This window comes from Canis lupus, chromosome 2, assembly GCF_011100685.1.
Source record: "Canis lupus familiaris isolate Mischka breed German Shepherd chromosome 2, alternate assembly UU_Cfam_GSD_1.0, whole genome shotgun sequence".
Lineage (NCBI taxonomy): Eukaryota > Metazoa > Chordata > Mammalia > Carnivora > Canidae > Canis > Canis lupus.
The window spans coordinates 41,597,715-41,738,651 of NC_049223.1; the positions used below are offsets into that span (position 1 = coordinate 41,597,715).

At 39.6% G+C, this 140,937-nt stretch overlaps 5 protein-coding genes, 2 non-coding genes and 2 pseudogenes across 20 annotated transcripts; 5 read left to right on the forward strand and 4 right to left on the reverse strand.

Annotated features, from left to right (window-relative positions):
• The first annotated feature begins 16,639 nt into the window (after positions 1 to 16,639).
• Positions 16,640 to 25,047, forward strand: MARCOL (MARCO like). Its single transcript, XM_038530579.1, has 4 exons — positions 16,640 to 17,121; positions 20,932 to 21,653; positions 23,761 to 23,882; positions 24,840 to 25,047. The coding sequence occupies exons 1-4, from the start codon at positions 17,073 to 17,075 to the stop codon at positions 24,883 to 24,885; spliced, it is 939 nt and encodes a 312-aa protein (XP_038386507.1). The 5' UTR covers positions 16,640 to 17,072; the 3' UTR covers positions 24,886 to 25,047.
• Positions 25,048 to 30,001: 4,954 nt separating this feature from the next.
• Positions 30,002 to 34,813, forward strand: LOC102152891 (ovomucoid-like). The gene is made up of 5 exons (XM_038530582.1): positions 30,002 to 30,051; positions 30,455 to 30,531; positions 32,010 to 32,047; positions 32,954 to 33,072; positions 34,462 to 34,813. Exons 2-5 carry the CDS (start codon positions 30,465 to 30,467, stop codon positions 34,505 to 34,507), a joined length of 270 nt encoding a protein of 89 aa, XP_038386510.1. The 5' UTR covers positions 30,002 to 30,051; positions 30,455 to 30,464; the 3' UTR covers positions 34,508 to 34,813.
• Positions 34,814 to 45,448: 10,635 nt separating this feature from the next.
• On the reverse strand, positions 45,449 to 45,890 carry LOC100686038 (annotated as a pseudogene).
• A 9,861-nt stretch (positions 45,891 to 55,751) lies between these two features.
• On the forward strand, positions 55,752 to 62,921 carry GZMA (granzyme A). Its single transcript, XM_038530583.1, has 5 exons — positions 55,752 to 55,907; positions 58,667 to 58,805; positions 59,922 to 60,063; positions 60,264 to 60,533; positions 62,564 to 62,921. The coding sequence occupies exons 1-5, from the start codon at positions 55,808 to 55,810 to the stop codon at positions 62,723 to 62,725; spliced, it is 813 nt and encodes a 270-aa protein (XP_038386511.1). The 5' UTR covers positions 55,752 to 55,807; the 3' UTR covers positions 62,726 to 62,921.
• A 2,740-nt stretch (positions 62,922 to 65,661) lies between these two features.
• On the reverse strand, positions 65,662 to 114,984 carry CDC20B (cell division cycle 20B). 14 transcript variants are annotated; one of them, XM_038530589.1, is made up of 13 exons: positions 114,878 to 114,984; positions 112,094 to 112,492; positions 111,210 to 111,272; positions 90,397 to 90,625; positions 89,298 to 89,428; positions 84,365 to 84,458; positions 82,278 to 82,394; positions 77,845 to 78,044; positions 76,360 to 76,454; positions 74,067 to 74,292; positions 71,852 to 71,977; positions 71,052 to 71,169; positions 70,101 to 70,255 (listed from the first exon to the last, which is right to left on the reverse strand). In XM_038530589.1, the coding sequence occupies exons 3-13, from the start codon at positions 111,261 to 111,263 to the stop codon at positions 70,125 to 70,127; spliced, it is 1,521 nt and encodes a 506-aa protein (XP_038386517.1). In that variant the 5' UTR covers positions 111,264 to 111,272; positions 112,094 to 112,492; positions 114,878 to 114,984; the 3' UTR covers positions 70,101 to 70,124. The 14 variants fall into 14 exon arrangements, with proteins under 14 accessions (XP_038386515.1, XP_038386514.1, XP_038386523.1 ...); XM_038530591.1 differs by having other exon boundaries at positions 112,094 to 112,759; positions 114,878 to 114,973; XM_038530592.1 differs by lacking the exon at positions 114,878 to 114,984 and adding an exon at positions 112,831 to 114,871.
• On the forward strand, positions 96,697 to 97,136 carry LOC119876095 (annotated as a pseudogene).
• On the forward strand, positions 99,940 to 105,156 carry GPX8 (glutathione peroxidase 8 (putative)). Its single transcript, NM_001252323.1, is given in 4 exon segments — positions 99,940 to 100,149; positions 100,699 to 100,852; positions 100,855 to 100,959; positions 104,539 to 105,156. Coding segments are annotated over 4 exon segments (627 nt in total). The 5' UTR covers positions 99,940 to 99,945; the 3' UTR covers positions 104,703 to 105,156.
• Positions 109,793 to 109,883, reverse strand: MIR449A (microRNA mir-449a). The gene has a single exon (NR_049215.1). It is a non-coding gene; the product is annotated as a microRNA mir-449a (primary transcript).
• MIR449B (microRNA mir-449b) lies at positions 109,893 to 110,021 on the reverse strand. Its single transcript, NR_128867.1, has one exon. It is a non-coding gene; the product is annotated as a microRNA mir-449b (primary transcript).
• Positions 114,985 to 140,937: the final 25,953 nt, after the last annotated feature.

Here is a 140,937-nt window from a genome sequence, read left to right on the forward strand (position 1 = left end):
CTTTGGCCCAGGGCGCATCCTGGAGACCCGGGATTGAATCCCACATCAGGCTCCCGGTGCATGGAGCCTGCTTCTCCCTCTGCCTGTATCTTTGCCTCTCTCTCTCTCTCTGTATGACTATCATAAATAAATAAAAATTTTTAAAAAAATTTAAAAGTAATATTAAAATTTCAAGTCTTTAAAAACGATATTTATTTATTTATTTATTTATTTATTTATTTATTTATTTAAGAGCACAAACACACAAGCTGGCAGAGCAGCAGCAGAGGGAGAGGGAGAATTAGGCTCCCTGCTCAGCTGTCGGGGCTTGATCCCAGGACTCTGGGATCGTGACCTCAGCCAAAGGCAGATGCCCAATCAACTGAGTCATCCAGTCACCCCAAATTTCTAAATTTGATGACAACTAGAAACCCATGGATCCAGGGATTTTAGTAAACCCCAAGCATAAGACTCATGACAAAGCTCAGCATTTCATTTCAACTTAAGGCCTGTCTGTAACCATTTCTCAGAATATACCTTAGTTCTTATTTGTTTTCTTTTTTCCACATTAATCTTTATTCTTGGAATGCTGGTTATCTCTTTATGTGCCTCCAACTTTCTTAAGTTGGAGATTCAGATCCCTGTGATGTCTGGTCCTGACCACCCTTATCAGCCTTTCCTCCCTGACCCCCGCACACCCCTCAAATGTGCTGTCCTCTGGGCTTCCCTACTTATTTGTGTATAACATTAATTAAATGACTTTCTTCTCCTCCTACCTGTGAGCTTTCTTTACTCATTTTTAAATTTCTAGAATCTAATAAATTTCCAGGAATTAGTAGGTTCCACCCAGAAGTGTCAGAGAAAAGAGTGAAGATTTTAAGCTCTATGAATCTTTGTTTTCATTGCATTTTCAGCATCTGGTACTTGGAATAATTGGTGCTCAATTATTATTATTGACGGAAGGAATTTTTATTGGTTAGCATTTATAAAATCAAAATCATTCTGCATGCTTTTCTGTGTAAGACATTGTTCTATGCATAGAGATGTGGAGACAGTGGAGTAGTGGGAAAGATCCATGAGCTCATATCTTAACATGTATGTCCATGCATTTGTGTGTATGATTGTATGCATCTATGTATTTATCTGGTGAGAAAATGTACAAGTAATAATTAAATGAGAAAATTTTAGATATCGGAAAGAACTAAGAAGGCACAAACACAATCTGATTAGGGATGGGCGTACTTTGAATTGTCAGGGAAATCTTCATTTAGCAAATGATAGATGAATTGACATTTTTAGAGCAAAAGATTTCTCAGCCAAGGTTTTTCCAGGCAGAGGAAACAATGAGTACAAAAGCCCTAATATGAAGAGTACTTTGTGTATTTGAGAAAGAAGGTAAATGTAGATGGCATTTATGCACCATGACTAAGATCCACCTGTGAAAAACTTGCTAGAATAAAAATGTTGAATAGGAACCAACACACACATGGTGCCTAAAAGCAAGGATTTGTTTAAAGACATAGCCTCCAATTCACAATCACCTTGAATACCTAAATTTTTAATGTAATGACTATTAGGCTTATGTTCTTAGTCTGCCTAATGATCTCCTCTACCTCAAAATTCCTCACATCAGCATTTTCATGGTCCTAGTAGCTGTGACACCAAACATTATTAGTGTTGAACCCCTATTATGCAGATCATCTTACAGGGTATTGCCAAGACGCAAGCTTTCTGGCCCAAGGTTCGCTGGGGGCAGATCAAAATAAGCAAAGTAGAATAAAATGACTTGATTGCAATTACCACCATGTGCTGCTGATGGGAGCAAACTCTGTGTGTGTTACATGTAATCATTTCATTCTGTCTAAACATCATTTTGGGCCATTATCCCTGACTGTTTGGAAAAGGCATGAAATTAGCCTCTTGGGTTTCTGGCGTCTCTAATCTCTGGGGAAATAGATTACACAATTGAGTGGAGAACCTGGCTGGCTGACAAATGTATATACTGCGATGCATGCATATGAATCCACTTATAAATACAGCCTGTGGAACCTCCACAGCGGTAGACTCTACTAACTCATTCCCTACAGACCTTGCAAACCTCACTGACCATGAAGCCATCAAGCAGCCTTCTGCTTTTGGTCACTGTGGCCTATCTGTTCCTCTTCACAGATGAGTACTATATACATGAGAAATGACATTTTGGACCAGACTGGTTATGTCAGCAGTTAATGATGTTGTTAATGATGACAATAATTATAATGATAAGATGGTTAATGATGGTGACTGCCCATCACATTTTTAATTTAGAAGGAATTTTTATTTACAAATTAACTAATTATCAGTACAATGCTACACAAGAGATGGTTTTGTCCATAAAAACAGTGTTACAGGGGGGCCTGGGTGGTTCAGTCGGTTAAGCATCTGTTTTCAGCTCAGGTCATGATCTCAGGGTCCTGGGATTGAGCCTCACATGGGGCTTTCCGCTCAGCAGCGAGTCTGCTTCTCCCTCTCCCTCTCCTTCTGTGATCTCTCTCACTCTCACTCTCTCTCAAATAAATAAATAAAATCTTTAGGGAAAAAAAAGGTAAAAAAAAAAAAGTGTTACATCTCATAGGATGAGATGGCCTGCCCTAGATCACCTGGCCCCCAAGTGGCTAATCTAGGAGTTCCAAGCCAATTAATTGTGTTCCCCTCAGCAGACCACAATTAACAGCAGAAGCTTCATTCTTCAAGGAAACAATTTATAGTGAAATTAGAAATTCTTGTTTAAAGTCACCTTCAAGAAATTCTTATCTTAGGAATTCAACTGCCAGAATTTTCCTGAGAAGCTTTCATTTTACAGAAAGCTGAGTCATTCTTACTTGCCCCACAGGTGAGCAAAGTAAAAAGATAATTAGAAAGAGAGTCAGAGAGAGAGAAGTACAGGGTGCCCATGACTGGGATGCTAGCCCAGGTCTTCCAGACTTTCAAGCCAAGCTATTTAAGCATAATCTTTATTGAAAGAAGTCTTAGAGCAGGTAGAGTTCACAGTCTCTATTTTCATGTGGTGAAATAGAAGCCAGAGAAAAGAAGTGAGTTGCTCAATATGAAAGAAAAAGGTAGTAGCATAATGAGGATTAGAAGTCAAATCTTAGCATTCCAGTCATGGCCAACTTGTACTCTCTCTCTCTCTCTCTCTCTCTCAATGTGTATAAGATTTAACATAGTGCTTAAGACAAATCTTCCAAGCAGATGGTTGATAGTGTTAGTGGGAATGATGATGAATCATATGATTTTTTAAAGTGTTCTTGAAATTCTTGTATATTATATCATTATATTGACACTTGTTTGCCAGTTGTCTTTGATTATCCTTGGAATTTCCAACGTTTTTCTGGTTAAAGATATGCCTCTTTGATAAAGAATAGATTTAGACTCTGCCTTTGTTTCTTTAGGACTAGCTCAATTTTAACATAAATCTTTTTTTAAAAGATTTTATTTATTTATTCATGAGAGACACACACACACACACACAGAGAGAGAGAGAGAGAGAGAGAGAGAGGCAGAGACACAGGCAGAGGGAGAAAGAGGCTCCATGCAGGGAGCCCGACTCGGACTGATTCAGGGTCTCCAGGATCACACCCTGGGCTGCAGGCGGCGCTAAACCGCTGAGCCACCCGGGCTGCCCAATTTTAACATAAATCTTAAAGAAGTGAACCACACTTGGATTGAGTTGGATAAAAGCCACATAAATCACAGACACCAAATGTAGGGAGAAGAGCTTTGTACTGGGCATTTGTAATCTGGCCTCTAGGTCAGTTGTATGCCTAACAGACTGTGTGTCCTGAGCAATTGTCTTCCCTTCTCTGGGCCTCCGTTTTTATCCATAAAGTAAGACAGTTGTAATGGACAATCACTAAGGATAATTTTAGCTTTTGAATTCTGAGATTCTTCTGAGCTGTTGTGATTTATCAGTATGTGTTTTCTCATTGCAGAGGCTGTAAGCCAAGGAGATCCTCAGGTACGTGCTTCTCTCTCATGGGTCCTTTTCAATCATAAGAAGTTGTCTGAAAACAATAGCAGACCTTGAACTGAGGAGTATGGTGGCTGTTCTATTAAGATCTTCAGAGTTCATTTGGCTAGCCTGATGAGGAGATGAAATGGTGGCTTGACACAGGAATATAGATCAAGTGTCATCACTGGTGCAGATGCACAAAAGGACTTGAAAATTGCCTCCAATTTTCCTTAAATTAGTCAGATGTCACATTTCCAAATAAGGAATTTATAGGCAGTATTTATAAAGACTACAGGGTAAATATCACTTATTTTCCAAATCAGGATCATTTTGAAAGTGAAAGTAGTGTGTATAATAGTCATAAAAAGAAGATAATTTAAAAAACTGAGAGTATCCAGGCAGCTCAGAATATACAGTAACTCTGGATCTGTGTACCTTGTTCATAAAATCACTACGAATGCTTCAGAAAATGCACATTCCTCCTTCTTAAACATACATATTATAGTCTCCATTGAATCAGGACATCTAGAGATTTTTGAGGCTGAGGGATTTTCATTTTAAGAAGCTCCCTGACATTTTGGCACACATTTAAATTGGAGAATTATAGCTCTAAATTTTATTTTATTTTTTTTAAGATTTTATTTATTATTCATGAGGGGGGGAGGAGGGAGAGGCAGAGACACAGGCTCCATGCAGGGAGCCCGATGTGGGACTCGATTCCAGGACTCCAGGATCACACCCTGGGCCAAAGGCAGGCACTAAACCACTGAGCCACCCAGGGATCCCCAGCTCTAAATTTTAGTAAACATACTCGGGTATACCCAGTGAGTGTATGCCAGACTCATAAATATCAAATCTTCTTGGTAGTGTGTATTGGTGTTTAGTAATTACAGGCTCTACATTCTTCAGGACTACAACAAAAACAATAGTAACAATAAAAATATAGATATATACCTTCAAATACTAAATTGGTTTAGCTTATTTTTTGAAATATGACCTTTGAGAAAGAGAGTATTTAAGTCCATATCCCAGCCCTATTACTCACTAAACGTTTGATTTTAGGTACTTCAGTGTTCTGTGTTCAGTTTCTTTATCAATAAAACTCAGCTAGTAATAGCACTTAATTCAGTATTATGTGAGTTGATTTGTATACAGCCCATAAGAGTGTTTAGCACATAAGTGCTAAATACTAAATTAGCTATTATTTGATTACAATTTTTATGATTACATTTTGATAACTAAGCTACATTTATAATTTTACTTTTCTAATTGAATATTAAATGTTTTTCACAAAATGTAAAGATAAGGAGAAACAACTTCAGTGCTTTTAAAACTTAACCTACTCAATAAAAATCCTGCACACTGATATCAAAGAATATTAATATTCTAACATTTAACTTTTGTCATATAATTCTCTACTTTAAAATCAGGCACTTTTCACCTGCTCAGAAGGTTATAGCTAAATTCTTTAGCTTTGTATTAGAGTCCATTTCCAATCTGTGGGCAGTGTCCCTGTTTAGCTTCATTCATTCTTTACCCCCCATGACCAGGGCACTGTCCACACTAGGTGGCCCACGGTGCCTAGCTGGCCAAGACCTCTCAGATGCTTTTGCAGATGCTGCTCTTTATCTGAAGGACAACCATCAGTCACTGTCTGCACCATCATGAAAGTGTGCCCATTCTTTCAGGCAGAGGGACTCTAACAACTCCTCTCATGTGCCCTACATATACAGAAATCTTCTACTAGCAGAATCGCTTCTATCCTTCCCACCAGGGATTCATTGCTTTGTCATCTGTGTTTCTGTTGGATTTTATTAATATACTTAATGTTTAACTTATTTTGTTACCCTTCACAGATAGTCTTCTGTATTAGTATGTAAGCTTTTTAATGCCAGGAAATAATGTTTTCTCTTCTTTGTGAATTCTAGTTTAAGAATGAATAAAAGAAAAAAAAAAGAAGTCACCAAATGATAGAGAATATATAAGAAGACCATCCAGTGTGAAATGTATATCATTTCTACTTTCCAAAAATTAGCCTACTACAAAGATTTTGAGATGTGCCTCTTATATCTATGTATCTTACCTAAAAGTTTAGTTTAAAATATTGATGGAGAGGTCTAAATAGACTTTTTTGTACTTTATTTTCTTTTAAAGATTTTATTTATTTATTCATGAGAGACATAGAGAGGCAGAGACACAGGCAGAGGGAGAAGCAGGATCCACACAGGAAGCCCAATGTGGGACTCGATCCTGAGACTCCAGGATCATACCCTGGGCCAAAGGCAGTCGCTCAACTACTGAGCCACCCAGGCGTCCCTGTACTTTATTTTTTAAAGGTTTTTTCTGACATTTTCATTTTGAAATAATTTGATTTTTTTAAAAACAGTAAAAATGCTTCAAAGAAATATCATCTTAACATTTTACATTACTTTGATACAGTCATCAAAATCAGGATCCTAATATTGATACGTAACTATTAACCAATCTATCATCTTATTCAAATTTCACCAATTGTCCCAGAAATACCACCTTTCTAGTATAGGATCTAGTCTAAAATCACATGTATTTGTTTTATCTTCTCAATCTCCTCAACTCTTTTTAAGCAACAGCTACTTTCTTGAGGAAAAATTTGTTTGTAAAATTTGGATTAGGAATTGATTAGACCACATTGGATATTAACTTACCGGCACCAAGTAGGCCCTCAATCAATGTTTATTTAGTCCACAGTAAAGAAATTAAATTAATTTCTTTATGGAATCATACAAAGGGGAATTTAAAAGGAAGTTAAATAGCAAAATAGAGAGAAAATAAATCTCTGAAAACAAAATCATGGTAAATAAGAAGGAAAATAAAAGGAGAATTTGATTTTTTTTTTTTAATTAACTTCTGGTAAAGTAAGAATTCTTTGTCCCATCAAATGTAAACTCTCTGTTATCAAACACTGTTCTTGCAACAGAAAATGTTTGGGAAAAATAGCCAAATTCAGTCATTGTTTAAACTACATCATAGCACATACTTAGATTCTTTAAAACTTTTTTGCAAATTGACAGGACTAAATATTTCATTTAAATATCCATTCTTTGTGTGTTTCGATACCACCTGGGTGTCTTTTATCACATATGGTGACTGCAGAAAGCATAAAGATAACAAGTCAGATTCTTGACCCAAAACAGTGAATTTATGCTATACACGTTGATGACAGTCTACCTAACTCTGATGTTTCTAGTCTTTAGGCTGATATTTCTAATATTCTGTTTCATTCCTCTCTTTGCCACATGGGGAAACCGACATTCTGGGTGGCAGGTAGAGGAATATATTTTCCTGTTGAACTTTTAAATCTAGAAATACATTTTGAAGATTATTGCAATGAAATCATAATCAACTTTACAAACTGCATTATTGCTATGATGCTTTTTAATACCAACTAATTTGCAAGCAGGTATGTAAGTATGAATAAGAACTTCTTGAGAGGAGTAACTTAATATTCAAAATTATATTCTTAGAAAAAGGGTTTCCAATCATTACCATGACTGGTAAATAAAGACAAAATCAACTCAGAAAAGTCATAGTGTAATGAGGTATCAAAGCATTAGTTCTGTTCTGTTACTGTGTCCTGGAAATGTTGGAAGCATTTCTTCCAAAAATAAGTGAGCACTCTGTCCCCACCTACAAAATTAGAACACTGGACTTATTACTTTTCAAAGACATATCCTTTGATTAAATAAATGCAAAAGCAAAAGCTCAGCAAGGGAAAGTCTGCAGATAAATGCAGACTTTTCTCTAGTAGAAAAAAGGATACGAAGGTGGGCTCTGAAAGTTTGTCCTCTATTCTTATGACGAAGATTTATAAACACACTTTGTCCCAGGCTCTCTATTAAATTCTATAATTATTTATCCTATCTTCCCTACTATTTAACAAAGCTTACTGAGCATCTATTATGTTCAAGACATACATGAAATGCACATATGAAAAAATGATTCCTGACTTTTTACTGGATGCTTGCATCAAGAGTCTTTAAAAAGGCAAATTCAAACACAGACTTTACTTCTAGAAATGCAGCTTAAGAAAAGGAGTTATTTGAAAAGGTTTTCATACAGATTTTTTTTTCAGGTTTTTTATAGTAGCAAAAAAACACAAAAACAAACTAAATGTTTCCAAATGAGGATTTGCATAATAATGTGTATAACATATGGCAATTATTCAAAATGGCTATATCACTACTTAAAATGGTAATATAAAATAGGTTACTTGACACAGATAGGTACTGTGTATACTTCACAGTTACTTGATACAGATAGGTACTGAAAGTATATTTCAAGTTTAAAAAGCATTTTGTAAAATGCTATCAATCTGTGACCATATTTTAAAAATATATAAACATAGAAAATGTCAAATTTGGGAGTAATGGATTCTGGGTTTTTAAGTTAATTCCTCTTGTACTGCTATGTATTTTTAAGAGTTCTATTATAAACATGCATTATTTGTAGGATTGGCAGATAGAGAGATAAGGAGCTAATGAAGAGATCAATGATAGAACATGATTATATAATGCACATATTCTTTTATCCCTTTCTTCAAGGAGTTTACATCCAGAAAAAAATTTTTTTGAAAAAAAAACACATTATTTGATATCAACCTTCAGTAACAAACTATCTTCTAAATTCTCTGCTCTTTTCCCATTCATTTAAGAAATATTTTTCAATATTTGACTTTTACCTTCTCCTTTCCTAGGAAATGCATAAGAAGATGAACATGATATGGCTTATTATCTCGAGGCACTTTTAGCTGTATTAAGGAATACCTTATAAAAGAGGAGTATAGACAAATTTCTCCAGAAATTCCAAGAAAGAGATAAAGAACTTACGTTTATCTCTTATGCATATTTGGATACACACTTATGATAAAGCAGTTTGACAATCAGTATTGAAAGCATTAAAAATTAGAACCTTAGAGATAGCAATTCTCACAAGAGCATACCCTAAGAAAGTAATCAGAATATGTACAAGTATTTTATACACAAAATGGTGATTTCAACTCAATGTCTGAAAGAAGAAATATACAATAATGAGGTATTAGTAAAACAAATCATTTAACATCTTTATGATGGAGTATTTCAACAAAAAATCCTTCTTTCGGGGATGTGCATAATGGTACAGAAAAGATAAATGACGAAGAATAAATAGACATATGCACAGTGTGATTCTATTTTTAATATAAAACTGGAAATAAAATACATAGAGAAGAAATAGAAAGAAAACCAAATGCTCACAAAGGACATCTCTGGGCTAAGACTACATGTAACTTTTATTACTTTTTATTTTAACATACATCTTCATTGTAACAATAAAATGTGTGCTTTTTAAAAGAATTTCTAGGGACGCCTGGCGGCTCAGAGGTTAAGTGTCTGCCTTCTGCCCAGGGCATGATCCTGGAGTCCTGGGATCGAGTCCCACGTCAGACTCCCTGCATGGGGCCTGCTTCTCTCTCTCTCTCTCTCTATCTCTCATGAATAAATAAATAAAATATTTTTTAAAAAAAAGAATTTCTAAGCATAAATTTAGCGTATCTTTTCATTCCTCAGGAGAACTAATGATGTCAATGCTATTGTCCATGAAGTAAATAAAAAAGAACCTCATTTAAATTACAGGCTTTTTGCAGGAACTATGAGAAATCAGCTACAGGTGGGAAACCCTGTCCCAAGATCCACAAACCGGTGTGTGGTTCTGATGGGCAAACTTACCGCAACGGCTGTGAATTCTGCAAAGCAGCTATGTAAGCACATGGAAACAGCTACTTGAGCAGCGCACTTAATTGGGGCCAGCAGAGTATGGGTCTAGGAACGTACTCACTATGTCTTTACTGTACTAGGTATTGTGCAGATAACTCTTATTTAGAATAAGACAGTGTAATTATCCCCAAACAGACCTAAAAAGAAGTACCCTTTCCCCGTTCATCCAGCTTAGGCTTAACCCATTTCCACTGTTTTCATTCTGAGCACCATCTCTTTTCTTTCAGGAAAAAAAAACGGAGAGCTTGGTTTCCAACACAATGGGAAATGTTGATTCCTGACACTGCAAGGCTAGAGGTGCACTCAGTTTGTCTTTTGGGCCAGATGATTTTGTCCCTGTCACTCAACACCCTTTGCGGGGTTATTTCCCACCTGTTATCATGCATAAAAGACAACAGTTTCAATGAAGTTATTTTGGCAGACTTTCGACATGGATGTTCTTTTTAGATAGCAGTGGGGCCACCTGTTTGATTTAGTTAGATCACCTGATTTACTTAGACCACCTGATTTACTTAGACCAGCTAGTTTGATTTAGTTAGTATGGAAAAATACCACCTGGAAACAAACTTGGGACATAGACTATTACTATGTTTCTCAAACCCAGAATTCTCGAATCAGTGCTTTGAATCTCAAGTCTTCAGATTTATCCAGATGAACTCGAGGGTAGCAAAGGTAAGTCCAAGAAAATATATATTATCTGTACCAGATTAGCATTCCTTAGTAAATAATATAGTGGAGGAAATATTTTGCCCTAACAGACACATAGAGTTTGTTTTAGAGCTTCTCAGCTTGTTGGCGGAGACAAGAAGAAGTACCAAATGAGACAGAAGGTTCGTTGCTTCAGTCTTTGGAACAGCTGAATAGGTTCTGGAACAGCTGAAGCCTGTAGGCTAGATGTCTCTGGTTTTATCAGATTTTTCAGTTTACTGCAGTACTACATGATGTACAGAAGATAGTATGAGCTTCTATGTGTGGTAAACGTGAAAACCCTTGAAAGCATAGGTTTATTGGCATGTTGTAGGTGCTTAGAAGTCTAAGGGAAGGAAAGAAGGAAGGAAGGGAGGAAAGAAGGAAGGAAGGAGGGAAGGAAAAAATGGAAAAGCAGAAGAAAAGAATCCAGAAACATTGTGAAAAAATGGTATCTTTGAGAAGGCTATTTCCAAAGTCTCAAATTGAGTATGTGGAAAAAATGAGGTCAGCACTCAGAGAACTGTAGGGTTACATACTTTTTAGCATACTGCTACTAACACAGAGATCTCCAACAAATGGCAACCAGCTGGATGTGGCTTAGGGATATTCTTAGCCCACACACAGTCACTTCTTTTCATAGATGCCAATATTTAAAAATTGAAAAGTTCACATAAAAAACTGGATTTCTAGAAACTCTGGACAAGTGAGAGGATCTGCTGACGTAGTACCCATGCTCCTTAGTAACAATGGCAAATTTCTGAGTCTTCGGGTGAGTGGTTCCCACAAGGGCCCCAGGACCAGCTTCACTCGTTCTCATTAGCCCTGGCTCCTGATGGCATTATGAGCGGTGTATCTCTCTTTAAAGCACAACAGTTTTGAGCACTTTATCAAGTACCCTTGGTTTTGAAAGATCCACAACCTAAAGAAGCAGGCCATTCCATCAACAAAGAATAATTTCTTTTTCTTTTTTTAGATTTTATTTATTTATTATTTGAGACAGAGACAGGGAGTGTGAGGAAGAGCAGAGGAAGACGGACAAGCCAATTCTGGGCTGAGGGCAGAGCCCAACATGGGGCTCGATCTCATGACCCTGAGATCATGACCTGAGCCAAAATCAAGAGTCCGACGCTTAACCAACTAAGCCAGCCAGGCCCTTCCAAGAACAACTTCTTTATAGCAAGTTAGTTTTTGCCTCTTTATTACTTCCACCAAGTGGTAATACTTCTGCTTTGAAACCACACGCAAAAAGTGGTTTCCCCTACGACCCAGCAATTGCACTGCTGGGATTTACCCCAAAGATACAGATACAGTGAAATCCCGGGACACCTACATCCCAATGTTTATAGCAGCAATGTCCACAATAGCCAAACTGTGGAAGGAGCCTCGGTGTCCATCGAAAGATGAATGGATAAAAAAGCTGTGGTCTATGTATACAATGGGATATTCCTCAACCATTAGAAACGACAAATACCCACCATTTGCTTTGATGTTGATGGAACTGGAGGGTATTATGCTGAGTGAAATAAGTCAATGGGAGAAGGACAATCATTATATGGTTTCATTCATTTGGGGAATATAAAAAAATAGTGAAAGGGAATAAAGGGGAAAGGAGAGAAAATGAGTGGGAAATATCAGAGAGGGAGACAGAACATGAGAGACTCCTAACTCTGGGAAACGAACAAGGGGTGGTGGAAAGGGAGGTGGGTGGGGGGTGGGGGGTAACTGGGTGATGGGCACTAAGGGAGGCACTTGATGGGATGAGCACTGGGTGATATATGTTGGCAAATCGAACTCCAATAAAAAAATAATTAATTTAAAAAATGGCTTCCCAACCACCTTTTTATAACACATGCACATGGGCGTACACGCACATGCACACACGCATCCAGGCACACACACAGGCACACACAACGCACACACACAACTTGTGCTTCCCTTCCCACATTCTCTTCTTTCAAATAACTCCCAGTCTTACCTTCTTTCAATAGAATATCATCAGCTACCTTAGCAGGCTTTATTTTAAATCCCTTCTTGCAAGAGTATCAACTTCCACTAGTGACCAAAGCACAAATCTAAATTTAAAAAAAAGATTATAGCTACCAGTGTTTGAGTGCTTTCCCTGTGTCAGACATTGTTCTAAGGGCTTTACATGTATTATTTTATTAAATATTCACAAGAACCCAATGAGATAGGCATTGTAATTACATTTATCTTACATAAGAGGGATCCGAAGCACGGAAACACGTGATCAGTCACCAAGTTAATAAGAGACAGAAACAGAAATCAAACTCAGGCAACCTGTCCCTTAATGTAGGAACTGTATAAATATTCTTTCCATGGACTTATTAACAAGTTAGTGTCTAAAGTATTCCAAGGTACCAATAAAAATCGAAGGAAATAAATAGACCTGCATATTTTAATTATGATTGCTAAAACTGCAATGCTAGTTATGAGATATTCAAGGACTCCCCAAGATACTCTGCAGTGTCACACAACACCATTGTGGAATTTGGGGAATTCCAAATTCCACCATTGTGGGTGGCATCAGATGCCACCCATCTGATGGAGATGAAGAGCTGATTGTATTGTTTGAGTTTATTACAGGCAGAAGATATTTTATAGAAATTAAGAGATAAAATGTAGAATATAGACTCTGTCACAATAAAATTCTGTGACAATCTCTATTTTTCATTGGAGAAATGAAGACAATATCTATAAAATAGGTTGTTTTAAGAATTGAATTATATACCACATGCTGGCAAATTGAATTTAAATAAGATTTCTAAAAAGAATTGAATGGGATAATTCATGTAAAGCACTTGACACAGCATATGGTCCTGGATGTTTAAGTAAATATTTATTATTTTTAATAGAGGGTATACAAGCTGGAAGTAAAATATTTGGACCAGCAAATCAGTATACTAATGTGACAGAGATGATCTTGAACAAGCAAACTTTATGTCCTTGGGCAATCTGTTTTCTCTCTTGTGGCAAACTATGAGGTCTCACAATTTCAAGATCTCTGAGTCTTTTAACAAAAGAGTCTAGAAAGCAGCCTCAAGTATGTGATGGCATCAAATGTCACAGGCTGTCTATATCTAATCTGCTACAGACTATAAGTGGCCACATAGACTCATAATACATACACACATAAATGTGACCAGTTACACTCTGTGGCTATTATATAATAAACAAAACATGGGAGAGTCATGTTTCTAATCTCAAATACGCCCATGGATATAATAACAAGAGCTGACATTAATGGAACATTTTAGTGTGTGTGTCAGATATATGCATCATCTCAAGAAATAATGATGAAATTAAATATATTTGAATTTCAGTTTGTAGCAAAACTTTGTGTGCTGAGGGAGGAAACTGACACCCAAAGCAGAGAGGTTATCCAAGATTCTATCTCAAGCATCTCCTACCCTACAGGACGCTGTGTTCTGAAACTAATGCCTCTATGTGGGTGAAGATTGGGTGAATTGATCAATTAATAAGTCAACTGAGAAATGGCAAAAGGACCTCCAGTTAAATAGTGATTATCTAGTGCTTGACCTTTGGCCTTTTTCTTAATATTGTGAAGTATTTAATGAGACTTGGTAACCAACTGGCAAGTCTCCCTCTGACAGTTTTAGCAACATGGCACTGAATTTAAGAGACATTATGTCTTTCAGGCAATATGAATTATATTTCAAAAACCAGACCAAATATTCAAATCATCTGCTGGATTCAGTTCAACCTATTTGTGTCCATGTCTGAATATCTTAGCGAATGCTATGGAGCTGATGCCTTCCATCTTGTACATACATGGGGTGCAAAGAACAAAACCTGACATACTCTCTCTCAGAGAGCCTAATCTAAGACAGAATATTCCAAGACCCAAATGTGAAGATGACAATGGGAGACAATTGTCAAGGTGGGAGGATTCCCATCACTAAAGAAGAGGTTAAATGTTCCATTTAAGAAAATTAGAGGATTAGGGGCACCTCTGCCTTAGCTCTGGTTATGATCTCAGGGTCCTGGGATCCAGCCTCATGAAGGGCTCCCTGCTCAGCAGGGAGTCTGCTTCTCCATCTCCCACTGCTCCTCCATCCCCCAGGCTCACATGCGCTCTATCTCTCTCTCTTTCAAAAAATAAAATAACATAAAATAAAATCTTAAAAGAATAAAAAAGAAAATTAGAGGATTAAAAGTAATTACTGCAAACACCCTTTGGGAAGATGTGGTATATGTATACAATGGAATATTACTCAGCCATTAGAAACGACAAATACCCACTATTTGCTTCACGTGGAGGGACCTGGAGGGTATTGTACTGAGTGAAAAAAGCCAATCGGAAAAGGACAAACACTATATGGTCTCATCCATCTGGGGAATATAAAGATTAGTGAAAGGGAATAAAGGGAAAGGAGAGAAAATGAGTGAAAATATCAGTGAGGGTGACAAAACATGAGAGACACCTAACTCTGGGAAATGAACAAGGGGTAGTGGACGGGGAAGTGGGCGGGGGGGTTGGGGTGACTGGGTGATGGGCACTGAGGGGGGCACTTGGCGAGATGAGCACTGGGTGTTATGCTATACGTTGGCAAATTGAACTCCAATAAAAAATAAATAAAAATAAAAAATAAATAAAAGAAAGAAATTAAAAAAAAAAAAAGAAAACACGCTTTGGTATGGCTTGGAGAACAGTGATATAGAGAAAAGATAATAGAGAAAGCACTGCTTTACTCAGCAATACCTTCTACAAGTTCGGGAGACAGTCTCTGAGACCCCAGAGCAGAGGCTTCATGAGACTTCATCTTCTCAGTGTGAGGTCCTCACATGCAAAAGCATTTCATGATATTTGTTATTTACATATGCTATTTTGAAATGTGTTTAACCCTGAGCTAGGAGAAAAGCATAGGTGACCTAGCCCAGGGCACTGAGTATGTACAAAACAATTGTTTAGGCAAAATGCAAATGCAGCTATTATGGTCCATTTGTTGATATTTTGGAATTCACTGAATTGAGGCTTCTATGTGAGTATCTGGATATGAAAATAACTTGCATCAGATTTATTCATTTTGATCAATATATGGTAAAGCAAATGTAGCAAAATATTAATTGAAGATCCTGGTGGTGTGTTTATGGGTTTTCACTGCATAATTCTTTCAACTTGGTTGGATTTTGGAAATTTTCATAATGAAACTCTGGTTAAAATTATCTGGTCTTTAAGTATATTTAAATAGGTTAATAATATGGGGTTTATTATATGGGAGAAATATACACACACACATATGTATCTACATAATCAGGCCTTCTGGCTCACTGAGCCTGTTCTGATGTTCATATGAATCCCAGTCAGTACAGAGAATAACTGCGAAAGGACAAAACAAAGTTGCCTTTTTACTATAGAAAAATTTAAAACTTGTCCTTTTTGATGCCCTAAAATTGCTGACCTGGTTAAAAGAAATCACTCATTATTTTCAAAACTGCCCTTCTAAAGAAGCTGAAATGAAAATCAAGCACTATCCAGAACCACTAAATCTGAGGACTTTTTAAAATTAGAGGTAATTGTAAGAATCGCCTACTTCACTCCCTTCCCAGAGCTGAAATTGTCTTTAGACTTCAAGAATGTTTATCCTGCACTTCCTTATATTGGAACAAGTTCTGCTACCTGGAACTACACAGATCAAATAATACCTTTCTCCTCCGTGCCAATGCCTTTTACATGATGAATCCAATGGCAACATCACTCCTAAGTCTGTCTATACTCAAGCCTATATTTTCTACTACAATCAACCAACCTTCTGCTATATTTTCTAGACCTCACTTTATCCAGGTCATTTTCCTTTAGACAAGCCTCAATTAATTCAAATTTTCTTAAATAGGTCACCCACCTTTGAGCACAATATTCCACTGTTTTTATAATATTGAGTTTATGACCGTCTAGAAATCCCAAGGTGATTTTCACATAAGCTTCTGTGTGGCATAATAGCTTGAGGCAAGAAGGTCAATGGTGTAATGTTATTCTCAAACATAAGGTCTCTTGTGTTTTGTTCCCTCATAAAAAATACATTATACATCATTGTTCCCCGCTGGACGCACTCATCACTTATTAATGACCCATGCCTCATGCATTTTTTACTAGCTTTTAAAATATAATTTGAGGTAAATAATTGGCACATCATTTATTTGTAGGAAAATGTCATGGGAATCTCTGTTTGGATATACAAACTTGCAAGGTCAGTAAGAGTACTGACAAAAGATAAATCACCTCTTAACAATAAAAAAAAAACCTGAACACTGAATTTACCACTCTCCCTGATGGATTCCACGATTTTTTTTCTTTTCTGTAAGATATGTGTCTGATAGAAGCATATTAAATTTTGGATATTTATGGGAGTTGGGGTGTGAAACTAGTTTTAAAAATGGCAATCCACTCAGGAAGTAACACCTTCCAGTTTGTGAAAATTACTCTATAATTTTTTTAAACAAAGTGACAGTGTTTAGCAATTAGGGTGGAGGATTTTTCAAATATATAATATGGTGGTGATCAGGATGATTTCTTCAGAAAGCATCTACTGAAGAGTTACCCTTCACTCCACCCAACAAGCAAGTCTGAAACAACAGAGTCTGACATGAAGGCTTCCATTTTCCTTCCCTTTGTGTTCGCGGCCATGTTCTCAGGTAAGAAAAGTTACTTTTGATGACTTTCCTTCCATAGGAATGTTGAGTTATTAGTAATACTTTGTCAGAGAACGTTAAAATGACAAATCTCTAACAGACAGAGAAAAGAAGAGTGTCATTTCAAACAGCATAAATACCCGCCGAAGGCATAAAGGTAAGGACCAGGTGAAAGAACACAGCATTATCTGGTGCTGCTGCAGACGCAGGGGAAAGGGGAAAGCAACACGTTACACTGAGAAGAAAATGCAGTCTAAAAGGATTATGAGAGTTTGGGAATACTCTCAAGCCATGTTGATAAAAAGAAAATAGGGTTTTGTGTTGGATGATCTGGGGCTGTGTGGTAACAAAGAAATGGGTTCAAACTCTGGGTTTTTAGTTTCTTGTTTATGTTATTTTAGGCAACTCCATTTTTTTTTAATTTATTTTTTATTGGTGTTCAATTTACTAACATAAGCAACTCCATTTTTTATCTCGATTTTCTCTGTTATAAAATGCAAACAAATATGCATTCCTGCCGTCTGTCGAAAGAATCACATATACACTGCTTAGCCACCATTACCTGAGTTGTCTACAGCTGTCACCCGGCATACTTCTCTCCATTCCTTACCTGAATGCAATTGGGTGGTCTGTGTTCAAAGCTGAAATGTCCAGCCTGGGCTGTCAATTTCTCTAGGTGATAAATGACACAGATATTCTAGATTTTTATAATATATGTGTCAGAGAAAATGGATATATTACACATATATTTATTATTATGTATGCTTCAGAGAAAAATGCATATAGACAAAAACCCTTCCTAGAACATAAATGTTTTATAATGACAGGTACCATATACCTTTGTACACCACCTTGCTGGATGACAGTGAGTAGGTACTGAGCAGACATTTGTTGTTAAAGAAAGTATATTAAAGCCAGATGCAGTGGCTCTATGGATTTGAAGGGTGAAGGAAAAAGAGCAATCAGAGGGGTGCCTGGGAGGCTCAGTAGGTTAATCGCTTATCATCTGCCTTCAGCTCAGATCATGACCCAAGGTCTGCGATCCTAGCCTAAGGCTCCCTGTTTGGTAGGGACACTGCTTTTCCCTCTCCCTCAGCCTGATGCTCCCCCTGTTTGTGCTCTCTGCTCTCTCTCTTTCTCATCTCTGTCAAATAAAACTAAAATCTTTAAAAAAAAAAAAAAAAAGGGAGAGAGGGGAATCAGGAATTCCTACTGCAGCATAAATCAATGCCAAGAGTATATTTGGTGTGTAAAATCAGAAAAGCAAAATTAAAAAAAAAAAAGACTGAGGTTAATTATTTTACAAAAGTTTAACTTCAAAAAATGATTAAACCACATTCTAATATCTCTTTTTTACTTAAAAATTCCACCCCCAGTTTTTATTTTACAAATTTAACCATGTGAGCAATGCTATACTGCTCAGAATCCATTATACCATTGTTTGTACTACAAAGAGGAAACACAATAGCCTCTCATTGCTAGAAGGCCATCTAAATAAATTGTGCTAAATGTAATAAATGAAATAGTGTGTAGCTCTTGGGGAAAATCATACAGATGCTCTATAGTACTGATAAAGAAAAGACTCACTATACTGTGCAGAGAGAAACTAAGGAGTAGAGCAGTGTACAATGTGCTACTAATTATGTGGAAAATATATCCCAATGTATTCGTAAATACATAAGACATCTCTTGGCTAATACAGAAAAACTGGGTAAATGTAACTGTGTGCAAAGGGGTTTGAGAAGGGAGAGAAACAGAAAGTGACTTTAAACTATTCATCCTTTTGTATCTTTAAAATTTGAGGTATTTGCTTGTATGACCTATTAAGCAAACATAATTAACAAGAAAATAGATCATCCTTTTAAGATTTTTAAGATTTTATTTATGGGACGTCTGGATGGCTCAGCAGGTGAGCACCTGCCTTCAGCTAGGGCGTGATCCCGGGGTCCTAGGATCGAGTCCCACATTGGACTCCCTCCATGGAGCCTGCTTCTTCCTCTGCCTATGTCTCTATCTTTCCCTCTCTCTGTCTCTCATGAATAAATCAATAAAATCTTAAAAATATATATCTTCAAATATTACATAATTCTAAAACATTGGATTACACATATAAAAAGCAAATAAAGTAAAAATATTACATTAAAAAAAAGATTTTATTTATTTGAGGCAGAGAGTGAGTGAATGAGCAAGAGAAAGTGAGCATGAGCCAGGGGAGGGACAGAGAAGCAGACACCCCACTGAGTAGGGCCCCCAACACTGGACTCACCGAGGATCTCAGGATGATTACCTGAGCCTAAGGAAGTACATTAACCAACTGAGCCACCCAGACAGCCCAGCTGGTTGGATTTATTTCCATCCAACTCTTTATTCTAATGGATTTCTTCTCCAAGTTAGTGCCTGCTAAGGAACACTGTTTGGTTCTCATAACTCATGCATATACTCATCTCTCTGCTGAACATGATTAGTTTCTTACCCATTTTTTCTGGCTAGAGCCTTCTCTTCTTATGTGTCACTTCCTCCAACAAGGAGAGATGATGCACTACTGTCTGTTATCTTGAGTCTGGGTCTGTTGTCTAATTTACTTCTCACATTTTCACTTTGATCGTACTACTATAAATGCCTGTGTGCTTGTTTGCACCCACTTCTTGAAAGCAAGAAGCTTTCAAGCTTCTTGGGGCCAGAATAATAATGTCATATTGTGTGTCTAGATCTCACTGTAATAATGTTGTATGTCTAGATCTTACTGTAGTTCTGGCACAGTAATGGACTCTTCAAATAGGCTTCTTGGTAAATTGAAAGAATGGCTAGATCATACCCACAGACCCCACCCCACGCTATGCACAGTTAGTAAGCCAGGTTACTGAGTGCCAAGCTCCTGAGCCGGGCCTAAGACCTTGACCACCAGTAATAAAGTATACCATAGCAAGCATGCTCAATGGGTAACAATTAACGAGGCGTTTGACTTCTGTTAACTTTACTGGAAGGCACAAGTATGTGTACTTGCGGAAATATAAAGTGGGCCTATTGCTAATACAAGTGAATCTCAGGTATTGCCTGGAACCATCCATACCACAATGATTTCAGGTTGTAAAAATTGAAAAAAATTACCAAGGAAGCCTGTGAAGAAAAACAATGCGAGCCTGAAAACAACTTTGAGGAAGCCTCAAATTGAGAAAGTGAGGGTAAATGCATAATCATTAAACAGAAAAAGTGAGGAAGCCAAAAAGGAACCCTCGTACCAAACCAAGGACATGAAACGTAAGACCCACCAGAATTCCATAGCATCAACAGCTATAAAACCATTCCATTCACTTATGGATCGTTGGCTAAACCCTGCTTATTTTGGAATAGAATTTGAATAAATCATATATGTATAAATGTATGTGTATATATGTATATATATATATGAGATAACTATATATGTATATACTGATGGATAAACTTCCAGAACAAATTTGAGAAACAGAGTAGATAAGTTATGAAACATAGGAATTAAGAAATAGTCACAAAAAATAAAAATTTGGAGTAGTATAAGGGAAAATAATTCAGCTCAAGTAAATCAAACTTTGATTTAGAAATGGGGCAGGCTGGTTTGACCCCATGATTCTTAGGAACCAGGTGATACAGTTAGGTAAAAAATGCAAGAACCAAACATTAAGGTTATGAGAAGTTATGCAAAGCTTCTGTCTTGAGGTTTTGTTAAAAACAAATCAAAGAGGCATGAAATACATACTATTTCTGGGGATGAATGCTGTTAACTTTAAATTCTTAAATATAGATAACTTTATTTTTGTGCTTATGGTATCATTCCAGTGACTTCAACCCAGACTTGGAAATCCAGTGTTTTTAAACCACAAGAAGGTCCAGAGCCTGCATTTATTCTAGAGAGAAAAAATGAAGCTAACCATCAAAGAGAACAGCAGGCATCTAATCAGCAAGGAGGTGGCAACACAGAAGGAAAACAAGTGACATTTAGCCTGCAAGGACGACCAGAGTATTCTAATCAGCCAGGAAAACAAGGAAATTTTAATCAGCAAGAAAGGCCAGGAGTTCTCAATCAGCCTGGGAGTCTGCAAGAGAATTCAAGGGACTGTAATCAAAAAGGGAATGCCGAAGCTTCTAATAAACAAGGAAGACCTGGATCATCTAGCCAGCAAAGGGATCCAGGGCCATCTAGTCAGAAAATGAAGCCAGGGTCATCTGGCCAGCCAGGTGGTTCAGGGTCATCTAGCCAGGGTTGGCATCCAGGGTCATCCAGCCAGCAAGGGAAGCCAGAATCATCTGGCCAGCAAGGGGGTTCAGGGTCGTCTAGCCAGCAAGGGAAGCCAGGATCATCTGGCCAGCAAGGGGGTTCAGGGTCATCTAGCCAGCAAGGGAAGCCAGTGTCATCAAGCCAGCAAGGGGGTTCAATGTCATCTAGACAGCAAGGAAGACCAGGATGGTATAGCCAACAAGGGAAATCAAGGTCTTTTTATAATCAAGAAGAAAGAAAAACTGTAGGCAACCCTTTGAGTGCCAGTATAACGGACATTCAGGTTAGTGTTCATCTCTTTTTCCCCCTCTGCCATTTTATGTTCCAAGACTTGAAATAGTTAACAGAACATACTGTAGTAATAACGACTGGTGGTGATGATGATCCAACAAATGAGGAGGAACCCGGAGATGGTCGTTTTCAGATACACCGACGGTCATTAATGAGTGTCGTGCTCTTCCATTCCACTTCCCATTCCCTTCTACCATCTTCCACTCCAGCCCTTCTCCCGATACTGGACTAGGTGAGACCTTCCTGAACAGAGTCCCCATCCCCGCCACATTTAACATTCATGCCCATCTCCATCCCATCCATAATCTACAAGCCCCTCAAGTGCTATTTCTAAATCACAAATCTGATCTGATCCATCACCGCCCCGCTGGAAATTCTTCAGTGGCACCATACCTAGAAGATAGGACCCAAACTCCTGAGCATGGCATTGAGGATTTCGTAATCATTGGATATGATCGGACATTTCACGTCACTCTGGTCACACATCATCCACTTTTACACGTTCCTTTATTTTCCACAAATGTATTCCTAATACTGGTGATACCCTCTCTCATAGAATGTTGCTCTGTACTTGATTGTATGTTCAGTTGGATCATGAACTCCTCTAAAGAAAGTGCCAGTTCTTTGGAAATCTGGGTCCCCAGATTCTAGAACAACTAATAGGTTCTCTCGAACCTCTTGTCAGATGAGTGAAAAGGTGATGTGTGGGAGACATTGTTGCAAACAGCTGCACATCCAGGACTCCCGTGTTCCCTTTGAGTCCTGCTGCGCTTTGCCTTCACTCGCCAGTCTCTCTGTCTCCCAACTGCCATGTAACAGTGATCCTGGGCACTGCACCTGCTAATCCGGAACAGATTTGTAGGACACTCCCTCCACCTCATTATCTTCACGGGAACTTCATTTTTTTACCTCAGATTTGTCACCCCTCACTTGGCTCCCTTTCAAATGAAAATTGCGTGTCCCTCTCCATCCTTATGTCTAGGTGGACATGAAGTAGTGGTCTCCCAGGGACGGGGTTCTGCCGTCCACAGCTTACTGCCTCCTCCAGCATGTTTCCAAGTGTTTAGGGGCCTACTTCAAAGCTTTCTCAGGAAGCTCTTCAGAAACATGTGAGACAACCCTGTCCATTTCACAGACTATGTGGAAGGAAAGTAAGGCAGTGCTATGAAACGGTGGTAGTGTCGACCAACAGGAAAGACTGAGCTTTTTTTTGTCCAGCTTCCTTGGTCCTAAGAAAACTAAGCCTCCTGTCGAAGATCCTCACAACTTCAGTCAGTGTCTCTGTTCTCATCTGCTGTCAGAGCTCCTTTGTGCTCACAGATGTGTGTCATTCTCTAAGTCGACTCTAAGCAACTGCCTCAGGTAGTACTTAAGTCTGCACAATCCTACTACCTGCTGCCTCATTTCCTTTTGTGAGACAAGAAAAAAGAAAGGTTTGGTAAATCATGGCCTCTTTGGGGGCAGCTGTGTGTCAGTCCATCCAGTGACTCTTGATTTTGGCTCAGGTTGTGGTCTCAGGGTCTGTGACCCCCTCATGGTGAATCAGCTAAAGAGTCTCTCCCTCTGCCCCTCCCACCAGCCCTCTCTCACCCACACTCTCTCTCTTCTTATATATATATATACAATAAATCTATAAAAATATATAATTGGGAAGCCTGGGTGGCTCAGCAGTTGAGCATCTGCCTTCTGCTCAGGGCATGATCCCGGAGTCATAATGTCTTTTCCATAATTATTGTTTTCTCAATGAGGGGAAGATTTGTCTACAAAGAATTAATGTGGAGGCAGTCTCACATGTAATGAGGGCAGGGGTTCTAGAGTCCCATAATTCAGGGTTTGAAACCCAGCTTGGGTATTTATCCATATCTGGTCTTGGGCTTTTCACATAAATATACTATATGCCTGCAATGATACAATAGAGCTAACCCTACACATTTTTTTTCAGGATTGTTGTGTAGTTTAAAATAAACGGATTCACAAAATGATTGGCTTAATGCAATGCTTAATCAATAATTTTGAGCAATAACTCTTAGTTTTATTATAATTCTGAGAATTAAACTGAATTCCCTTTATGTGCCTAATGGTCTTTCACATTACTGCAGACTGACAAAACCAGCAGCAAGAACCCAACTGGACATACAAAATGTCAGTCTATCTACAAGCCAGTCTGTGGTTCTGATGGAAAAACCTATGGGAATCGTTGTGTATTCAATGAAGCCAAAAGGTAAGCTGACGCTGTGTCTTTGTATCAGGAAGTATGATTCTGATCCAAAAGGAGTTGAAGAACATTTTTCTCTGTTTCTCTGTAGTTTTCTCAATAGCACCTTGGGTGTTTGTCAAAGGACACATGACCAGTATTAACCCTGAACAGTAAATTCAGGCATTTTCTGAGAGAATGTGATACATTCAGCTTTTTAAGTAGGAATAAATTTATTATTGAGTCATTGAGTCACATATTCATTAAACTTCCACTATAAACCAGGCATTGCATGTGTGGAGGTGAGGAGGTGAGCAAAACACACAGAATTGCTTCCTGCTTCCACAAAGCTTTCCTTTTTGCAGTTGAAGACAGCAAACAAAATGTATCAGAGGATAAACACAGCTACGAACCCCATAGATTAATTCAGCCTATTAAAATGTATCTTAAATTTAAATAACAATATTGAAGAATGGATTTGGTGAGCCAGGCAAACATTTCAAGGTTGCCTTCTTGTTCATCCACAAGAAATACAATGATCCTAAGGCAGTTTAAAATTAGAACATGGGACTCAGAAAGAGTTACATGTCTCAGCTTTCAAAATTAATGAAGGGCCGCAAAGATAGTAATGAGGTAAAAATTACACCTCTCTTGTTTTTGGTCGTTGAATTACTTATGAAGGCTGAATAAATTGTTCATGCAGAAATAAATAAATGTTAAAGGTCAGTGTGCCCTAGAGCAATAAAAATTGGAGCGGGAAGAAACATAAGATGCCCCTTCTCTCATTTTATACCTAAGACAGCTAGCCCAGGGACAAGGAACACCTGGCACACAGTCACAATTTCTCAAAGCAGTCAGTATGAAACAGGCCAGCCAAAGCCCCAACTTGCTCTTTCCCATGTGATTTTTAAATAATCTCATTTTCTCTCTGTGTTGGTGCCACAGTTTCTTGATCCTTAATTTCTTTCATTATCTCATTTTCAGGATGAGTAATGGAAAACTGAGTCTGAACTATGAAGGGAAATGCTAGCTTTGACAGCAACCGAATTGCCTGGAACCTCAAAATCTACTTTCACTTCTCCTTAAACAATGGGTTTCCTTGGGCGTTCTGCTGAGGTCAGCAAAAGTCTTGCCAATAGGATGGATCCTTCATTATTTTCAAGGTTGTTCCACTACAAATAAAGTCAGTTCCAGAGTTGCTTCTGATTTCTGGGATCATTTATTTTCTAGACTTTCCCAAATTCATGGATATAGAACACAGATTGATTTTTGCCTGACACAGAGCATTAGGGTGAGAAAAATAGGTGAAATTCTTAAAAAGTAGTACTGAGTTCTAGGTCAGTGTTTATGAACACTTCAAACAATTAATGGCATTGATTTTCAAGGGATAGAGATAGAAATTTTAGCCAGAGTCTCCTTAGATAAGAAATGGTCTAGGATTAGGTAAATACATTTAGCTGTCTAGATTATATCCCCCCTGACTTATTTATAAATGGTTCGGTCTTCCCTACTGACACCACTACTCCCTGATCAAGTCTCCTGAGAATAGCTCAAATTACAGATACACTAGAAAAATCCCAAAGATTGGCAGAGATTTCAATGTGATCCATTGATCTACATTATCCCTATACATTGTCCTGAAGAGTCCCAGTCCCCACTGCCACCGAAGATTACCTTGTACAGTATCAACTCTACCACTCCCAACTAGCTGAAGCTTTCTATTTCTCAGGGCTGCACAATCGGAGCTATCTGGGGGCGAATGACAGGGTAGGATAAAAGCCTATCAGACAAGGCCTGCAGTCTTGGCGCAGCTGATGAGAAGTGATTGAGCCAGCTGCATAAAAGTTAACAACCCATTAAGGGGTCATGGAAAGATAAGGTCAGAAAGACACAGGGGCTGGGAAGGGGTGAAAAAGTACTTCTTTACCATATTCAGAAAAAAGGAGACAAAAGTTTTAAGGCAAATAAGTAATATGAACAAAGGCCTTAACCCATAAGGTTATCTGATAAAGCAAATCTTTTCTGGGATCTGATAATGCATATAGAAGCACCAGAAAATTCAGGCCAGGGCCAGTTGTGTGCACAACTTTAATGATTTTCAAGAATTTTTATTTCCTTCTAAAAGACATGCAAAAAATTTGATCATTCTGAGCAGGAACGAAATGAGTAAATTTTCATTACTAAATATGCTTTAACATTTTTTTTAAAGATTTTATTTATTTATTCATGGAGACAGAGAGAGAGAGAGAGAGAGAGAGAGGCAGAGACACTGGTCGAGGGAGAAGCAGGCTCCATGCAGGGAGCCCGACGTGGGACTCGATTCCTGGTCTCCAGGATCGCGCCTCCGACTGCAGGCGGCACTAAACCGCTAAGCCACCCGGGCTGCCCCTAAAATTTTTTTTAATTTAAATTCAATTTGCCAACATATAGTATAACACCCAGTGCTCATCCTATCAGGTGCCCTCACTAAATATGCTTAAGTTACTTAATACTTACATAACAATCAGAAATATCATACAGTGTTTCAAAAGAATAAATTGATTTGAATAAAATCACATTAAAATAGGCTCGGCTGTTATTAAATAAATAAAAACAGTCACAGAGCAGTTTATACAATGTTCCTATTAAATTCAAAACAGCTAGTTTAGAACAGGGGGAAATGGTTGTAATGAAGTCCCAGATACCATTTTATGTCCATAGTTCTGTTACCCACAAATAGAGCTGCACATTTATCTTGATTACTCATAAAAATACCAATGCTCAGGGTCTAACCTAGAGCAATTGAATCACCGTCTCAGAGGAGGAACCTAGATATTATTATAAAGCTCCTCAGGTGATTCTCATATCTATAATTTTTTCAAAAACTAAGATACTGCCTGTATTTAGCTATTACAGATTCTAGAATTCTTGTTTTCTTGCCCTAGTTCGTGGAGCCTATACAACTCCCTTGCTTGGACAGATTGTACATAGCTTATCCATTGTAGGATCTTTAACTACAGGTTATTTTCTCCCTCCTCATTCATTTGTGCCTCTCAGATCAAATGGTCCCCTACTCCATGCCACATGACTGGCTTTGATGCCATCTGCAGAAGGCAAGTGCCCACAACCTGGACAGGATGAAAGGTACCGCAGTGCCTTATCTTCACATCTAATTTCTTACACAGAGAACTTTAGAGGAGATTTCCCAACACAGTGCAGCTAGCTGAGGTGGAAAAAGTGAACAAGATAGTCACAGTCATCCTTTGCCCTTTCTTCTTCCTGAAGGGGCAATCTGTGGTACATTTTTGGAGGTTTTCGTGTATAAGATGGCTTTCCTTATCGACAATAGCCAGATCATGTAAAGAGCCCAGATGTCCATCAACAGATGAATGGAGAAAAAAGTCATAATGTATGTATACAATAGAATACAACTCAGCCATCAAAATGATGAAATCTTGCCCTCGGCAACAATGTGAATGTATCCACAGTGTATTGTATTATGCCAATTGAACCAGTCAGAAAAAGACAATACCATATGATTTCACTCATATGTGGAATTTAAGAAACAAATACATGAACATGGGGGGAAAAGAAAGACAAAGGCAAATCATAAAAGAGATTCTTAACTAGAGTGAACAGACTAAGGGTTGCTGGAGGGAAGGTGCGAGAGGATGAGCTAAATGGGTGATGGGGTGAAGGAGGGCACTTGTAGTGAGTGCTAGGTGTTATATGTGAGTATTGAATCAGCAAATTCTCCTTGATCATTGCCTGAGGCTTTTTTTTTAAGAGAGAGAGAGAGCAAGTGTGTGCAGAGAGGGGCAGAGAGAGGAGAGATGGAATCTTAGACAGGCTCCAAGCTCAGGACAGAGCCTGATGTCGGGCTCCATCTCACAACCCTGAGATTATGACCTGAGCCAAATCAAGAGCTGACGATACTTAACCCACAGGGTCTCCAACCTGCCCCCTGAGACATCTTTTAAAGCCTGGTATATGACAGCAAATCCCTTTGCTTCCTTCTGAAACAGATGGTGCACTGAAGGAATTCAGTCTTCTTTGAAATACTGGTAAATGTGAATTTTTCTTATTCTCTTTTCAACTATATGAGGTTTAAAACAAGCAGACACAATATTCAGTGACTGGGGAGAGCTTCATGCATGAAACCATCTTAGTTGGTTTCCTATGAGTTTAGGTAAAATTGAAGTAAATTGCTATTTTTGTCCAAAGTGGGGAATTTCTTTGCCTAAAATTTATGGGGCAGTGGCACTGGGGAGGCTGCCAACTGCTCTTACTTCTCAATTTTTTCTTCCTTCTCCCTTAATATATCTATTATGCTAAAGGTACAGTCTTCTCCTTCTTATCTTCCCTCTGAGGCAAGTTGAATAATATATTCATTTTGTTCTTCATGAAACTTTCAACTCACACATGGGACATGTGTGTGAGTCCCCTTGTGCTGGACAAGTTCATACACTGAAAACAAAAGGCATGTGAACAGCTGGGATTCACAGGCCGCCTCTCCTGCTCTTAATCTCTGCTCAGGAGAATGTGCAAGACGAGAAATCTAGGGTGGGAGACCTGCAGGGCTGCACAGTAATTTCAACTGTATACTTCAGTTCCTTTTTCCTCAAATGTCCCATATCAGAAGAACTGATCTGCCACAGAAGCCTCAGATGGCATCTATGTCAGTAGTTCAGAGAGCTACTCTAAGAGCAATACTCACTTGACCAGAATAATGGAGCACTTTGTGCACTCGCCACATTGTGTCTTATTGGCATTGAACGGTGCTACCCTCAGAGTTTCTGTCTGAGTGTGAGCTTTTATCACTACTGATAAAAGGAAGATTAGATTAGGGTGGGAAAGGTAAGCCCAAAAGCCAACTGTGAATGCAAACGGCCTTCATATTTGACCCTAAGATCTAAGACTCAGGGATTGTTACTCTCACATTTCCAATATATGTGTGTATATATATATATATATATATATATATATATATATATATCATATAATATACAGAAATTGTATATTAGAATATGAAAAATTACGTCAAGATCACTCAGCAGTAATGGGAATTGAATTCAAGTCTTTTAGTTGCCAAAACTCCAGAAACCAGATTGTGAAGGAGGTTAGTTCATCAGGGAAACAATGGCTGATTAAATCTTAGCCTTCCTCAAAACCTCCAGTTGTCACCCATTTCTATTATTTAACTTAAAACTTAAGGCATTGCCCCGGTGGGGTCTCAGTCACGCTTCTGTTAGTCTTCTTCACTTTGTTACAGTTTTATTAACATGGAAATGACATATTACACCCTGTAAATGAAAGGTGCACAACAAGATGACTGGACACACAGAGATATTGAGAAACCATTACACAGTGACCTGGTGTCTCCCCTGCCTACTACACACGTCCCATCCTTCAGCCGGGGACCCAAGGCAGGCTACGCTCATACCCACCTGACAGTTCCTCAAGCAGACCATTGCCCAGGCTTGTGTACAAACAATGGACTCACCATCTTGGTGGTGAGAACAGACAGTGACAGAAGGTCTCCAGCTGGTATCAATTCCTGCTGGGAATTTACACTACAGTTTCATATCATTGCGAGGAATGGAGAGAGGAGGCAAGACAACTGTAGGTGTCATTTCTTACGACTGTCTCAAATCTACAATTATCTCAAGATAAAAAATGGCAATTTAGGCTTTAAGGAGAGTTTTGATCTAACCAGTGTCCGATGAGCCTACGTGCTCCAGTGCTGCACGATATCCAGGTTGTCAGCCGCTACCTGATTGCACTTCCCAAAACTGTTCTCTGCTGGCTCTGATTCTCTTGTCCTTTCCAACTCAATCGCTTGGAAAGCTTACATGTATTTTCTCTATCTTAGGATCTATAATTACTCTTATTACCCTTTCCCATCCTCATTCTTCTCTGCACAGGAGATCAAATTGCCCCAAGCCTCTCACTGTTAGGACACAGAACACACATGACAGCTCAGCATCTTATGTGCCGCGGACCATCTGTTTTGCACCACCAGGCTCCTCACCAAGAGGCCAGTGAAGGAGAAGCCTCTGGCAGGTGGGAGTGGCTGAGAAAGACAGATGAGCAACCTAGACACAGTGCCTAGAGCTGAACACCTCCCTGTGTCCACTGCCTTCTCCGTCTCAGGTGGGTGAGGGGACACTGGCAAAGGCAGGCCTGGAGCAGGGCACTGCTGTGAGGGCCGCTCCAGGTCACTCCTCCCTGCAGGAGCTGTTTCTATGTTCTGGGGAAGACCTGGGACTCCCAAGGAAGGGCCTATTTCCTTCCATGCAGCCTGGCTCCCTGTGGGCTGTGCCAAGCCTGGGGAAGGAGCAGCTCCTTCTTGAACATACTAAGAGGATTTATCCCAGGATTGCTCTCACATCCCTAGGAGGCCTTTGGTTCACATACATGTCCTATTGAACTCAGAGTCAGGGGAAGAAAGATGAGGAGACATGGTCTACCATAATTGGGAATATAGGAATTAATTAAGTAATTAATTATGACTCTAGGGGATTGGAGGGGTTCCTTTGCCAGTCAGAAACTCTCCTCTGGAAACAGGAAGTTTGTCCACCTGCCGTATGTCATAAACATGCTAAAATTTCTTTCCACAGACTTGATAAAATGTCTCTTTTCTCATCATGGATCGAAGCTATTTTCATCATCTCTTTGGTGTTTCCTCTTTATTCTGGTGAGTAAAGTTTCCAGTTTTGGGTGAAATATTTCACGGATCTTAGAACATGAAGGAATCCAGGAGGGAGGACCTACTTTCTAGTCTCAAAACCCATAAAGTGATGAGACATACAAATGTCTTTTCAGCTTTCTCTTTTAAGATTTATTTATTTTGAAAGAGAGAGAGAGCATGCCTGAGCTAGGGGTAGAGGCAGAGGGAGAGAATCCCAAGCAGACTCTGAGCTGAATGGGGAGCCTACATGAGGCTCAATCCCAGGACCCCATGATCATGACCTGAGCTGAAATCAAGAGTCACTTGCCTAATTGACTGATCCACCCAAGGAGCCCCACAAATGTCTTTTAAAATTACATCAGTGGGGGTACCAAGGTGGCTCAGAGGGTTGTCTCCCTTCTGCTTGGGTCCTGATCCCAAGGTTCTTTAATGGAGCCCCTATCACATAGACTTCCTGCTCTTGAGGGAGCCATCTTCTCCCTCTTCCTCTGCCGCTAGACCTGCTTGTGCTCTCTCCTGCTCCCTCCCATCTGTCCAGTAAATAAATAAAATCTTTTTTAAAATAGTAAATAAAATTGAAAAATTGCATCAGTGGATTGCTTTTTCTCATTTCCTACTTTGGACAAGTGGAGACAGGGTTGTGGGTTAAAATGGGCAGCTTATGTGGCTCTTTGTCCATCTGTGACTAAAGAACATGTCCTAAATTGTTTTCTCCCTCCCTTTTTGGATGTCAAATCCATTGTCAATAAATACAAACCTTGGGGAGGAAAGATCTCCTCTGGGTCTGCTGTTGGTTAATATTCTGGCTTCTTCATCACCCACTGAGGTCCAGAAGACAGGCCTTTACTTAAGGGGAGAAACATGTGGACTCCTCTGGTAAAGGTTATCTTGCTTGGAGCTCCAGGTGATCCTTGAATTCCAGAATAAGGCATCTGTATCCCATTGGATAGATGAGGGAACTGATGATTTAAGTACTAATTGATTTCTTCCTATGTAAGTGACATGTTCTAAAGCATGATCTTTTTGGTCTGCAGTGTCCCATCTACAAAAATAAGGAGAAAAACAATGCTATCTTCAAAGAAAGCTTAGGGATTATTAAAAATTGTACATCAAATTATTTTTCACAGAGTGAGAATAATTGGGAATTTCAAAATATTTCCAGATTTGAAGCGTTCTGTGAATTTTTAATTGTGCTAATGACATAAAGACTCGCCCCATTACTTGCAGGATATTGAGTAGCACTTCCCATAGGTTTCTGCTGTTAAGAGATGGATTCTGTTTCCCCAAAGACCACTCTCCTACTCCTCCCCTCTTTGCTCCTCTTTGACTTCCTGGTCCTTTTTTATCTCTTTTCTCCTCCCTCTACCTTCACTCCTCCTCCTACTTCTCCTCCTTCCTTTCCTTCTCTCCTTCTTCTTCTTCTCTTCCTCCTCTCCCTCTTCTTCTTCGTTTTTAATGTTGTCATCTGTATTTGTTGGTTGCAGAAACATCTTTACCACCTATTCATGAAATCCTAAATGTGGTAAGTCACTAATGATGGAAGGTGGAAAAAATAAAATACTTACTCTTTTATTGTAAATTGTAACAGCAAAATTTCAAACAAATGTAAAACAGAGAGATCTTTTAAAACAGTGTTATTATTACATGAAAGTCAGGAAATGTAAACTAAGCAGCAACATAAAACCATTTGTCATTATCTAGACAACTTAAAAACCCACATGTTCCATTACACAAAAATGCAGATAATGGGCACAACATGTCGACAATTATCTGAGAGACGTCAAATGGTGTTTACAGTAGAAGTGTTCATTTTAGCAAAACAAAAGGAACAAACGAACCAACCAAAATATACACTTTAATGGTGGACCAAATATGATAATTTCCATCTATGCACATAGAGGTGAAAATTGAAGGACAGATTGAAGTATCTGAATAAGCAGATCACAGAGAAATTTCAGAAACAGATGATCTCAGTATGCACACATATTGTTTATTTAGGTAAATTGCCAACACCATCAATACAAAACAAATTGTATTTATATCTATATGTTTATTCATAGACATACACACATACCTAGTGAAATTATCAAGAATGATAAGGGAATGATAACTACAAAACTTCTGCTTCATGACTTCTTCTAGAATTTGAAAGAGAAAGATGTGAAGGGAAGTGAGGATGGTGGTCACTAAATTAGGAAAACACAGTCAGGTAGTTTTATGACCTTTTGAAAAGTAATAGGTTTATAAAGACAATTTAATAACATCTTATTTTTTAAGGGGCTTGAGTGTTGATTTTACAGATGTTAGTGTTATAGATGTTACCTTTGAAAACTACATATTAGACAATATTTTACCAATTTTGACACATAGCCTTTCATGTGAAGATAGAGAAAATTTTAGAGTTTCATTTTGTTATACCTCTGTTTAGAAGCCAAACTGTGAAAAACATCCACCTGGGCAAAATGATTGCACCACAGATTTATATCCAGTCTGTGCAAGCAATGGAAACACTTATGGCAATCTATGTGCTTTCTGCACCGAAAAGAGGTGAGCACACAACAATACATTTTTGCTCTTCAAAAGTCGGAAGAAACCATCACAAAGTGATGGCAAAAGCCATGTGGCTGGTAACCTGGGCACAACAGCTATAGACAGTAACTATTAGATGTCTGTAAATATTTAGGAGTCACTCCTGAACCCTGCCCCTAAGTTCTTCTTTCTGAAAGTCATTTTGAATTTGAGCTCTTGCCAAAATTGTGCTTGTTACTGTGCAAAGGCAGAAATCAATTCATGAGACTTAATGGTGAATTCCTAAAGGCAGACCAGCAACCAGCATGATGGGATTCCTAAGCCCAGGTGCAGAATGACAGATCTCTGGTGGCCATCATCCCCCTTGCAGACCTCTCCTTGCAGGGGGCATCATCATGCAAGGCCCTGAACCGACCTTTGCCACTGGAAATCCATCCTAATGGGCCCACTTGGTCTAGAAAGGAACTCCTCTGTGGTCCATTTGTCTCATGAACTCCATGGTAGACTCCAAATATCTTCCTTGGCCAGCAGGGCATTCTCAAACACTCCCTTCAAATCTCCCTTCCCATCCCCTTCACTCTGAAGGAGCTTGGAGGCTAGTGCTCTGGCCAGGGCTTCCCACCTCCCTCCTCACTTTACTCACAGATGTTTCCTTACCCAAGTCTCTGCACATTTAATCCCCCACATTGGCCTTCATTTCCAGAGAACCATTAAGACAATATCCAATATCTCCTCTTTCAGATCGGGGTAGGTCCCCAGAGTGAATCAGAACAGAGCAGGTGGGAAGAGTCAAGTAGCCCCATAGGGAAGAGACAGGTGCCACAGCCTAGGAGCTAGTGGAGCCCAGCTGCTTCTGGAAGTGGAGCACAGCTTCCCCATGATGCTCCAAGTTCAAATCCTCCCTGTTGAGAAGTGCTTTGGTATCATCATGTTTCATACCCGGCCAATATTCTGCATGAATATTATGTACATTTCTGCACCAGAGAAATGGACCCAATTTGTGCAGCCAATGGTCAAATTTATATTAGTGAACTTGTTGTCTACAGTGAGATGACCCAGGGGGTGTCGCAGACTGCTTTTCTAAGGAAAATTTTTATTTTCAAGTAATTTTGGATTTTCAGAAAAATTTAAGAGATAGTACCAATTTTCCAGGTTTTTTATCCAGTTTCTGCTAGGGATAACACCTTATAGAACCCTGGCACAATTCTCAAACCTGAAAAATTAATGTTGGTATATCACTGTTAACTGTCATAAAGAATTTATTTGAATTTCACCAGTTTGCCATTAGCATCTTCCTTATGTTTTGTTAAATGTAACACACTTTATTTCTTCCCTACAACTCTTTAATTTCCTTTCTCTCTCCCTCCCTCCCTCCCTCCCTGTCTCCCTCTCTTGCTTTCTCTACAGGAAGAGTGGTGAGAAATTTACTTTCTTACATTTTGGTGCTTGTTGAATATTGACCACACTGCCCTTCGATGTGTCATCGCATTTTATGACACATTCCATGGACGATTAGGATATCATTCTCAATCAGAGCCTGAAATCATAAATGACCGGATGTGTCCTGTGAACAGAAGATAAAATAGAGAGCATTTACGTAGTCTTCCCAACTCTAAGTTCCTGTGATTCAGGGTTTTTAATTCTCTATGTTCAATTATTCAATGATAATTTGAAACACTAATGTCCTAATTGCATGTTTCATCACATGGAAAGTTGTATGACTTAAAATAATAAATATTTCATTCATTAAAATGTTTAATGATTGTCATCTTTATTATTAAAATAACCTTTCTGTAACTGGGTAGTGAGTTAAGATATGTGCAGACTTTGGCAAAGTAAAATCAATCTATTCAGAAGTAAACAAGTAATATGTTACCGGGGTGCTTAAGAAAAGTACAGATTGTTGAATCCATTCTGACCTAAACAATCAAATGTTCCGAGAAAGGGGATTGGGAAATGGAATTCTAGAAACACCCCAGGCTAGTGTGATGATCATGAAAGCTAGGTAGTACAAACTTCACAAAGGAGTTAATTAGTAAGAGCTTAAATCTTATAAGGGAATGAATTAAAGAATGTACTGAAAGATATTGTTAGGGTTCTAAGGTTTGGGAAATATTTATTGTATTATTTACTTTCCCACAAATAAGTCAAGAGGTAAGTGAGTGATCAAATGCCAGGTGGCACTAGGGTATTAATTTGTGGCGAAAGTCTGATGCTTTTCCACTTCTTTCCATCTCCCAACTAACAAGAGGTAGCTTTTAGCAGTGGCTCAATGCTCCTTTAAAGCTCGAGTCTAATGACAGTGGTGTCGCTTGGACTACTGGAAGATAAGTATCAATCTGCCATAGATCATATATCAACTATGCTCATTATTGATTAAAAACTCTTTTACCCATTTTTATTGAAGTGTGTGGTCTATGTAGGGGCTATTTCTTTGTGTAAAATCTCCAGGATTAATTCTTTTTTTTTTTTCTTACTTTATTTTCTTACACAGTAAAGTCCAGGATTAATTCTTAAAGAAAATATCAATTGGAGTGTTCGTTTCTTTGAGTCTTAATGTAAAAAGGCATTCAGCCAGTTTCCTGACCTTTTTCCTTATAGAAATTTTGTATAAAAATTGTTTTCAGAAAGCAGATAAAAATCAAAATGAGGTCACCTGACACCCATACAGATGGCTACTATCGAGGAAGCAGAAAGTCACAAGTATTGGCAAAGATGTGCGGAAATAGCAAGGCTTGTGCTCTGTTGGTGGAATATAAAAAGGTACAGCCATTGTAGAAAACACCCTGGTGATTCCTTAAAACATTATGAAGGGAATTATCCTATGATCTAGCAATTTCACTTCTGGGTAGGCACACAGAAGAATTGAAAGCAGGGACTCGAGCAGATACTTGCTTACCCCTGTTAAAGCAGCATTGTTCACAACAGCCAAAAGGGAGAAGCAACCCAAGGGACCATAGTGGGTGAGACAAGAAACAACATGATACAGACACATCCAGGGATATTAGTGAGGACGGGAATGCTGACACTGGCTACAAAATGGACAATCATGGAAAATAGTGGCGAAGTGGAATAAGCCAGTCATGAAAGAGCAAGTACAGTGTGATTCCACTTACGTGAGGTATCTAGTGAAGTCGGATTCATAAACTCTGAAAGTGGAAGGGTGGTTTCCAGAGGCTGCATGAAGGAGGAATGGGGACTTACTGTTTGATGAGTATGGAGTTTGAGTTTGGAAAGACAGAAAAAGTTCTAATGATGGATATTTGTGAAAGTTGCACAGCCCTGTGAAGGTACTTAATCACAACTGTATGGGACACTTAAAATGAGTTGTAATGGTAAAATTTATGTTATATACATTTTATTTGCCGGAATGAAAAATCCTGCAACATTTTTTAAATTTCTTAAAGGGAACAAACTATAGGGACTGGGGCAGTCAGGGCTGGGATCCAGACCTCCTGTAGTTCTTTACCCAGAAACTCAGCTAATGAGGGTTAACCAGCTCTCTCATTTCAGGGAGAGAGTTTCAGACCTCACTGCTGTACAGACAGGCACTCTTGCACAGACATCATCCTTGCACAGACTCCACTGTCACGAACACATCAGCTTTGCACACACCTCTCTTTGGCACAGACATCACTGTTGCACACTGAATAAGAGAATGGGCTCTGGTGGACATGTGGATTTGCACTCTGGGTGCACAATGAACCTGCAGTGTCAAGTTCTTTAACTTCCCGAATCATCAGTTTCCCCACGTGTAGAGCGGAGAGTTGAGAAAACTGCAAGACATCATCACAGGGGCAGGCTTCTACACGTAGAGTAGCTTTACTTTTTTAATGATCGACCAATTGATTGATTTGAGATAGAGCATGCAATCGCGGGAAGGGTAGGGAGAGGGAGAGAGGATCTAGGCAGACACTGTCCTGAGCCACAAACCCAAGAGCCTGGGATGATGACCCTGAGATCCCCAGCCTAAGACCCCAACCTGAGCAGAAACCAAGAGTCCAACCCTTACCAACTGTGCCACCCTTGTAGCCCCACAAGGTAGCTCTTATTAAAGAAGGTAAGTTCTTTCCGACAGCTCAGCTTTATGATGACTGCTGTTCCATCTTAACTGCTAACCAATAGTGCCACTCTGGAGATGTGCCTATTTCACATCTTAGTAAAATTAGCTTGTTCCTTATTTTCTCAGCTTAGCTGACATTTTTCATTTTAACTGAAGACAACTTCATCAAGCCTTTGCGTTCATACCTAGTCAGCTTCCTGCACACACTTATACATACCCACACTTTCCTCTTATCATGCACCTACGTCCCCACTGCCCAGGGCACCCTTTCCAGATGTCAACTAAGGAGAGAAAGAAGTCTCACCCTCCACTGACCCTCCAATACCTCTTGAGAGGAAATGAAATCCGACCTAATACAGTGGTCTGGTAGGCAAAGAAGAAACTGTGACCCGATTTGTTAGTGCTCACAGGAGGCCCCTCCCCAGTAATTAGCTCTGTTCTCCCACAACCTAAGATGTGTCTTCAGCCTCTGAACATCCACTCTAGCCAGCTGACGTGTGCCTAACTAAGAGGCTGGGGAGCCACCACTCTCAGCCCAGCAGCTGTGCTGTCAAGATTTCTGTCATGAACCATCACCTATAGTGTGTGTTTTCACATCAACAACAACAGCATCAACAACAATATAGGCACTTGGCAGGCAGGAGTCAGGAGAAGACTGGCCTGAGTCTCGGGACCAAGAGGACTGGCCTGGCCCAGTGGAACCACAGAACCTGTGGCCTTGAGCCCAAGTCGCTAGTGTCCAGGGCCTGAGAGGCGGGGGAGAAGGGACTCTCATGTTGTACTCCTGCTGCGCTCCTGGGAACCAAGCCTGGGGCAGCTGAGCCCATCCCAGCTGCCTGGGACTCACTCCCAGGGGATCTTTGTTCTCTCCCAGCCACCCCATCCCCATCCTCCTTCCCAGTCCTGATGAAGAGGAAATCAGCTTGCCCCTCAGGGTGCCATCTGGCAAGACAGTGATCTGGAGGAGATTCCAGGTAGGTAGGCAGGGGTGGCCAACATTTGCTGAGTTCCTGCCCCCTGGAGGGGGTCACACTTCACAGGAGCACATTCTCTTCTCACCAGAGCTTCTGTCACCTTGTCCCTCCTTTCTGATTGGGTTCCAACTACATGACCCTTAGTTCAGCACTGCTCCCACAGCTCTTAGATCATCTGCTCTGGCTTCCTTCTTTCCTTCCTTCCTTTCTTCCTTCATTGTCTTTGTGCTCCAGTTTGGATGATATCTACTGACCCTTCTCTAAGTTTCCTGTTGAGTAAAGTCTCCTACTGACCCAGTAAGTTAGTTGTCTTTCACCATGATTTTCGTCTCTAGCATTTCTATTTTGTCCCTTCTAGTAGTTTCTATCTCTATATTGATAGCCTTCGTATGGTCACGGCTTTTGTCCATCTTTTGTCCTAGAGAGTTAACGTAATTGTAACAAATATTTCAGTCCTTTTTGATGATTCTAACATTTGAGGCATATCTGAGCTCAAGTCTATTGAGTGCTTTGTCTCTTGACCGTGTGATATTTTTCTTTGCCACTTTGGGAGTGTCAGAATTTTCAGGACAGTAAACACTAAGGTAACTAGTTTCCTGTTTGATTGTGTGAATAACTCTTCCTTGTCTAGGCCTCTACTGGGAGGAATGGGGGCAATCTAGTCAGCAGTTACGTGGTTTGTATTGGTTGCAGCTACTTACCCGCAGTACACCTCAGCCTTCAAATTCCTCTGCCGTTACCTTGCAAGGAGACCCGGGCTTGGGCTAACAGGGAAGGATTCTCATTGTTCTGTTCCTTTTCAGCCTTTGGCTTTGCCTGTGAGCCCGAACCTCAGGGAGATGCACATGCCTCACTTTCGTCTCTTCCCCGCCACCAGTAGACTGCTGTCATTTATTACTCCGTTCTTGCCATCCTGGGGCCGGGAAGTGGGGAGACACATTCTGCTGTCCATATTCAGGCCCCATCTTAAGCAGGCATGATAGACCTTGCTCTCAGGTGGGGGGCTGTGGCAGTGCCCCCTTCCATCCCCTAAGGGCAGAAGACCTTTCCCTGTCTCTTCCCCAGAAATAGTGTTGGGTTTTTCCTCTTCCCTTTTTACAGTTACAACGGATCTTCACCTCTGCCAGGGTGAGTGTTTGCTGCCCTTTCCTCAGCAGCTAGGGCTTTGCTCTGTGAGGAAAAACAGGAGAAGAGTCAGCTTTTGCCCTTCCTGCAGTAGTGGCTGCCCAGGTCCCTGGTTCAAAAGAGGGGCTCTCCACAGTCTCCTGCCTTACCTCTTAGCTCTCTCACGGTGAGGCCCACGGAAAAAAAGAAAGACACCTGCTAGCTAGTGTGATCTCTCCTGTGTCTGTAGCTTCCAAGTGTCCTATAGTCACCTGCTCCTTCACACACAGCCCTTAGCAACTCATTTTAAAATTTACCCAAATTTTCAGATCATCTTTTATAAAGTCCATCATTTCATCCTATCCTTCTCTGCTCCAGGTAAACAAGACCCAACTCTCCTGGAAGAACCTATCTTCCCTTCGATTTCTGCCTACCTGGTTGACCTGCAGCCTCAAGTTTGAGAAATTCAAGAAAAATGATGGTTTTGTAGATTAGTCAGATTTTTTTTTGTTGCAAAGGTAAAATTGCCCCTCTTTCCCGCTTTCTACATCCTAAGCGGAAACCACTAGTCTACAGCCAGGGTGCTACAAGGATCAACCACCTTTATATTCAATTATCCAAGAATTAAGGCAGAAATAGGGGTAGAGAAAGTGACAAGCAGCTAGGATCTAAAATTGTCCAATGAGGACACCTGCGTGGCTCAGTTTGTTAAGCCTCTGCCTTCTGCTCAGGTCATGATTCCAGTGTCCTGGGATCAAGCCCCACATTAGGCCCCTGATCATGATCTTTCTCTCAAATAAATAAAATATTTTAAAAGAATAAAAAAGTATCCAATGAGAGAGTTTCTCAAAAAGCTGAAAACAGAATTACCATATGACCCAGCCATCTCACTCCTAGGTATATTCCCAAAAAGCAGGGACTCAGATACTTGTACACCAATGTTCACTGCAGCATTATTCATAATAGCCTAAAGGTGGAGACTGCTCAGAGGTCCACAGATGAGGGGATAAAAAACATGTGCTATATACACACAATGCAATACTGCTCATCCGTAAAGAGGAAGATGCTCTGATACATCCTACAACTGGATGAGCCTTGAAGATGTTATGCTAAGTGACATAAGCCAGACAAAATGCAAATATGGTAGGATTCCACTCTGGGAAATATCTAGCAGAGGCAAATTCATAGGGAGAGAACATGGATTAGAGGTTACCAACGGGCTGGAGGGAGGCGGGATTGTGGATATGTGGCTTAATGATTACAAAGGTTCTATTTCCAGCAACTAAGAAATTTTGGAAGTTGAAACTGGCACAGCTTTGTGAATGTGACTCAGGCCACTGAGCTGTGCATCCTAAATGGTTAAAAAGGCAAAATATGGTTATGTATTTTACCACAACTTTAAATATTAATAGTTCTATTTCAAAAAGTGTTGAATTATACATTGTTTTATGGAAATAGAGCTCACATGCAATGTTATATTAGTTTCAGGTGTCCAATGTAATGAACTCATAATCCTTTACACTAAGCTACACTCACGAGGTTCGGCTAAGTCACCATCTGTCACCAGACACATTATTACAACATTAGTGACTATATATTCTGTGCTGTACTTTTCATCGCCATGACTTACTTTTTCTGTAACTGGTTGTACCTCTTAATCCCTCCATCTATTTCACCTATCTTCTCAGTTCCCTCCCTTCTGGCAACCAACAGTTTGTCTTCTGCATTTATGATTCTTTTTGTTTTTTATTTGTTTGGGGGATAAAGATGGGATTTGGGGGTGATAAAAACACACACACACATACACACAGAGAGAATATTACTCAGCCATCAAAAAGAATGCCATCTTGCCTTTTGTGACATCATGAATTGTACATTTAATCAGGGAACTCCATGCTATGGAAATTGTATACCTCAATAACATGGTTGTAAAGAAGATAGAAAGCAAATGAGTGGGAGTGGGGAAAAATTAGAGAGGAAGACAAACCATGAGAGACTCCTAACTCTGGGAAACAAAGCGTTGTGGAAGGGGAGGTGGGGAGATGGGGTAACTGGGTGACAGGCACTAAGGAGGGCACCTGATGGGATGAGCACAGGAGTTATATGTTGGCAAATTGCATTTATTTTTTTCCTTTTTTTAATAATAAATTTATTTTTATTGGTGTTCAATTTGCCAACATACAGAATAACACCCAGTGCTCATCCCGTCAAGTGCCCTCCTCAGTGCCCGTCACCCATTCACCACCCCCCCCGCCCTCCTCCCCTTCCACCACACCTAGTTCTTTTCCCAGAGTTAGGAGTCTTCATGTTCTGTCTCCCTTTCTGATATTTCCTACCCATTTCTTCTCCCTTCCCTTCTATTCCCTTTCACTATTATTTGTATTCCCCAAATGAATGTGAAATGGTGCAGCCACTCTGCAAAATTGTGTGGAGTTTCCTCAAAGAGTTAAAAATAGACCTGCCCTACGACCCGGCAAATTGACTTTAAATAAAAAAATTAAAAAAAAAAAAGAAAGAAAATGAATGAGACTGTCCCAATGGTAACAATGGATATAATGGCAGTGAGGCAGTTATAGTAGAGCTGGGGGTTGGAGAAGTGAGGGAGGATATTGATTTGGTAGCTACATCACCTAGAAAACCCACCACATAGAAAGCTCTGGCCCTAGACTATATCTAACCAACTGAATGAGGACCAGAAAGATATTATTAAAAGAGATAAAAGTCTCTTCTCATGACAAAGTTCACTCTAAGTCCAAAATTCAGAAAATCAAAGAAGTTATAATTATCCAACTCTCCCACCTGCCCCACTTCAGGGAAATCCTATTCTCACATTTGTGAGGCAGGGGATAGAGGTACCCAAGTCCCACACCATGAGGCAGTGGAAATAAATATAAGAGCCTACTGCCATCTCCTCTATCCAGACCAGACCCCCCTTCCTGGGCCTCGTCTCTTTGTAGAGAACTCACTATCACTAAAAAAAAAAAAAAAAAAAAAAAAAAAACAAACAAACAAAAAAACCTCACTTTATTCCCACTTATCCTGTCCTTTCCATTCCATCTCCACAGTTTCAGTCAATTCCAACCTGGACAGCAATTTCCTAACTAGTGGCCTTGTGTGTCAACTCCCTCCCTCCCTCCTGCATCAGTGATAGCATTCACCCCAAACATGAATTTATGCCAATTTTTCCCAACAAGCACCCACCTGCTCAATAAGTGCTCATTCTAGGTAAAAATTGGGTCTTGCTGTATAAACATTACTCCAAGACAATTTCCAAATCTCCACCTTCCAACAAATTGCTGTTTCTTAATCCTCTCATATACAGACATTCTGGAGCTGTCACTACCCACATTGGTGCCAGAGTGGCCTCTCTTTAATAAGGATAGAATCCTGAGCCTCTCCTCATGAAAGGAGGAGCCTCCTCCTTCACTCACTTCCCATTGTCCCTGGCATAGCCCACATAATTTATTTATCATGGTGCTAAGATTTCTGCATAAAGTTCCTAATTATCCACCCTCACCTCCCACCACTTGACACTGAAACACTGAACTTCTCCTTATAGTTCCCTAAGAAATCAAAGTTGTGGAGGGAGAAGAGTGTTGAGGAGAAATAACAGTCCAAGGATGCATAGCTGGATGGGAAAACCTCCTGGCAACAAGAACTGATTGCTCAGGCAGTAGGCAGTCTTCCAAAAGCCCTGAGAACTCTTGCTTCAAAGAATACCCTATGGGAAGAAAGTGGAGGAGAAGAGAATTTACCCACTAGATGCCAACTCCTACTAATCAATAGATTTCCTAAAAAGGCTTGATCACCCTGCATTTCTGGATCATATACTTCCTGGGTCTCAGCAAGAGAGGAGGAAGCCAGGGATGGGAAACAAAAGCTGTATCATGATGCAGGCATGAGGCAAGGTGCTGTCAGCTGGTGCCGGTACTGGTGGTGGTGCCGGTACTGGTGGTGGTGCCAGGGCCCAGTGAAGACAGTCCCACACATACAGAATGGGTCTCCACAGAGGAGCTGAGGAAGAACAAGTGGTCAGTGTCTGTGGATGGACTTACCAGAGGCCAAGAAGATCTGTGGTGACACCAAAGACTTGTTTGACACAGCAACATTTTGTGATCACTTTCCATGTTATTTAATAGTTGCCTAGAATTGTTGTATAGATGAAGTATAACTTACAAATTATGGCATCCAGAATAATGCTCCCCACCCACCCAGAGATGCCACATCCCAATTCCTGGAGCCTGTAAATATGTTTACTACTCAAAGGGAAATTGAGGTTTCAGATGAAATCAAGGTTGCTAATCAGCTCCCCTAATATAGAGAGGTGATCTAGGTGGGCCCAGTGGAATCACAGGCATCTTTAAAAGTGGAAGAGTCGGTGTCAGAGCGATACACTGTGAGAAAAACCCCACTAGATATTGCTGGCTTTGAGGCTCCACGTGGGCTACAAGTCAAGAAACACAGGTGACCTCTGGAAGCTAGAAATGACAAGAAAATAGATTCTCCTCTAGAGCTTCCAGAAAGGAATGCAGTCTTGCTGTGCCTTGATTTGAGTCCAGTGAGATCTCCCATCAGACTTCTGACCTACAGAACTATAAAACAATATATCTGTGTTGTGTTAAACCACTGTGATATGTTATAGTAGCAAGGGGAAACTAATAGGCTTACTTAATTATTTGGGGGCATTTAGACCACTTTCAATTTTTTCTCATTACAGAATGATAAAGCAATGGAACTCCTTACAGATAAATTTTTCTACACCTCACAATCTTTTTAAATTTATGGAAATGGTTTTTTAGTTCAAAGATTGTGCATAATTTAATAACACTTATGTCGCCTTCCAGAAAGACAGTAACAATTTGAAATAACTGTCAACACATGAGAATTTCCAACAACAGAGTCCTTTTTGTGTTTTTTTATTTTCAGCTGAATAGTGCCTAAATGTTTTAAACTGCATTCATATTATCAATAATCTGTGTTGTGTGCTTATGTATTCCTCCATAGTCTAGGAATAGAGCATCCATCCTTATATCTTCTTGAGAAATTACTTGTTCAAATTCTCTAATCTTTTTTCTTCTCAGGTGTTCATCTTACTACATTATAAAAATATCCATCTATGTCACATTTATTGAAAATGTTTGCATTTTGGGGCACCTGCGTGGTTCAGTTGGTTGAATGTCCAACTCTTTGGTTTTGGTTCAGGTTATGATCTCTCAGTTTTGATCAAGCCCCACATCAGTCTCTGTGTTCAGCACAGAGTCTACTTCAGACTCCCTCTGCCCCTTCCCTCTTGCTCTCTCTCTCAAATTAATTAATTAAATACTTTTTTAAAAAGAGGAAAGTTTGCAATTTGATTTTGTGTTTTATGTTTTAAGGTACAGAAGCCTTAACTCTTTATAATTAAATCTGTCAGTATTTTATTTTTTGATATCTAAATTCTTTAATGTCATATTTCAAAGTCTCTCATTTCTACACAGATATAAACATTCATCTGTATCTTCATTTAGTGCCTTTATAGTTGAATGGTGTGAATTCAGAACCGCCCTTCAGTTTTTCCTTGATGATTGATTACCCGGCAGCCACAACAATGAGTGTATCACCTATATATCCTTTCTCCACCAGAAAGAGGAGGTTTAAAGATGATATTTCCAAATAATTTCTGATATATACTTAAATACTCAGCTTTTTAAAATGAACTCATATTTGAAAGTGAAAAAATTGTCAAAAGAAGAGTTTTCTGTCACACGCTCTTAATTTACCACAGTCTCCGCAGCCTCACATTTCCCTTTTAAGGTAGAAGAGGTCTAAGCCCAGAGGAAATGACCTTATCTGCAAGACAAGTAAGTAACCACCACACCATCGCTAAAATAAGGTTATGTTTCTCAGTAATAAGACACCAAGATCTTCAGCAGCATAGCAGAGAAAGAAAAAGACAGAAAAAAACCCACGCCCTTTGTGTCTTATTCTTCATCACTAATGTCAATACCTGAAAGGAATTGGTCTCCCTATGTAGGTAATAGCTCCATGAAAATCCATGTCCTTTCACTTCCCTACCTCCTTACATCTCTAATTCCTGGAAGTAAGACATTCTCTCATATGCTTTTTAGTTTCACTCACGAGAAAATAAAATTCCATATTGTTTCCATTTATGTTTAACATTGTGTAAAAATAAATAAGAAATAAGAATTTAATTTCCAATAGTTTGAGGGGTTTTTCAATTGGTAGCATTAAATGAACCTCCCTCTACATGGCTTCAAGCTACCAGGGGGCAGGCCCCCTCTGCACCCTTCATCTCTCCTCAGCTCTTCCACTGAAGAGTTTGGCCTGCATGATGACGAGCTGTTTGGGGAGCTCTCCTTTTCCCAGAGCTTTGTGGTAGCCCAATCGTACCACATCAATGATAGGAGTAGCTCCAGTCTTATTTTTGGCAGCTTGTCCTTGAATCTGCTCACTGATGAAGGTCCACAGTTTATCAAGGTTGACAGGCAGAAGCTCTGGCCCCTCTTTAGGTGTCAATGTCTCATACAAACTTTTTCAAAGTAACCTGGGTGATATTTGTCTAAGTTGATCCTGTGGTGATGCATGCCACCAACATTACCCTGGCCTCTTGGGTGCTTCCAATGCTTGCCAACATGGCCTTGGCCATGGCTCACGTGGTCTTGACATTTTCAAGTCTTCCTCAGTCTGGATAGCATGTTGGCAGTCCAGACAAAAGAGAGCTAATTTCCAGTAGTTTCTAATGTGACCATTTGTTTTTGCTATCAAAAAGGCATATTGACTTTTTAAGGCGAAAATGTGCCCTTCTTGTCTAAGGTAAAATATGAACACATTAACTATATCTTATGACTCTCCTAAATTCAGGTCAGATCTACAGAGCCAGGTCTATCAGTTAACAATCATCAAAGCCACTAAGTTGAGGATGGACAGATGACTTAGTAACTGGACCTCTCAGTCATATAAATACAACTGAATAGTCACAGCTCTCAGATAAATCTTCAAACTTTTGGTTTCAGAACGTGTTCATGTTTGCTTCCAGTGGTGGGGATGGTGAAGAAAGCAGTAGCATCCGTGTAAAATAATCCAGTCCAAATACACATTTATTTGCCAACATTTAATGAAACTTACAATTAGTATGGCAGTATTCTATGTGACTTATATACATTAATATTTCATCTTTTTAGGTATCATTGTTATCAGCTCCATTTTACATATGAGGAAACTAAGAAGCATAGAGAGGTTAATTAAATTTACTGACGTCATCTACTAGTAGGACTGGGATCCAAACCCAGAGTTCATGCTCATTACCACACACACACACTATGTTATCTAGAGCTCAAAGATATCTTCAGAGCTAGGATTCTTAACAGTGAGATCCATGAGCTCCTTCAAGGCCATGGACAGACATCAAGAAGTCTGTGAATTTCCCAAAAACAGTATGCAAGTATTTGGGTATATATGTGTGTGTGTGTGTGTGTGTGTGTGTGTGTGTGTGTGTGTGTGTGTCTAGACTTTACCAGATTCTCAAAGGGCTCTGTACTTTAAAAACAAATCAAAAAAATGGGGAAAAAATGTTAAAGAGCCACTACTTTAGGAAAACAGCACTTCACAATGAAAAGTTGATGTGGAGTTGGGTTAGAACACTGCATTGCCATTTATTAGTTGTATGAACTTGGGCATGTTAGCTGCCCTATCTAAATTTAATGGTCCTTACTTCTACAGGGGAATCACAACACCTACTTTGCATTATAGTTAACGTCAGTCTAGAGCTAACCAGTGCCTGGGAAAACATAGAGAGTGTTATTACTATTGTTACTGTAGTTGTTGATTGTTTTCCTTAATATAACTTACTAAACTATCAGTCCAAATTAGAATCTTTCCATGAAATATTGTGAGATTTTTAACATCAACAACGTTGTACTGAACATTGGGTACTGATACTGAGACAATACAGCTTATAGTAGGAAAAGAACAGACTAGCAATGGCAGAAAGAAGAGAATATGATTTCTCTCCAATCTGTGCTGTGTGATGTAATCTTTAATCTTTTTGTGTTTTGAGCTTTAAGAAAAGAGATTTTGTTGCCTGATGCTTCCTACCTCCCATGGGTAGGAAGGAGATGGATACTGTATTAACGGTGCTTTGAATTCTTGGCAAAGAGAAGCATTGTTTTAATTCAAGATTCTGTTATCCAGAGATATCGTGGAAAATTGTAGAAGCTACAAAAAAGTGAAACTGAACTATTACAAGAATAGCAAGTCAAGCTGGGGCTTTAAAAATACCACGTTGCTAACACTTTTCATTTTAAGGACTAGGTAAGTGTCAAGCCTGGATTCCAAAGGCATTGACACATGATAACTCATGCAGCTGTGTTCACCATTTCTCTATGAGCCACCTATGTCAGTCTCATAATCCCAGACTGTCTGCCTTTTACTTACATCTACCTGAACCTGAAGTCTCCTGCCCTGCCTGCTAACATCTCATATTTCTTTCAATCTCCTTCCAAAATAAATAAGTAAATAAATCAGCATTCTTCGTGAAGACTTTCCAGGCTCCCTACCAACTGGATTTGCTATGTCTCTGAATTCTTTCCATTCCTCATTTATACTCCCAAGGCACTCAGCACACTGTCCAATATTGTAGTCATTTGTGTATTTGTCCACAGTTTTGTCTTTTGTGTCTTCCTATTATGCAGCTCTTTAAAGGGAAGGACTATGTTTTCTTCATCTTTGCAGAAGTCATCCAAAAAAAGTTGTGGAATAATGGCACAGATAAAAAATGAATTTCTGTCTAAATTGCTCAGGAAAAAGGTCCTGCTGTGATTTCAGGCTTTCAGGCTCTAAGATTAGAAGTACAAGCAAAAGTATGCTTAATGGATTTGCTTTTTGCCCTTCCCTGCTGGGGACATTAATTAACGTGTGTTGTTGGGCTGCAACATATATTTTATAGCCACACTCCTATTTTAGCTCATCTGTCTTGCCTTGTTTTCTGTATATATAACAACAACTAAAGGGGAAAGAGAAAAATAAATAAAAGCCACTGAAAACTGATAGCTTTATGATGCTCAAGGTGTACCATTCATTGTCTTCAGGGCAGAACCAGATGATTCAGTGATCTGGGCTCACACAGGCTCAAGAGACCAAAGCAGTGGGGTTTATTTCTTTATAGATCACTCAGACTCTCCTGGGCAAAACTGTGAAATCTCCAGCCATGTTGACAATCATGCGCAGGAATTACCTGGAAGGAGGGAAGTAAAGGGAGGAAGAAGAAGGAGGGAAACTCATTGTCCCCATGAGCCCTCTATTCCCAGCCAGAACACCCAGGATGTAACCTAGAGCCCCAAAGGTCACTTTTTCTTTTTTCCTGGGGTTAAGATGCAAAAGTGCCTTGGGGCACCTGTGTGACTCAGTGGTTGAGCATCTGCCTTTGGCTCAGGTCGTCATCCTAGGATCCTGGGATGCAGTCCCACATCAGGCTCGCCACGAGGAGCCTGCTTCTCCCTCTGCCTATATCTCTGCCTCTCTCTGTGTGTCTCTCATGAATAAATAAATAAAATCTTAAAAAAAGAAATATAAATGTGCCTTAACTTAGTCAGGTACCTGTGTAACTCATAAGACATTTTTTCAACTATAATAATCTAAGCAGGCTCTCAATATCCTAGCTGCTGAATCAGACAGTGAGGGGAAGATGGGACTTCACTCTGGATGCCTTTCCATTTTTGCAGTATCTTGTGAGTGATTACACAAAGAAATGAAACCTCATCTCACACAAGATGCTACACAGCTCTAATCAAAGGGCTGGAAACCTGTGTAGCAGATTTGGTCTGAGACACTGACTGTTGGCCACTACCTGCTATCACCTATAAGTATTCTGAACTCTTGACATTCTCAGGGCACTTTGAGGAACTGCAGGGAGAGGGACTGTCAAAAGGACTCTGAAGTTTAAAGCCAAAAATGACTAATCTCCATGAGACAGGAAAAGGAAGAGGGTCATTTCACAAAACATAAACAGGCTGAAGGCATAAAGGTGAGACAACAGAGAATAGTCTGGTGGGGCTGCAGAGAGGCAGAGACAGGGGAAAGGGAAAGCAACACGTTAAACTGGAAAGAAAATGCAGTCTAAAAGGATTATAAGAGTTTGTGAATATTCTCAAGTTCATGTTCCCTAAAAATATGGTTTTGTGTGATGAATGAATGGCAATTACCTATTGGTGCTGTGGTTCACAGTCATTGAAGGGGATCTTCAACTCCTTCAAACTTCGCACTGTTTTCAAGAATTATTTTGACTTGCACCTGAAACTAGTTTTTCTGTCAAGGTCCTCACAGCCAAGGTTGGCCAGTGTGAAAGCACAGGTAGGAAGCACAGTTGTGACCCAGCACTATTGCTAGAGATGTTCTCAGTAGCTATTGGGAAAAGTCCTACTAGGATAGGACCTGTCAATCCAAATGGTGAACTCACCTGCAGTCAAGTCAAACTTGGCTTGTTGAAGCTTTCTCAGCAAGGGAAGCTCTATACTGAGGACCCACGGGGTGGCTCAGTAAGTGGGAGTTGGATGGGTCTTATCATGGGATTTAGGCGTGTGTCAGGCAGCTTGGGGGAGGGTTTGCCTTAAACTGAGTGTTGTCAAGAAGTGGGATAGTTCTGACTGGGCATCCTCATGAATCTTACTTACCTAAAAGTCAGAAAGAATAAAGAGAGACCATATTTAACTAGCAGTAGTGACTCATTTTAGTCAGTGGTCACTTCTGTGATGAACCCATTGAGCTTGTTTTTGCCTTTGCTCACACATGACTGCAGAGTTTTGCTCTTGGTTTTGCTCGCCTTGTCTGATATTGGTGATCTTTCAGAGGGTTTATGATCAGCAGGAAAAATCAAGATCCAGCTGTGAGTGCCATTCTGCTTTTCTCTTCCTCTAGAGATACATAGTACTTTGGTCGTGCCCTAAAAGCACTCTCACACTAGTGGGAGAGACAAATAAGTGGATAGCTCTGATTTTTTTCTCATCAGTGGCAGTGATAACCAAGAAGGTAGTCAGGGAAGTTTTTTTAGAGAATATCTTCTAGAGAAGATAAGCAAGAAAAAGGGAGGAAAAGAGCTTCCAGGCAGGAAGAGCAGAGTGGCTAAGAAGAGTCTTTCTGGAAAATTTATTCGGAAGAAGTAGGAGAGAAAAGAGAATTCTCATGAGATTTGAGAAATAGGGAACACAGAACAGAGGACCATGGAACCAAGCATTGGAGAAAGAGGGGACACAGAACAGAGGACCATGGGGCCAAGCATTGGAAACCGTGGTAAGATTTGAACTTTATGGGGAAAGAAACAGGAAAGTATTTTAAGTCGGACAGTGATTTGATCAGACTGGTTTTTAGACTTGATTGTCTGGCTGCCCTGCACAGAGAAGAATAGAGAAGGCAGGGTTGGAAGGCAGAGTGTGAATATAAGGTTCACATTCGTCCAAAGGGAATTGATACAGAACTTGTCCAGCAGGTGGTAAGAGAGAACTCAGGGGATCCACACAACTCCAGCATCAAGAGGAAATAGAAAGCCCCAGAGCTCTCCCCTCACATTTGCTGCCCCCTGACACTTACATCATGACTCCCCACACTATCTTCCAGGACATCAGGGGGGACCTTTCTGTCAGGGCAACCCCTCCTCCCCATGCTTTAATCCCTGTTGAGCATCCTGGGCAGTGAAAGGCAACTCCCCTCTCCCCACACTCCCTCCCACCCCCCCAACCCCCCTTCCTTCTCTGCTGCATTTTTCTCCCTATCAGTTACCTCTGATATACTTTTGATGGTGTTTGTTTGTCTGTCTCCCTCACTGCAATGTAAGCTCCACAGAATGAGTATTTTTGTCTTTTTAGGTCTATGTCCTCCACACTTAGAGTAATACGTGGTATATCTAGGCTCTCAATAAATATTTCCTGAATAATTTTTCATAAGGGTCAGAAATAATCCAGATAGTGGCAACGATAATCAAGAGGAGGCTAGAGATTTTGGACTCAGGTTTCATGCAAGTAGTAGAAGTGGTCAGGTCTCCTTCAGGACTTGTATTTCTTATCTTTTTAAGGAGGTAGAACAGAGTAGGGGAGGTGAAGGGTTTGTGTTCTTAGAAGAAAGTCTGGAAACTCCCTCTCACTTCCGCTACCCCTGTGGCCATTAGGGTGAAAGTGCTGGAGAAACCAGAAAGAGGTGTGAGGATTTCAACATGGTTATCCTTCCAGGGTTAAACATAATGGTATACTCAGTGCTCTTCTGTGTGCTTGTGAGAAGAATGTGCCTATGCATACAGGTTTCCTAGACTCCAGTTATAATCCATTCATTAAGATGAAAAGTCCCATGGTGCTTGGGCGGCTCAGTCAGTTAGGTATCTGCCTCCAGCTAAGGTCATGATCTTGGGGTCCTTGGATGGAGCCCCACCTCAGGCTCCCTGCTCAGCGGGGAGCCTGCTTCTCCCTCTCCCTCTGCCACTCCCACTGTTTGGGCCTCCCCCCCTCGCCCTACTCTCTGTCAAATAAATAAATAATCTTTAAAAATATATATTTTAAAATAAGATCAAAAGTCCCTTTAAGGGTTCTCCTTCTTCTTTGTCTATCCAACCAGAAAACAAGCATGAAGCCTGTAAGAAAGCATGAGTGGGAGAGAAGGAAGGAAGGTGCATGTGGGCATGTGACTCAATGTTCTATGGAAAGGCTTGCCCTTGTGGCTGTTTCAGCTTCTAAGTGTTAGCAAAGTGAGGGCTGGGAGCACCAGCTACTCAGAGAGGCCCCTGTGGAAGTGGGGACAGTCAAAGGTCAGGAAGTGAGGGCTGAAAACAGTGCAGTGCTAGGAATGTGACAGTGGTCACTACTGTTGCATTCTTTGTTTTTTGGAGGTCCATAATACCAAGACCCTCTACAATTTCAAACTGAGCTTGAGGCAAGAGAAAAAGAAAGAACAAGAATTGTCTCCTTCTACTGTGTATTCAACCCTGATCACACTGGCTACTCTCCTTGTCTTGACTTTTTGAAAAGAGTGGTAAGCCAAGCCTTTTTGAAAAGGTGGTAAGCCAAGAAGAGGCTTGGCAAATGGAAAAGCAGAGTGTAGGCAAGCCCTCAAAGGCCGATGAGACCCTCAGGGTGGTTTGTACATGTTCAGAAGTGGGGAAACCACATTTCCACTGATGTGGCAGATGAAGACTCTTGCCCCTTTTGCACCCTGCCCCCCTGCACCAGAAGCCCTGGTTTTCTTTCATTGGTCTCAGTACCCATCTATTCACAAACCTAAGACAATCTAAATAAAGATTGAGAAATAAATAAATAAATAAATAAATAAATAAATAAATAAATAAATAAATAAATAAATATTGAGTTCTCCACAGCAGCTTTTCAAACACAGAACTGTCATCGACCACCAATATAATTTTATCACTGACAGGCCAACAGAACTGATGGCCTAGACTAGCCTAGCGACACAGGCCTGCAAATGCATGGTTGACTTTTTAGAAATCAGTTGCTGAAAACAGATGAACATAGAGGGGAGGGGGAAAAATGAGAGGAAGGCAAACCATAAGAGACTCTTAACTATAGAGAACAAACTGAGGTTTGCTGGAGGGATGTGGGTGGGAGATGGGTTAAATGGGAGATGGGTGTTAAGGAGGGCACTTTTTATGATGAGCCCTGGGTGTTATATGTAAGTGATGAATCACTGAATTCTCATGAAGCTAGTATTACACTATATGTTAACTAACCAGAATTTAAGTAAAAACTTGAAACATTAAAAAAAATCAATTGCTGATTGTCAGTTATCAGAACATGTCTTCAGCCATGTCCTTGATTACAACATACTGAATAAGCACGGCATATATTTTAATCAGAGCTATTTTCTGGGTTGTGTTACTGCTGTCCTTGACTAAAACTGCATCTCCTGTTTTCTAGCTGGAAGGTAAAACTACTATAAAACTGTAGGAATACTTAAGCTACGAAAAATGGGAGGAAATGTCACACCTCACACCAGGTATGATGCAGCAGGATAAGAAAGCACCAAATGAGACTCGTGCACAATTTTGAATACCTTGAGAGAGGTCAGTGTCACTGATAGACCAAAAAAGACATATGTGACCCAGACCAGATTCAAAAAGGAGGAATAATGATGAATTGTTTGTGTTTATTATTTCAAGGTTTCTAATTCTGGAGACTAATTCAGTTCCTTTGATAGAGACACCAACAGATAAAAAAGGGAAAAATCTCACTGGAAGGAACTGTGACTTCACATTCAGGGTAAGAGTAAAGGGAGTTATATATTCTTGTCTCATTAGTAATCTACTTGTAAGTTGCTGTGCTTTGAGATGAAAGAGAATGTGATTTCTTAGAATGTGACAACAAAGACACAAGACAAAAGAGGTTGGTAAGTTGGACTTCACCAGAATTTAAAACTTCTGTGCTTTAAAAAACACTATCAAGAAAAAATAAAAGATTAACCCCTAGACTAGGAGAACATATTTGCAAATCATGTATCTTAAAAGTGAATCCTATCCAGGATGTGTAAAGACCACTTACAACTCAATAATAAAAAGATAAATAACCCCATTTTTTAGAAGGCAAAATATTTGGGGTTTTTTAAAACATTTTATTTATTTATTCATAGAGACAAAGAGACAGAGAGAGAGAGGCAGAGACACAGGCAGAGGGAGAAGCAGGCCCCATGCAGGGAGCCCAACATGGGACTTCATCCCAGGTCTCCAGGATCACGCCCTGGACTGAAGGCGGCACTAAACCCCTGAGCCACCCGGGCTGCCCTAGAAGGCAAAATATTTGAATAGACATTTCTCCAACAAAGAGAGATAAATGGCTAGTAGCACATGAAAAGAAGCTCATAATTAGTCCTTTAGGAAACGCCAATCAAAACCATCAAAGTAGTGGGATACTACTTCACACCCATTAGAATAGCAATTATCAAACAACAAGTATTAACAATAATGTACAAACCTTCTACAATGTTGAAGATTGGAACCTTCATACAATGTCAATGGGAATATAAAATGGTGTAGCCACTTTGGAAAACAGTTTAGAAGTTCCTCAGAATGAAACTTAGAGTTACCATATAACTCAGTCATCTGGATTATATGGTAACTCTGGTGGGTTATATAGTGACCACTAATGTATACAAAGCTTCTTTGCAGAATGATGAATATGTTCTAAAATGGTTGCACAACTCAGTAAATATACTAAAAATTGAATTATAAATTTTGAAATATAATTTTGTTGAATTATAAATTTTACATGGGTAAAATTAGTGGTATATAAAATATATTTCATAAGGGTCTTAAAACTCAACATGAATGAGGGAATGGCTACCATGTTCACATTAAAAAACAACAACAACAACAACAACAAAAAACAGGTTTGTCACTGTTTCCTTTGAGAAATGTTTGGTAGCTATAGTCAATCAAGTTTAACTTTAAGTCTTCACTAAAATTACTTACCAGAATCGGAGGCTGGATAGCCCATTGCTATTACCAGAAATGATTAACTTTTGATGCACTAGTAATCTCTGGAGAAAAGGAAACATAGGGGTCTCAGTAGGGATCCCTCAAATGATCATGTGATTTCTGAAAAACCACTAGTCTGAGTTATCAGCATGTTAACTCTGGAGATGGTTGGTGTAACACCAAACACCCTGAAAGAACATATAACCATATGTATTATAATAAAGACCACATCCTTAGCTCAGAAAAAAAAACATATTTGCAATAAAAAGCATATTGAATATTGTTCCTTAAAAAAAAAAATATATATATATATATATATATATTGTTCCTTGAGGGACTGAGGTTCATCTGTCTTAAAGAAAGACATTCCTCAGTGTTAGAACAAAATAGCCATGTCTGACTACCATTTTCCTTTATCTAAATCCAGAAAGAAGGAAGAAAGTGGGGCAGGGAGAGGGAGGGAAAGAGAAAGGGAAGGAGGATGGGAGGAAAGGGAAACTCAGTATCTTTCTTGTATCTCAAGATGTATAATCAAACAATCAAGGGAAACACAGAGGGCTGAAAAGACCAGACACTCCCTATCCCCACCTTCTCTGTCTCCACACCTGCCACAGACTTCAGAGAGGGGCACAATAAATTATCCTCCACAAAATGGGGAAGGAAAATCTAGCAGGAGCTTATTAATAAATAAGACTCTCTCCTGCATCTCCACTTGCCCTTGTCCTGTTAGTCCTTATATAACCCAAGGAGATAATTAGAAAAAACTGTGGTTGCTGACCAGTTTTTTTTTTTTTTTTCAAAGCTCTAATTTAAATCGCAACAGTTCCATTAGAGGATATGGAAGACGGTATTACTGCTGATGAAAGCTAGAATCCTCCAAATTCCTCCCGAGACATGTTAGAGTCTCTTTTTTGGACTGTGTTCTGAAGGCAAGAAGGTCCTCTCGCCCCCACCCACACTACAGAGTTGTCCTTTCCTCCCTCAGCTGTCCTAGCATAGGAAAGCATACCCACTGGTTATGAGCAATTATTCACTGTTCTCACTTGTGTTTCATTTCTGAAGGCTCAACTTTGAAATTGGAAAGAAAGAAAACCACATCCTTTGTACCCTCAATATATAGATACAGTCAGTCAAGAACTAACACAGATTTCCATGCCGATTGATGTGGGGACAGCAGCCACAATGAGGAACTCCTGCACGTTTCCGGCATCCTCTTTCTCCATTGCTATTTTTCTCCTGCTGGTTCCTGGAGGTAAGATTGATTGTCATCATTTCCATTATATCCATCAAGCAAAGTGGAGCAGACTTTCAGCAAACTTTTGGCAATAATAGGTAGATATAAGAGGAGATATTTGTTCCCCATGCTTTAATATTCTCCCTTGGGTTCTATATCTTTATTTTAGAAGGAAAAAAATCTTTCTTTCCTCTTTAAAATTTCTTCACAAAAAAATAATAGAACCACTGGTGCTTACTGCTGCCAATTTATGACTTGAAAGTTGCCAAAAAGACAATGTCAACGCAACCAAATAAACAAAAATGCATGAGTGAGGAAAATAGATAGTACCTCTCAGGAAAGGAATAGTTAGTGGCGTTCTTTCCTTTCTTGCTGCAGAAAATACCTAGATGGTTCTAAACAAAAGTTAAAAAAAAAAAAAAAAAAAAAAAACCTGACTTGACTTAGGTCACCCAAAACAAATCAGAAACGATCTGAATTTATATCATTTCTCTAGGCTAGTGTGCCATTGGGAATGTCACCACACTGACTCTTTGGAAGTGCTATGATATTTTGTATTACGTTAATTCTTTGGCATACTAAGTAGTAATCAACATGCCTGGTTTTAGATGAACTACATGGGCATCAATCTGAAATGCTGTGAAGCTCATGGCATTATCAGAAGATGGGTTATAGCCCCTGAGTGGCTTTAGATTTTCCTTGAAAACCTTCTGCTCTATGGCTGCCTAAAGTGCACTGACAAGAAGCAACCATGGCTTCATCCCAAGGTCTGTCAACTTTTGGAGGTGGGAATGGTGGTCAGGGGTTGGTGCAAAAACCTGTCTCACCAGGAATTCCCAAGAAAGTTCTATGGTTTATCTTGCACCTAAAAATGAGAAGAAATTTTTAAAATAACAAGATTGCAGCACATTTGGGACAAAAGGGCAGGCATAGCATAAGCATGGCATAGTATGACTGTGTTCAGGCATGTTAAATCCTCCACAACATTGAAAACAGAGTAGATTTAAAAAATCCAGTTACAGCTTTTCTTAAACGGAAACAACAAAGGCAGCTTGTTCTGCAATGCTTTGTTTCCTGTGGTCAAAGAGAGCAATGTGGGCCCATAAAAAGGATAGATAGAGCAAAGTAAGACTTGATGCTCTGGCCCAGCAGTCTCAACTCTGCCACACATTAGAATACTCTGGAGGTCTTTTTAAACAATACTTACATCCAGCCCCAGCTCCCGAGATTCTCATTTATTTTGATTCTGGGTGAGGAACAAGAATTGCTAGTTTCCAAAAGTTTCTCACCTGCTCTAACCTCTACCTTTACCCTTTTAGGGATGATTGGTTGCAGATGTTGACTTTTTTTTTTTTTCTGAGGCTGGTGGATGTGCTCACCAAGCAAGTGATTCTGTCAAATAAAGTTATTCTATTGAGTTTATGACTTCTGCAACCCACAAGGTCCAAAGATGCGCCTTTAAAAATCTTTCCATGCATGACTCACCCAAGGAAAAGCTGATATGGGAGGGAAGTTTTCTGGGCTTCTTGTCCTTTAACTGTTAAAGCCTCATCTTTCCCCTTCCCAACATGCTTCTGGAAATTGGAGCCCTCAGGACCACTCTTCCCCTTCCCTCGCCCTCATCTTTTGCATCTTACTGTGACTTTGGCAGGGAGTCGGCATTATTAAGGGAAGCAAAAGGCACTGTGCCCTATTTAAGAAACCATGAGTGTCAGCCAGTGGCCAAAAGAAATATTTTAGGAGAATCCAAGAACATCTGGCACAGGAGGTGAAGGACTAAATGTGTATCACAGAGGCACGGGATTGCTAAACCATCATGGGTGGTATGCCTGTGTGCAGGCCTATTGTCTCTAATAATGAACAGGAGCTGTACTCCTGCTCTGTCATCAAGGAAATTTGACTAAGGCACAGTTCTCTCCTTCCAGCATCTTCTCTCCTCCCGTCTCCTACCTCATTGGAAAAGCTGTTGGGTTAAACCGTGTATTTCAGTCTGCAGGTTGAAGGGGAGCCCAAGGTGGCATAGATGCATTTTTTAAGATTTTATTTATTTATTCATGAGACACACAGAGAGAGAGGCAGAGACATAGAGGGAGAGAAGCAGGCTCCACACAGGGAGCCTGATGTGGGACTCAATCCCAGGACCCCAGGATCTTGACCTGAGCCAAAGGCAGATGCTCAATCACTGAGCCACCCAGGCACCCCAGGGCAGTAGATATTATTCTTCAACTTATGAATGAGGAGAGTACAAATCTCAATGAAACAGAGTCTCACAAGGACCAAAGAACTTATAGGTAGGGGCACAACAAAAAGCTTATCAGTTTATAAGCTGTGTGTTTTTACAAAAACAAAAGGGCAGTTTTCCAGCCTCTAAAAACTATTCTGTTTCCACCAGATTAATACTCAGCCAGAAGGGAGGAAGGGGGAGTGCACTCAAGGTTGTCATCATCACTAGCATCTCCTTAGCAACTGTGCCAAACCATTGCACAGCTTTTTGCCCTTTGCAAGCCCTGAGGCTCGAGGTCAGAGTTTGTGGCATATTTCCAGCCTGATAATCCCTAGACTGCCAATGGCATAGCTTCCATGGATGAAAGAACAGACTCCTCTCAGGGAGTCCAACAGGAATGGGATTTACATCTGCATGAGGGGAGAGTGGGGGGAATGCTGTGTCACCTGTTTCCTCTCCAAGCAGGAAAAGTATTTCTGGTCTTAGGAACATAACTTTAAGTAGAGCTCTTTAAGGTGGGCACTGATAGGAGTTGTCTTTTTCTTTTTAACAGATTTCTGTGTAGAAATTATTGGAGGAAATCAAGTGAGTCCTCATTCAAGACCCTACATGGTGCTACTTAAAGGAAAAAAAATATGTGCTGGAGCCCTGATTGCAGAAGACTGGGTATTGACAGCAGCTCACTGTGTCCTGTAAGTGCTTGGGTTCTGAAAAATGTTTGTGGAGATATTCTCATTTAGGGGAATATTAATAAAGAGAATAAATCTCACTAAAACCACAGGAAGCTCACATATATCTTCACATCACTTAAATCTCTGGGAAACTGCTTTACCCCCACAGGGAGGTAAGCCCAGACTCGGCCCCAAAGTATCAGCCATTGAGGAATCCCCAGTAAGCACCCACATGCTTTGTGTCAGACTTCTATAGAGCTGCTGGGTCTGGATGCTGCAAGGCTTTGCTTCTGGTCTTGACTTCATAACTAGAGAGAATTAACCACAGTATGGGAGGGTAAAATTAAATGTCTCCTCGGGAACCTGAACACAACAGTCAAGTGAAGAAAGCTTGTTTCTAAAACCTTTATGAACTTCTCTCACACCTTAGCCATCTCTTAACCCTTGCTGACCACTACCTTCAAAGCTCTTCTAGTCCTAGCCTTTCCTCCATTCCCTAAATCAAGCCCCTCAACCTGGGCTGCCCAATACAGTGGCTACTGTCATATTGATTATTTGAATTACATATTGATTATTTGAATTTACATATTGATTATTTGAATTTATTTAAATTTACAAAATTGTGTATGAGCAATTATCTGTATTTTCATCAGATTCTAAAGATGTGTATGATTCAAGAAGTTAAAGCTATTTAGGGGATCCCTGGGTGGCGCAGCAGTTTAGCGCCTGCCTTTGGCCCAGGGCACGATCCTGGAGACCCGGGATCGAATCCCACGTCGGGCTCCCGGTGCATGGAGCCTGCTTCTCCCTCTGCCTGTCTCTGCCTCTTCTACAAAATTGTGTATGAGCAATTATCTGTATTTTCATCAGATTCTAAAGATGTGTATGATTCAAGAAGTTAAAGCTATTTAGGGGATCCCTGGGTGGCGCAGCAGTTTAGCGCCTGCCTTTGGCCCAGGGCACGATCCTGGAGACCCGGGATCGAATCCCACGTCGGGCTCCCGGTGCATGGAGCCTGCTTCTCCCTCTGCCTGTCTCTGCCTCTCTCTCTCTCTCTGTGACTATCATAAATAAGTAAAATTTAAAAAAAAAAAAAAAAAGAGTAAACCCAGTTAATAGTGTTGTGTCTGTTTTCAGGGACAAAAATTCCCAGGTCATTCTTGGAGCTCACTCAATCACCAAGAAGGAGTCGGAAAAACAGATAATGTTTGTTAAGAAAGAGTTTCCCTATCCGTGCTTTGACCCGGACACACATGAGGGGGATCTGAAACTTTTACAGGTATGTACCTTTAAATGACTTCAAAGTCACAGAACCTCCTCTGGCCTCCAAGATGGAAATTCTTTCTTTCCTCTGTGCCCTCTACCTAAAGACCATAGCTACATAATGGAGTCCGCCAAAGGTTGGGCTAGAATTTAAGTGGAAATATGAACATTTAAATGCTCTCATTTTGTTAAGTCTTCATGATTGTCTTCTAACAGCTGAAGAAAAAAGCAAAAGTTAATAAAAAAGTGAGTATCCTCCGGCTCCCCAAGAGGGAGGATGATGTGAAACCGGGAACCATGTGTCGAGTCGCAGGCTGGGGAAGAATTCACAATAACTCCCCTCAGTCTGACACTCTGAGAGAAGTCAATATCACCGTCATAAACAGAAGAATCTGCAATGATGAAAAGCACTATAATTATAATCCTGTGATTGGACTGAATATGATCTGTGCCGGCAGCCTCAATGGTGGAAAAGACTCGTGCAACGTAAGTGAAATAAGATCCCATGTTGTAGCTGTTGGAGTAAGTCAGGCAGATAAAGAACACGTCACATCATGCTTTGTCTTGTTACGGCGTTGGCTTCCACAAGGTCCTAGTGCTTTTTTTAATGGAAATTTTATAAAACGCCAAATAAATTAATGTTCTCAGCTCAAATAAGTTGCTCATCAGAAACGAGTTCATTACAGATGCATGGGTTGACCTACTACATCTTGATGTTACATAAACACACACACACAGACACTGAAAAGCAGTTGTTTTCTCGTTTTTCATACAAAAGTATACAGATCTCAGTTTGGAAATATGTACCATCCAGGAGAGCTGAAGTCAGGGTTCCTCTAGGGCGTTCAGTGCTGTTTCCCCCACCTCAACACTCCCCTCAAAATTCACCTGCCATGTAACCAAGCAAGTCTGAAATGCCTGTCCTTTCCAAGCCTGACTACGGATCTCTGGCCAGATTCTACAGCTCCCTAGAGCCAAGCTCAGTCCCCAGGAAACAACTTCCAAATGTGACCCATGCAGAGACTGTGCAAGCGTCCGTCCCAGAGTTCCCTGAGAAGCACCAGGCCAGGGCCCTGCTTAAAGATTGAAGTAGCAGAGACACCTTACAAAATTTTAAGCCAAGTTTATCATTTCTCACCTTTCCCAAAGACCCTGTAAGGGCCTCCTCTGAAGAGGAGTTGCAATGTAGGTTGTCTGGGAGTTTGAGTCAGAGACTGAGAGATCCAGGGAGCTCTGTTCTTCCCAGAAGCTTGTCCAAACACCTGCAGAATCTGAATGGCTTGATTTCAGGACCAAGGCTAGGCAAATCCCAGGAAGAGATAACATTCGTCCTCTATACCTTTCCACTTTCTCTCCTTTGCTCTCCCTCCTCCTTCCTCCCCTCTCCTCATCCATCACGCTGGCAATGCAGGAACCCAGAACTTCCATGCCCTTGGAACCACAGGAAACATCCTGAGGCCAAAGCAGCATCCCAGTATGCCTGTCCCTCTCCACAGCCACCCTCTAGGGTCAAAGCTTAGTGATCATTCTTCCATTCTCTTAGTGCCCAAGACCCCCTTAGAATTGGCCGTGGATGAAATAAACCTAAAGGACTCATTATGAAAATTTCATGCCCTGTGTGACGTATATCTGTCCGGGAGGGGTCCCAGGCTCTCACATATTTCCTTAGTTCATACACTCATCGGCCAATTTTTGCCTGAAAAGGAGGGATTGCTGATGCCTTCATATGACTGGGAAGGAGTTGGGCCCTCAGAACCTGGCATTCGCAGAGCTCTATGTATGTGCCTCAGTGGTCATCTGTCTAGCACCCATGATCTTCCCTAAAGCCAGAGCAGTGAAATGTCCACTTTGGACTCTAGATCTCAAATACATTTAAATATGCTGATTCTAGAGTTCCATGCAGGGTCACACAGTAGATGGCACAGTCAGGACATAAAGCAGTGACTCACAGCTAACTGAAGCCTCTCTGCTGGAGGAGCCCATTAGCTCTGAAGTATAATCACTGGTTTCCAGGAGCTCTCATCTAGTGTCAGATGCTCCAAAGGGATTTAGGGGAGCAATTTCTGTTTCTTTGACAGGATGAAGGGAAAAGTTGCTTTGGTTTTGTTCCTTTGGGAAAACAGTTAATGTGCTAGAGAAACTAGAAAACATGGTGCTTACTCTTTGCTTCAACATCCCATCTGCATTAGACCATTTACCCCTTGAGTTATTAAGCATTTTAAGAAAATAACAAATAGGAGGGCTTCCTTTCTAAAGCAGAATCAGTCTCAAAATTATCGGATAACATAAGCAACAATACAAGTTTTATTTTACATTCACTGGTTCATAAATTAAGTATGCCAATTTTAACATATTAAAATATTTCCAAATATTTTGGGCTCTTCAGCACTAATTTTCATTTAAGTCAAGGTTGATCTTAACTCCACATTGAATGTTGCACGTTAAATAGAATTTTTTCCGTTTACCAGTGATCATGTTCCGTGCTGATCCCCACTACCTCTCTTGTTTTCTTCCAGGGAGATTCTGGAAGCCCTTTGATATGTGAGGGTATTTTTAGAGGCGTTACTGCTTTTGGCCTTCCAGGGAAATGCGGAGACCCTCGAGGACCCGGCATCTATACTTTTCTGTCACAGAAGTATCTCAGCTGGATAAATAAGACTATGAAGGGGGTAGTTTAGATAATTGTATTTCATTTCATCTGCTGTCACTTCTTTTTTCACTGTTTGCTTCAAATTTTTATTTACATTCCAGTTAGTTAACATGTAGTATAGTATCGGTTTCGAGAGTAGAATTTTGTGATTCATCATTTACAGGATGGGCACCTGCTGTGATTTCTTACTCTTAGCATAAATAAAATCAATTTATGTAATTGGACCCATTTCTCCTTTAACTTTAGTGGGCAGAAGATCTGCACTGGCAAAGTGAAGCAGAGTGATATGACAACCTTATGGATATTGCAAGGGAGAGATGAGGGAACCAATGTCAACAGTGTCGTCCATGTGTCAATCGGCATACGTACTTTGCTTGAATAACTCATTGTCCCAATGAGCAGGAGTGACGATAAGGTCATATCTGTCTAGTAATAAATACAGTGATGGGCTCAGCAATTCTGCAGGAAACAGGAACAGCCATTCTGGAGCATTTGGGTTAAAAGGAAATGAGTTTGCACTTCTAAGGCCATTACACCACATCCACATGTGCTGTCTATATATCCATTTATCTGTAAGAACTTGAATCTAAGAAAGAACTAGGGGAGGAAATATCTTATAGTGTTTTCCAAAGGCAAGTGAGAAGTAGAAATTTTTTTTTTTTTTTTTTGAGAAGTAGAAATTAAAATTCTAGGGGCATCTGGGTGGCTCAGTGTTTGAGTATCTGCCTTCAGCTCAGGTCGTGATCCCAGGGTCCTGGGATCGAATCCTCCATCAGGCTCCCCATGGGAGAGCCTGCTTCTCCTTCTGCCTATGTCTCTGCCTTTCTCTCTGTGTCTCTCATGAATAAGTAAATAAATAATCTTTAAAAAAAGAAATTAAAATTCTAGGAGACAGAAATGATGCACTTGGCCCAGACAAGAAAAGTATACAGCAGAAAGTCAGTCTCCTATCTCATTAGTTTGCATATAAGCCTTTGATTATCTAGGTGATATCTTGGTTCTCCTCATCCCTGATCCTGGGTTGGGTCCAGCGAACACAATGTTTACAGTGGCTGGCATCACATACTAGGGAGTAAGTGCTCAAGGTTTCCTTGAAAAATCTGAAAACCCCCTATGTTGTTATTCAGCACATTGAACTCAGTGGGTAGTCATCAGTCCAGCAGCTACTTCAAAATGTGATTATGTGAATGGATTCCTTCCATTTCCATCAGTTCCAAGTATACACACACACACACACACACACACACACAGTACACTCAAACCAAGACACAAATCAGCTCCAAGAGACAGCCTCTTAAAGAAGGGAGCATAGTTCAATTACAAATGCTCAGGCCCCACTTCTAGAAATTTTTATTTAATTGTATTCAGTGAAACCCAGGACATCGTATTCTTTATATAATCTCCCCAATGATTCCAATACGCACCTGAGGATGGGAATCCCTACACTAAAAAGTGAGGTCTGGTGCTAATATCTAACACTAGAGGCTCTAAGAAGGTCATTAGGATGATACTACTGTGCATACCTGCTATAATCCCTATTTTGTATTGTGAAGTGCTATAATCCCTAATAGTACTTAGCAATAGGAGGATGGGATATCCCCTACTGGCAACATTACAGATTTTGAAGTCCACTTAAAAAGCAGGAGCATGGAAACTTCACTTGTTGCTGATGGAAGTGTAAACTGATACTTCTTAGGAAAGCTGGCAATGACTACTTAAAACTCAATGGACATATATTCATTCACCTAGCGATCCCATGCCTGGGTATATGCCCAACAGAAATGAGTGCTTTTGTCCACCAAAGATTGTTTAAGAATGTGCATTGCAACTTTATCTTTTTTTGAAAAATAGATTTATTTTTTTTAGAAAGAGCATGAGAGGAGGGTGAGGTATTAAGGGAGAGGGAGAGAGAGAATCCCAAGCAGACTCCCCACTAAGTGCAGAGCCTGACATGAGGCTTGATTTCATTCCCCTGAGATCATGACCTGAGCCAAAAATCAAGAGTTAGATCCTTAACCAACGGAGACACCCAGGCACTCCACAACTTTATTCTTAAAACTCAAACCTGAAAGTAGCTCAAATATTTACCCACAACAAAATGGATAAGCAGTTGTACATTTATACAATGGAATACTACACAGCAAAGAAAAAACCTACAGCTACATGTAACAACATGAATTAATATCACAAACTTAATAGTAGTGAAAGAAGTCAGACAAAAAGAATGTATAATGTATGGCTCCATTTATCTGCAGGTCAGCATAAGACAAAACTAATCTATAGTGATAGCGGTCACAATAATGGAGAGGTGCTGACTGAGGGTGGGTATATGGAAGTCCTTAGGGAACAAGAAATGTTCATATCTTGATATGAATAGTACATTAATATCAAATTGGTGGTATAGACTGATGCCAAGAGTTCAAACCCAAGTAACATCATCTCAAAACACTTTCTGGAGAAGTTAAGACTTAGATGAGCAAAGATAAGGAAGAGGATAGTAGAATTCCAGACCAGAAGAAAAGCTCCAACAAAGACACAAGGCAGGAAATCACAAGACTTATCCCAGGATCAACACAGGAGATGAGTGTGAGTGAAGATTAACATTTAAAAAATAGAACAGAGATGCCTGGGTGGCTCAGTCAGTTGAGAGCCTGACTCTTGATCTCAGCTCAGGTCTTGATCTCAGAGTTGTGAGTTCAAATCCCCATATTGGACTCCATGCTGGGTATGGAGCCTACTTAAAAAGAGAACACAGTGGCCTGACTGAGCCTTAAAAAAGCTTAGTAACATTATATGGTCTCATTCATTTGGGGAATATAGATAATAGTGAAAGGGAATAGAGGGAAAGGGAGAAGAAATGGGTAGGAAATATCAAAAAGGGAGACAGAACATGGAAGACTCCTAACTCTGGGAAACGAACTAGGGGTGGTGGAAGGGGTGGTGGAAGGGGAGGAGGGTGGGGGGTGGGGGTGACTGGGTGGCAGGCACTGAGGGGGGCACTTGACGGGATGAGCACTGGGTGTTATTCTGTATGTTGGCAAATTGAACACCAATAAAAAATAAATTTATTATTTAAAAAAAGCTTAGTAATTATCAAATCCAAATTCCTATTCTTGTAAATGTTAAGATATACCCGAGGTCACTTACTTTATGGCAGAGCCAAGATAAGCGCAGATTCCCTAACTTCGAATTCTGGGCTCAGAACCCTAAGGTTGAGGTAAAGGGTTTAGGTAATAGGGAGTCACTGAGAGTTTCTGAACAGGTAGCTGAGAAGATCACCATCATGCTTTTAGAAATGTAACCTAACAGTGGAATGGAGACCCATGAAGAATAAAGACAAGAAAACCAGTTAGAAGGAATTACAACTGAGTGGTCATTAGGTATTCAGGACATGACTAGGATGAAACAAAAGAGAACAAAGAATAACCAAAGTAAGCATGGAGCAAAATAATTAGGAAGCTCCCAGAATGATGGGATGACCAGGATAAGGATGAGACCATGAAGAGGGACAAAGGAATCCTACAGAGGATCTCATTTTGAGAGGAAATAATGTGCATGCTTAACATACTGTCTAGCTTATAGTAGGATTTTGGTCAATATTTTTCAAGTGAATAAGTTATGTTTTTAATATATTTTGTTTGAGCTAAAGACAGGAAATATCTTAGAAAGGAAATATCCAGAGGCATTTCTATGAGGCTGGAGCTTGGGAGAAAAGTCAAGTGGGAAAAAAATGTTTGGAAATCTCTGCTATAGATATTTTGACTATTGCAGTGGAAATGCATCCCTAATAAGGAAGAGATAGAGATTTAAAAAAATGAAAAAGGAGGAAGAAAAGATGAGAATGAGAGAGGGGAAAATAGAGAAGAGGCAAAGACAACATCTGGGAAATGCAACTGGAGGAACAGAGCAAATAAAGTAACCTGAGAGAGAAGGTCAGGAGAACAGACATTCACCTCAGGAAAAGCACTTCATCTTATTTGATCCTCACAACAACCTCATGGAGAAGACAAGGCCACTGTCGTTATTCTCACTTCGAAGTGAAGAAACCAGAGCTCATAGGAGGGCTGAGCGACAGCAGTTCCATACATAGGCTGTACCATCAGCTGCAGCAGAAAACACTCGGGTCTGATCTGGACTCAAAGCCAGGTGCAACACTCTGCCTCTGTGGCCTGTGGGAAGAAGATAAGACAGTTCATGTCCTATATTATAAGGTCTGTTGCTGAGGTGGCAGCCACATACGCCATCCCAGGATGAAGGCTTCTCTGAAACCTGCCATGTTTGGCAGCTGGCGCTCCCACTGTGCCTTTGCTGTGGCTGACTATGAGCAGCATCAGAATGTGGCTGAGATTTTGCTTCACTGGGTTTCCCTTTCAGAGCTCTTCCCCCTTATCTTAGTTTCCTAGGGTTCCCATAACAAATTCCCACAAACTGCTTGAGACAAGAGAAATTTATTTTCTCATAGTTCTGGTGACCAGAAGTTCAGAATCAAGGAGTCAGCAGAGCTGGCTCCCTCTGGAGGCTCTGGGAGACATTCCAATCTTTGCCTCCTACCTTTGATTTGTGGCCACATCACTCTGTTCTCTGCATCTGTGGTAATGTGGCCTCTCTGTGTGTCTATCTCTTCTAAGGACACTTGTCGTCAGATTTACGGCCCATCTGGATAATCCAGGATGATCTCATCTCACAAACCTTGGCTTGATTACATCAGCAAAGACCCCTTTGCCAAATAAGGTCACAATTGCAGCTTCCAGGGATTTGACAAGGATATTGTTGGGGGAGCATTTCTAGCCCACCACACAGCTCATGCCCCAGGCCCTTATCAGTTCTATCTTCTCTAGTCCACCAACAGTCAGGAATTGCTACTGGTGTGCTCCTGCCACCCATCCCATCCTTTTTCTTATCCTCTCCAAAAGTCATCCCCTTGGGACCCAGGTTTTAAGGAGCTAGTCAAATAAATTGAGGCAACCCAGTAGGAAAGGATCCAAAAAGCACTCCCCCAAAGTATACACAAGTCTTAATTATGTCATTCTGGAGACGATACCGCTTTTGTTATTATCTAACTGATCATCTCCCAAAGAGCACTCTATGGAACAGTAGTTCTATATAAGGTTAATAGGTATTAAAAATGAGAAAAGTTTTTAATGTTCACATTAGTTTGGGAGCTCCAGGTAAAAAAAAAAAAAACAGAATTCCTTATTTCAAGACTGCTTTATTGAGGAGAAGAGACTATAATAGACAGCATTTCTGCAACTTATTTGCCCAGAGTCCTTCTGATGTGAACATCTCAAGTGACTCATGTTCCTTGGAAAATGCTTGGCAAAATCTATCCTAACCCAACTCTGTTAATAAATTAAACGTTCAGCACAAAGCAGACATAACTGACTCCATGAAAGAAGGCTGGGGCCAGGAGGATAGGGAGAAGGAAAGAGATGGAATAAGTTTTTGATGGAAAAGGTATTTGGGGGCACAGATAAAATCTAGCTAGGTGGATGGTCATCTCATAGAACCAGTACAACTTACAACTCAAATGAGATCTAGAATTTCAGAAATAATCTTGTGCTCTGACACAGATTCTCAACAGAAAGGAGTGCACATGTGTATTCCACTCCTGAGGGAGACATATCTTAAACACTTGGGATTTTTTCCAACTGCACACATCACCCCTAATGCTCTCCTTCACACTCACGCATGTACACATGCACACGCACACATACACATCCCCCAAAGAGACATGGGATTGGCCATGGGTGTGTCAGTACATTAAAAAATGTAGATTCATAGATACAAAGTAGCTCCCTTATTTTATAGATAAAAAAAGAAAATTCAGGAATATCAATTGCCTTGTCCCAGGTCACAGAACTAATGGCAGAGCCAGAACTACAATCAAATACAGTGGTCTAACCATTTAGCCCATTCTCCAAACCCAGAGCAAAGAATCTCTATTCTATGGAAAACCACTGTCCCTTATTTATTTTACACATTTATAAATTAAGGCAATATAAATGAAAACCACTTGACTTAGGGTAAATATAGAATATTACATGAATGGTTTTAAAGTTAAACTTGAAAAGTCAATTCAATAAACAAAGTAGGTAAGAAACATACTTTCATTCTTTATTATGATGTGTTGAGATAAAGAGAAAGGGGGAAAAAGGTGGAAAAGGGAAAAAAAGGCAAAAAAATCCCAAATCCCAAAGCAGGCTTTGAAAAGTGTCTCGACTTTAAAAAATGGACAACTACTTACAAAATTTGTTAGGAAAATGGAGTTTGGATTAGAAGCAAAGGCATTCTTGAAATACTTCTCTCTTATTAGTGAAAATCTTAATTTACTAGACTAAGTGGGAAATGCCATCTTTACCTCAAACAAAGGTCATCCTTTAGGATTTACGTCCCTAAATTCCAAGAGTATTATCACTGAAAGGATTGAAAGTTTTGTTTTCTTTATGCAGCTATCATTATAAAGGAGACCACCAATCAATGGTTTCCATAGCATGTGCTATGGACTGGTGAAACCAAAGCAAAGGCCAGACCTACAGGCTAGAAAGTTACCTACTCCTGTTTCAAAGCTTGTCAATTACAACTTTTGGTCCTTGAGAGCAAGGATGATGGTAAGTTCTCTTTCTTCTGCAGTTAGGTGGGTGAGGCCTCTTCACCTGAATTTTCCCCCCAGAGAATCATGAACTGTGATTAACAGGGTGAGACTAAGGAAAGGCATGACCATTTTCCAAGCTTTATGACCACAACCCACAGTTCAAAACTACATTTTATGTAGGGGCTCCATATATAGACACGTGTATGAAGCTGCACGACTGTAACAAATGTTTCACAAAATAATACCATACTTTTACATTTTTTTCCATTTCCATTCTATTTCATTTTTTTAATGCTAACCACATGATGTGTATATGCATATAACAACCACCTGCTAAACCCTTGGGGGAAAATATGGCATGTGAAAGAAACCACTATGTCAGAGATGAGCTTTAGTGTCTGAGAGCTCAAAAGGAACTGCATCTCCTCTAGCTATAAACATGTTAAGAGAAGAAAAGCTTAAAAGTACTCTTTGGAATTCTATCTACAATCAACAGAAAAGTCACAAGGCATTACAACTGAATAATTTATAGCTTGTCAAGGCTAGACAAAAAAGAAAATGCACCGGACATGTTCATTCTTCACTCCAAGTATCAGCATATTGACTCCAGGATCTATCAGAGGCCCCCACCTCACTGAAAGATCTAACTAGCTCCTAGAATTGTAGTTTTGTAGAGAACCAGGTTTAAGGCTTGATTAAAAATATTTCTCTAATCAGAAAACATATCCCATGACTTGCATATCTTATGGTTTAAAATATGCAAAGGATCAACTAGTGTCCCTCCTACATTCATGCCTGGCCACCCAGGTAGCTCTGTTAAGAGCTGCATACGTTTTTATTTACCAAATCTCAAGGTATATAACAGCTTAGGGATATAAAAGTCATTCTGAGGCCAGACTGAGCAGCAGGAGCAGGAAGTCTTTCTGTTAAGGGTGTTTTGTTGTTGCCAGATAGCATTCTCAGAGTCTGCAAAGAGAGAGTCCTAATATTATCACTATCTAGTGACACGTAAATATATGTATATGTGATATGTTATATATATATATACATATACACACACACACACACACACACATACACACACATGTTTGGGGTTTTTGGTCTGTTTCTTCTCACTAAAGTATAGGGTCCATAAAGGCAAAGATAACATCTGTCTTGTTTACATGTATATCCTCAACACCCCCCCAAAAGTGCCTGAGACATAGGAGATGTAATTGTAAAAACTCCCACACATTCCAGTACTGCTGGTTCTTCTGCAGAATAAGGTAAGATGAGTTATAATACTAACTCCAGAGCTCAAAAACAGTTTAGAAGCTATTCCTGAGGGGCACCTGGGTGGCTCAGTGGTTGAGCATCTGCCTTTAGCTCAGGGCATAGTTCCAGGGTCTTGGGATCGAGTCCTGCATCAGGCTCCCCACAGGGAGCCTGCTTCTCCCTCTATATATGTCTCCACCTCTCTCCTTGTGTCTCTCATGAATAAATTAAATCTTCAAAAAAGAAAGAAAGAATCCCTGATCATCACTGCTTCATCCACACACATATGCAACAAGAAGACATAACCATTGTAAGTAATGAACAGTCTTGGTCAAAATCAGAAACACCTATACACACTCTGAGGTGGAGTGGGTATAGGCTTTTTTCCTCTGGTAAAATAAATATTTCACAGAGCCAGAAGAGAAAAATCTTTCATCTGAGGCTTTTCCTGACAATGACATCTCACTTAGCTATAGGTCCGCAGCATTTTACTCATCCACTTACTTACCAAAAAATCCACCTGACCTGGCCAGACCAGGACAGGCCCACGTAGTCACATCATTCTGAGGAGTACCTTGGCCAGTTGCAATCTCCTTTGTCTTAGGCAGCCAGAGTAGGGAACAAATCTGGAATTGTGGCCCAAAAAATACAGAATTATGGCAATATCTGATTCATCGTGAATGTATTTCGAACTGATTCTAGGCAGTATGCTCTATCCACATCCATCCTCCAGTCCACAGCCGGGGTTAGAGTGTTAGAGGAATTCTGTTAGTGCCAAGGCCAACAGAAGACTCAGCATACAAATAGGTTTAGGTGCATTGAACCTACAAATATGAGCACAGTCAAAGCAATGTTGAGAAAGAAGGGAGATGTGGGGAATCGAGTGGGGAGGGAAGGATACACAGTTCAGCTTTCAACTCACAGATAAAGGTTTTACAAAAAGAAACTGTCAGGAACTGGGCAGCCCGGGTGGCCCAGCGGTTTAGCGCTGCCTTCAGCCCAGGGCGTGATCCTGGAGACCCGGGATCGAGTCCCACATCCAGCTCCCTGCATGGTGCCTGCTTCTGCCTCTCTCTCTCTCTCTCTCATAAATAAATAAAATCTTAGAAAGAAAGAAAGAAAGAAAGAAAGAAAGAAAGAAAGAAAGAAAGAAAGAAAGAAAGAAGAAAGAAGCTGTCAAGAACTGAAATCCCCGTAGCCTCCTCAGCAAGTATAAAGAGGTTTGTTTGAGTCCAGTGCTCTCTCAGGAATCATTTTCACAGGTTCTGGAAGATCAAAATGAAGGCAAAGTCCAGCAGAGATTTTTACCTGTGAGTTTGTGCTCGGGGTCTGGATACTTCGCCCAGTGTTTATGTCCAAGATACGTAAGTGCCCATCTCTCATTCCGCCTCCAACGGCAAGGACTGCAGACTGCCAGGGACACCAATCCATGGCCTTTAAAGTTCAAATAATCACACAGGTGGATCAGCCTTGGAGAAAGTGAACTTGTGATGGTGACACGCTCAGGTGAGCAGGATTTGCAGAGGTCTGTGAGGACCATGGTTCTTCTGGACCTTTGATCCAAAGGCAGGAGCAGTGACACTCTCTAGAGATCACTTCTGAGGGACTAGAAATCACCTTTTAGGTGCCTTCCTCAAATTTTGAGAACAACTGCAAATATTTTAAACAAAGAAAAACCACCCAATAATATATTTTTAAAACTACACTCAACATGACCTATGGGCAAAAATCTGCCCCTGGAGTAGGTGACATGTGCCCCTAAAATCTGGTTATGAAATGAAGCCTTTCTCCTATTTGTCTACCTGTGTCTTTAGGTTCTAGGTCAGAGAAAAAAGGACAGAATGGAGCCACACACGATTGCTCATACCCCAAAAACTCTCAGGCATTTCAACTAATACATTTCAGAAAATAAAATTATCTTTGATTTACTTATTTATGTTACTATAGTTATTCTGAAAATATGATTTAGTATTACACATTTATATTGATCATTGAAATGATTAGTAACAGTAATTTTAAAGTACATTATAACAGATATTTCAGTTATATTTATCTATGCATCCTTATTTATACATCCATCCTGCTATTAGCTGCCACCAGATTTAGTTTGCTCAGGCTTCAGAAACTCTTGGTTCAATTCACTGTATTTCTGACAAGACATATAAGAAAGTCACTTGTATTGCTTTGCTTGGGTTTTCATGTGTTGGGTTTTTGTTTTGCTTTATTTTGTTTTTGCATTTTGTTTGCAGACAGGATATTTTACATACATTTTCTCTAGATTTTTTTCAAATCATTAAGAATGGGAATTTGAACCTAAAATCATTCTTAATGTTCTATGGATATTAAAAACCACAAGCCAGGGACGCTTGGGTGGCTCAGGGGTTGAGCATCTGCCTTTGGCTCAGAGCGTGACCCCAGGTCTGGGGATCAAGTCCTACATCGGGCTTCCTGCGAGGAGCCTGCTTCTCCCTCTGCTTACGTCTCTTCCTCTCTCTCTGCTCTGTCATGAATAAATAAATAAAATAAAATAATTAAAAATTAAAAATTAAAAAATAAAATAAAAACCACAAGCCAGAGTACTGAGCCACCACTATGCCTCGCAGCAGGTGCTACGTATCACACCCTATACAAGGAAACCCCATGATAACTATGTAAGTTCTCATTCTAACAAATGTGCTCATAGTTAACAAAGTAGAATCATTTCTTTGCTCTGTGAGTGATAAATATTCTGGGAGTCTATGTTGAGGCCAGGACGCATATCTATGACACCAAAGGAATGAATATATGGATTTTTTTTTACTAGAAATAAGAATTTAAAATACAGAGAAATAAAAAAAATACATATTAAACAAAGCATGGTGGAATATTGGTTTAACTGGGCACCACCCCTCCTCCTTCTTCTGACAATGGGTTTCCTTTCATGGTGTGAGCTCATGACCTAGGCCTGAACAATCAGTGTACCCATCTTTCTGACCACAGTTACCTGTTGAGAGATGAGAATGTGCCCAAAGTCACACCAGAGTCCTGCCTGGGGCTTTTATACCAGACTTATAAGAATGATAGTTTCCTAATCAATTTCCATTTGAGGGAATCTGAATTTGAAGCTGCTAAGAGCCATCTTGCCCACAAAATAAATGTCTGAATAAAGAATGAAACTAAACAGAGACAGGCAGAGCCAACAGCCAAAGAGAGAGTGTTCTCACATTATTTAAGGCCCTCAATCTGGACGGTATTGGAAGCAGCTGTATGTACCAGGACTCCTCACTTGTGAGAGAAAATATATTTCTTTTTTTTTCTTTTTTTTTTTTTTTTTTCAGAAGCTTCAGTCACTTACAACCACAAAAACGGACACATGGAGCGTATACATAGGGTTGTCTTTCAGGAGAGTGGTAGCAAAATCCACAACAAATTCTAGGGAAAGAAAAATCTCAAAGCATTGGCTTAATGGCTTTGTTCTCATGTGTGAAGGATACTCAGTGATATCTGAGTGAAGAGCAACTTGGAAGGCTACTGGATGTCTTACCTTGACTGCTGTAGGTTGGGATATAACTTTCAGCGGTTGAGTCTGTGTTCTCACACCTGGGTCATGGGGCCATATTGCCAGCAGTCCATCACTACAGCCACTGGAAAGCAGCCTGCCGTCAGGCGACCACTTCAGAGCACAGACAGCTTGCTTGTGGTGAAGTGATCCAACGTGATGCTGGGCTTCCCGAACATCGTGGTGATAAACACGGCCCAGCCTCGATCCGCTGCACAAAGGTAGAGGGGCAGGTTTTTGACAGAAAACTCGAGCATTCGAAAGCATGAAGTGTTATTTCCCCTTTCTATTAATCTACAAATCCACTATTCATTTTGTTAATGTTACATCTGAAATATATGTCACAGCAAACTGTAATGTGATTCAAAATCAGTGGATAATGTCTACTCATGCACAGTGATTTGGATCCAAATAACAATAAAGATCCTATTACTCTATCAAATGAACTCTTTCTGGACTAATTTTCTACAAGGAATAAGTAAACAACTACATATAATTATTTCTGAAATTTCTCAAAATCCAGTATCATATTTGTAAAAACTATTCAGGCGCCAGCCACACTGAACAGCATTCAGATGAACAATAGGAACTCTGCAGCCAGACCACCTGGGTTCAAAGCTGGACTCTGTCCCTTTTACTTACCATGTGACCTCAGGCTAGTATCTCAGTTTATTCATTAAGAATAGGTTGCACGCGGGGGGCGGGGGGGGGAGGGTATTAGAAACCATTGTATAGCATCACTGCAGGGATTAAAACACAATTATGCGAGGGGATCCCTGGGTGGCGCAGCGGTTTGGCGCCTGCCTTTGGCCCAGGGCGAGATCCTGGAGACCCGGGATCGAATCCCACGTCGGGCTCCCGGTGCATGGAGCCTGCCTCTCCCTCTGCCTGTGTCTCTGCCTCTCCCTCTGCCTGTGTCTCTGCCTCTCCCTCTGCCTGTGTCTCTGCCTCTCTCTCTCTCTCTCTCTGTGACTATCATAAAAAATTTTAAAAACACAATTATGCACATAAAGAGTATAGCACAATGCCTAGCATCCATTACTCCAAAAATGTTACCTGCTATTATAAGAAAAGATCTGTTCATTTTCCTTGAGGATGATATAACTAAAGTTAAACAATGCAGACTGTAAAAAGAATTCAAATATAGAACTGACTTCACTACAACAACTTCTCATAGTAAATAATTAACCTTTTATACAGTTTTTTTTAAGTGGCTTTAACTTTGACTTACAATCACAAGGTATTGAAATCTCAAATTTATTTCTTAGCTACTTAAATTGTAAAAGGTCTTGGAATCTATTTAATTTAAACCTACCTTAAGAACTATGGTATAAAAACGAATGGTAATTATTAAAAACAGTGCATATTTAGATCAATTATGTAGGATCATAGGGACAGTCACTTAACTTTTCTGGTTAAAAAGAAGTAGTTAGACTAAATTGGTAGTTCTCAAAAGTGATGAAGCATCAGCATCACTTTGGAAACTAGAAAATGCAAATTATCAAAGCAACTTCAGACCTACTAAATCAGAAATTCCTAAAGACAGACCATCAATCTGTGTTTTAAAGAGCCCTTCGGGATCCCTGGGTGGCTCAGCGATTTAGCGCCTGCCTTTGGCCCAGGGTGTGGTCCTGGAGACCCGGGATTGAGTCCCGCGTCGGGCTCCCTACGTGGAGCCTTCTCCCTCTGCCTGTGTCTCTGCCTCTGTGTGTGTGTGTGTGTGTGTGTGTGTGTGTGTTTCTCATGAATAAATGAATGAAATCTTTAAAAAATATAAAATAAAATAAAAAATAGAATCCTTGAGGTGATGTTGATGCATGCTCAAGTTTGAGAACCATGGAGATAGCTGATCTATGTGGCTCCTTCCAGTTTTGACATCTGTGGGTCTGTGAATTGGAAATATGCCCCAGAAAGTTTACCATAGTCCAAATTATTGATCCTGATAACAATAAATACTTGATTGCAACAAAATATCCCTCTGGTAGGTATGGCTTGGTACAGAGAAACTGAGTTTGACCTTTTATCTGAACAATTTAGTGAATCCTGAACATCACTTCCCAGTACTAGCATACAGTGCAGGCACAGAGCCACCATGGTATCCGTGGCCACTGGACCACTTATATCACCAGAAGATCAGAACATGCAAGAGGGTAGGATCATAACTGAAACTAACTAATATCCTGTTTGGTTTTGGTTTGTTTTAGTTTTGCTTTTGGTTTACTCAGCCTCCCAAACTTGGTGATACAAATCTAATGTGTTCCATTAAGACGCTTCTTACCTGCTGAGAATACAGTGATTCCAGCTCAGAGCCCCAACCACTGACAAATGACCAAGCATATTTCTCAGCCGCTTTTTAGTTACTACATCCCATAACTGAAAAAAAAATGAACAAGCAGAGTTACATAACATTGTCTTTTTCACAGCCCACTGTCTTCTTAAAAGCCTGATGGCAATTATTGTTGATACAGCCAGTCTTTGTACAACAGGAAAGCTTAGCTCCCTTAACCCTGGGAAGCATTACTCAACATGTCTGACATTGTCTGACTCAACATCGTCTGACATGTCAACTGTCATGACATCACCTGCAGAGCTTGCTATGGATGCTAGCCATTCTGATTTCATAATGGAGGTAGGATCTGTGGATATGGCATTTTTTAAAGACATTTATTTGAAAGCTCCCCAGGTGAATTCAGTGCGCAGCCACAGGTTGAGAATGGCTCTCACACTTCTAGTTTCTTCTAAATTGTGGAATTTCGTATCTGGAAATCCACCGACAGGCTAAGAGACTCCTTTTCTGCCACCTACAAATGATACACTGACCCATATAAGAAAGAAGAACTTTGGTGCAAGAAGAAATCATGACATAACCTTCAAAGCAGCCAATATCATTGTAGAGATGAGAAAGCAATGAGAGCTATCTATGGCCCTCCAAAGTCATTGAACATATGAGCAATATTGTTTATAGTATTGCTAGTAATAATAATACATGAGAAATTAAATAGGTTGATAGAATATGGGTAAATTACCATTTCAGAGAGCTTATCAGAAACAAATTCCTTCATTTTAAGTAACTCTGCTCCTGATCACAGCTTGAGGTGAGAAAGGAGAGCTGACGGTTATCTTCCTCTCTCCAAAGTCCTAACCCTGGAGATTCTACAAGCCCAACTTTAATACTAGAGAAAAGACTTTTAGGGGTACTACCTGGCTGACTTGATCAGAGGAGCATGCAACTTTTTTAAAGATTTTATTTATTTATTCATGAGAGACACAGAGAGAGAGGCAGAGACATAGGCAGAGGGAGAGGCAGGCTCCCTGCTGTGGCGGGGGAGGGGGGGGCTGATGTGGGACTTGATTCCAGGACCCCAGGATCATTACCTGAGCCAAAGGCAGATGCTCAACCACTGAGCCACCCAGGTGCCCCAGGAATATGCAACTCTTGATCTCAGAGTTGTGAGTTCAAGCCCCACTCTGGGTGTAGAAATGACTTTAAAAAATAAAATTTGGGGGGAAAAAAGACTTCTAAGAAGGTAAATATGACAGAAGGAAAGCTTGTGTGAAAAAAAGCTAGATAGAGTATCCTTAACTCCTCATTAAATGCCATTCAGAAAAAAAAAAAACAGGATGGTATATCCTCTTACTCCCCATAGTTTCAAGTGCCACAACTAATATAGATTCTCTATTGTATAATAACTTGTTATTAAAAGTCAATTTTAGTTATTGAGCAATTACACAGAGCACATTTTGAGGAAAAAAAACAACTTTCCATTACTTGTACTTCTCCTTCACTGGTGCCAACTGCCAGGCAGTTTCCATCTTTTATCCAGGACACAGAGGATATATAGCTACAATTGAGACTTAAGTCTATATTTTCAATCACGTTGTTTTCCCCAGTCCATATGAACACAGAGGATCCAAGGGCTACAGCAACAAGATTTCGAAAATTCCAGTCTAGAATATTCAGATCTATAAGAAAAGCATTTCATATTAGTTAGGGTAATTACTTAGCAAATAAAAAATATTTTCAAGTAACCAACCTTTTATAGATAGATGAGCAAAATTAATCCCTTTCCCATGGTTAGTTGGAAAATAGAATTATATATGCAAGCAGATCATTAGAAGTTCAAAAATAAAAACTAGAATTTTGTGCCAAGATACACAGTCTAATGAACAATAATGCTTGCTATTTATACTCAGATATATTTATTTGGAGTCATTTAGAGAACTTGGAAGTTTCACCTATCATTATTAGTACACATGAATTGTATCTAACAGGCCACTAAAAATTAAAAGCACATATTTTTTCATTGGAATTATCTAGACTTTTTCTTTTTTTTTTTCATTTTAATTCCAGTATAGTTAACATAAGTGTCATATTAGTTTCAGATATACAATATAGTGATTCAGCAGTTTTACACATTATTCAGTGCTCATCACAATAAGTACACTCTTAATTCCCCTCACCAGTTTCACCCATCCTGCCCACAAACCTCTCCTTAGGCAACAATCAGTTTGTTTTCTGATCAATGATCTCTGATCTCCAAATGATCAGTTCAATCAGCTAGTTAAAAATCTGCTTTTTGGTTTGTCTTTTTTTTCTTTGTTCATTTATTTTGTTTCTTAAATTCTACATACGAGTGAAATAATATGGTGTTTGTCTTTCTCTGATTTATTTCACTTAGATCCATCCATGTTGTTGCAAATGGCAAGAATAGTATGGCTGAATAACATTTCATTACACACACAGACACACACACATATACCACATTTCTTTTTTAAGATTTTAATTTTTGAGAGAGAGAGAGAGAGAGAGAGCATGAGAATGGGGAGGAGCAGAGGGAGAGGAAGACTGACAAGCAGACTCCCCAGTGAACCCAATGCGGGGCTCAATCCCAGGACCCCAAGATCATGGCCTGAGCTGAAGTCAGATGCTTAACAACTGAGCCTCCCAGGAACCCCGATTCCACATCTTTTTTTTTAATTTCACATCTTTTTTATCCATTCATCTATTGATGGACATTTGGGTTACTTCCATAATTTGGTTATTGTAAATAATACTGCAATAAATATAGGGGAAAAGCACATAACTGTTAGGGAGACATCTTTAAACCCACAATATCCATATGAAAGATGTCACTATCATTTCAAACCAAAATACACCCAACTATGAAATATCAAGAAAAAGTAGTCAGTGACTTATATGTGATACCTGGAAGTTCCTGGCAGTATTCTCCAGCTTCGACTTATAAGAACTCTTTGACTGCCAAAAGAAACCATATTTGTGTGACCACATATTAAAATGTATCCTACCTTATTTTTTAATTGAAATATAGTTGATATATAACCCTATCTTATTTCTTGGAAGACAAAAATCTCTTATCCTAATTGACACATATCAATACAAAACTATGAAGCACACTAGTTCCCCTACAGTGGTCTAAGCTACCTATAACCCACCTTTCCCACTAATGACAACTACAAACTCTGAACAAAATATTTTTAAAAATTAAAAACCTGAGAAATGGAAAATAAGCAAAAGCAGTTAAACTAAGTAAGGGGGTCAAAACCAGAAGAAGCAGCCTGCCCAGGGGTGAGTTTCTCACTTTTTTTCTCACATGGTTTTGTCAGAGGGTAGGCCCCAATCATGGAATAGCACCAACAGCTAAAACTCTGATGGAAAGCTCACCATCTTTCTGGTGAGAGGAGCCAGGGAAAGGAGTCTGAGGTGACCAAAGTATGTGGAGAAAATCCTGGAGGGGAGAGAGCCACAGAAAGGCATTCCCTAATTGTGAATGTGTGAATCCACACACATCTCAGCCTAACCCTGAAATCATGTTAGTGCAAGGAAAACTCAAATAAGCTTGGCAACGGCTTTGAAAACTGAACTGAGATTTGAAGAATCCATTTAGGTCTCAGCCTAGACTCGAATCTGTATATATGAGGGATAGACCCAAATCAGCATAGTTGAGGCTGAAGAAACTGATCTGAGACTCAAAACATCACCCATAAAAGGCAAGACAAACCTTAAAGGATAACCTAACTAAGACAAAAATGGCAACATTCTCTGCAGGACCCTGAATTAATATCACATAATATCCATATTGTCCAGTACACAATTCAAGATTACTGGACATAAGGAAAACATAATTAATAGACAAGAACCCCAAGATGACTTAAGTATAGGAATTATCAAAAACAAGATGCTAAAGCAATAATAAACAAGATGCTAAAGCTATAATAAAATATATAAACAGAATAGAAAGAATATTCTCCATGAGGTAAAGAAAGAACATACTTGAATGGAAAGAGAAAATATCAGCAGAATGGAAAAAAAGAAACTGCTTTCTATGTAAAGATAATAGAAACTATAAAAAAAAATAAAACTAAAATAGAAGCCATAAAAACAGGGCAGCCCTGGTGGCTCAGCAGTTAAGCACTGCCTTCAGCCCAGGGCCTGATCCTGGAGACCCGGGATCAAGTCCCATGTCAGGCTCCCTACAAGGAGCCTGCTTCTCCCTCTGCCTGTGTCTCTGCCTCTCTCTCTCTCTCTCTTTCTCTGTGTGTGTGTGTGTGTGTCTCATAAATAAATTTTTTAAAAATCTTTAAAATAAAAATATAAGCCATAAAAACAATAAATGGAAATTTCTAAACTGAAAAATACAATATCTGAAAAATCTGGATGGGAATGACAGAGAAAGAGTCATTGAATTCCAATATAAATCAACAGAAATGATCCAATCTGAAGAACGTGTAGGGAAAAAATTTAAAAAGAAATGAGCAAAATCTCAGGGACTTTTGGAATAATATCCAAAGATCTAACATGTGTAATAAGAGTCAGATCTTGAGGGCAGCCCAGGTGGCTCAGCAGTTTAGCACCGCCTTCAGCCCAGGGCCTGATCCTGGAGACCCAGGATCGAGTCCTGCGTTGGGCTCCCTGCATGGAGGCTACTTCTCCCTCTGCTTGTGTCTCTGCCTCTCTCTCTGTATGTGTGTTTCTCATGAATAACAAAATAAATAAAATCTTAAAAAAAAAAAAAAACAAGAGTCAGATCTTGGAAGCAAGAGAGCAAGTCTTCAAATGACCCTAGAAACTGAGCTCTCACCAGAGCTCTCACCAGAAACTATGGAGGCCAGAAGTCATTACAGTATCTCTAAAATGCTGAAAGAAAAAAAATCTAGCAACCCAGAAATCTAGATGAAGCAAAAATTAAGTATAAGAGAAGTCTTTACCAACTGATCTGATCTGAAATATGCCAAAAGAAGCTTTCCAGGCTGAAGGGAAACTATATGAGAGGGAAATTTGGATCATCAAGAATGAAAAAGAAGAGTGGAATTGGTAAATATTTGAGTAATTATGAAGACCATTTTTTCCTCTTTTATTTAAAATACATATATGTATGGCTTTTTAGAGTAAAACTTATAATGGTAGAGTTTTCAATGTACGTAGATGTAAAATATATGACAACTGCAGTAACCTAAAAAAGTTAGGGGGTTAAGGGGACCTACGTAATTGTAAAATTTCCATCTACCACCCTATTCACCAGTCTCCCATTGTATCTTCTTCAGTAATATTATCATTAATTACCAATAGCCTGCCTTTGCTCACTGTTAACATTGCTGAAAATACTCTATCTTCTCGCCTCCATCCCTCTAAATCCTACTCATTTTTCAAGACCCAGCTGAAGTCTTACTATCTCCACAAAGTCTTTTTAGACAAAGATCCAAAGATCATTGAACTTACAGTCATTATAATTCCTTTTACCCCATAATTCATTATTTGCATTCTACACTGGCATAATGGTAGAAGTTCCATGTGAGTTAGTCCTGTCTTCCCAACTAGATTATAAACTAAGCACATAACAAGAAGACACAATGTGGCTGTTTGACTGATTAGATTTATCCATGTTTGAAATATATGCCTAAGAGTAGGCCCCATTCTCACAGTTCATTCTAATACAGTAAAATTCATAAATATATTTTTTCTCATACCCCACCAACACCAACAATACCCATTCCAAACATGAAATTTGCACAAGGAAAGGCCAAACTACATTAACCACATTTGGATGGTTCAGCTTTGGGACATGAGGCACAAGGGCCAATTAGGTTCTTCCAGAAGCAAATTTCAAGTTTATGCCACAGCACAGGATACATTTTGTCACTCCAACTTTTCAATTCATGATCTAAACAATAACTTACAATAGTCATTTCGAAGACCAGAAAGATGAATCTTCACTTCTGGTTGGAGTATGGAATAGTCTATATCACCGAATCTTTTAAGATGGAAGGATTCATCTCCAACTCCATTTCTGCAGCCTATAAAGATATCTTTATCTTTATTATCTTGGAAGCATAGTATTTATCCTTGCAGGTATTAAGACATAACAACGTGAAAAAGAAAGTAGTCATTGTGATAAAACTGAATTACAAGTTGCAGGAGAAGGGAAGGAAAAAACAGCTTCTGTATTAATTTAAACAAAAATTTTAAAAATATTTCATGGCATTTTTTAACAAAAAACACATGAATGCCAGACCTAAATGTAACGACCATCTTGTGGGAAGCATACAGAAACACTCTATCATGCTTTGAATATTTATTCCATCCCTTGATATTTTAAAATCAAAGTAATTTTTGCATATCCATTTGTCTAGCACATCAACAATTAACTGATAGGCATAAGCCCTACTCTGAGTCTTTGTAATAAGTATTTGTCGATTCATTTATTTTGGCTCTTTGTCTCATTGTTTCTTTACCAGAGCACACAGAATTACTTCTGGCTAGTTTTACCTGTGACTATCTGAGCTCAAGGTCCTATCTTGGGTTCAGTTTTAATTCTCATCAAAAGACCCACCTAGGTCTAAACCACAGGCCACCACCTTTTCATCTGTCCAACTACTTGGCTTGTTATGGAACGAACCAAGATGACATAAATTAATAGGCTCTGAGCCCACCCAGGTAATTTGTGGTCTCTATGACCACATGCCTTCTGATAAAAAGTGTAAGAACTTCACAATGCTATACCCAGAACTAGATCGTTATTCACAGCCTTGGTGTTAGCCACAAAGACCTGCAGTTGTGGGCAAAATTTAAAGGTTTCTAGAAACACTCAAGCACTACAAATAAGGGTTTTTTAAAAAACAAGTACTAACTTCCAGTTACAAAATAAGTCATGGAGATGTAATGTACAACATGGCAATTATAGTTCATCCTGGACTGCATATTTGAAAATTACTAAGTGCATAGATCTTAAAAGTTCTCATCACAAGAAAAGAAATTCTGTAACTACGAATTGTAATGAATGTTAACTAGAGTACTGTGGTGATTATTTTGCAATATATACCAATATCGGATCACTGCTTTACACAGTGAAGCTAATACAGTTGGCCCTTGAACAACATGGGTTTGAACTGCATGAGTCCACTTACATGTGGGTTGTTTTTTTTTTATAAATACCACACAGTGGGATCCCTGAGTGGCTCAGTGGGTTTAGCGCCTGCCTTCAGCCCGGGGCATGATCCTAGAGTCCCAGGATTGAGTCCCACATCGGGCTCCCTGCATGGAGCCTGCTTCTCCCTCTGCCTATGCTCTGCCTCTGTGTGTGTGTGTGTGTGTGTGTGTGTGTGTGTGTGTGTGTGTGTTTCTCATGAATAAATAAATAAAATCTTTTTTAAAAAATACAGTACTGTAAATGTATTTTCTCTTCCTTATAATTTTCCTAATAACAGTTTCTTTTTTCTAGCTTACTTTATTGTAAGAATATAGTATATAATACATATGACATACAAAATATGTGTTAATCAACTGTTTATATTATTGTGAAGGCCTCCAGGCAACAGTAGGCTATGAGCAGTTAAGTTTTGGGGAAGTCAGAGTTATACACAGATTTTCAGCCACGTGAAGGGTTCATTAATTTTTAGAAGTGTGATCTAAGTAGATTGAAGGAGGTGAATGAGGCAGAAGAACAAAGTTCTTATCTACTATGTCAGAAAGTTATGATAAAGTCTAAAATCTCAAGAAAGAGCAGTTTACAAATATTACTTAGAAAATAGATGTAAATACTAGGGGGAAGAGCAGTTAGTTAGGGATAATTGCCTCTAGGAAATGAGACTTGGGGAGGGGGACAGGTAAGGTGGAGAATTCTCTAAATTCATAATTATGTTGATTAGTCTAATATATATAAAAATAATATATTCCAATAATATATTCTAAGATAAGGAAGAAATGAAGGAGGCAGGGAGAGAGAAGGGTAGGAAAGAAGGAAAAACAGAAAATCTTTGGACCATACCTTTCCAAACACATTGGGATGGCTCACAGAGTTGCATTTGCCCACTAACCCACTGAACCACCTTCTGGGTCAAAAATAGTTGGTTTAGGCATTTCTGTAAACAAGCAAATAAATACTTCTTTAGAAACATACATGTACAGGGGCACCTCAGTGGCTCAGTGGTTGAGCGTCTGCCTTTGGCTCAGGTCATGATCCCAGGTTCCTGGGATCAAGTCCTGCATCTGGCTCCCCTTAGGGAGCCTGCTTCTCCCTCTGCCTATGTCTCTTCCTCTCTCTCTGTATCTCTCATGAATAAATTTTTTAAGTCTTTAAAAAAAAGAAATGGGAACATCAAATCACAAGATCTTAAATAATTTGCCTCAGTTCCCATGAACACAAAAATCTGATTGCTGTCCCTTTGGGCCAGTATATAAAAAGCACTTCTGACATTCTTACATCAAACCTCAAACAAAAACAGATAAGAAAATTAATAGTAAGTATAAAGAAAAGTACTTGTTGGAATTTTCTAAAAACATTTTAGTAAATAAAGTGGAGACAATTCCTTTTTTTCCCTTCATGATAATATATTTAATCTTACATATAAAACAGTCATTGGATCACCATAATTCATACAGCATTCTCTTTCACAGGCATCATTTTGAGATTTTTAGTTTTCTTCCCAGATATTATGTCATTGCCAGTAAGTGAATCATGGGTTTTTAGGTATTCAAAATAGGACAATCAAGTATAAGCAGGGTTTCCCATTTTTAGGATCACTGGCATTTGGCAACAGATAATTCATTATTGTGGGGGCTGTTCTGTGCATTATAGGATGTATAGCAGCATCTCAGACTGTATATACTAGATGGGATAATCAAAAATGTCTACAGACATTGTCAAATGTCCCCTGGGGAGCAAAATAACCCCCAGTTGGGAACTACTGGTATAAAATAATATTCTTAAAATCAATGGAACTCTTCATAGAGTTAATTCTTCAGAATCCCATTATTAGCACAAAGCTGACCAAGGAATTGCTCAGCACAGAGTGCTTCTGTTTGATGTACCCAAGGGTGCTCTTCCCTCGGTAAGATCTACTAACTACTTTACTGAACAACTTGGCATAGATCTGACTATACAGAATAATTTTGAACATCTACACAACTATGCAGGCCCTTATTGTAGAAACTCCCTCTGCAGGACCTCTGAGGACCACATGGAGACTCACATTTACTGTCAATGTGAAAGACCTCACTTCGTATCTGCACCAATCCTGATGCTATTTGACTTCTAACTAGTTATGACGACAAATGTTTTATATAAAATAGTGAAACAGTGTCCATTATCTCCTTCCCAGGTTCTTCAGTGAAGCTGGGACAATGCTCTGGCTGGATAACAATTGCTGCAACAAAGGTAACTTTCAACACCATTGTGACCACACAGACAGAGCCGCCTCCTTGACTGCCACCAGTTACTATAGATCCTAAAGAAAAGGGAGGTTGTGAGGATAAGGCAATAAAAACTCTAGTCTGCAAGAAGTAGAGTGTGGAAAGGCAGTGGCACTGATTACATGGCCTGGGTGTAAGGTCAACATGCCCCTAGTGATATAGAACTCCCTGGCCATCTGCACCTCTAAACCCCTAACCAACAATAAAGCACTAGGCAAAAGACCTGCTCTAAGAGATTTATTTTCAAACCTTTTGTATATGGTTTCAAATAATTAAATTTTACATTCACAGTATTTTTCCTCTAGTAAGATATATATACATATAAATATATCTATATATAGATAGATATATCAAGCACTGGAAGCACATACTAAATGAGTAATTGCCCAAACTGAGAATTTATTACTTTCCATTTAAGCTTTCTAAAAGAAGCCTTGATTCCTTCAGAAGCTATTCATTGAACTTGATAAACCCAAAAACATGCTAGTGATACTTAATGTGCCCTAGGAATTTAGGTCAGACTCCTCTAAGATCTTAAAATCATAATAAATGAGATACTTAAAAGAACTAAATTAACTTAGTCAAGAAACAAACAACAGTAGCAAAAGCTTACAGGGGCGCCTGAGTGACTCGGCTGGTTGAGCTGGTTGACTTAATTTCAGCTCAGATCATGACCTCAGGATCCTGGGACAGAGCCCCACGTAGAGCTCCATGTGGAGCTTCACAGGGCTCTACGCTCAGCGGGGAGTCTACATGGGATTCTTTCTCCCCCTCTCCCTCTGCCTCTCCCCTCACTTGCACACTCTGTCTCTCCAAAATAGATCAATAAATCTTAGAGGAAAAAAATGACCATCTTATAGACAAAGAATTTAACTTATCCTGGAAACCCCAGAGGGCAGACCAAGTCACTGAATAACTGGAAATGATTATACAAGAAATCTTTTGGCTGAGGGGAAGCATACCATAGTACGTATAATTTCATTATATTTTTAATCTTTACCTCTTTAAAAAATCTTTATTATTTTTAACTCAAGTATAATTAACATATAGTTTTCTAAGAGTTTCAGATGCACAATATAATGATTCAACAATTCTATACATTACACGGTGCCCATCATAAAGGTACTCCTAATCCCCTTCACCTATTTCATCCATCCCCCACCCACCGTCCCTCTGGTAACGGTGTTTGTGCTCTGTATTTAAGAATCTGTTCTTTTATTGTCTCTTTTTTTGTTCATTTGCTTTATTTCTTAAATTCCACATATAAGTGAAATCATATGATATTTGCCTTTCTCTTATTTCACTCAGCATAATACACTCTAGGTGCATCTGTGTTGTTGCAAATGGCAGGATGTCATTCTTTTTTATGGAGGAGTAACATTCCACTGTATGTATATGTACATATTCATTTATTTATATGTGTAGATGCATACCACATCCTCTTTATCCATTCATCTATCAGTGGATACTTGCATTGTTTCCATATCTTGGCTATTGTAAATAATGCTGCCATAAACATATAGGTGCATGTATGTTTTCAAATTAGTGTTTTTGCTTTCTTTGGGTAAATACCCAGTAGGAGAATGACTGGATCATGGGTTAATTCTATTTTTAATTTTTTGAAGAACATCCATTTACTGTTTTCCACAGTGGCTGCACCAGCTTGCATTCCCACCAACAGGGCATTAGGGCTCTTTTTGGTTCACATTCTTGCCAAGACTTGTTATTTTTTTATCTTGATTTTAGCTGTCCTGACAAGCTGGAGTGATATCTCACTGTGGTTTTCATTTGCATTTCCTGATGTTAAGTGATGTTGAGGATGCTTTCATATATCTATTGGCCAGCTGTAAGGCTCCTTTGGAAAAATTTCTGTTCATGTCTTCTACCCATTTAATCAGATTACTTGGGTTTTGGTGTTGAGTCACATCAGTTCTTTATGAATTTTGGATACCAATCCCTTATCAGATATATATTTTGCAAATATCTTTTCCCATTTGATAGGCTGCCTTTTGGTGTTTTGTTTTGTTGTTGTTGTTGTTTTGGTTTTTTTGCCTTTTGGTCTTGTTGATGGTTTCCTTCACTGTGCAAAAGGTGTTTATTTTGGTGTAGCCCCAATAATTTGATTTTCCTTTTGTTTCCCTTGACAGAGGAAACATATCTTTAAAAATGTTTCTACAGCTGATGTCAAAGAGATTATTGCCTATGTTTTCTTCTAGGAATTTTATGGTTTCAGAAATCACATTTAGGTCTTTAATCCATTTTGAGGTTATTTTGTGTATGGTGTAAAAAAGTGGTCCAGTTTCATTCTTTTGGACGTAGCCGTCCAGTTTTCCCAACATAGTTTGTTGAAAAGGCCTTCTTTTTCCCATTGCATATTCTTGCCTCCATTGTCGAAGACTAATTGACCATATGACCATGGGGTTCTTTCTGGACTCTATTCTGTTCCATTGATCTATGTGTATATGTCTGTGCCAGTACCCTATTATTCTGATTTCTACAGATTTGTAGGGATTTTGATACCTCCAGTTTTGTTCTTCTTTTTCAAGTTTATATTCAGTCTTTTGTGGTTTCACACAAATTTTAAGACTGTTCTAGTTCTGTGAAAAATGCTGTTGGGCTTTTGATAGAGATTGTATTAAATCTGGAAATTGCTTTGGGTAGTATAGACATTTTGACAAGATTTGTTCTTCCAATCCATGAACATGGAATATCTTTTTGTTTGTGTCATCTTTTTTAAAAAAGATTTTATTTATTTATTAATGTGAGTGCTCGCTTCGGCAGCACATATACTAAAATATTTATTAATGTGAGACACAGAGGGAGAGAGTGAGAGGCAGAGATACAAGTAGAGGGAGAAGCAGGCTCCATGCAGGGAGCCCGACATGGGACTCTATCCCAGGTCTCCAGGATCACACCCTGGGCCAAAGGCAGTGCTAAATTGCTGAGCCACTGGGGCTGCCCCATGTTTGTGTCATCTTTAATTTCTTTCAACAGTGTGTTATAGTTTTCAGAGTACAGGTCTTTAACCTCCTTAATTAAGTTTATTCCTGGGTTTCTTACTGTTTTGGGTGCAACTGTAAATAGGATTGTGTTCTTAATTTCTCTTTCTGCTGCTTAATTATTATTAGATAGAAATGCAGCAGATTTCAAAAGAAATGCAGATTTCTATATACTCACTTTGTATCCTGCAGCTTTACTTAATTGACTTATTATCAGTTCTAGTTGTCTTTTGATGGAGTCTTTTAGGGTTTTCTCTGTATAGCACCATGTCATCTTAATGTTTACCTTTTTGATGTCTCATTTTCACTTTTTTTGATTGATACTAACTAGATTTGTATATTTGTTAGATATTATATTTCTTTTACAAAGTGCCCCTATTCATGTCCTTCACTCACTCATTTTCTTACTGATTTGTAAGAGCAGCTAAGCCAGCTCCTTTCTCACATTTGGGATTTATTTGTCTGGAGCTTCTCAGGATATGAGATCTTCAGTTTTCTTTCTTTACCTACCTGGCCTTTTGAGGCAATGTTTTCATTCCAGCCTCTGTCCAATGCATGAGGTGCCTTGCAAAAACGGAGGGCAGAGTTATTTGTTTCAAAACTTCCTTTGATGGGGGTTTTCAGTGGTTCTTGGTAGGACCCTGCAAGAAAAATATTTAGCTTTTGTTTTTCAAAACAAGATAATCAGTTTGGTTAGTGGTCAACCCATTGCACCTTTCACAATAGAATGTGAAGACACAGGCCGTCATCTCTCCAAAATTTGGCAGAGGTGAGTAAAAGAGGGAGAGCCAGCCTTATCCAGAACGCCATGGTCGTAAGTAAGCATTGCCTCAGTGGCCTCTGTAGCAAATGCCAAGATCGAAGACCTGACTCTCACTGCAGCATCAGCAGAAATACTTAATCTCTGCATGGAAAGAACACATTTGCACATTTGAAGAATAGATACAAACAGTTCCTTAGTTTAAGATGATAAAGCAAAGATGTCTGATTTGCTCACGGTATGATCATCCTGCCAGGAAATCACTGTGGGATGCTTGCTTTCATAATCATCGGTATCCACTCTATAATCATGAGCCAATTACTTTGCCTCTCCCTCTCCCTTTTATAGAAAGATGTTGTAAAGATACTTTGAGATCACATCAGTGAAATCCTTTCTAAATTAAAGTAATAGAATCAATATTATTTGCATCATTATTATTCATATCTGTCCTCTTCTCAAGATTGAGAAAGCCCTTTACCAGACTTTTGCTACCAGAAAACCCTGTCAAGTCATCCTCTAAAACTACGTATTTGTTCATATCACGTGTTCATCAGAGGGCCCAAGGGACCACTGAAAAATCTTTTATATATATTTATAATCTTTACAAAAGGAATCATACACAAATGCAAATCTCACAAATGCACCTGAAATACAATACTGTCTTTTGTTTCTGTTTCATATCCTGCCTCTGCCACTACCTTGGAAATTTCTTATTCAAAGTAAGAAAAAAAGGAAAGCTCTTGATTAATGGATAATAATACTGGATAGTTCTACGACACAAAGATTCTCTCAGGAATTTATATTTCATTAACATTTTTTAAATAGTCTGTGGAATTTCTATTACCTCACCTAGAACCAAAGTCTCTTTCTCGGGTGTTTTCTCCAGCACGGATCCAGATGCTTCTGGGAGGTAAGTGGTTGAAAACTCTTCCCCAAAGGAGCAGGCCGCCGGATCCCGAGCTTGGTTTTGCCGCCATCTGGTGGCAATTGGGCTACTGGCAACGGGAACCTCCGCCGACAGCCTCTTCACAAAATTGCTCTTGAAGCTAGAATATGTAATCTTCATTTCATCAAATATCTATTTAACAAGAAAAAAAAGTTGTAATTTATAGTGGCCTCAGTGATGCAAAAGTAAGTATTCCTTAAAGGAGAATTATAAACAACTCATCCTGTATAAAACAAATTATATATCAGATTTTTTTTTTAATTTTATTTATTTATTTATGATAGTCACACAGTGAGAGAGAGAGGCAGAGACATAGGCAGAGGGAGAAGCAGGCTCCATGCACCGGGAGCCCGATGTGGGATTCGATCCCGGGTCTCCAGGATCGCGCCCTGGGCCAAAGGCAAGCGCCAAACCGCTGCGCCACCCAGGGATCCCTATATATCAGATTTTTAATTTTTGTGATCTGAACGTTATTTTATACAAATATAAATGTGTGTTTGTGTATGTGTGTGTGTATACACTTAAAGCCTCTCTGTTCAAGGGTCTCAAGACATATAAAAGCAGCTTATGGAGTAATTATGTTTATGGTTGTTATTACAATTACTTATCAATATAAAATATGAAGTTGAAATAACGCTATATATTAAACATACAAAATGTTTATATAAAATCACAAAATTGCAAATCTGGAAGTAAACAGCAATTTTCTAGTCCAAACTTTTCATTTCAAAATTGAGATAACTGAGGCTCAAGTTGTTCAACATTCATCTCATCCCCTCCAAGAAACCCTAGGAGTTTGGTATTTACAGATCCTAAAATGGTGAATCAGGCCATGTATCTAAGTGAAACTGAAATGCGAATGACAAATTGGAAATATATCATATTTTTAATAAAATGTTAGGAATGTTAGGTTAATATCTTATGTAAAAGACTCTTAGAACACAAGCCAAATAGAAAAAAAAATGTACAAGCCAAATAGAAAAAAAAATAGGGTATAAGACCTAAAAAGACAATTCACAAAAGAGATGTATAAATGCCCCCAAATATTCAACCTCACTAGTAATCAAAGAAATGCTTATCTAAAACAATAACCAAATGCTAGCAATGATTTTTTTATGACAAGCCCCAAGATTGTTTGTTTGCCAGAAACAAACACTGGCATACATTGCTGGTAGAGCATACGTTAATATTTAGAAAGGACAATTTAGCAATGTGTGTCAAAAGCCTTCAAATACGTGTATAACCTCTACTGACCCAGTAATGTCAATTCTAAGAATTTAAGGAAGAAATAAAAAATATGAGTAAAGATGAACAAAACCAAAATCTGTTGAGTGCTTACCACAATATGAACCCATATGTTAAAAGGTCTACATACATTCATATTTAATCTTCAGAAACACCTGTGAAGCAGGTCTGTTATTCATTCCCACTTACCAATGAAGAAACTGAGGTTTAGAGGTTAAGTGAATTGCTTAAGACCACACAATGAGTAAGTGGAGATGCTATACCCTAATCTCATGTTTGGCTCCACAGTCCACACTCGCAGGAGAGAACATGGAGGTGTTACTGCAGTCTATATGTTTATAGAGGGAAAAAGATGGGAACGTCTCAATGTTTACCAGCGGAGAATCGACTAAGTAGACTGTGTGACATCCTTAAAAGGGAGTACTCTGCAGCCATTAGAAATTAGAAAGGAAAGAAAGAAAGAAAGAAAGAAAGAAAGAAAGAAAGAAAGAAAGAAAGAGAAAGAGAGAGAGAGGAAAGAGAAAGAAAGAAAGAAAGAAAGAAAGAAAGAAAGAAAGAAAGAAAGAAAGAAAGAAAGAAAGAAAGAAAGAAGGAAGGAAGGAAGGAAGGAAGGAAGGAAGGAAGAAAGAAAGAAAGAAAGAAAGAAAGAAAGAAAGAAAGAAAGAAAGAAGAAAGAAAGAAAGAAAAAAGAAATTAGGACATACATTAGGGAAATGCAAATCCAAACCACAATGAAGTACCACTTCACACGCACTGGGCTGTCTTTAATCAGAGAGTAGATAGATAGATAGATAGATGATAGATAGATAGATAGCAAATGTTAGCTAGAATGTGAAGAGATTAGAACCTTTGTACATTGCTTATGGGGACATAAAGAGGAACTACTGTAGGAAACAGCAATTCCTCAGAAAATTAAACCTAGAATTACTGTATGATTGAGCAATTTCACTGCTAGGTATAGACCTAAGGGAAATGAAAACAGGTACTCAAACTCAAACGCAGGTACGTGGCTATTCATGGTAGCACTATTCACAATAGCCAAAAGGTAGAAATAACCCAAATGTCCAACAGCAAAGAAGTGGACAAGCAAACTGGAAGATATATGTTTGTGTATGTATATATACACACATTATACAAAATAAATTATTTATTCGTAAATGATATATCAGTCTCGAAAAATGATGAAGAGATTTCCCATCAATTGTCTTACATTGTCTTGGCAGGTGCATGTTTCTCTGGCTCATCTCCTGTCACATCCTCCATACTATCTCCCCACCTGGACGCTCTTCTACAATTCTCTGCCAGGGTAAGTTCCAGCCCACCTTCACAGCTGGGATCAGCCATCACATCAGGAAAGTGTCTCTGACATTCCTTTCCTCCCTATTCCAAGGCAGGTTGGGCAGTCTGGTAGCTTAATAACTGTGATGGTTAATTTTATCCATCAGCTTCTATGGACTAAGGAATGCCTAGAGAGCTGGTGAAACACTTTTTCTGCATAGGGCTGTGAAGGTGTTTCTAGTGGAGACTAACATTTGACTCAGTAGACTGAGTAAAGAGATCCACTCTCATCATTGTGGGTGGGCATCAACCAACCCATTGGAGGTCCCAAATGGCACAAAAAGGCAAAAGAAGAGCAAATTTTCTCTCTTCTCTCTAGGATGTCCATTTTTTTCCTGCCCTCAGACATTGGACCTCCTGGTTTCTCAGACCTTTGTACTTCTTGATTTATACCAGCTGCTCCCCAGGTCTCAGGACTTTGGACTCAGATTGAATTTTACCACTGGCTTTCCTGGTTCTCCGGGTTACAGGTGACAGACTGTGGGACTTTTCAGCCTCCATAACCTTGTGAACCTCATATATATATACTTAAATATATTCTATTGGTTTTGTTCCTCTAGAGAATCCTAATGCAATAATGATTATTTTTCATTGCACATGAGAAAGAGCTGATATGCAGTGAAAAGGACTGGCAGTATTAGACACTCACCACCAGAATATGAATCAATAGCATAATAAGATGACTTTTTTAAAAAAGCAATACAATTTTAGACCTCATTAAGGGAAAAACTGTCAAACAAGAGCTGGGAAACCTAATTGTCTCTGCACTGGTCAGGCCCCATCTGGAGAACTGTGTCCAGGCTTGGACCCGTTCCCTAAGAAGATGATGAGCAAGCCAGGATTCTAAACCTGAGTTCATTTAGAGGAAAGGGACTGCAGTGAAGCAAGATCAGGGAACACAGCAATGGAGCAGCACATGAATGGAGTGGGGGTATCAGGGGTATTTTAGTCTTGAGGCAAGAAGACCCATAGGAACCATCTTGAAACATTTAAAGGAAGGCAATTTGTGAAACAAAGAAAAATTTACTTTGTATTGCTCTTTTTGACAAGACCGGGACTGATAAAGGGGAGAAGGCAAATTTTTACTCGGCACAAAGAACTTCCAAAGAGTTAGAGCATAATTTCCTACAATGGTTTGAATGTGAAGTACAGTTCTATCAGTCTCTCCCGTAGGGACATACGGTCCATAGTGACACAGATGGACATTTTTTTTAATAGTTGTGTGTTTTAGTGTGCATTTTTAAATTTTATAGGGTTTCCAATGTTGATATAAAATCTCTTATAGGGGCACCTGGGTGGCTCAGTCGGTTGAGTATCCAACTCTGGTTTTTGGCTCAGGTCATGGTCTCAGGGTCATGAGATCGAGTGCCATGTCGGGCTCCACAATTCTCTCTGTCCCTCTCCTTCTGCCCTTCCCTAGCCCTCTCTGTCTCTCCCTCCCTAATATTAAAAAAAGAAAGAAAGAAAGAAATCTTCCCTTCTAAAAAAAAAATGTTTTGAGTAAAATAAATGAATCAATCTGAACCAAAAATGTGAAGTAACTAACAGGACACATGGCAAAAATCACAGAGATTGTATGCAAATGACTCTAGGTTAGGGATCACTGCAGTAGATTGTGATATTTCATCTTCAGTGGTTTTAAACTTTTATTCCAGGACCTATCTCTTGCTGAGGACATGCCTGTCACATAGTTTTAAACAACTCATGTAGATTTTTTAAAAGATTTTATTTATTTATATTTATTCATGAGGGACACGGAGAGAGAGGCAGAGACATAGGCAGAGAGAGAAGCAGGTTCCATGAAGGGAGCCGATGTGGGACTCGATCCTGGGACCCCAGGATCACACCCTGAGCCAAAGGCAGACACTTAACCACTGAGCCAACCACGCATCCCTGAAGTAGGTATTAATAAAGAGAAAGAGGAAGATAAGAAAAAATAGACAAAGTAAGATAAAGGGGAAAAGGATGAATGACTCAATACTCTAAGAACTTGGCTTGTTTCCCTTTTTTTATTTATTATTTTTAGAGAGGGAACAGGGAGGGGCAGAGAGAGAATCTTAAGCAAGTTCCGCACCCAGCACAGATCCCATGCAGGGCTCCATCTCAGGACCCTGAGATCACACCTGAGCCGAAATCAAGTATCAGACACTTAACTGCCTGAGTTGAGTCATGCAGGTGCCCCTAAAATGTCCATCTTCTTATTTCTGAACCTCCAATATCTCCTCATCCTGGTGGGCAATACCACACAAGCAAGAACTTAGAGATAATTTTCAGATAGTTTACTTAGTTCTCCATTGCCAGTGCCTGCCACTGGGGGGCCACAGAGCATCTTGAGCACCTGTCCCAAAGCTGCCTTCCTTAAGATAATGCTATCACCTCACATCTTCACTTGTTACTCTGTGGACTCTGTGACCCTCCCAGATAACTTCAATACATTTGGCCAAGCTATTTTGCTGCTGTTCTCCACTCCCTCTCCTCTTCCGACCCATTCAGTGATTTCTTGAAAAACTAAATGTCTCCTGATGAATGAAACCCCTTCAACAGAGTACTACAGTAATCTCACCTGCCATGTTTTCTTCTGAGTAAACACATGGTGTCTATTACAGAGAAACTGTTGAATGTAGTTGAAATAATTTGGGTTGTAAAGTTGAAAGTCCTAAACTCTCTTCTTGCTTGTTCTACTTACTTGTTCTGTGATGTTATTAACTTCTTCCTGTTTGAAAGCATTACTGCATTCTACCTATAGAGAGATTTATACTACACATTGTTCTTTTTAATATGTGTGTATGCTTATATCCATATATATTTATATATATATATGTTATAAATAATTGTGTACAATATAAAGCTCTCTACAAACATAAGTCTTTTATTTAGCAGTCGGTGATTTGCTGCCTCATATCTGTTCCCCTATTCATGTTTGTTTCCTTGTCTCCAAAACTGATTTCAAACTTGTCTGACACTGGCTCCATCACTGACACTTTTTTTGTATCCTCTACAGTGTCCAAGATGCTTGATTCACTGAGTCAACTGCTTTATCCCATTCTTGCCACTGTATGTTCCCTTGACCTTCCACCTCATTATTCTCTTCCCGTCCTTTATTCTCAAGCCCTCCTTGATCTCCTGAAAGACTCCTCTTGATTTTTCTAGCATACTATCTCCTATGCAGAGAAATTTGCAATGTTGATATATTTATAAATCGAGAACAGTTTTAGTATAGAAAGAACATGGAAACAATGACAACAGATTTCCCGGAAAACTAATAAATGATGACATCAAAATATATACAGAGAAAGACTCTGACAAATGAAGAAAAAAGAAATGCCTAAAGGCCAGAATCTATCTATCAATGTTTAGTAACACCTGGGCTGGGAGTTACCCAAACTGTTCTCTTGAATATCTAGTTAATGGGCCTATACAGATATATGTTCATATATTATATATATGCTTCATATATAAAAAGTATATGTATGCTTAAATATTCATATATAAAAAGCACTTAAGGTTTAAAAGCATACACACACACACACACACACACACACATATATACAAGTATATATCTTTACATCTCCAGCCGCAGTAGTCAGAGGAGCTGCGGCCATCTCTGCCCATCTGTATGGATGCTCATGCAGAACTGCTCCAGCTTCCTGATCAAGAGAAACAAGCAGACATGCAGCACCCCGCGCAATAACCTGAAGGCTCTCGACTCCTGCTACAACTGGCTGATTTACCACAAGACTGTGGGCATGGAGCCAGCAGCCCAGGGCAGGGATATAGTGGTGATCATGAAGTGGAGATTAGCCAGCAAAAACCTGTCCCCTCCTACATGCAGACCACCATCAACAAGAAGCCCAGGACCACCCTCAGCAGCATCAGACACATGATCCGCAAGAACAAGAACTGCCCAGCTCTGCGCATGGCTGCCATTCACAGAGCCAGGGCCATCCTGCGCAACCAAAAGCCTGGGGTGGTGAGGAGGAAGCAGACCACCCCACCAACAGTTCCTGAGCACCTGTACCCCCAACTCCAAAGCAATAAAGGTGTCAACCACCTTCAATAAAAAGCATATATAATGCGTTTAAACTTTAAGAAACATAAAATTAACAAACTGATTTCAGCCCTGACAAGAAACTTTATTTAAGCTTTCAAAGTAGTTTCCTTATAGTGTGAATTTGCTGGACAAACCAACATGCAACATCAAGTCTGCACAAATGTTTTATTTCTGGTTAATAACTGGCATGCAGGCTTGTACAGAATCTCTTGTAAACTTATACTCTATAATTTTGGCATTCTCAAAGACCAAGCTCTGGATCACCTGATGGGAGTTTCTGTATTTACAAAGCAATGAAGTAGAAAGTATTATATGATTTTACCAAAGTAATATCACCCTATGGGGCCCTGCCTGGGGTGTGGTCAATCAGCATTCTCCCAGAGGCAACCCTCTGCCCTCTCCCTCAAAGCCCCGTTATAATGGGATGAGTTCACACAATTCAAATTACAGCAGGTGTTCTATGAACTAACTTCTTTTTTTTTAATTGTTAGAACTCAAGTTCCTGAGCCATTTCCTTGAACAACAGCCTGAGGAGCTAGTCAAAGTACCTGGAGTAGACATAAAGTCATGAAACATGTCTACTATGGAAGACAAACAGAAACCAGAAAACCTGTTTACTCTGAAAACCAAAAAAAAAAAAAAAAAAAAAAGACTGAGGCCTAAAGTTTCTCAAACTTACAGGCACACTTGAGTCATGAGATGATCTTGTAAAAATGCAGATTCTGATTCAGGAAGTCTGAGACGGGGCTTGAACCGCTGCATCTCTAACAAGCCCCAGGCGATGGCAGGGCTTCAAGCCCTAGGACCGCACTTGGAGCAGCAGAGCCAGAGAATTTAGGTCAGGGTGTCATATAAAGTTTGGCTTTTCCAGTAACTCAGCCAGAGAGCACCCCAGTAATACTATCATAGTTAAGAGGTGATACATGTTTTGTATCATTTTAAACATTTTTGTTTTATACTAGAAATTATGTTTATAGGAGAATACTTTTCTATTGTATCCATTCTTTTTTTAAAAGATTTTTGATTCATGGAGACACAGAGAGAAAGAGAGAGAGGCAGAGACATAGGCAAAGGGTTAAACAGGCTCCCTGTGGGGAACCCAATGTGGGACTGGATCCCGGGACCCCAGGATCACTCCCTGAGCCAAAGGCAGATGCTCAACCACTAAGCCACCCAGGTGCCCTTATTGTATCCATTCTTATCAGGCTCCAAGAGTGGGAATAACACGGTTTACCAGTGTCTGTACATGTCTAAGATGAAGGTTTGGCTCAACTACACCCATAAGCACACATCACAGAAGCAGGGCCCAGAAGCAGAGCTGTCAGCCTCCTGAGCACATCCTCTAAAGCTCCAAAGACCTAATCGGGATAGGAAAGGGCATTCCCACGGTTCTTCAGGTCATTTCATGAACTTGTTCCTAGCATTTTCTGTGAACACCATCGCATCAAGAGTCAGGCCCAAGTAGAACGAAGCACCTTAATTTGAAACTTGTCTTAGGGAAGAGTCTAAGGTGACCGAAGGAACCGTGGATGTCAGAACATGCAGCTCTCAATTTCCTGTCCATTCCTACCCCTGAAATCTTCAACAGGAAAGTAAGGCCTCCTGTAAGAGGCAACAGCCCTGGGAAAAATAAAAATAAAAAATGAAGCAACTAGATGACAAACCTAAGTACAGGTGGGTTTGGGGGGTTTCCTTGTTTGTTTTTGCCTTCTTGGTAGAATTGTCTAATTTAATTGCTACATTCTTGGGACGCCTGGGTGGCTCAGCAGTTGAGCAACTGCCTTCGGCTCAGGGCGTGGTCCTGTGGTCCTGGAATCGAGTCCCACATCCGGCTCCTGCATGGAACCTGCTTCTCCCTCTGCCTATGTCTCTGCCTATCTCTCTGTGTCTCTCATGAATAAATAAAATATTTTTTTAAAATGTTAAATTCCTTATTTATTATAGAATTCACTATTTTTTCCATCTACAGGTTGCAGCGCACTGGTGAACTGTGAAATCATTGTGAGGAGTCAGAACCAGGGCATTTTAAAACTGCCATAAGTATATCAAAATTCAAAGGGGAAGTATTGTTTCATGAAACTTCTCAGTTACATATGTCTGTGTAGTGAGTTAAATTGTAAAGTGCATCTCTTACTGGGGGTCATGATCTAAAATTTGAAAAACACTGGACTATAGTTTGGTTTATGATAGAAGAGGGCTCATTAAGGCCTTCATCGTGTTTAATCTTTTTATTTTTACTATATTTACCTGGCATTGCCTTAATTAGATGAAGTCAGAGTAAGCAGCCCCTTCCTTCACGTATTTCTCTGCCCTTTCCACTGTAAATTCCTAGAACTCATGTAGCAAGTTTAATGCATACATATACCATTAAATTCCTTCGGGCAATACATTCATATTAATAGGCTGCATTCAATCTACACTCTGAACTATTCTGGACTGGCATTTACCCACTGCCCTACATTTAACCAGTTACTGGGATCACTTAATCCACAGCTCGCACCCTACAAGGGCACCATCTTCTGGTGAAATATTTCATCAGAAGAATGTTAAAGAGCTATCAAAAGAGCTCTTTAACAGAGCTCTTTAAAAGAGCTATCCGGATTATTCTAGAAAGATTGCAATGAGCCATCATAAATACATTGAAATTCCTTAGCCCTCTTTATTTTATCCAGGAGTTTCACTCCGTTCCCCATCTATTCCTGAGCAGTGGAAGGAGCTAGTCTGTCCTTCCTGGTTTTCCGTTAAACTGAGCCGGTTTCATGTTTCAGCTCCTCCTTGAATTCCAGCCTGCTGAGACTTCTCTCTAGAATCATCCAAAATGGAGCCTCTTACAGCTTACCCTTTAAGATGTTCAGGGTCGAAAGCAAAGGTATTTGCAGTTTTACTGTCTATGGTTCTATGCACCGTAATGCTATTTCTTCTACAACTAAAATTCCTAAAACCTAAAATCAACAGCTTTTATACCTTTGAAGTGAAAGATGCAAAAGGAAGAACGGTTTCTCTGGAAAAGTTTAAAGGCAAAGTAAGTTGCATCTTCTGATTTTCTTTTCTATTGTTCATGTTCTCTGTGTATTTTAATGGAATCAACTTTTCATTGTTAAAGGGTCGTAAGTTATAATTTAGTCTTCAAAGAAATATTATTACTGTATCACTGTAGCCATCAGAGTTCTCAGAGTATCTACTTCTATTTGATAAACTCTGTGTTCAGGGCCATGCTGAATTAATACTTTAAGTTGTTTAGGAAACTCTTATATTTAGTAATGTGAATATGGAGACATTAAAAAATACTAATTCCATAATCTAGCACCATTAAAAAGCTCTCTTATCTATGTTCTTACTAGCTTTTATTTAAAAGTAAACTGTTGTGCCTGATGCTTATTTGATGGTAGTGATCTTTCAGAGTCTTAACTCATGCATCCACGTTCTGATTTTCAATAAAATTGAATAGGTCTAAAAATACAAAATAACCATCTGCTTCAAAATGATTTAGGATCTTAACCACTTGCAGAATTTTTTTTTTAATCTTTTATTTGCTTCACTTTCCGGTTGGATTTTTTTCTTTTTCCGGGAGGTTACACTAGTTGTAAACGTGGCCAGTGACTGCCAACTCACAGACAGAAATTACTTAGCACTGCAGGAACTGCACAAGGAGTTTGGACCATTCCACTTCAGCGTCCTGGCCTTCCCATGCAATCAGTTCGGGGAATCGGAGCCCCGCCCAAGCAAGAAGTGGTGTCTTTTGCAAGAAATAACTACGGAGCGACATTCCCCATCTTCCACAAGATTAAGATCCTAGGATCTGAAGCGGACCCTGCATTTAGATTTCTTGTTGGTAAATATCCCCCTTGCCTCACCGATTTAATGTTTTTTAATTGCTTTTCATTTTTAAAGCAAATAACCGAGGACCATATTTTTCTATTTCATTTGAGATGTTTTAGTGGGAAAGTTTGATAAAACTATCAGAGCCAGAATCTCATCCTTTGTAATTCTTTAGAAAGTTGTGCTTCCCTGAAGTAATGTTTTAGCTTTATGAATGGCAAAATAAGTCTACTCCAATGTATTTTATTCCTTATGATCATTTTCCTGAAGAATTTTCTTGAAGTATGGTCATGGCCATCTTCACAAAATATCTTTACAAAATAGCACTCGGGGAAATGTCCCTCCTCGTTATTAATGCTACCTATGTCTCATGGATATTGTTGGGCTTATTGGTTAGACACATCTTTGGGGTTAATTTTATGTTGCCTTACTTGTCTGAGATACTATCTTCAAGGATAAGTAATATCTCAGTTCACCAGGTTTTTGCTAAAAGTCAAAACAGAATATAAGGAATTTTTTTGGAGGAGGGAGGTATTACGCTGTTTCTAAAATTAGGCTAGTTACAGAAATCTGTTAAAAGATTTTCCAGGGTTGGTTAGCATAAAGGTAGTCAGGTATAGCAACTGAGGGCATAGGTTTTAGCCGCAGTCTACGTGGCTTCAAAACCCTGCTCTGTTGCTTTTGCTGTGTGGCTTCAGGTACATCACTTAACTCCTCTATGCTTTCTTCCTCATTTGTGAAATGAAACTATCAATAGTGCCTACTTCCTAAGATTGTTTGGAGGATTAAGTGTATTCACAGTAAAAGTAAAGTATTTATATGCTGCTTATACTGTGCCAAACACTATTCTAAAGGACATTCAGGTAATGTCCTCTCATCTGACTTATGCAGATGCTATCCTCGGTCCTATTTTCATGATAGATAATTTGAGTTTTGATAAAACTGTGACCTCAACCAGCAATCAAGTCCAGTAAATCAGCTCATTATGTTCTATAAAATTTAAGTGTGAAATCAGAATCTTTTAAAAACATTATATTTAATTTCTAGGGAAGATTAATATAATGAATAATGCCCTGAGTAGCAACCAGAGTGATGTCTTCCTTCCTTTTATTTCCAAGATACACCGAGGAAAGAAAAGCCAGAGCACGTGTCCTTGTACTCATTTTCAGTTATAGCAGCCAAATATGTGGGCATAATGGTTCCTACCGTCTTCCCCTTATCACTAAAAAAAAAAAAGCTTCTGAAACTCCACCTACCTTGTGTAATCAAAAAAAAGTAACAGTGATGTAAGGTCTCATTGAAGTTAGATGAAGCTCCAGAGACAAAGACTCTGTAATCATAGCCAAATAAAAATTAGATCTTCTAAAACTAGCCAAAATGGACCACTGATCATGTGGTCACAGACAGGACCACTCTGCACGTATGTGCAGGTCCCAGTAAAGAGGGCACCCGGATCAGGAGGCACATAGCAAGGCATGGCTAGATGGGGTGTCTTTTCCTAATTCCCACCGAGATGTTGGGCCAACTAGAGAGAGCTCCACCTTGACGCGGATTATCTTTAGAGACATATTTTCCATTACAGAAAATGGCAGTTTTTCAAAACGACTTTAAGAAGGCTCTAATGTAGTAATATGATGCTCATACTGAGTCACTGAAGTTTGCACTGATCAGAAATATTTTTCTCTAATAATGAAATAAATTCAAATGCTTGGCACAGTACACAGAGTAAAACATATATAAGTAATCAGGCTACTTTTATTTCTTATTTTAAATCTATGCTCCGTCATCGGTTCTTTTTCGAAACCAGCACAAAGCAAAGTATGCCTCCCCACCTTAAACTCCAGGCAGTGTGTTCCTTCTACCTCCTTAGTCACCATTTCTGAAAGAATAGTTTAACACGTGTTATCTTGCTTCCCTGTCTCAATGCCCTTCTCAGATCATTGTGTCTGGCTTTGTGCTCCAGGAGCAAAAGTCCCACGAACCTCACAGGTACCAGTGACTGCCACGCTGGCATCTTCTCTTCTTTTCAGGTTCCTCCTTTCCATCAATCCTCAACGCTGCTGATCCTCAAGACTCTGCCACAATCCACTGGGGCCCTTCTTATTCTACCCTTTTCCCTGACTGAGCCCTCTCTTCTAAGTTCCAAAGCCACACATTCAGCGCCTCCTCTGATTGGATGTCCCATATACACCTGAATCCCTTCCTATACAAAAACGAATTTGTCATCATCCTCCTAAAATCTGCTTGCTTTTCCATAGGAGTAGGAAGGCCTGTGTATCAGTGCTGGTTCTACGACTCACTGGCCATGAGGCCTTGAGTTTAGGACTCCATTTTTCTCATCTGTAAAATGGGGTTAATGATAATCCCCACCTCACAGGGGTTGCTGGAAAGATTAAATGAAAGGATCCATTTAGAGCAATGAGCTCTAGGTACATAGTACCTAGGTACTTCTTTTACTAGGTACATAGTAGACGCACGATACATTTTAACTACAGTTATTTATATTTTTTCGCATGTTAGTCAATAATGCACATCAATTCTGGATAATTAATAAGTGGAAAAAACATCTACATTGCTTACATAAACTTACATAAACTAAGGTATATCAAAAGGACAGCATCATTTCTCAGAATAATATGATTTAACCCTGCATGCTAACCGTTATTAAAATAAACACTTACAGCAGCCCAGGTAGCTCAGCGGTTTAGCACCTGCCTTAGGCTCAGGGCCTGATCCTGGAGACCCGGGATTGAGTCCCACATTGGGCTCCCTGCATGGAGCCTACTTCTCCCTCTGCCTGTGTCTCTGCCTCTCTCTGTCTCTCTCTCTCTCTCTCTCTCATGAGTAAATAAGTAAAATCTTTTTTAAAAAATGAAATAAAATAAACACTTAAGAAATATGATATAGAATTCCTCTCCATTTTTGTCTACATAAAATGTAACAATATTAAAACCCATAAATAGCATTTAATATGAAAAGAGTTCCATACATGACATTACCAAAGACCATTCGAACATCATTTTATCTTTAAAAATGTTAGGGAAGGGGATCCCTGGGTGGCACAGCGGTTTGGCGCCTGCCTTTGGCCCAGGGCGTGATCCTGGAGACCCGGGATCGAATCCCACGTCGGGCTCCCGGTGCATGGAGCCTGCTTCTCCCTCTGCCTGTGTCTCTGCCTCTCTCTCTCTCTCTCTGTGTGATGACTATCATAAATAAATAAAAAATTTAAAAAAAATTAAAAAAAATGTTAGGGAAAAAAATAAAAAATAAAAATAAATAAAAAAATAAAAATGCTGGTAAACTGAAAGTTTTGGGTGACAAGATAAATTTTTTTGTTGTTTAGACTGACAAATCCAAAATAAACCACTTTGTTTCATGATTCCAGATGAGCAGAATCATCAGTGAAGTCACCAAATATACAGAAGTATGGTTACTCAAAGCTTGAGTTTTGCTTTGTTTGGGAATTTTGCCTTTTGTTTTTGACATTCCTAGAACATGATTCTAAAGTTGTCACTTACACAGATACTAACAGAAATGACAATCTTAACAAAGAGTAAAATTATGCTTATGAAAATATATTCTGGTATTTTAGATTCTTCAAAGAAGGAACCAAGGTGGAATTTTTGGAAGTATCTGGTCAACCCTGAGGGACAAGTTGTGAAGTCTTGGAGGCCAGAGGAACCTATTGAAGTCATCAGGCCTGAGATAGCAGCTCTGGTTAGACAAATGATCCTAAGAAAGAAAGACGACCTTTGAACATGGCAGTGAGTCATTCAAATGCAATAATTGGAATATAGACATGTTTGTAGGGGGCTATGGTCTCATCTCAAAGATTCTGACAATTAAATGTGGCACTGAAGGATGGGCTGTTTTGTTTGCTTTTAGGATACCGTGCCAATGAGTGGTAATGAATGTCCCCAGGACAGAGATGTTACCTAAAGCAAAAATAAAGAGTAGCTAAAGAATCAACATGAAATATATTAAATATTTCATTTGAACATACTAAATAATTCAGAATATAGAGTCACCAATGTGCTTCAATTTCCTGTTGTCCACCTTGACATTTTCTAGGATTATACTTGATGGAAATGCCAACACACTAGACCACTGTTTGAATCCAAGCCACTGTATGTGACTGAAATTTCAGGAGTAACTAACTGTAAATGGCTATTTTTATGTAATAAAATACAAAATAAACATTGAAAAATGTAAAATAGAAATTCAAATTCCTATATATTTCTATTTCATGTACAGGATTTTGTTTCTTTTGTTGTTGTTATTGTTTCTTAAGTACAGGTTCATAGTATGTTTTATCTGCCCAAATTGATAAATGACACTTTCCTAATATTTGAAAAAGCCTCCATCACTTTTAATACTTCACTATTATTTTCCAGAAGCAACTCAAATTTTATAAGTAGAATATTAATAGTTGAATCACAGTCTTTATTTCTGAGTGAAAATCTTAGGTGTAAGGAAAAGGCTATGAGTGTTTGATGATTTTATTCAAGTTTTTATGTATTAATTTTGGTTGCTTATGTATTCAGACTGGATCAGCCTTTTAGAAAGAATTCAATGATGCACCATTCTGATGGCTGAAATAGTTAGAATCAACTCCAAGTCATCAATTTCCGAATATAAACAAGCAAGGCTTGCAATCACACTAGTCCTAAACATCAGCGATCACTGAACCCTTTGATAGAGTCACAACATACTTTTTCACCCAAAGTCATAACCTTTAGGTTTTGTCAGTCTAATAAATATTGGCTAACAAAGCAGCCTGCCAAGTTGGTGAAGGCTAATTATTGCCCCATGAAATAGATACTCATTTTATGAATGAGTATCTGTTTATGAATAGTATTCCTATTTATGAATAGGAAGACTGAGGCAAAAGAAAAAAAAAGAATAGAAAAGACAGTATAGCCTATAAAATTTGGCTAAGAAAGAAGGTACTGTCTCAATAGCCATGAGTTAGCTCCCAAATTCTGACCTGATTAATGAAAGTGAAGTTAGCTTTTTATGGTGAAATCAGTAATGCCACCTTAGTATACGGTTCTGTGCGAGTGTTTAAAGTTCTTGGAGAAACCAAAAATATTTCCTGGAACACCTTCTGCTTCAAAGTATATGTCCAACAACCGAGCTCTGAATGTACTTTGCAAGATATGGAGAGGGGGGTAGGGAGCAGGGTACAGTTTCTATTAGAGGCCAAGAAGATTTACAAGCACAATTTCGAGAATGCCAGGTTAGTGTGTTAGCAAACTTGCCTGTACCTCTGACGAGCCATATGACTTTGGGCAAGTCACTTGACTATTTTTAGATTTCCTCATCTATAAATTGAATGAGGTCAGACTGAACAAAGAGCCCCTTCTAGCTCTACAGGTCAATGACCATGCCTAACAAGGCGTCTTAAGCCATCAGGAATGGGATCAGTACTAATCTGAATTGTTTTTGAGGAAATAGAAGCCACTCACAAGCCTATCTGTCCTTCACAATTTTGCCCCAAGAGCATAGAAGCAGTTTGAATTCTGAGCCTCTAAACAAAATGTTCTCAGAGCACCCTTGCCCTATACCCCCACTTCCAACAAGTGCCACAGGATTGCTGTGGTGTTTTCATATGTTCACATTAGGGATATGAGCAGAAGTGTATAATGCCAGCCCTACATGGGCTATGTAGACACCCCACTGTCAGTTTAGCAATGGAGCTGCACTGGGGAACACTAGGATTGTCCTGATGAGTGCAGTTGAGATGTCCATCCTGCCCAAAGTCACTAGTTCTCTCCAAGGCCTATAAAGTGGGTTTTCAGTTATATATCTCCCATCCTGGTTGCTTTATTCAACCTACAGTCTCCCCTATAGTCAAGGCTTGATTCTCTCCCCTCAGCCTTTGGATATGCAGGGCAGGCATGTGGGGATTTGAAAGTGTGCTAAGTAGGTGTACCTCCAGGATTCTGTAACAATCAGGCTCTGTGTGCTAAAACAGGATATGGAGACATTTGCTGAAGTCTTGCTACCCGTAACTCCAATGTCTTATGTGAATTTTGCCAGGTACACAGGTACAGAGAAAAAAATGTAGCTTTCTTGAATTGAGCATATCTTCCCTGTCTCAGCATCAAAAAGCCTGGAAAATAGCCTGCTATTTAAATTGAGGAGTATTACAGAAAATAGCTGCATCACATAAAAAGGTATTCAGTTGCCCTTATGACAAAGGAAGAAAATCAAATGCATTGGCTTGATGTTTGGTTTATTTGGAGGTGGAAAGGAGTACTTTATTCTAACTCCTAATCTTCATCTCATGGCACATATAGCCATAGTGTTGGAGATTGGAATAAATATGAATTTGCCTGAAATATACCCTGAAAGTCATACTTCATTTTTGAAAATACCTAATAATTATAGTGTATCCTTAGTATGTATACACGTACCTATATAGAATTCCTAGTAATTATAGTATATGCAGCATGTACACAGTGGTGGCTGATAAATAACCATTACTTCTCTGGAAGAGGGGTCCCAATTTGCAGCATTTGCCAATTTCCATGGTGTAAGTGCTCCCACATGGCCAACCTCTGTCTACCAATGGTTTAATAACCAATATGCCAAATTTCTGAAAATTTAGCAATCAGTTCTCACAAACCACTGTAAGTTGGCCCCAAAACACGAAAATTCTTAAAAATCAGACTTGATTAGGTTATCATAAGGATTTCCAAAGAAATAAATGTAGAGCAAAAACTTACTATATTAGTATTTATTTTTATTATAAATATTCTGTTTGGTTAGGTCATATGAAAATGCTGAAGGAAGTACATATAGTTACAAAATATGAAAAGTTGCTAACAGTATGCTATCTAATCACAGTAAAATCTAATGTTTTAACTGGATTGTCTACAGGTAATCTCAAGTAGGAAAATACTGCAGAAAAAAAGAAAGAGGAGGAGGAAAACAAAAACTGTTATCTCTCTATATTTTAAATCCATTAACTGTTTCAGAAGACTACCTTGCACAAGCTAAAAAGTCTTGAGTGGTCCGTGTATAATGTATTATGTTCATTAGTGATGTTTCTTTGAAAGAATAATGATATGTTTTTGGGTGTAGCTAATATGGGGACGCTTTTGTCCATGTTTATTCCTCACCTGGAGTTCATCTTCCCCATGGAATAGTAACAGTCTAATAGCTGTCATGCTTAGAAAGTAACACACCACACTGTTCCCCCCCCCCCTTCTCTTCCTTCCTCTTGCTGAACTTTCAAGGCCATACCGAAGCATTCTTTTGGGGTGGGAGGAGCAGGGATGAATGAAGAGTAGTTTGGCATCCCAAGTGTGGATCCCTCCCTTTCCTTCCCTCTTACTCCTATGGAAACATTCTTCTTTTGAATTTAAATATTCATTCTCCCTTACCCACTGATCTCCTTAATTTATCTTTATTGCATTCCATTCTTTCTCTCCTTTCTCATCATCTCAGTAATATGGAACAGAAGAAGAACTTTAAATATGTATTGCTCCTTGAGTATAAATGTTAGCATTTTATGTCTTGTTCTTTAGTTTAAAAAAATTAAAACACAAAGGCCAAGCCTTCTAAGTTTAGTAGGTTTTATTTTATCAACAGGTCAGTGACCTTCCATAAAAAATAACATGTTGAAATTTAACCTTTTAAGAAAAAACAAGATAACATTATTTACATGGAAGGGATCCTTAAATACAAAAAAAAAAAATGCTGAAAATGGAATGATAATGGTCAAGAACAAAAAGAGAATGAGACGTCAAAGTAGCAAAATGCATACACAATCAAATTATAGGCAACTATTTCTCACGGTTTAAATGTTTGAACTTAAATAAGAATAAAAATTCCTTTTTTTTTAAGATTTTATTTATTCATGAGAGAGAGGCAGAGACACAGAGGGAGAAGCAGGCTCCCTGTGGGGAGCCCGATGCGGAACTCGATCCCAGGACCCCAGGATTACGACATGAGCCAAAGGCAGACGCTCAACCACTGAGCCACCCAGGTGCCCCAAGAACAAAAATTCTTATATCATTTATAATCCAGTACAGTAGACTGTAATATATTTCTCATATCTCACTTAGAATATAACTAATTGACCAAAGTCAGTTCCATGAATTTGCTGCCAATGTCCACATGAGAACATGTTTGACACTGTGTGTCTGGGACCCACCACATACCTGACACTGTTGCATGGGCCAAAGTAGCCTCCAAAGGAATCAGAAAATAGTAAAAAGCATACTGTACAGCCAATTCTTCCCACTTCACAAGCTAAATCTCAAGCTGTACTCCAAATATTTTATGAGTCTTTGACTTCACAGAAAATGAAGAAAAAACTGAGGCAAATCCTCCAAAGGATTCAACCCCACCCCCCACCCCACCCTAAATTTTCCAGTTTTCTTGATATTTGAAGTGGAAATGTTTGAGTTGGCTGACTCATCTCCCTTGAGCTGGTACATACACATGATTATAGAGACCTGCTCTAATGTCATATTAAGGAACTCATTATCTAGAGAGAATACTCAATACTTAGTTGAAAACTTGGGGAAACATTTTAGGCTTTCCATTACAAATTGCCATTGTGTTCTAAATTTTATGCTAAAAATAAATACATAATTTCACAAATACTTTCATACTGTGTCCCCGGGCTTCCAAAAATATTACCTGGGAATTTTTTTAAGAATCAATTGTATTGGTTTCTTCACCATTTATGAAGCTGTCTGTTGTATTATTATTGGGTAACTGAATAGTAATTACAAGTATTATGGTAACTAGTGCCCTGGTTCATAGCAAAAAGTATACACATACATGCATGCATACACACACGAAATACAGAATTATACACTGATGTTCATTGTATATGCAATAAGATAGCAGTTGCATGTTAGCTGATGCCATTCATATATTCAACCAGCTAACAATACACTGCCAACCCATCACACACGGGTAAGTAGTGCAGCCTGTTAATGAGAAGAATTTGTCCAGAAGCAAGTGGCAGGGTAGTGGTGGCTGCCAGATTGACCCAAAGCAGCCAGCTAACAATACACTGCCTACCTGACTCAGGTCACGGCTACGTTTCATGGCCCATGAAGTCACTGAAGCTACATTTGCCATATGAAACACAGTGGCAGAAATGTACTCTTAATAGTCACGCAAAAGAAAACATAAACCAAACCTGTCCCTCCAAAATGGTTATAAAAAATAAAAACAACACTTTTAAATCTCCTCAAAAACCTAAAAAGGAAAACTTTCAGAATACTTGCACTTAGCTGTTCTAAAGTAAATATCAAAATACGGTATTGTAGTACAAGTGAATTAACAGAGTTGTACTTGACTGTAGCTTTTCCAAGTATCTCTATTTACTGACCAAAAGACCAGCTGTATTAGGCAACAAAATATCTTTTAGGAGTCATGGCAACACATAAGCTGGGCAAAAAACAAAACTGCTGCTATTTTGGAGGGAAAAGATCAATATTTAAGCATTTAGGGAATCTAAGGAGTTAACACTGTCATTCATTGCCTCTCACTATAAATAACCTCAGTCACTGTATTCTGAAAGGGCCCTAATGTGTTTGATTTATTGCGTCACCACCGAAATGCTGAAAAATCTAAGAAGATTAAGAAAAATCTGTGAGAATGTTGATAGGCTTGAAACTAGAGTCTATGAATAAAGTTTAAAGGAATAAGAACAATTTCGTGCAGAGAGAAGCAAAGTGAATGGTGATTATGATAGATTTAAAGTATATGAGGGCCGTTTATGTGGGAAAAATAAGCAAAAGTCGTCTAGATATATTTTTTTACACTGATTTCAAGAGAAGCCACAGAAAGGCCTGAGGCTTTCAAGGAGAAAAAGCACTACATTGCGTCAACTATAAATTGCTAACGCAACAGATGATGGTCGATTATGCCACTTCTCCGACTGTCCACAAGATGGCACCATTTTCATTTCTTTTGGGGGCGAGCTTGTAAACGCAACAGAGCTACCTGACACGACACATCCATGCTTCATCCTTTTCTGTTGAGCCAAAAACCGGAAAGCACCTTTGATATACAAATGATTACCATTGTCAGGGATCTTCAATTTCTTACAGAAACAGAGGGTGGGGGGGTGTATGATTAGACTCTGCAGTTAGTGACATCCTAGGAGATTGATATTTTTTAAATTTTCATACCTTCAGACCAGGCTGTACTTTCAACAAGTATCTTCTTTAGGAGGAATTACTTTGCTCAAGATGAGAATTAAGAGAACGAGAGCAAGCAGTAGACACTCACCTTGGGAGAACCTGGACTTCTCTTCTGCCTCAGGTCTTTGGCGAGCACCCGCATGACGTTCTCCTTTGAAAACATAGGTAACAAAAGGAGAGAAAGACTATTAAAAAAAAAAAAAAAAAAACCCACAGCAGTGTTAAGTGTGGAACGTCTCTAGAGATCTTCAGCTTGTCCAACTACACCTAACTCTCTCTCTTTAGCAAGCGGGCACCTCCAGAAAACTGCTCCAATTACACATCTCGAGATGACGGGTCGGGGAGGTCCTGATCCTAAACAGGTTACTACGAGAAGCCGCCTTGGGGCGCTGGGGCTGGGAACAAGAGGACGGCACCCACTCACCCACAGCATCTCGTCCTCCGTGCGGACCCTCCGCCGGGCCGTGCGCTCCAGTTTCCACTCCATCTCGGGGGGACGTGCCCCCTGCCGGGACTTTGGCCTCGCCTCGATTGGCCCCCGGTTTCCCCCCAGATCCAAGCCACCCCTGGCAGCGAGCGAATCGTCCACCCTCTAGAATCTCATCCCGCACCCCACCCCCACCCCCACCCCTCAGAACCACCACCTTCCACCCTGAACCCCCGATTCCTGCCACTGCTCCCCAGACAGCGTTCCCCAGGGTCCGGTTTAAAAAGCCGGCGAGGCGGCCGCGGGAGCGGGAATCCCCCTCTCCCGCTCCTCATTGGCCAGCGCGGCGGTGACGTCAGAGCCCGGGAGGGATTCCCCCGCGCGCCGCCGCCCGCCGCCGGCTCTTTGTCGGCCGCGGCGCGCACAGAAGCGCCAAGCTTTGCCGCGGGCCGTGGCGGGCCTGAGCTGGGCTGGGCGCCCACGGCTGTCCCCGCAGCAGGACAGGAGGGGGTTGGCGGGCGGAGAAGCGGGTTCTGTAAATTCACCTTCTTTCCATTTTCAAGGGGGGGGGGGGGGAGGTTTCGTTGTAACGAGGCCTTCTCTCTATGGGTAATGTTCACCGTCTGTGTAAGCCACTGATTTTAGACGTGTTCTCCCAACGTGTTCATCAGCTCTTGCTCCATTTTTCAAATAGGAAAACGTGGCAAAAAAAAAAAAAAAAAGGAAAACGTGGCAAGATTGCTGTGCTGATGATAAGGGGGGCCACTGACGTTTCTCCTAGAAGTTCTTCTGTGCAGTAGCCATGTCCCTCCCTTGAGCTGCTGAGCCGCCTTCCCAACCAAGAGGTTGGTTGGAGGGCGAGGTGAAAGCGCGGGTGAACGCTGGTGACAGGGAGCACCGCATGCGTAGTGAGGAGTCAGCAGGAAAGCTGAGCAGACTGAGGCCTAAGGAATAAAGGAGAGGATGATATTGGGGGCTAAGGGAGGGGTTTAGAGGGGAATGACAGGGAGCCAGATGGGCTGGGCAGCCTTAGCAGCCCCACCTGAGCCGCCAGGGAGGCTGGCTGCGCCATATGGCAGGAGGAGAAACTGTCTGGGGAACCTGTGGCAGACTGGAGACCAGCTTTTCCCTCTCAGCAGCCTCCTCTCTACCTCCCATTTGACACCGGATTGCTTCTGCTTTAATGCAACATGTGGGTTTGTGCATTTTCCCTGCGAAAGGACTCATAGATATCAGATACTCAAAAGGTCAGTGATTTAAAAAGTAAAAACACTAAACTTACTCTCCCCCATCTTCCTTCTAACTGAACACAAAGAAAATTGGCATCGAGGCTGAGACCCAATCTTGAACCAGTTTTCCATCTGCGATGATAAAAGTTAGGGAGAATGCTGCACAGGGTAACTGAAACAAATGAGATCTATCAAAAGCTTGATAGCCGAATAACCCATGAAAAAGATCTATAAATTTCACCCACAAGAGTTTTATCTTCCTTGCAGTGCTTTCAACTTCCAGTAAATCCTTTCAGCAAACACTGAGGCTAAATAAAGTGAAATTTTGACTGAGAGTCAAATGTATTGTTAATTCAAATATCAGTTTTGCAAGTGCCAGCTAAAATAAGCGGCATATTGGAAATAATATGGAAGACTTTTTGTCCTACTTTTAATTATCATTTTACATGTACCATTTATGAAAATGGGCACAAACACAGGAGTAATAAAAACCAATTCAATTAATGAACTTGTAAGCCCATGTAAACTGTGATTTTGGAATCCATGTCCTTACAAGTACTGAGAATAGTGAAATACTCTTAGAATTCAATTATTTGTAATACATTCATAAATTCCATTTTAGCCACTAATTCCAAAGCATATTATACAGCCTCCAAATGCCTTTTTGCCCCTAGATTAAAGCAGAAAAGTAAAAGCCTTTTCCTTTAAAAAGTTATTGTGTATTTAAATAATCAGACTGAAATTTAACAGGAATGATGAAAATAGAAAAAAAATCACCATTGGCAAACACCACGGGACTAACTGTTGCAGTCAAGAATCTGAATAAACTGGTATGCATATAATGAGGGTGTTTGCCTCCTATGATTCAGTGCAAAAAAGGAAAATCACAACTTTTCATTGGACAGAACTGGCAGCCACCACCTCAACCAAGTATTAAATCAACTTCACCATTAATGACACATTGACATCCTCTGCATTAGGATGACAGACCGGCAGTGAGAAAGGTACAACATAACTTCTGTGACATTTTTGCCCAAAAAAATGCATAACCAGAATTTAATAATGAAAAAATGCTAAACAAACCAAAGGACAGTCACAAAATAATTGGCGAGTAGTACTCTTCAAAAGTGTCATTATGAAAAAGAGAGAAACTATCACAGATCAGAAGTTATCTATGTAAATATGACAAATGCATTTGAATTTGAATCCTGGATTGAATTGAGTCCTGGATTGAATCCTGGACTAGAAAGGGGGGGGGGGATACATTTGTTGGATAATTGTAGAAATTTAAATACTATCTGTAGATTAGTTAACAGAGTAGTAAGAATGCTAATTTCCTTATTATCATCGTGCTATAGTTGTGTTAAATGTTAACATCTGGGGAAGCTGTGTGAAGGATATAGTGGAATTATTTCTACCATCTCGGTGACATTTTTCTAAGTCAAATTATGTCAAAATACAACTTAAAATATATTAATCTCATATCATGTGGTTATATGAATAGAAACATTATGACACAACTTTTTAGAAGAAGAAATATCCTGTGAACATTTTATCTAAATTGTTATCAAATACGGTTTAGGAATTATGTCTAATTTATATGTTTATGTGCCTGGTTGAGTCACTATCTTCAAAATGTTCCCTCTTTGCGCCGAGGGGATTTTGCAGGCAGATCTGAGATATGGCCCAGGGCGGCGGGGAAGACTCCCCGGCAAAGCCCAAGGCCAACTGGAAGGATTTGGAGTAAGGAGGTGAGGGGGGCGAGGGTGGAGGCAGCGAGAAGGGAGAAAGGCGAACACGACAACGCTTTTCTGGATTCGCATCTTGCCGGGGCCCCGAGGGCCTGCGAGGCCCCTACCGACGGGAAGCAAGAGGGTATCCAAGCTTCCCAAATGCAGATTTTCTTTTTCAATTACATCATCACATTTTCTCTCTAAATAATAATGTTAACTATCCCAGAGAGAGACAACGAACAAAGTCAGCTCCCTTTATCCGTCCTCCCAGCGAAGTCCTTTCCCCAGAGCTCCGCCAGGCCATTGCCCGGTTCATTTACATCCCAAAGTGGGGACCCGGACTCCGGCGCGGTGACTGGGATCTTACTGTACTAAGCATTTTGCAACTGGCTTTCTCTGCTTCACTGCATCCTGTTGCAAACCTGAGGGCGGCCCCATTCCCAACTCCAACTGTCGGTCGGTGGGTCCGCCCCCCCCCCCCCCCCGCTCCCCCAGCTCGCGCTCCCCCGCCCCGCCCCGCCCCGCCCCGCCCCGCCGCCCGCCTACTGGGCGACCCGGGCCGTTGCCCCGCGCTGCAACCGTCCCCGGGGCGCGTGCCCGCCGGGGGGGGCTGGGGGGCGGGAGGAGCGCCGCTCCCGGCGGGATCAATCCAGCCCCCGCCCACGTGGGAGAGGGCAAGACTGGGTGCTGGGGAGACAGTTCGGGGTGTCTGCCCCCTGGGAGAGTCAGGAAGTTAGCCGCGAAGTCTGGGGAAGGAAAGGCAAGGGGACCTTGGCGATCCGGACTGATCAGCTGAGCCTGTCTGCCCCCGCCCCAGAATATATCATCTATAGCTCAGAATAGCGCCTGGGAAGGAAGGAAGGAAGGAAGGAAGGAAGGAAGGAAGGAAGGAAGGAAGGAAGGAAGGAAGGAAGGAAGGAAGGAAGGAAGGAAGGAAGGAGGGAGGGAGGGAGGGAGGGAGGGAGGGAGGGAGGGAGGGAGGGAGGGAGGAGGAGGGAGGGAGGGAGGGAGTCAGTCAGTCCCTTGTAATTCAGACTATCAGCAGGACTCAGAAAGTCAACCTGTAAAGGTTCTAGCCAAGTAAAAGCCTCCGTCGGAAGAGCAGTCTATCAAATACCACCTCGCCTCTGGTTAAGTTACATCGACTCGTTATTTCTTCAGTTATAAGTCAGTTATGTACATGGCATATTTTTACATTATAAATGCAAGGTCTGTCCTTTAAGATCTATTGCTCCAACCGTATCCCAATTAAGGAAGATGAAGGGTAAAATTTGCCCAGACATCAGCAGATCACCTCCAACTACTTATTTTCTTTAATTTTTCCCTTCTCTTTCTGCATAGGGTAGCTCTGGCATAGAGTACTAACCAAGCTACTTCCCCACGATCTTAAGGAATGTAAGGAAAATATCAAATCAGTACAAATCTGTATAAACCATGGATGAAGTCAGGCATGTGAACATGGTGCCCCCTCAAAGGAGGGCTTGTGAATGCTGTAGACGGGGAAATCCTTTTACTAGATAGCCTACCAGCACTTTAAACCACATAATCCAAAACAAAATTGAGAATCGTTCCTTATTCCCATTCTTCCCAAACCACCTTTTCCTTCGGCAGGTACCTTCCTCCCAATATCCCCGTCTTCCTGGTGGAATGGAATCAAAGTCAGCCTTCTTTAACACTTTCTCTTCCCATAAGCCCAAACCCAGATATTAAGGACATTTTCACCTCTGCAGTGTTGATTACATCTACCCTCTTCTTGAACTATTACAGTAACCTAATTGATAATCCAATATCTAATCTCTTCAAGTCCATTCATTTAACATATTTATTTGCACAGAGCAAGTTCCATGCACCATTCATGTAAAGCAGTGAAGATCCAGTGATAAAGCTATCAAAGGCAATATGCATTATCTTGAGCTGGTTGTATTTCTCCCCTGCCCCATATCCCTGCAAGGATCTTCCTTACACACAGAATTAAGTTTCAAACCTTCTAACTCACAAGTGAGTTAATTTCAACCTTTACAATTTAATTTAATTTCAACCTTTCTTGCATCATCTGCCACAATACCACCAGTATCATCTGTTCCCCACAAAGTAGGCAGGCCTTCACTCTCCTGCCTTCAGGCTTCCTCACTTTTTGTTGTTTATTTGTTTGTTTTTAAGGAATCTCTACACCCAAAGTGGGGCTCATGCTCTACCAACTGAGCCAGCCAAGGCATCCCCCCACCCAAGCTATCTCCCTTTTGAGGATTTTTTGCCCGTCTTCCAGCAACCTTACACTTGAGATTCAATTCCCTGTTCCAAAACCCTTCTCACATCCCCCTAATTGTAATTTTTTCTCTTCTCTATGTTCCCATAGCATTTTGTGTCTTTTTTTTTTTTAAGAAGGAAGTTAGGAGCAATTTTTTTTAAAGATTTATTTATGATAGAGAGAGAGAGGCAGAGACACAGGCAGAGGGAGAAGCAGGCTCCATGCAGGGAGCCTGACGTGGGACTCGATCCCTGGTCTCCAGGATCAGGCCCTGGATCAGGCTCTGGACTGAAGGTAGCACTAAACCGCTGAGCCACCCGGGCTGCCCCTATAAAGGCTTTTCTTTAAAAAAGCCATACACTTTCACCCTGAGATCTTTGTATACAGTTAACCCTTTAACAATACAGGGCATAAGGGGCACCAGCCCCAACATGGTTGAAAATCTGCATATAACTTTGATTCCCCCTCCAAACTCAACTACTAATAGACTACTTTTGACCAGAAGCCTAATATAAAGTCGGTTAATACATAATTTGTATGTTATATGTATGATATACTATATTCTTAAAGTAGGCTAAAGAAGAGAAAATGTTAAGAAAATCGTACTCTCGTGTATGTATAGAAAAAAAATGTATATATAAGTGAATCATGTAGTTTAAACCCGTGTTGTTCAAGTGTCAACTGCATTTTGGTCTTCCTATTGCCGCTCCTCCTTGACCTAGTTAATTTCTGTTCTTATTCCAGACCTTGATTCAAACGTTATTTCCTTTTTTTAACTTTTCAAGCCATATCCCACACCCTAATTATTTGCTCTCATAGCACCCTGTTTGTTTAACAGTTATGATTTATCATGACTCACCTCACCCCAAATTAGGTGATAAACTATATGTGATTCTATTACAAGAGATCTTGGAGTGACTCGACTTCTCTTATCCTCATTTTCCCCCTGCTATAGAACTAAAGTTTGAATTAAAATCTCTGCCTTGTCTGCATTGCTCAGATTTCCATTATTTCAAATAAAGATTATTCCAAGAGGTAGTATAGTGTAGACATGCAGAAAGTGGGCTTTTTTTTTTTTTTTTTTGTATGGAGCCCATACAAAGTTGGTTTGAATATCCTCTCTTCCGTTTACTAGCTGTGATATCTGGGGCAAATTATTTGATCTCTCAGCTTTAATTTCCAGGTAAAAACACAAGTGATCATAGAACTTTACCTGAAAGTTTTCTTATCAGCCCTTGGTATGTGCCAGGCACATGATAGTGCTCGGTAAATCTGTCATGAGTGCTGCTGCCACACTAATTTGTATGCTCTAGAAAGCACTGCCCAATAGAAATATAATTCAAGCCATATATATAATTTTAAACTTTCTGGTAGACATGTTTTTAAAAGTAAAAATAAGTAGGTGAGATTAAATAATATATTTTATTTAGCCTCATATATACAAAGCATTTCCACATGTAATCCATATAAAAATGAGATATTTTATGATTTTTTGTATGGTCTTCAAAACGCTGTGTACATTGTACACTTGTAGCCCATCTCAACTCATACTATCTGCATTTTAAATCCTCAGTAGCTAGTGGCTACCATATTAGACAGTGTAGCCCTTTGACATTTCTAATAGTCCTAATAGCTCTCCCCTATTTCCTCTCTTAGGTTGTTAATCTGACCTACTTTGGCTTCTCCAACCATTTATTCAGCTTCTTCAACCAACTATTCATGGACTGAATACCATTTTAAGTACTAGAAGTAATTGCTTAATTCTAGTTTTTATGCAGTACGGAACATTTCCTTCTGAAACTGGTTAAAGGAACAAAATATCAAGGGAAACTGTTAAGTCTCTTGGTGATAACGTAAAAATTGCATGATTTATATATTGACCTAGTATGGTGTTCCAAAAGCAAATTAATTAGAAATCATTATGCATTCATTTCTAATCAATTTTTAAACTTCCCACATCCAAATGTAAAAGCTGGCAAATTGGTCTTCTGCACTGAACACAGCCAAGTAGAAAGAATCAAGAGTTGACATTATTATGATAATCAATTAAACTAAAGCATGCATTTTCTATAGTATGCCTGACCTTTAGGTACTTGACCTCGCTCAATCCAGGAAGAATGCATTTGTGTTAAATTAAGGAAACTTCATTTCTCCTGAAGATGGCACTGTGAACAAGGAAGAGATTAGCTCTGTTCACTATAGAATTTATTCAGAAAATATAGGACTAGATTATTAGATTTTAAAAATGCAATAAAACATGCATCTTGGTTATTCTGATGCCTTTCATAATCCTAATTGCTGAGGGTTGGTTTTTTTTTTTTTTTCATTTTAATTGTTCTCACTCTCTTTTTTGACATCAAAGTCATGGTCTATTATAACTGGGCCCATTATTTTTGTGAGTTTTTATATTGAGATCTTGTTTTCTTTACCAAAAAAAAAACCTAATAGTTAGGACCTATTGAATGCCAGCTGTGGTTAGCTGCTCTCCTAAGCACTTTAAATTCATGACAATCACTTTTATATAAACCGTGGTAGTAGAATAAAGAAGAAGCTATTTTAAGAGAATATTTACTGCCTGCCCACAATTCCAACCTACTTGATTTTACTGGGAAATTAAGGGTTTATGAACTTGTTTTTTTCTGCTTTTCTGGGGGGGAGGGTAATATGTAAGGAGATAAGATATGATGTTTGTCTTTTTAACTAGAGACTTAACTGATTAAGGGACTTTGTTTTGTTACCTGCTACCAAATGAAGAAAGAAGGAAGATCTCATTAAGAACATTTTCTGTTTCCTGTTAACAAACCCCAACCAACCCTAATAAGAATCAGACCTAGTTTAGTATGGCACAAGCCACCTAAATCATTTTGTCATCAAATATGATAATTTGTGATTCAAAAAACCTGAAAGTTTACAGTTACTTTACTGCTCATGAGGCTAGCAAAATTTTACAACTTCCAGTTTGAGACTACATAAGTTGAATACGTATATGGATTGGCCATCTGTCATGGCTGCTACCACTCTTAATTTTTCTGTAGAGATTCCCCAGCTTTATGCTCAGATATCTAGTCAAAAAGTGCCCAGAAAACCTGAATTGTATGACTATTCTGGAAAATTTGCTCTTCTGCTGCACTGTAAGACTGTCAGATCATCACACTTAAACACTTGCAACTAATGCTGATCCAGTAGGCAAACATACCTGTGTAAATACAGAAGCAGTTAACATTTCATACAGTTGAAATTAGCAAGTGGTTCATAATTTCAACACAATTGTGTTTACATTTCAGTAATATTATATCCAAGGGCCTGATTTACTAGAGTAAGGCAGTGGGATAAAACTCTTAAATTCTTCATGGGAATAAAAAATACACAGTAGCATACTAGCCATATTTACAGAGTCATATGGCTGGTAATTTCTTTAGACGTTTATGGAAATTAGCAAAGTGACTATAAGCAGGACTCAAGGAAATTAGCAAAGTGGCTATAGGCAGGACTCAAGTGACTGTAGGCAGGACTCTCTCTTTCCTTTGAGATGTCATAATGTTCAACTCCTGTTCAACGACATTTACTTTTCAAAAAACACACACTAGAGGGTAGAGAGTAAAATGAAATCATGCCTCTGGTACTCTCAGGCTGGTAGTGGAGACATACACAATAATAATTCTAATACCAATGGACTGGAAATGTGACATAATGAAAATGCAAGGTACTGTGGGATATTCTTTCTATATGAATAAATAGTCATCTGTAAGATTTCTTTTCCAAAGATTAAATAATTTCAATTCTTATTTCTCAATGCTTTGTTTACTGTCCTCCTCTGAATCCTCAAGTTTCAATATTTATCTTTCATTATAGAACTCCAAACTGTACCACCATTATAAAGGCCCCAGAGACTGAAGATTGGAAGAAATACCTTACTTAAGGAAGCCTGGGTGGCTCAGCAGTTGAGCGCCTGCCTTTGGCCCTGGGCATGATTCCGGAGTCCCGGGATCGAGTCCCACATCAGGCTCCCTTCATGGAGCCTGCTTCTCTCTCTGCCTGTGTCTCTGCCTCTCTCTCTCTCTCTCTCTCTCTCTGTGTGTGTGTCTCTCATGAATGAATAAATAAATAAAATCTTTAAAAAAAAACTTAAAAAAATACCTTACTTCCCCTAATTTCTTAGTATTTTGTTTATTTTTTAAATAATTGTAGACCATTCATGATCCCATGCAGATCTGTTAAATATCCAGCCACAGGGTAAATAAATCATTCCACATCTACATAATAAAATAGTCATTAAACTATTTCAGAAAAATGGGGTGCCTGGCTGGCTCAATCAGTAAAACATGGGGTTTTGTTGTTGTTATATTTCACCATGATGATTTTTATTTTTTTCAAGTTTTTATTTAAATTCCAGTTAACACACAGCATAATATTAGCTTCAGGTATAGAATTGAGTGATCCATCACTTAAATACAATACCCAGTGTCCATCCCAACAAATGCCCTCCTTAATATCCATCATCTATTTAGCCCATCCTCCACACCTGCCCCCCTCCAGCAACTCTGTTTGTTCTCTATAGTTAAGAGTCTATTCCCTGGTTTGCCTCTCTTTTTTTGCATCTATTTTGTTTCTTAAATTTCACATATGAATGAGATCATATGGGGGCACCTAGGTGGCTCAGTTGGTTAAGCATCTGCCTTCAGCTCAGGTCATGATCTTGGGGTCCTGGACTTGAGCCCTACATCAGGCTCCCTGCTTTGCAGGGAGCCTGCTTGTCCCTCTCCCTCTGCCCCTCTCCTTGCTCATGCTTGCTCGCTCTCTTCTCTTTCTCTCAAAAAAAACTTTTTTTAAAAAAATGAGTGAGATCATATAGTATTTGTCTTTCTCTTACTTATTTCACTTAGCATAAAAAAATCACTTAGCATAATACTCTTTAGCTCCATCCACATCATTGCAAATGACAAAATTTCATTCTTTTCATGGCTGAGTAATATTCCATTGTAGGTATATATCCATCATCAGTCATTAGGCATTTGAGCTCTTTCCATAGTATGGCTATTGTTGATAATGCTGCTATACATCTGGGTGCATGTATCCCTTCAAATCAGTATTTTTGTATCCTTTGGTTAAATACCTGATAGTGAAATTGCTGGATTACAGGATAGTTCTATTTTTAATTTTTTTTAACTTTTTGAGGAACCTCCATACTGTTTTCTAGTGTGGCTGCACCAGTTTACATTCTCATCAACAGTATAAGAAGGTTCCCGTTTCTCCACATCCTCGCCAAAATCTGTTTCCTGAGTTGTTAATTTTAGCCATTCTCAGTGATGAGGTGATATCTCATTGTAGTTTTGATTTACATCTCCCTGATGATGATTGATGTTAAGCATTTTTCATGTGTCTGTTGGCCATCTGGATGTCTTCTTTGGGAGAATGTCTTTCTGCCCATGTTTTGACTGGATTATTTGGTTCTTTGGTTGTTTTGTTTTAGAAGTTCTTTATAGATCTTGTATACTAGCCCTTTATCTGATGTCATTTGCAAATATCTTCTTCCATTCTGTAGGTTGCCTTTTAGATTTGTTGATTGTTTCCTTAGCTGTGCAGAAGCTTTTTACCTTGATGAAGTCCCAATAGTTTATTTTTGCTTTTATTTCCCTTCCCTCAGAAGAGGTATCTACTAAGAAGTTGCTACCAACAAGTCAAAGACATTACTACCAGTATTCTCCTTTAGGATTTTAATGGTTTCTTGTCTCACATTTAGGTCTTTCATCTATTTTGAATTTGCATTTGTGTATAGGGTAAGACAATGATCTGGTCTCATTCTTTTGCATGTTGCTGTCCAGTTTACCCAACACCACTGAAGAGACTTTTTTTCTTCCCCCATTGGATATTCTTTCCTGCTTTGTCAAAGATTAGTTGACCATAGAGTTGTGCATTAATTTCTGGGTTTTCTTTTTTTTTTTTAAGATTTTATTTATTTATTCATGGGAGATACAGAGAGAAAGAGAGGCAGAGACACAGGCAGAAGGAGAAGCCCTGGGCCCAAGGCAGCGCTAAACCGCTGAGTCACCCTGGGTTTTCTATTCTGTTCCATTGATCTATCTATCTGTTTTTTTTTTTTAAACATTTATTTATTTATGAGAGAGAGAGAGAGAGAGAGAGGGGGGCAGACTCCATGCCGGGAGCCCGACGTGGGTCTTGATCCCGGGACTCCAGGATCGTGCCCTGGGCCAAAGGCAGGCGCCAAACCGCTGAACCACCCAGGGAACCCCCTATCTATCTGTTTTTGTACCAGTACTATACTGTCTTGTTCACTACAGCTTTGTAATATAACTTGAAGTCTGGAATGGTGATGCCCCCAGTTTTGCTTTTCTTTTTCAAGATATCTTGTCTATTGGGAGTCCTTTGTAGTTCCATACAAATTTTAGGATTATTTGTTCTAGCTCTGTGAAAAATAACATTGGTATTTTGATAGGGATTGCATTAAATGTGTAGATGGCTTGGGTAGTATAGACATTTTTAACAATATTTGTTCTTCCAATTCATGAGCATGGAATGTTTGTCCATTTCTTTGTGTCCTCTTCAATTTCTTTCATAAGTGTTTTATGGTTTTCAGAATACAGATCTTTTTCCTCTTTGGTTAGGTTTATGCCTAAGTACCTTACTGTTTTTGGTGCAGTTGTAAATGGAATTGATTCCTTGATTTCTCTTTCTGCTCCCTCATTATTGGCCTATAGATACGCAACAGATTTCTGTATTTTGATTTTGTATCCTGCAACTTTACTGAATTCATGGATCAGTTCTAGCAATTTTTTTGTGGAATCTTTTAGATTTTCTATATAGAGTATTATGTCATCTGCCAATAGTGCAAGTTTGACATCTCCCTTGCCTATTTGGATGCCTTTTATTTCTTCTTCATGTCTGGTTGCTGAGGCTAAGACTTCCAGTACTATGTTAAATACCGTGGTGAGAGCAGACATCCTTGTCTTTTTCCTGGCCGTAGAAGAACTCTCAGTTTTTCCCTTTTGAGGCTATTAGCTGTGGGTTTTTCATATAGTGGCCTTTATGATGTTGAGGTATGTTCCCTCTATCCCTATTTTGTTGAGAGCTTATGTTGTGAATACATGTTGTACTTTGTCAAATTATTTTCTGTTATCTATGAGAGAATCATATGGTTCTTAGAATATGTGATTCTTGATGTCCAGGTTATGAGTTCAAGCCCCACACCGGGCATAGAGTTTACGTCTTAAAAAATATTTCAGAAATAAAAATTGTAAAAGAATCATATTGTTAAGTAATGAAAAAAAGGGTTGCACAATGGAGTATGATCTTTCTTCTTTAAGGTATGTATTTGTATGTATATATACATATACAAAAGTGGATGTTGCCATCAAAGCAGGAGGAACATGGGTATTTTGTTACTCTTTTTGTTTGCAGTCACTGCTTTTGTAATGAGAAAAAAAACAAGATGCTTCGTTTTGTAATAAAGTTTTTGAAATAAAAGAAATTTTAGCATTTTGGTCTGTTAGCATGAGGCCTAACAAGTCTAAAGAAAAGAAGTAGAAATTGTATATATGAGAGAATTCTTATATTTTTTAAAACTTTTCTCTCTCTTTTAAAGATTTTATTTATTTGAGAGAGAGCGAGCATGAGGGGGGAGGGGCAGAGTGAGAGGGACAAGCAGAATTCCTGCTAAGCATAGAGATCATGACCTCAGCCACCCAGGCACCCCTTAAGACTTTTCAGTCTATTTTATTTTAAGATTTTATTTTTAAGTATTCTCTACATCCAACATGGGGCTCGACTCACAACCCTGAGATCTACTGACTGATCCAGCCAGGCACCCCTCAGCCAATTTTAAAATAGACAAAATTCACAGATTAAATCATAGGCTGTTCATCACAAAAAACAGATCCTGGAGAGTGGGCAGGTCAGGGTGGCTCCCTAATGATACGGAATTATACATAAGGATAAAATTGGAGAGTTGCCTTTCCTTTATTTTTTTTTAAAGATTTTATTTATTTATTCATGAGAAACACAGAGACATAGGTAGAGGGCAGGCTCTCCATGGGGAGCCTGATGCAGGACTTGATCCCAGGACCCCAGGACTATGCCCTGAGCTAAAGGCAGACCCTTAACCACTAAGCCACCCAAGTGCCCCAAGTTGCCTTTCCTTTAGATTCTATGGGTTCTTTTGGTTTTAAGAGTTCCCTTTTGACACAGAAATTTCCTCAGCCAGGTCACATTATTAAGTGTTACTTATTGACATCTTAGCAGAAATTGGGTAAAAGCAGGAATGAAATAAGGAAAAATCATGGGCATCATGGAGTGAAGGAAGGATAAGAGAGCAGGACAGACAACAGGAGTTCCAAGTGCCAAAAACAAGCAGCTCAAATTTTACTGAGGCAGAAAAAAATGTAAATTTCCCAAGTGCTTGTGTTATCAAGTGAGAAAATGTAAGAGCACTTTAAAAATGTTAGCATTCTCTACAAATAATAGCTAACATTTATTGAATTCAAATGTGACCGCTGTACTTGTTCCCGTTAATATTCAATTATGCAAAATCCTATGGGCATCCATCTATGAGTAAAGGAGGCCCTGGGTCATATGGTTCCTCTCTGTTTAACCATTAAGGAACAGCCAAACTGTTTTCAAGAGTAGCTGGACCACTTTACATTTTCCAGATAGGAAACTGAGGCATGGAGAGATTAAATAACATGATAATCCCACAGCCAGTAAATGGTTGAGCTACGATTAATAATGTGCCCCAAAACTGCTCTGAATATTTTTTGCTGAAATATAGCTGTTAAGTTTTTCTTTTTGCATTCTTCACAGGCGCTATGGTGTTCTTTGTTTGTTTTTTAAGATTTTTATTTATTTGAGAGAATAAGCAAGAGAGAAAAAGAGCGCACGTACAATACAGGGAAGAGGCAGAGGAAGAGGGAGAAGCAGACTCTCCACTGAGCAGGGAACCTGAACCAGGGGTTCCATCCCAGGACCCTGAAATCAGGACCTGAGCCGAAGGCAGATGCTTAACCAACTGAGCTGCCCAGGCATCCCTGTTTGTTTGTTTGTTTGTTTGTTTGTTTGTTTGTTTTAATGGCTTTATTGAGATCTAATTCACATAGCATAAAACTCACCCTTTTAAAGTGTACATATCAAGGTTTTTGGAATATCCACAGAATTGTGCAGGAATCACCACAATCAATTTTTGACCATTTTGATGAACCCCAAAGAAATCCTTTATCTTTTTAGCAGTCTCCCCATTTCCTCTTTCTCCAGCCCTAGGCAAATAGGAATCTATTTTCTGTCTCTATGGATTTGCCAATTCTGGACATTAACCTAAAAATAAACCATTCAATATGGTCTTTTGTGACTGGCTCCCTTTATTTAGCATAATGTTTATCAGGTTGAACCATTTTGTAGCATGTATCGGTTCTTTTTTTTTTTTTTACTAAATTTATTTTTTATTGGTGTTCAATTTGCCAACATACAGAATAACACCCAGTGCTCATCCCATCAAGTGCCCCCCTCAGTGCCTGTGACCCATTCACCCCCACCTCCTGCCCTCCTCCCCTTCCACCACCCCTAGTTCATTTCCCAGAGTTAGGAGTCTTCATGTTCTGTCTCCCTTTCTGATATTTCCTACCCATTTCTTCTCCCTTCCCTTCTATTCCCTTTCAATATTATTTATATTCCCCAAATGAATGAGACCATATAATGTTTGTCCTTCTCTGATTGACTTATTTCACTCAGCATAATACCCTCCAGTTCCATCCATGTTGAAGCAAATGGTGGGTATTTGTCGTTTCTAATGGCTGAGGAATATTCCATTGTATACATAAACCACATCTTCTTTATCCATTCATCTTTCGATGGACACCGAGGCTCCTTCCACAGTTTGGCTATTGTGGCCATTGCTGCTAGAAACATCAGGGTGCAGGTGTCCCGGCGTTTCATTGCATCTGTATCTTTGGGGTAAATCCCCAGCAGTGTAATTGCTGGGTCATAGGGCAGGTTTATTTCTAACTCTTTGAGGAACCTCCACACAGTTTTCCAGAGTGGCTGCACCAGTTCACATTCCCACCAACAATGCAAGAGGGTTCCCTTTTCTCCGCATCCTCTCCAACATTTGTGGTTTCCTGCCTTGTTAATTTTCCCCATTCTCACTGGTGTGAGGTGGTATCTCATTGTGGTTTTGATTTGTATTTCCCTGATGGCAAGTGATGCAGAGCATTTTCTCATGTGCGTGTTGGCCATGTCTATGTCTTCCTCTGTGAGATTTCTGTTCATGTCTTTTGCCCATTTCATGATTGGATTGTTTCTTTGCTGCAGAGTTTAATAAGTTCTTTATAGATCTTGGAAACTAGCCCTTTATCTGTTACGTCATTTGCAAATATCTTCTCCCATTCTGTGGTTGTCTTTTAGTTTTGTTGACTGTATCCTTTGCTATGCAAAAGCTTCTTATCTTGATGAAGTCCCAATAGTTCATTTTTGCTTTTGTTTCTTTTGCCTTCGTGGATGTATCTTGCAAGAAGTTACTGTGGCCGAGTTCAAAAAGGGTGTTGCCTGTGTTCTCCTCTAGGATTTTGATGGAATCTTGTCTCACATTTAGATCTTTCATCTATTTTGAGTTTATCTTTGTGTGTGGAGAAAGAGAGTGGTCTAGTTTCATTCTTCTGCATGTGGATGTCCAATTTTCCCAGCACCATTTATTGAAGAGACTGTCTTTCTTCCAATGGATAGTCTTTCCTCCTTTATCGAATATTAGTTGACCATAAAGTTGAGGGTCCACTTCTGGATTCTCTATTCTGTTCCATTGATCTATGTGTCTGTTTTTGTGCCAGTACCACACTGTCTTGATGACCACAGCTTTGTAGTACAACCTGAAATCTGGCATTATGATGTCCCCAGCTATGGTTTTCTTTTTTAAAATTCCCCTGGCTATTCAGGGTCTTTTCTGATTCCACACAAATCTTAAAATAATTTGTTCTAACTCTCTGAAGAAAGTCCATGGTATTTTGATAGGGATTGCATTAAACGTGTAAATTGCTCTGGGTAACATTGACATTTTCACAATATTAATTCTGCCAATCCATGAGCATGGAATATTTTCCATCTCTTTGTGTCTTCCTCAATTTCTTTCAGAAGTGTTCTATAGTTTTTAGGGTATAGATCCTTTACATCTTTGGCTAGGTTTATTCTTAGGTATCTTATGCTTTTGGGTGCAATTGTAAATGGGATTGACTCCTTAATTTCTCTTTCTTCAGTCTCATTGTTAGTGTATAGAAATGCGACTGACTTCTGGGCATTGATTTTGTATCCTGCCACACTGCCAAATTGCTGTATGAGTTCTAGCAATCTTGGGGTGGAGTCTTTGGGGTTTTGTATGTAGAGTATCATGTCATCGGCGAAAAGGGAAAGTTTGACTTCTTTGCCAATTTGAATGCCTTTTATTTCTTTTTGTTGCCTGATTGCTGAGGCTAGGACTTCTAGTACTATGTTGAATAGCAGTGGTGAGAGTGGACATCCCTGTCTTGTTCCTGATCTTAGGGGAAAGGCTCCCAGTGCTTCTCCATTGAGAATTATATTTGCTGTGGGCTTTTCGTAGATGGCTTTTAAGATGTCGAGGAATGTTCCCTCTATCCCTACACTCTGAAGAGTTTTTAGGAATGGATGCTTTATTTTGTCAAATGCTTTCTCTGCATCTATTGAGAGGATCATATGGTTCTTGGTTTTTCTCTTGCTGATATGATGAATCACATTGATTGTTTTACGGGTGTTGAACCAGCCTTGTGTCCCAGGAATAAATCCTACTTGGTCATGGTGAATAATTTTCTTAATGTACTGTTGTATCCTATTGGCTAGTATCCTTGTTGAGAATTTTTGCATCCATGTTCATCAGGGATATTGGTCTATAATTATCCTTTTTAGTTGGGTCTTTGTCTGGTTTTGGAATTAAGGTGATGCTGGCCTCATAGAACAAGTTTGGAAGCATTCCATCTCTTTCCATCTTTCCAAACAGCTTTAGCAGAAGAGGTATGGTTTCTTCTTTAAACGTTTGATAGAATTCCCCAGGGAAGCGATCTGGCCCTGGACTTTTGTGTCTTGGGAGGTGTTTGTTTGTTTTTTAAGATTTTATTTATTTATTCATGATAGACATAGGGGGAGAGAGAGGCAGAAACACAGGCAGAGGGAAAAGCAGGCTCCATGCAGGGAGCCTGATGTGGGACTTGATCCTGGGACTCCAGGATCGCGCCCTGGGCCAAAGGAAGGCACTAAACCGCTGCGCCACCCAGGGATCCCCTTGGGAGGTTTTTGATGACTGCTTCAATTTCCTCCCTGGTTATTGGCCTGTTCAGGTTTTCTATTTCTTCCTGTTCCATTTTGGTAATTTGTGGCTTTCCAGGAATGCGTCCATTTCTTCTAGATTGCCTAATTTATTGGCGTATAGCTGTTCATAATATGTTTTTAAAATCGTTTGTATTTCCTTGGTGTTGCTAGTGATCTCTCCTTTCTCATTCATGATTTTATTAATTTGAGTCTTCTCTCTCTTCTTTTTAATAAGGCTGGCTAATGGTTTATCTATCTTATTAATTCTTTCGAAGAACCAACTCCTGGTTCTGTTGATCTGTTCCACAGTTCTTTGGTCTCGATTTCGTTGAGTTCTGCTCGAATCTTTATTAACTCTCTTCTTCTGCTGGGTGTAGGATCTATTTGCTGCTTTTTCTCTAGCTCCTTTAGGTGTAAGGTTAGCTTTTGTATTTGAGTTCTTTCTAGTTTTTGGATGGATGCTTGTATTGCGATGTATTTCCCCCTCAGGACTGCTTTTGCTGTATCCCAGAGATTTTGAACTGTTGTATCTTCATTCTCATTAGTTTCCATGAATCTTTTTAATTCTTCCTCAATTTCCTGGTTGACCCTTTCATCTTTGAGCAGGATGGTCCTTAACCTCCACGTGTTTGAAGTCCTTCCAAACTTCTTGATGTGATTTAGTTCTAATTTCAAGGCATTGTGGTCTGAGAATATGCAGGGGACGATCCCAATCTTTTGGTATCGGTTAAGACCTGATTTGTGACCCAGTATGTGGTCTATTCTGGAGAAAGTTCCATGTGCACTTGAGAAGAATGTGTATTCAGTTGAGTTTGGATGTAAAGTTCTATAGATATCTGTGAAATCCATCTGGTCCAGTGTATCATTTAAAGCTCTTGTTTCTTTGGAGATGTTGTGTTTAGAAGACCTATCGAGTGTAGAAAGTGCTAGATTGAAGTCACCAAGTATAAGTGTATTATTATCTAAGTATGTCTTAATTTTGGTTATTAGTTGATTGATATATTTGGCAGCTCCCACGTTCGGGGCATATATGTTGAGGATTGTTAAGTCCTCTTGTTGGATAGATCCTTACAGTGTCCCTCTTCATCTCTCACTAATGTCTTCGGGGTAAATTTTAGTTTATCTGATCTAAGGATGGCCACCCCTGCTTTCTTTTGAGGACCATTTGAATGGTAAATGGTTCTCCAACCTTTTATTTTCAGGTTGTAGGTGTCCTTCTGTCTAAAATGAGTCTCTTGTAGACAGCAAATAGATGGGTCCTGCTTTTTTATCCAGTCTGAAACCCTGCGCCTTTTGATGGGGTCATTAAGCCCATTCACGTTCAGAGTTACTATTGAAGGATATGAGTTTAGTGTCATCATGATATCTATTCAGTCCTTGTTTTTGTGGATTGTTCCATTGGACTTCTTCTTAAAGGGGAATTTTAAGAGTCCCCCTTAAAATTTCTTGCAGAGCTGGTTTGGAGGTCACATATTCTTTCAGTTCCTGCCTGTCTTGGAAGCTCTTTATCTCTCCTTCCATTCTGAATGAGAGCCTTGCTGGATAAAGTATTCTTGGTTGCATGTTCTTCTCATTTAGGACCCTGAATATATCCTGCCAGCCCTTTCTGGCCTGCCGGGTCTCTGTGGAGAGGTCTGCTGTTACCCTAATACTTCTCCCCATAAAAGTCAGGGATTTCTTGTCTCTTGCTGCTTTAAGGATCTTCTCTTTATCTTTGGAATTTGCAAGCTTCACTATTAAATGTCGAGGTGTTGAATGGTTTTTATTGATTTTAGGGGGGGATCTCTCTATTTCCTGGATCTGAATGCCTGTTTCCCTTCCCAGATTAGGAAAGTTTTCAGCTATGATTTGTTCAAATACATATTCTGGACCTCTGTCCCTTTTGGCGCCCTCAGGAACCCCAATTAAACATAGGTTTTTCTTCCTCAGGCTGTTGTTTACTTCCCTTAATCTATCCTCATGGTCTTTTAATTGTTTGTCTCTTTTTTCCTCAGTTTCCCTCTTTGCCATCAACTTGTCTTCTATGTCACTCACTCATTCTTCTACCTCGTTAACCCTCGTCGTTAGGACTTCTAGTTTGGATTGCATCTCATTCAATTGATTTTTAATTTCTGCCTGATTAGCTCTAAATTCTGCAGTCATAAAGTCTCTTGAGTCCTTTATGCTTTTTTCAAGAGCCACCAGTAGCTTTATAACAGTGCTTCTGAATTGGCTTTCTGACATTGAATTGTAATCCAAATTTTGTAACTCTGTGGGAGAGAGGACTGTTTCTGATTCTTTCTTTTGAGGTGAGGTTTTCCTTCTAGTCATTTTGCTCAGTGCAGAGTGGCCAAAAACAAGTTGTTTTGGGAAAAGGAGAAAAAGAGAGGAGAGAAAGAAGGAAAGAAAAGAGAAAGAGAAAAAAAAAGAGAAAAAAAGAAAGGAAGGAAAAAAAGGGGGGTGGGGGAAGCAAACAGAAATAAAAAAGCAAAACAAACAAACAAAAAAACAAAAAAACAAGGGGGAGTATCCTCTGATTCTGTATACTATATATCCCTTGACTTCCCCTGGAGCTTTCCAGTGCTGCTTGGTCAATAATTTGTTTTTCCCCTGTCCGTCTAGCTGGTCTTCTGGGGGAGGGGCCTGTTTGCTGATTTTCAGGTGTTAGCACTTGGGGGAGCTGCTCTGCCCCCTGCCTGGTGCAGGGCTCAGTGGGGGTTGTTTACCCCGTGAGGCCCCAGGAGGAACAACCACAGTGGCGGGGCCAGCTCTGGAGCCCTGGATTCAGCTCCCACAGCAACTCCGGAGCTCTCCGTCTGCAGGGCCTGGAGGCTCCGGGGCGGGGCCGCTGATCTGCTCAGCTCGGGGCAGGAGCGTCCTCGCTGTCCTGGGCCCTCCCGGCCTCTGCCTGTCCCGGGGAAGGCCGGATCCTGGGCTGTGTCCCGGCGCCCTGTGCTCCGGGGCCTGCGCTGTTGGATTCGCGCTCCCGCCCCGCAGCCCCCTCCGCGGAGCCGCCCCCGAGCCCCCCTCCGAGCTGCTCCGGGTCCCGCCAGGTCCCGCCGTGCGCGCTGCAGCCCTTAGGGAGCTCGGCGCACTCTCCCGGGGCGCAGGTGTCTGTTACTGTCCCGGGGAGCCCGAGGGCATCCTCGCCCTCCTGGGGTCCTGCTCCAACTCCCTGCGAGCCCCTTTCCGCCCGGGAAGGTTGGTGCAGCTCCTGCTTCTCCGGGACGGGGCTCTCCTGTCCTGGGGACACTCGCCCCGGCCTCAGCCCGGCTCCTCGCGGGGCCCCTCCCCCTTAGATGCCTTTTGTTTCTCTATTTCTTTTCCCCCTCTTCCTACCTTGATAGAAGCGCAAACTCTTCTCACTGTAGCATGCCAGCTGGTCTCTCTTTAGATCTCAGGCCGAATTCGTAGATTTTCAGGATGATTTGAAGGTTATCTAGGTAATTTGGTGGGGACAGGTGACTTGGGGACCCTACTCTTCCTCCGTCTTGCCCCTCCTCTGCTCTGTATCGGTTCTTTATTCTTTTTTATTGCTGACCAATATTCTATTGCATGGACATACTACATTTTATTTGTCCATCAGATGGTAGACATTGGGCTGATCACACCTTTTGTTTATATGAATAATGCTGCTATGAACATGCATGCAAAAGTTTTTGTATGGACATGTTTCACTTTTCTTGGGTAGATACCTAGAAGTAGAAATGCTGGGTCATATGGTTCCTCTATGCTTAAACTTTAAAGAAACAGCCGAACTGTTTTTCCAGAGCAGCTGTCTCATTTTACATTCCCACCAGCATTCTATGAGGATTCTAATTTCTTCATATTCTCACCAAAACTTTTTAATTTCTTTTTTATTATAGCAATCCCAGTGAGTGTGAAGTGGCAACTATTTCATTGTGGTTTTGATTTGTATTTCCCTAATGGCTAATGATGCGGAATATCTTTACATAATATGCCATGATTTGATTATTTCTAAAACTTAGAAAATCAAGACTTCAACTAATAGTAATATGCGAAAGACACTAACCTGGGAAGGACCAAGCTCCTGACCACAGGATCCTGGTTTCATTCATCTTGGAGACTTTCAGTGCAAAGCACCATTCTGTACACAGTAGAGGTGTCCCGTAAATGTTTGCTGAACTGCAGTCCCGATGTTCTTTTGTAAGTCAGTTGCACTTTCCTACAGAAGTAATTTTAAATGGTATTAATAACTTCACAAATTAGTCCGTAAAAAACTTTTTTTATCCTTTAATGTAGCAGAACCATGGTACTAAGAATACAAGCCTGAGCCCTGGGTCTTGCTAACGGAGTGATATGGTACAGTAGAGAGCAGAACAACTAGAATTTTCCTAAATCTCTCCTGCTATGAGCAGAGGTCCAGGTCTAGGGGATGAGGGTGGGGGAGCAGACTTTTCCTTTTTTACTAATACATAACACACATAAAGTGCATTCATCTTAAATGTATAGCTTGATGATTTTTTTAAGACAAATACACCAGTGTAATCACCATCAAGATGAAGAAAGAACATTTCCACCAGTCTGGTTTTCCTTGTTCAGTTTTCCCTGTCACTCTTGTCACCATAGACAACCACTACTCTGACTTCAAAACCCTCAGTTTTACCTAGAAAAACTTTTCATTTATCTATTTTAGATTTTACTTATTTATTCATGAGAGACACAGAGAGAGAGAGCGAGAGGCAGAGACACAGGCAGAGGGAGAAGCAAGCTCCATGCCGGGAGCCCGACGCAGGACTCGATCCCGGGTCTCAATCCCGGGTCTCCAGGATCACGCCCTGGGCCAAAGGCAGGCACTAAACCGCTGAACCATCCAGGGATCCCCTAGAAAAACTTTTTATTTAGAATTTATCTCTGCCACCCTTGCACCTCCAATTCTAGTCCCCATTTTCTGGTTACCTAGAAGGATGCAATTATCATGCTTTTCACAGTTCTGCCCTGACCTGTTTCCCAAAGTATTCTTGGATCCAAGAGACCTGTCTCCCTTGCCTTTGATCAAACTCTCCTTTTGTTGACTCAGCTTTTCCCAAGTAGATTGTGAGCTCCTCAGGAATAGGGACTCTACTTTCCTTGCCTTTAGGAACACAGGAAATGTTCTATCTGCTTGTCAAATGAAAGCGTGTGACCTCGGGTATATAGGAAGGGAAAAACAAACTCAGCACGACAAATTGCAGTAATTCATAAATGCCATACAGTCCCGTATTCCTTCCAGAGAATGTGAAATAAGCTGCTTCGTCATGGGAGGTGGGAGGCAGGGGAGGCTTACAATAAATAGTGGAACAAAGGAGTCAAAATGTTATGGATTGGTTGACTACAACTCTGGGCAGAATAAAACCAATGGTTGTAAAAAACTAGGATGAAATTCACCAAAATATGAACAATAATTACATTTGGAAGCAGAAACTAGAGGTTGTTTCTCATTACTTTATTTTCTAAAACTGAATAACATTTGCTACTGTTATAATGGAAACAATCATGTTTTTTAATGAGACTACTTTAATCATAGAAAAATGATCCAAAATATCTTTAATCAGAGAAAAGTCAGACCATCTATCTAAGTGAAATGAAAAGATTGTGAGGAGCTGTGTTGTGGCAGAGCAGGAGGCCTTTCATTCATTCAAGATGAATGAAACCATGTCAGGATGGATTGCTGAAGGAATTTCCAGCATTTTGCAAGTCAAATATGCTTTTTCTGAAAGTATCCAGAAAATCAATTGTTTCAGTTCCCAATTTCTCTTTGCATGTAAAGAAATAACCTCAGTGTGTCCAACTTTGCAATTAAATTCTTCTGTGTTAATAGTATAATGTACATTCTTCTGTATTAATAATATATCATAATATTAATAATATAATAATGAGGTTAACGTAACCTTTTAAACAATACAAGCATCCATAGTTTTTTCATTTGTCGACCATATAAATTTCATTCAGCACAATGTACTTGTTTTGACACAAACGTAGCATCAAATCCAAACTATAACTCAACTTTCCAGGTTTTTCTTTGACCTACATTTTCATTTGTTTCTATCTCTTGTTCTAGCATGTGAAAAGAAAATGTTCTCAACATTTACTACATTGGCAATGATAAATAGTCTTAAGATAAAACCAAGATAACAAAGTGTAAATGTCTTTCTACTTACCTATCATATCATTAGTTTCATCTGAAGGAAAAACAAAATGTTTTCTGCTTCTCAATAACCCTACCTTCTTTTAAATTAATAAAGATTTTTTTATGAATTTTTGATGATCATAGAAGATTTAAGCCTATAAGAGGCCAGCCTCTTTTTATCTTTTTTTGGTAAGAAAACAAACCCAAAGGAGTATACCCAAGTGCATGATCTCCTAAACAATGAAAAATAATATTTCACGTAATATTTGAGCCTGGAAGATGTTTTCTTTCTCTGCTAAAGCTGAGGCAATTCATAAAATCTCTTCTCATACAACTAGTGTTAATATATTAAGAATCACTTTACAAAAGGTATGTGCAAGTATTTAAAAAAGCTTTTCTGAGTAGAATGTATTTAAATTAAGGGAGCATCACACCATCTAAGTTTCATGCATCACATCAATTGGCATAATGGGAAAGGAGATTAGAAACAGCCAGGACTGCAGAGTATAAGTAATGGGAGTCTTTCTGATTGAGGCAGAAAGTTTGTGTTTGAAAGACTAATAAACTTGAGAGGTGCCTGGGTAGCACAGTCTGATAAATGTCTCTCTTTTTTTTTTTTAAGATTTTTTAATTATTATTATTCATGAGAGAAAGAGAGAGAGACAGAGACAGAGACACAGGCAGAGAGAGAAGCAGGCTCCAAGCAGGAAGCCCGATGTGGGACTTGATCCTGCGACTCCGAGATCACGCCCTGAGCCAAAGGCAGATGCTCAACTGCTGAGCCACCCAGGCATCCCTAAATGTCCAACTCTTGATGTCAGCTCAGGTCATGTTCTCAGGGTCCTGGGGGTCAAATCCTTTTGGGTTCTGTACTCAGAGTGAAGTCAACTTGCAATTCTCTCTGCCCCTCCCACTCGTGTGTGTGTGTGTGTGTGTGTGTGTTCTTTCTCTCTCTCTCTCTATAAATAAAATCTTTTTTAAAAAAGACTAAATTTTAGGGATCCCTGGGTGGCGCAGCGGTTTGGCGCCTGCCTTTGGCCCAGGGCGTGATCCTGGAGACCCGGGATCGAATCCCACATCAGGCTCCTGGTGCATGGAGCCTGCTTCTCCCTCTGCCTGTGTCTCTGCCTCTCTCCCTCTCTCTCTGTGACTATCATAATAAATAAATAAAATAAAATAAAAAAATTAAAAAAAAAGACTAAATTTTAGAGCAACTGTAAACAGCCTGCACTTAGCATATCAATTCAGATATAAAGATCTAATCAGTTTCCCATGGTCCAGTATAGACAGTCAAGAAATAGAGAAATGGGCTGTGGAATGATATAAAAGGTGGAGTTTTTTTTTTTTTTTAATTCACTTCTGGACTTACTTCCATACTATTTTTTTAAATTTTGTATTTAATTTCAATTTAATTAACATATAGTGCATTATTAGTTTTAGAGGTAGAGTTTAGTGATTCATCAGTTGCATACAACACCCAGTGCTCAATACATCAAATCCCTTCTTTAATACTCATCACCCAATTACTCCATCCCCCCACCCCCCCTCCTCCAGCAACCCTTAGGTTGTTTCCTAGCGTTAAGAGTCTCTTATGAGGGCAGCCCGGGTGGCTCAGCGGTTTAGCACGGCCTTCGTCCCAGGGTGTGATCCTGGAGTCCTGGGATTGAGTCCTGCATTGGGCTCCCTACATGGAGCCTGCTTCTCCCTCTGCCTGTGTCTCTGCTTCTCTCTCTCTCTCTGTCTCATGAATAAATAAATAAGATGCTTTTAAAAAAAAAGAGTTTCTTATGATTTGTCTCTGTTTCCATCTTTTATTTTTCCATCCCTTCCCCTATGTTCATCTATTTTATTTCTTAAATTCCACATATAAGTGAAATTACATGACTTTTGTCTTTCAAAAGAGGGAGATTTTTTAAATAAGAGGATTGATTAAGATTCTCTGAAGCAATCTGGCTCCTAAGAAATGACTAGTTGTCAACCACAAATACATACTGAGGCTATAGGCTCTTCGCCATCCGCTGTAGATAGGCATACAATTGTTTGTAATTGAAAGATTCTCTTCTTCTCAGTCAGTTTTCTTTATAACTTCTCAAGGTAAAAAAAAAAAACTTCTCAAGGTAAAAGAATCTAAAAAACAAAACAAATGAATAAGCAACAACCGAAGAGATAAACAGAGAACAAACTGGGGGTTGTCAAAGGGGAAGGGGGACAGGGAAGGGGTGAAATGGGGAAAGAGATTAAGAGGTACAGACTTCCAGTTATAAATAAGTCACAGGGATGAAAAGTACAGTATAGGGAATATAACCAATAATATTGTAATACACCTACTGTGTGATAAGCATTTCATGATGTATATAATTGTTGAATCACTATGTTGTACACCTGAAACTAATTTAGTATGCGTCAACTAATACTTCAATTCTAAAAAAATAGAGAAGCTCTTCAGATATTTTTAAGAAGAAGTATTGTAAATGAGTAGAGTAACAACTATTCATAGATACAATCCTGGACGATATCTTATCTTCAGCCAAAATCATCTCACTGTAACTGTACCCCCAAACATTAATTAAATAAAAACAAACCTAGGTTAAGCCACTATTTACCTGACAAACTTAAAAATCACCTGTCAATATTATATACAAAAGTTAGCTCCATATATGTTGGCAAATCGAACTCCAATAAAAAAAATATACCAAAAAAAAGTTGGTTCCATAAGCTAGTCTGATAAAAATGTATTGCCAATAAATACACATTTAATAGAATAAGACATTATTGTTTGTATATAATAAAGACTATATTTTTTGTATTTGGACAGTTTTAATTTGTCATCCTAATTTGAACTAGAGTTCCATTTAGTTGATAGGTCTTCAAACTAACTGTAGGCCTTTTTCCCCCACCAGTATAAATCTATTAAATATTTTGTACCATCATTTAGCTGACCTTCAGGGGCTTTAAGTATTTGGTTCAGAAGATAAAATACTTACTGAGTAAATCATTTTTTAAGCTAACTCTGAAGAAAAAGCCATTCTGTTATAGATGTGACTTTCAGATGTTCAAATTTCTTTATACTACAATGATATAAAGATTTTTCTATGATATAGCTGTTTTCATTATTCACTTAGCAATTTTGAATGCATTTCAAAATTCCCATAAAAGTAAGCTTAACACATAACCCCATTCCTTCAGCTTCTCTCTCATGCCAACCCCTCCTCCACTTACTCTCTTCTTTCCATTCCCTTCACGTAGCAGAGCTCTCCATTACTGGTATACATGCATTATGGTTAAGATACTTACTGTGGAGTGTTTACTTTTAAGAATAGGTATCAGCAAAACTTTCTAAATTTAAATGCAAACATGTCTTGCTTTCAATCCAGAAACAAAAGAAACTACAGCTATAGTTTCTCTAAGTAGTAACACCTGTAAATTCTTTATTTGTTGTTGAATTTGCAGTTTTACATTTTGTTTGTTCAATACTGGCCTTCATCTTGTTATCGAAGTAACATTCTGATTTTACTTTTTAGTTTTTGCCAATTGATGGTTTCCTAAGCATTGCTGAAAAGCCTAGCTTTAATTCCTCCCCTCCAGTCTAATATGTTTAAAGTTTATTATTCAAAAACAGGAAAACTTCCTTCATCTGTAATAATAGTAATTAGCATATACACTAAACTGCTGCAAATATCAATAATGAGGACAAAGGATCTCACTGTAAAGTTTTAAGTAAAAGCCAAATATTAGTAAACTAAAAGCAAACGTAATGAACATTGATTGTTCTGCTCAGTTACTTTTGGGCATAGATAAAAGATATGCCACAGCGGAAGACATATACCATATGGTTTCACTCATATGTGGAATTTAAGAAATAAAACAAAGGAAAAGAGGATCCCTGGGTGGCTCAGCGGTTTGGCGCCTGCTTTCCTCACAGGGTGTGATCCCAGAGTCTCGGGATCGAGTCCCATATCAGGCTCCCTGCGTGGAGCCTGCTTCTCCCTCTGCCTGTGTCTCTGCCTCTCTCTCTCTGTCTCTCATGAATAAATAAATAAAATCCTTAAAAAAAATAAAAATAAGAAATAAAACAAAGGAAAAAAAGAGAGAGAAACTAAAAAAGAGATTCTTATCTAGAGAGAACAGGGGGTACCACTCACCAGAAGGGGGGTGGAGGAATGGGTAAAATCGATGAAGAGGATAGCATGGAATTGTTGAAACACTATATTGTACACCTGAAACTAATACAACACTGTATATTAAGTACATTGGAATTTAAAAATAAATAAATAATAAATTCTTAAAAAGACATGCCAATTTAGATTTAGAAATAATATTAAGTCTTAGCAAGATAATTTTTGCTATTTTCTTTGTTTAACTTGAAAAGGAAAGAGCTGATAGGATGAAAGGATGGATGGGTAGATGGATGGAGAGAGAGATAGTGACAGCATTAAGATATAAATGTTATGGGAAAAAGAGACAAATTTCTCATGCAGAAAAACTCCAGATAATTTATATAGATAATCTACCCAAAGGAGGAACAGTTGAACTCCCCGTTTCTTTTTCTTTTAAGATTGATTGATTTTTTTAAAAGATTTTATTTATTTATTCATTAGAGACACAGAGAGAGAGAGGCAGAGACCCAGGCAGAGGGAGAAGCAGGCTCCATGCAGGGAGCCCGATGTGGGACTCCATCCTGGTTCTCCAAGATCACACCACAGGGCTGACAGCGGCACTAAACCAGGATCATGACCTGAGCCCAAGGCAGATGCTCAACCCACAAGCTACTCAGCATCCCTAAGATTGATTGATTGACTGATTTGAGAGAGAGTGAGGAGGAGGGGTGGGTGCAGGAACAAAGGGAGATGGACAGAGTCTTATGTAGGCTTCTCTCTGAGTTTGGGGTGGACTCAGGCCTATCTCACAACCCAAAGATCACAACCTGAGCCAAAACCAAGAGTTAGTGCTTAACTGACTGTGCCACTCAGCTACCCGCCACAAACTCCTTACTTCTTCTTCTTCTTTTTTTTTTTAATGTCAGCATTTCTTTTTTTTTTTTTTTTAAGATTTTATTTATTTATTCACAAGAGATGCAGAGAGGCAGAGGCAGAGATATAGGCAGAGGGAGAAGCAGGCTCCATGTAACCACTGAGCCACCCAGGTGTCCCTCCCATTTAAGAGTAGACTACATGTACTAGATGCACAAAGAAAAAGGAAGAGTAACTTTATAGTGAAGGAAACTGATGAATATTGTGCAGTCAGGTGATCAAAGTCAACAATCAACAGTCACAAATTATGTTGATAGAATGTACTCTTGTGAGCAGCCCTGGAGGCGCAGTGGTTTAGCGCCGCTAGCAGCCCATGGCCTGATCCTGGAGACGAGGGATCGAGTCCCACATCAGGCTCCTTGCATGGAGCCTGCCTCTACCTCTGCCTGTGTCTCTGCCTCTCTCACCCTCTCTCTCTCATGAATAAATAAATAAAATCTTTAAAAAATATATCATAGTCTAAATTCAACAGATAATTTCTATCTCTTCAAGTCATTTATGTAGGCATCTTGTTGATACCAAAGTAAAGTAAAAGAAAATTAAAGTGAAAGATTAAGTTAACAAAGTCATATTCCGGGGGTGTGTGTGGGGGGGGGTGTACTAAACTTCTGAATGATGGACTCTTTTTTAAAATTTTCAGGAGACTTAATATTGTTTCTGGAAATGTTAGCTCAGCTGCAGTAAAAATAAAACCATATTCACAGGTTTTACTTCTTCCTTTTTAATCC

Bases quoted from the DNA above. Each gene is read 5' to 3' on its own strand.
- MARCOL (XM_038530579.1), top strand. From the start codon at position 17,073: ATGAAGGCTTCCATTTTCCTTCCCTTTGTGTTCGCGGCCATGTTCTCA. The intron at 21,654-23,760 runs GTTAGTGTTCAT...ACATTACTGCAG, and splicing joins CCAGTATAACGGACATTCAG to ACTGACAAAACCAGCAGCAA. The intron at 23,883-24,839 runs GTAAGCTGACGC...TCTCATTTTCAG, and splicing joins GTATTCAATGAAGCCAAAAG to GATGAGTAATGGAAAACTGA.
- LOC102152891 (XM_038530582.1), top strand. From the start codon at position 30,465: ATGTCTCTTTTCTCATCATGGATCGAAGCTATTTTCATCATCTCTTTG. The intron at 30,532-32,009 runs GTGAGTAAAGTT...TGTTGGTTGCAG, and splicing joins GGTGTTTCCTCTTTATTCTG to AAACATCTTTACCACCTATT. The intron at 32,048-32,953 runs GTAAGTCACTAA...ACCTCTGTTTAG, and splicing joins TTCATGAAATCCTAAATGTG to AAGCCAAACTGTGAAAAACA.
- GZMA (XM_038530583.1), top strand. From the start codon at position 55,808: ATGCCGATTGATGTGGGGACAGCAGCCACAATGAGGAACTCCTGCACG. The intron at 58,806-59,921 runs GTAAGTGCTTGG...GTCTGTTTTCAG, and splicing joins ACAGCAGCTCACTGTGTCCT to GGACAAAAATTCCCAGGTCA. The intron at 60,534-62,563 runs GTAAGTGAAATA...GTTTTCTTCCAG, and splicing joins GTGGAAAAGACTCGTGCAAC to GGAGATTCTGGAAGCCCTTT.
- CDC20B (XM_038530584.1), bottom strand. From the start codon at position 111,608: ATGGAGTGGAAACTGGAGCGCACGGCCCGGCGGAGGGTCCGCACGGAG. The intron at 82,395-84,364 runs GTATGGTCCAAA...ATATCTTTATAG, and splicing joins ATCCCAATGTGTTTGGAAAG to GCTGCAGAAATGGAGTTGGA. The intron at 70,256-71,051 runs GTAAGTAAGTGG...CTCTCTTTGCAG, and splicing joins CAGGTCAGGTGGATTTTTTG to ACTCTGAGAATGCTATCTGG.